The sequence below is a fragment of the Sphaerodactylus townsendi genome, linkage group LG13, assembly GCF_021028975.2.
Source record: "Sphaerodactylus townsendi isolate TG3544 linkage group LG13, MPM_Stown_v2.3, whole genome shotgun sequence".
Classification (NCBI taxonomy): Eukaryota; Metazoa; Chordata; class Lepidosauria; order Squamata; family Sphaerodactylidae; genus Sphaerodactylus; species Sphaerodactylus townsendi.
In genome coordinates, this window is record NC_059437.1 from 5,882,384 (window position 1) to 5,986,082 (window position 103,699).

Below are 103,699 nucleotides of genomic sequence, written 5' to 3' on the forward strand. Positions count from 1 at the left end.
CCCTAATGCTTAACTGGAATGAATAAACTAACCCACCGTGCTCAGGGGAGTGGGGTAGAAGCTGACCCTTGCAGGAAGCAGTTCTTGAAGAAAGAGACTGACCCACCATGGGCTGCAGGCCATTTTTTGCTTGCAGGGCTGTTGTTGCCCACTGAAGACATAGAAGTTATTGAGACCAGAGCAGAGCAACTGGCCACGATCCTGAAGTGCCAGTTCTTATACAACAATGCATAAAAGAATCTTAAGGATTTTTTTGGTAGACTTTTCGGAAAAGGTTTTTTTTTTTGGAAAAGTATGAAATAATGGGTCACCGTGAAGGTTTCACGAAGAAGAAGAAGAGGAGTTTGGATTTATATCCCCCCTTTCTCTCCTGCAGGAGACTCAAAGGGGCTGACAATCTCCTTGCCCTTCCCCCCTCACAACAAACACCCTGTGAGGTAGGTGGGGCTGAGAGAGCTCCGAGAAGCTGTGACTAGCCCAAGGTCACCCAGCTGGCGTGTGTGGGAGTGCACAGGCTAACCTGAATTCCCCAGAGAAGCCTCCACAGCTCAGGCGGCAGAGCTGGGAATCAAACCCGGTTCCTCCAGATTAGAATGCACGAGCTCTTAACCTCCTACGCCACTGCTGCTCATTCGACAACCGAGGAATGACAGTCCATGTGCGTGTTGTTAATGTGTTGTTGTGAGCCCTTTGTAAAGGGACTATTTGGTTTAGGGCAGTGGTGGCGAACCTTTGGCACTCCAGATGTTATGGACTACAATTCCCATCAGCCCCTGCCAATTGGCCATTCTGGCAGGGGCTGATGGGAATTGTAGTCCACAACATCTGGAGTGCCAAAGGTTCGCCACCATGGGTTTAGGGGGTCTTTGTGTAAATTATAGCACAGTAATAAGCCTGTGCACATGTTGCTTATGTTGTTCAGTTTAACATAGTTTTATGATTGTTTTAAAGTGTTTACTGAGTATCAGAGACACTGGTACCACAGTACCATTAGCCATACAGGCAGTGGTGGGATCCAACCGGATCAACCACCGGGTCGCCCCCCCCCTTGCTGCGCGTCCCTCACTGCTGCATGTTCCCCCCACCACCCGCTTTCCTGGCTGCTGTGCCCCCTGCCCCCACTTTCCAACGTTGGCCGGGGGGAGGCGAGGGAAAGCGGCAGCTTTGTGGGGCCGGCTGTGGCGCAATCTTCGGGGGAGGCCTCCCAGCCCTTTCCTGAAGGCCGCACACCATGGCACCACCCTAGGGCGGCCGCTGATTGGGCTGTGCGCCTCTGGGCTGGCGGCCTGATCTACAGCCGCCCTGGGGTGGTGCCATAGTGGGATTCAGACAGTTAGCTACCGGTTCAGAAGAACCGTGTGAACCGGCTGAATCCCACCTCTGCATACAGGTGTTTTGCTTGGATTGGTAGCCCACTGAAGACCCAGCAGGTGCTTCACTGTGCTTGGTGGGGATCTGCACGCCTTTGACATGCAGGCTGGAGGTCTGTGGGAATGGGAGGGGCTTGCTGGATGCAATTCAAGCACCTTCCCTGCTGCTCCCAACTCTGGCTTGGGAAACTCCTGGGGGTGGCGCCTGAGGAATGCGAGGTTTGGGGGGGATGCAGGACATCAGCAAGGCATAAGGGCACCCCCTTCCAGGGAAGGGGTCTGTCATCTGGAGATCAGTTGTAATTCTGGGAGTATTCTAGGCTCACTTGGAAGTTGGTAACAATAATCTCCCCTAGTCTAAGTGGCTACAGTTTATTTGGGGAAAGAAGGATCCTTCCTTGTCTTGACCAAGCCAAAGGAAGAAGAATAAGAGTTTAGATTTATACCCAACCTTTCTCTCTTTCTCACAATACTAGAACCAGGGGGCATTCATTGAAAATGCTGGGGGGAAGAATTAGGACTAATAAAAGGAAACACTTCTTCACACAACGTGTGATGGGTGTTTGGAATATGCTGCCACAGGAGGTGGTGATGGCCACTAACCTGGATAACTTTAAAAAGACTTGGACAGATTTATGGAGGAGAAGTCGATCTATGGCTACCAATCTTGATCCTCCTTGATCTGAGATTGCAAATGCCTTAGCAGACCAGGTGCTCGGGAGCAGCAGCAGCAGCAGGCCATTGCTTTCACTTCCTGCATGTGAGCTCCCAAAGGCACCTGGTGGGCCACTGCGAGTAGCAGAGTGCTGGACTAGATGGACTCTGGTCTGATCCAGCAGGCTAGTTCTTATGTTCTTATGTTCTCTCCTGTAGGGAGATCCAAGGCAATTTACAAACTCCTTTCCCTTCCTCTCCCCACAACAGATACCTGCCAACAGAGATAGGTGGGGTTGAGAGAGTTCTGAGAGAGCTGCGACTTGCCCAAGGTCACCCAGCAACCTTTATGTGTAGGAGCAGGGAAGCAAATCCAATTCACCAGATAAGAATCTGCCACACATGTGTAGGAGTGAGGAATCGAACCTGGTTCTCCAGATTAGAGCCCACCTGCTCTTAACCACTACATCAGGGGTGTCCAACCAGAGTGTCCAATTCTGGCACTTCAGATGTTCAATTGGGAATGCCAGCAGGGGCTGATGGGAATTGTAGTCCATGAACATCTGAAGCGCCATAGTTGGACACCTCTGAACTACATCATTCCGGCTCCTGCGTCTCACCCACAGATCCTCGGTTTTGCCTGCACCAGAATCGAATCCTGGACAGCTTTCCTGAAAGTACCTGGACTTGGGCAACAGAAGGAGAGGAAGTAGTCTCTGATTCGGGAGGCCTCCAGCCAACTTGCCACATGGCAACTTTGTTAAAAAACAGACTGATTTTTTTTTCATTTTGGCAACATATGTCTATTTTACAGTGCGGCTTTTGATATTAGCAGACGTACAATGCAATCCTAGGCTCAGTTTGTTAAAATGTATGGACTTAGACCGGAGTAGTAGAAGAAGAAGAGTTTGGATTTATATCCCCCCTTTCTCTCCTGCAGGAGACTCAAAGGGGCTGACAATCTCCTTGCCCTTCCCCCCTCACAACAAACACCCTGTGAGGTAGGTGTGGGGCTGAGAGAGCTCCGAGAAGCTGTGACTAGCCCAAGGTCACCCAGCTGGCATGTGTGGGAGTGCACAGGCTAATCTGAATTCCCCAGATAAGCCTCCACAGCTCAGGTGGCAGAGCTGGGAATCAAACCTGGTTCCTCCAGATTAAATACACGAGCTCTTAACCTCCTACGCCACTGCTGCTCCTAACTCTGGTGTTTTAGATTCTGGCCTACTAAAGGAAGAGATGCTGGAACCATTTAAATAGCTAATTTCAACATTGTACACGGAGAGGAATTATTAGGGTTCCAGCATCTCTTCCTTAGGGTTGCATCAGTGGATGGTGCCACTCGGATCACACAGCAAAGTTGCTAAAACAGCATTTTTGGAATAAAATAACAAAGAAAATTACAGAAACTGTTTGGCCTGCATCATTGACATCCACACTGCAAAGTTTCCCACCCTCCCACGCACTTTTGCATTGCCTTTCAAAGGTGTGCGTGTCGCGCACGCATTTCTTCATCCCCTTTCTTTTGAGCAGGGTCAGAAGTGGGCTGGGATCTCTGCAGGGAACATATTTTGCTAAACGCCAGCAGGGAAAGGGAGATCTTCCCATGTGCTGACTGGCCACTATTCCACCCGCAGGCTGTGAGCCCAAGGCCGTTTCCGATCCGTAATACACGGGAGTGGGGAAGAGTCCAGTTCTCAGTGACAAACAGAATTTGGAATTGCACCGGCTCATTTTGCAGGGATTCAAAAAGCAGGCCTGGGAGTCCTCTGGATTTCAGGCCTCTTTGTTTCTTCAAGGTCTGGCTCACAGCTCGGAGGAGCGGACTGCTCCTGAATGGCAAAAGGGCAGGGAAACGTCATTCTCAGGGGCATGCGGTACAGTCCTCCCAAAGAGCTGCACGGTCTCGGAACCTGCCCAAACTGCCTATTGGAAACGTGCAGATCGGAGGCGGCGAGGCGCTTCTTCGGTTGCAGCTGAGCTGGGAGAGGAGGGTGGGAGGCCGGCCTGGGCTCAGCTGAGGTTTTCGGGGGGGGGGGGGGGGAGGGGGCTCAGCATCTCTTGTCTGCAGAGCAGGGTGAGGGCTTTCGGCCTGTTGTGTGCATCTCTGAAAGTTGGCCTGGGGACCCCCGCAATCTAGGAAAAGCAGGCCTGAGTGGGTGGCCAGAAGGTTCCACCTCGACCCTAGATCCCCCCCCCTCTCTTCAGCAGCTTCTCTCCTGTTCCCTGTGCAGCTGCTCGAAGGAGGAAGCCCATGGGAACTGGATGGGGTGGGGGGTGGCCTACCTTAGCCAGTAGGGAGATGCTACCCCCCCAACCCACCCACCCCCCCGCACAGCCGAGGTTTTCTCGCACATGGATGTCAGGAATGACAAAGCAAGATCCAGGAGTCGCCCCCCCCCCCCCCCCCCCCCCCGCAGCCCAGCTCCATGGGCACAATGGAACAGGAGCGCTCCTCTGCGCATCACCGCGGGCGCCACGTTGGGGAAGCCGGAGCCCCGGATGCACGCAGCCCCCCCCACCCCACCCCCACCCACCCACCTGAACCGCTCCTGTCCGGCGGTGTCCCAGATCTGCAGCTTGATCCTCTTGCCGGGCTCGATCTCCACCAGCCGCGAGAAGAAATCCACGCCCACGGTGGGGTCGGAGACCTGGGCGAAGCGCCCCTCGGTGAAGCGCCGGATCAGGCAGGACTTGCCCACCGTGGAGTCCCCGATGACGATCAGCCGGAACTGGTACAGCCAGATGGCCTCCATGCCGACCCCCGCGCTCGCCCTCCTCGGGGGCCACCGCTCAGGAGCCCATGCCCGGCCCGCCGGACGCTCCGCCCCCACCGGCCACGGGGAGGCGCTCTTGCCGCGCGCTCCGCCCGCACGGCCGGGACTGGGGGGCGCCCCGGGGGTGGTCGCTCCCAAGACCCCCCCCCTCGATAAAAATGCAAAGAGAGGAGAGTGGGAAGCGATGCGCGAGGCCCGGCCGACCTCCCCGGCCCAGAGAGGCGCGGCTGCGGCCAAGGCCCCAATGCAACCCCCCCCCCAGCCGCCCCCTTAAGCCCTTTGCCCGGCCCTGTTGCAAGAGGGCGATGATAGGGACCCGCACCCCCTTCCGCCTCGGTCGTGGGGGAGGGGGCGTCGCTTAGACCAGCCCTCCCCCGCGTTGCCCCCTCCCCGGCTGAATGCAAAAAGGGGACCAGCCCGTCGGGGCGCCCGGCTGGGGATGGGGGCGTCCGGCGGCGGAGGGGCTGCGGGCGGACAAAAGGCGGGCGGGGCGGCCGGCCAGCGGGGCGAGCGGGTGGTCCGGCAGCCCCCAGCGACGAGGCCTTTGCGCGGCGGCCCGGCCAAGACGGAGCGGGCGGGGGCAAAGGCAGCGGCAGCCTGACTCATCGGTGGCCTCGGCGGCGGCGGCCGTAATGCCCCGAGCGCAGGCGCAGCAGGAAACCCGACCTCTACCGCGCGGCTTCGAAAAGAGGCGCCCCTCCAAATGCCGGGGGAAGGAGATGAAAGGGGCCGCTGCCTCGCGGAAGGCTTTCAAGTGGCCGCGGCCTGCTAGGTCTCGCTCGCGACATTTCGCCGGCATCTATGGCTGGCGGTGGCATCTTCGGAGGCAGCTCACGGGAAGATTTCGATTTCGAATACCTTTAATGGCATATAGATTGTTTAAGATTAGCTTAGCAAGATAATAACAGCCTTTACAACTTTACAATTTCTGACGAGTTAAAATAACACCATTTAAAAATTTAGCCACCGCTTCCAACAGCTCGTCGTTGTGGCTGTTTAAAAGATATATAACCTTCTGTTTATCTGTAATGCCTTCACTTCCATGCAGGAAGGGGATTATGTGCTTCTTCCTACCTATCTCATAAAAGGGACAATCCAACAGCATATGAGATCCTGTTTCCACAGAACCCTTGCCACACGGGCATTTCCTTTCTTTATGTGGGATTCCAAGGTGGCGTCCAAGGCTAAAGGAAGAAGGCAGGGCATTACACCTAGCTAAGGTGATTGCTCTATGCCACCGGGCCTCAACCAGGAGATAAAGGTACTGGGCTGCAATTAGTCTATCCATAGGTATTCCCAGAGAGATCGGGGAACAGGTTTTATTAGCTTCCTCTAGCATCTGTTGAAACTCTCTGTCAAAAAGTCTCTTCTTGATAGCCCCATAGACCTCCTGCTCTGTTAGCATTAGCAGGTCCTCCAAGGAAATGCCCAACTCATTAAGTTTGGCTTCGATTTTAACCCACCACTGGGTTGTGTGGAGGATGGAGCGTCCCTGGGATGTATAGTCCAGTTCATCTCGATTAAAACAAATCCTGGCCCAAAACTTGAATGTACGGCACCAGGCCAGAGTTTCCAGCCGATGCTGGCCTGTTTCTAAGCACAGGGCCGCATAGGGAACAGAATGGGGCAAGCCAAGGATTTTATACAGAAAGTATGACTGGACCCTTTCAACCTCTCTGCTCCATGCCCCTATCCAGATGGGGATCCCATAAAGGATTTGTTGACTCACTTTGGCATTAAATGCTCTCAACGCTGCAGGGATGTATCCTCGGCCTTTCCCATAGAGGAAGCGTATAATGGCTGAGGCACTTAATTTAGCGGCGGAGATGGCCCGATTCCTATGTAGTGTCCAGGAGGCCCTATGATGGTAGGTAAGCCCTAGGTATCTTCGGAGGCAGCTCACGGGAAGATGTGTTCCTCTTTACGACAAGACTCAGATCCTCTGAAGATGCAGGCGAAACGTCAGGAGAGAATGCTGCTAGAACACGGCCATGCAGCCCGGAAGCCACACAGCACCCCAGTGATTCCGGCCGTGAAAGCCTTCGACAATACAAGAAAGGAGTTATTTGGGTAATATCCTTATTTCTATGCCTACTTCTTTAAAGGTTTACATAATTGCATACTTCCAGGCAAAGGCTTGGTTTGGCTTCATGGCTTAAAGGCCTTAACAAATCTTTTATTAGTACAAAGAAGAAGAAGAAGAGTTTGGATTGATATCCCCCCCTTTCTCTCCTGCAGGAGACTCAAAGGGGCTCACCATCTCCTTGCCCTTCCCCCCTCGCAACAAACACCCTGTGAGGTAGGTGGGGCTGAGAGAGCTCCGAGAAGCTGTGACTAGCCCAAGGTCACCCAGCTGGTGTGCGTGGGAGTGCGCAGGCTAACCTGAATTCCCCAGATAAGCCTCCACAGCTCAGGCGGCAGAGCGGGGAATCAAACCCGGTTCCTCCAGATTAGATACACGAGCTCTTAACCTCCTACACACACATACATAGCGTCAGGGTTCAGCAGGATATATTTCTAATAAATTCTGGGGGGTTCACCGGTAACAGCCCTGTTTCCAGTGGGTTCCCCAGGCCAGATCAGGAGGGGGTTTGCCTCAGCTGGCTTGCAGGCGTGTCACTCTCTCAAGGAGCTGAATCCAGCTCCTGGGCTACATGACCTGGGGCCCGTCACACTCTCTCAGCTCCAACGACCTCATAAGATTGTTGTGGGGATACAATGGAGGAGTGGGGTGTGACGTGAGCCGTTTTGGGTCCCCATTGGGGTGGAAAGGGTGAAGTAAATAAGTGAAGTAAATAAAATCAAAAGCCTCGTTGAAAGGACTGAAGACTTCCCCCACCTCAAAGCTGTCCCAGAACTTTTTACTTCAAAGTCAGAGGATCAATCTTCAAGACTATTAAATCAGACAGCAAGGAGCTCCGATGAACAATGCCGTGGGATTATGGAACCAGAAAAAAAGTGCAAATCACAAGAACGAGAGGGAAAACAGGTCTAGGCGTGATATATTACAATACAGCAAGTGAATTACAAAGTTAGGGCATCCTGCCCTGTAGAGTTTGTCTTCCTTCACGTAACAAAACGCTCATTTGTTCTCGTTTTCTTTTCACATCTGAGCATCTCTGAATAGTCCTGTTCTGCTTCTGTCCAGTTTTCAGGGTGAGCAACACACCGGGTCTCTCCTTCCCATTTTCTCCGGGCAACAGTCCCGAGAGAGGCAGGTGGGCTCCAGAGAGGGTCCAGCCCAAGGTCTCCCCTTAGATTCATGGCTGAGTAAGGAGAGTTGCTACTCTGGTTTGCTACTCAGGGCACATCAGGCCAAAGACAGGAGTGGTGCTTCCCAATGAGGAAAAGCACCCTCTCTGCTGTACCACTGGGAAGGCCGTCTCTACAATGAGCTGAGTCCATGGGCGATTCCGCACAGGAGTAAAATAGGTTCGACCCAGTTCCCTGAGAAGGGTACTGACCTAGGTCGAAGCCACTGTTGTTCCCCACTGCAACCAGCTTGATCCCAGCTCGGAGGGCGGAATCATCCTGTGCCTCTTCGCCACTCCGTTCCGATTGGCTACTGTTCTATAGCCATGTTCCGTCTATCCCCACACACGTTATAAAAAAAACTGCCACAGGAATGGAGGGACAAAGGTGGCGTTTTTTGATTGGCCAGCTGTACGCATGCCCGAAACACTCAGCTGTGATTGGCTGAATGGGGGACTCCTGGCACCAGAGATTCCGCAATTTACTGAAATCCAGCTGAGTTCGAGCGTGGTTCCCTGAAAAAGTAGTAGTTCCCAACTGGAGTCGGAAATTTGACCATTACACGGGGCGAAGCTGGTACAAAACCATGTCGATCCCAGTGGTTGTGTGGAGCACTTAGGTCGAACGCAGCTCGAACTTAGGTCGATAACCCAAGTGCGGAATCGACCCATGTCAGTTTTTATCCTGAAGATGGAATAGATGGGAGACAATTTAGGGGAGCTGTGCTGTGGCTTAGAAACCCAAGGATTTAGGAGCCACTTGTCACATCACAGTTCAGTATCTCATTATGGGTGTTGCTAAATAAGTCTGTGGGAAATTTACCAGTTTATTTGTTGAAGGCTTTCACAGCTGGGTTCAACTGGTTGTGGTGGGTTTTCTGGGCTGTGTGGCTGTGGTCTGGTGGATCTTGTTCCTAACATTTCTCCTGCATCTATGGCTGGCATCTTCAGAGGGAAGTCTGTTACACACTGTGTCCAGTGAGCTTACTGTGTCCAGCCAGCCACTGATGCAGGCAAAACGTTAGGAACAATATCTACCAGACCACGGCCACACAGCCCGGAAAACCCACCACAACCAGTTGAATCCAGCCGTGAAAGCCTTCCCTCTTTTTCACCTTTCAGCCAAACTGTTGTGCTAAGGCTAAGCATTGTGCTTCCTCCCATCTCTGCTTCTCTGAGCTTCTTTCTGTCTTTGGCTACAGTTTCTGGAAATATTTTCCAGCATTTCCACAATAAAAACATTTAAAGTCTTTTAAAGACCAGGATACTTCTATTCAGATGCATTCACCTATTGACCTTGCTATCTTCATTGTTACTCCCATGCTACAGACTTCTCTGTGACTCACATGCCCGGCTACTCTATTCAGATGGCCTCACCTTTTGACCTCACAGTATATATACTCCACTTGCTTTCCATTCCTACCATCAGATCCTCTGAAGATGCCAGCCACAGATGCAGGCGAAACATTAGGAACAATGATCCTCTGACGATGCCAGCCACAGATGCAGACAAAACATCAGGAGAGAATGCTGCTAGAACACGGCCATACAGCCCAGAAACCACACAGCACCCCATTTAAAGTCTTTCCCACTTGTTGCGTTATTGAGCCTTAACACAGGCAATCCCCTGGTAACATCAGCTTCTCTCCATTCTGCTTCTGAGTCCCACAAATAGCTTAAGGCATAGTTTATATCAAGATTATCACGTGCTGCGAAAAGTGGGGGTGAATTCCCAAAGATCGCTGCTCGCAGTTCATCATTATCAAAAGTCTTGCCCGATTCTCATATTTTAAAAGCAAGTTCAAACATGTGCTATAAAAGGATCTTCCAGATTTCCATTCTCAGACGCTTTGGCTCTATAAAGTTTTCTTCTGAGAATTTGTACCTGGTTAGCTGATTCACAAAGTATTTCTGCTCTAATGCCTTCCATAGAGGACATGCTGATTTACAGCTTAACACAAGCATGACTTCTCTGTCTGTAGCAGTAGAGGAGAGAATATACATTGTTTTTTCATCATCCATTTTAAACTTGAGCACTCCACTCTCATCATCTTCTGGAGGATCTTGTGTCAAAACCTATTCAATATTTTGCATGGTCAGTGCTTGTTTTACACAACACTGTCAGAGTAGAATGTTATGCTGATCAAGTTCTCTGCGAGGAGGCAGACTGGGACATGCTGTCAGAAAGAGGGCACTCATGTTTACAGCCGTTGTAGAGGGTGAAGCGTCTCCATCTCCCGTCTACAACATTATTGCAGCCTCTGGAGCCTTTTAAGTATCTCCCTTTTGTCATGAGGCCAAGTAACTGATTGTTACAGCCAGCAGCACAGAGACGAGGACCTTGAAGTAAAATACAGCAAGTTAATCCAAGCAGGCAGGAGAAAAAAAATTCAACCTCTCTCTTTTTAGCTTAAAGTTAGCAACTCAGTGCTCAAAAGGGTCTGAACCTGGGCCCATAACCTCTACTCAGAACAAAGAGAGGCCTAGTCCAGGCAAAGTGTATGTGATTGCAAATGAAAAACCTAACAGCAAAGAAAATTACTTTTTGCTGGATACAGTGGCAACTTGCCATGTTAACCATGAGAGATATTTTGTTGAGATTGAAGCATGTGATGAAACTCTGGAGGAAGCAAATGGAGATTTGTTTAAAGCACTTGGAAAAGTCACAGTGAAAATGCATGTGTAAAGTGGTTGAGCATAGCCTGCTTAATACCCTGTTTGTGCCTAATGCTCCTGAAAATTTTGATTTCTGTACCTAAGCTTTTGAATGCTGGAAATTCGATTGTAGGGAATCATGCATGTTTGACGATGAAATTGGAGTGGAATATTTGGCAGAGACAGGTGGAGCCTACTTTTATTTGCAATGTGGGAAACTGTAAAAGAGAAGGTTTTTTTCATGTAAGAGAGAAGGGTTGCTGCCACAAAAACTGCCTGGCACTCAAAACTTTACCATAGGCATGTGGACTGTTAGAAAGCATATTTTGGACTGTGGTTTGAAGTTGATTGAATGTAGCAAAAGCAAGCAGAAATGCAAAATCTATTTTAAAGCTAAGTCAACTGCACCCAGTCACTTCAAGCAGTATGAGGCAGTGTAAAATGAAGTCTTGGAGAAAGCGCACAGTAACTTGATAGGCCCACTAGTGCTGTCTCTTGGTGGTGTGAAATATATGTGGACTTTTATTGATAGTACCAGTTGTTTTGCTTATGTTTACCTGACCAGATCTAAAGACCAGGTGCCTGAAAAATTCAAGAGTTATGTGGCAGCTCTCAGAAACAAGTTTGGCAAAGCTCCACAGATTTCCTATACAAATGAAACTGAACACAATAGCAGTGAGTTCCAAAGATACCTCGAGAACGAAGGCATACAGAATGCCAGATCAGTAGCGTACGCGGCAAAGCATAATGGACTTGCTGAATGTTTCAACTGGACAGTTATGGAGGCGTCATGTCATTTGTTGACGTAGGCAGGGATGTCTGACCCCTGCTGGGCAGAAGCTGTAAATACAGCTGTTCATCTCCACAATAGAAGCTTAGACAAAGCTATTGGGAAAAGTCCATTTGAATTGTGGATTAATAAGCAGCTTAACTTAAAACACTTGAAAGCTTTTGGGGCAAGAACCAATGGCCACTTTCCCAAGGACAGAAGGGAAAAATTGGACCCTAGGGCAAAGCTTGGGATACTGGATGGGTACAATCAATATTTAAAGGGATTGAGAATCATGGATCTTGAGACCTTTTCAGCGGAAGTGCACAATGTTACATTTGTATATTATTATTATTATTATTATTTGTTTAAAATGATAGCATTATCCTCCTAAATGCTTCTGGACAAGATGAATCCACCGTAGAGAAAACCGGCCATGATACTGAGGAGGTCACCTTCACAGAATGGGTCAGTGGGCCACTGCAACCCAATTAGAGGCTCCCCAGCCAGAAAGGGAAGTGGGGAAGGCCAGGTCAACTGAAGGAGAGACCGCTTCCACTGTGAGAAGGACTGAAAGGACTACAAAAGGAATGTTGCCAAAGAGATACACCAATTATGTCTACTATGCAAATGTCCAACATGGACTGCCTGCAGATGATGGAGATAAAAACGCAACTAATTTTCCTGAAAACTTTGCACCTGTTGCCAAGTACACCTCTACCAGAGTTATTCGGAGTATAGCAACATCAAGGGGAAGGTATGTTGAACAAGTGAATATCAGAACAGCATCCCTCGATGGCTTAAGTTAACTACACTACTATAATCAAAATGGCTACCCTGAGGGGGGCAATTACATAAGAAGAGTTGGTTTTTATACCCCGCTTTTTATACCCCCAGCTCACAAACTACTTCTCTTCCTCTCCTCGCAACAGGCACCTTGTGGGGCTGAGAGCGTTCAGAAAGAACTGGAACTAGCCAAAGGTCACCCACCCAGTAGGCTTCACATGTAGGAGCAGGGAAATGAACCTGGTTCACCAGATTAGAGTCTCTTAGCCACTACAACACTGGGGGTTCTAAGCTAAACAGCCCCCTGTGATGGGAGCAGCTATTTTGAACATCCTCCTCAGGCTTAAAAGTGATGCCTCCTGCAGGGGTTTTGAGAACCACCTTTGGAATAAGTCTGAGTGAAGCCAAAGTTGGCTCTTTGCTTTGGGAACAGGTGTTTTGAGAAGAAGCAACTGGGCAACAGCAATTGTGCCACGGAGAACCAGACTGTCTGCAGATAATGATAGCGGAGCCAGAAGTGAATTTATTCCACTTCTGGATTTTTGTTCTGAATAAAGATTAACCAATGTTTTATTTCTGTGTTAGATAAGTAGGAGCCATCTGAATTAGATAGAAATAGGATTTATAGTTATCTTTTGTATTCGCGTCCGCATGGAACCTCCTCGGCTCAAGGCAGGAGTCCGCCCCCCGCCTCCACCTGGGCATGTCCCTTTCACTTGTAAAGCTCCTTGATGGACGCGGACAAAAGGGGATCCCGGAAGAAGCGCCTCACCCTGCCTAATCTCGCCAGCAGGCAGATAAGGGGGCCATCTTCATCAAGTTTCGTTTCCTGGCCCCAAACACCTAAGGGACTCTTTGTGTTCTTCCCGCCAGTACACACGTCATCGCCTCACCGTACTCCAGCCGCAAAATCCAAGGGGGGGCGGCCCATCGAACTCTGATTGGTTCCCACGTATTGCAGATGCATGATTGGTTACTTCGTATTTTGTTAATGAATGGTGGTGGGCTGTCTTGTATTCTCCCGGACTCCCGACGGGAGAAAGTGTATTGAAGATGTTGTAAGGCTGCTAGGCAGTTGCAGTTGCCGTGGAGCAGAGGTGCTGGCACTCAGGTCAGCATCTCAATAAAACCTTCTTTATTCATTATATTCGCTGTGTCGGGTCTCGTTTGTGTTCCCCTGCGCTGCCGAGAGCTGGGTGTTCTGGAGCTAATAAAAGTTACTAGGCAGCGCGGTAACAATATCATGTTGGGGGCACAGAAACATGTAATATTATTTAAGTTGTAAGGTTACTCTGAAAGTGCACTAATAATGTCTGGTTGAGAAAAACAACAATTTGCTGAATTCTGAAAAAAATGCCATAGAAATAGTTTGTACACAGCACTGACTGGTTGCGATCTGTACCATCACAAACCATCCTGGACAACCCCCGAATCCCCAAAGGAGTTTTGTGATTAAAAGTGATTTCGTTTTGAAAAATTAAGGTGACAGAAGAATGTTTTAATTTTAAAAAATGTACATACTGAACTTTAAAAATAAAAGACAGCTCCAACCCGCACACAAGGCAAAGGGCAAGAATGAGGCCGGAATCAGTACCCAAACAGTTGATATCTACAGCTGTCATTTACACTGTAAAGGTGAGAGACCCTTGGAGAAAAATCCACTGGGACCCATTTTGATATTGTGCTTGTACACAGCCTTTCAGTCAATTGACAGCTGAAGTCTTGCGCCACCCGCTGGTTGTTGGCGAAACTGCAACAACAAAGGAAAACAAAGGCTCTCCCCTTTGGTGTTGCAAGACTCCAGGTAATTGCAATGCGTTCGGGTTACCTGGGAGACTAAAACACACGGCCAATTAAATGGCAACCTGCATTGTTGTTGTTTTTCTCCTAGCGTCACTGTGCAAACAGCAGTTCCTCTCCTCTCGGGGTGGTTCTGGAACAAGTGTTCAGCATAAATAAGAAAAATAGAGAATTCAACAGGTTCCTGACAGTATCTCTCAAGCTTTAAAAATGGGAGGGGCTGGCAGTCTAATATACACCCTCTTCTTCCGCCTCCCTCTTCCAAGGATCTGAAAGTGCAAAAATCAGAATCTATCTATTTATTTATCTCATTTGCACCCCACCTTTCTCCCCAATGGAGACCCAAAGTAGCTTACACTGTTCTCCTCCCCTCCATTTTTTCCTCACAACCACCTTGTAAGGTAGGCTAGAATGAGGTTCTAACCTCATTCCAAGGTCACCCAACAAACTTCCACGGCATGAGTGGGGATTCGAATCCAGGTCTCCCAGATACCAACAGTCTTACCTCTGCAGTGCTGCAGATTGGGATAGTAGACTTCTATTAGCATTAAGAAGCACCATAATGATTATTATCAAGTACATTTTAAATTCATAGCACACAGCGCAACCCTATGCAATGTTGCTCCAGTCTGGGCTTAGACTGAAGTCACTGCATAGGATTGAACTGACAGTGGATCTCATTAGAATGGGTGTTTGGACCTGAATCTATCAGATCCAACTGTAATACTCCATCCACTATGCTGCTCTGTCTATCGCTGGTGCAGGTTGTTTCTGATTTCCTTCTCAAACCACACAAGGAGAAACGTAAACACGCCACAGCAGCCGGCACCTGAGGCACCTTCTACCCAAATCACTCTGGGGCGATGGGACCATACAAGGCCCAGTCTTCGCCAAAGATCCTGTGAGGGATTTTCTTTAATTAGCTCCTCCCTACCTCCCTCTGTTTGACTTTCTTCCGGGGTCGAAGCAAACGGCATTCAGATCAACTGAACGATTCAGCAAATTCTGTACTAAATATCGGCTGTCAACTGCCTGCCTGTGGAGATGTAGATCATTCTCATTTTAAATTGTGGACTTATGGGGTGATTGATCAAGAGAACAGGTAGCGTCCGTCAGGTGTGTTTCAAACATGCCATTTGTGAAAACGAGAACATCACCAGTCAGATCTTGCTGTGTGGAGGAAGGAGGACATTACCCATTTTAAGATCTTAATCCTCCTTAGAAATCTGCCTTGAATTATGAGAAAGGGCAGGAAATAAATGCTCTAAGAAATAATAAACGCAATAAATGGAAATCCCCTACCCACGACCAGGACCCCACCCACCATTTGGGAGTCTCTGGCTAAATGGATGAAGTAAGTATAGCTAAGAACAGAGACGCTACATCAACTGCTTCAGTTCTGGGATGCTGTCTGGTTTCCGGGCTGTATGGCCGTGTTCTAGCAGCATTCTCTCCTGACGTTTCGCCTGCATCTGTGGCTGGCATCTTCCGAGGATCTGATAGTTGGAAAGGAAAGCAAGTGGAGTATATATACTGTGAGGTCAAAAGGTGAGGCCATCTGAATAGAGTAGCCTGGCATGTGAGTCACAAAGAAGTCTGTAGCATGTGAGTAACAATGAAGATAGCAAGGTCAATAGGTGAATGCATCTGAATAGAAGTATCCTGGTCTTTGTTCCCTTTGATTGCTATTGTCTATAGTTGTCCTGTGTTTGTGTGGAGCTGATTAGTCACTGTCTTGATTCTAGAGTTTTTCAACACTGGCAGCCAAATTCTGTTCATTTTATGTATGTATGTATGTATGTATGTATGTATGTATGTATGTATGTATGTATGTATGTATTTATTGCTTAAACTTTTATACCGCCCCATCCCCGAAGGGCTTTTCATGGTTTCTTCCTTCCTGATGAAATTGTCCATGTGCTTGTGAATTTCAATAGCTTCTCTGTGTAGTCTGACGTAGTGGTTGTCAGAGTGGTCCAGAATTTCTGTGTTTTCACTACTGTGTTTTCACAGAAAACCACTATGCTGCTAGAACACGGCCATACAGCCCAGAAACCAGACAGCACCCCAGTGATTCCGGCCGTGAAAGCCTTCGACAATGCTCCAGTTCTGTTTGTAAGAAGCAGCTACTAAATGCTCATCCCTTTCAAACAGACACTTTACAAGGAAAGTTGTGGGTTCACGGGTGATTGATGGTCCCTACAGATTGACCCCGAAACTCCATATGTGCTGTAGCTGACTTTGGTGGTGAAGGGAAACTTCACATGGACAAAACAGGGGACAGAGTTATCATTCACTTTTCAATGCTTAATTCTGGAGCTTTATTCTGGAGCAGACGTGGCGTAGGAGGTTAAGAGCTCATGTATCTAATCTGGAGGAACCGGGTTTGATTCCCAGCTCTGCCACCTGAGCTGTGGAGGCTTATCTGGGGAATTCAGATTAGCCTGTACACTCCCACACACTTGCAGTTCTGTACAGATTGAGTATAAGTCCAAGGACATCTGGCCAGCCCCATTGGTGTTTTGCTTTGCAAACTGCAGTACAATATAATGTGTGTTTTCTTAACCACCATGAACGACCAGGCCATGACCTGGATAGTCCAAGCTAGCCTGATCTTGCCAGAAACTAAGCAGGGCCAACACTGGCAAGCATTTGGATGGAAGATCTCCAAGGAATACCAGGGTCACGGCACAGACAATGGCAAACCACCTCTGAATGTCCAGTGCCTTGAAAAGCCACTAGGGGTCACCAGAAATCAGATGTGACTTATCGGTAAAAGAAAAAAAGGGTGATTGGAAAGGCAATCTTTAATTTCCAAAAACCAACAGGTAAATAAACACAACAGTACAGGCTTGGGGGGGTGGGGGGAAGGAACGAGCAAGCACATACAAAATATTTTGGTTTATTATATATTTTAAGACTCATCACTTTTATGAACTCCTGCCATGGGAGTCAATAGCATGTAGGGATTTTTTTCTAAGTAAAACAAAAGATATACCTCTACATCCTAAAGTGTGTGAAATTTGGACACTGACATTAGGTTTGCTGCGGGCACTTCAGTACTAATGCCAGTGGCGTTCCTGCCTAGGGACAGGGGGTACCCTATGTCCCCGGGCGCCCCCCATTTGGTCACGTGGGGGGGCGCCAACATTTCAACATTTTTAAATGTTTTAAGTGTTTTTTCACGTTCTGGCCTGCAGGGGGCGCATTTTTAAGGCTATCCGCACCAAAATTTCAGGGTACCATCCGGAGACTGTCCTGATGATACCACCCAAATTTGGTGATGTTTGGTTCAGGGGCAGCAAAGTTATGGACCCCCAAAGGGGGAGCTAACCTGAGATGGGGGCTACCCAGGTTTTGTCCCCGGGCGCAAGTTTGCTTAGGTACACCCCGGACTAATGCTATGGACAAGAAACAGTATCTTTGGTTTAGAAAGCACTCCCCACATATAAGAAAAACAGAAACAGCATGGCAACGTTTGGCCAACAGAATGCACAATGCTGATAAAATACCCAAAGGCAACCAAATCTGTTACTAGGATACACTAATGCGAAGCTTCTTATTATACTTGGGATTTAATTTCCATGCACAGAAGAGCTGAAAAATTAACAGGAAGCCACAATATTACCTCTTCGTTCTGGAACAAACCCATCCAAACTTTAACTCCATGCTGACTTTGACTAAAAAATGGTACTTTTTCGTGCTGTTAGCACTGAATCCCAAATGCAGCTCACTGAGTTGTAGATATCCCGTTTCTCCTAAAATAAGACATCCCCTGAGAATAAGATGTAGTAGAGGTTTTGCTGAAGTGCTAAATATAAAACATCCCCCGAAAGGAAGACGTAGCAAAGTTTTTGTTTGGAGGCGTGCCCGTCGAACAGAACACCAGAGCGTGCAGCGGAAAAATAAGACATCCCCTGAAAATAAGACATAGCGCATCTTTGGGAGCAAAAATTAATATAAGACACTTGGTTGCTGTGTGGTTTCCAGGCTGTATGGCCGTGTTCTAGCAGCATTCTCTCCTGACGTTTCGCCTGCATCTGTGGCTGGCATACTCTGAAGATGCCAGCCACAGATTAACAGCAGCATGTAAGCTGTTCTTAACCGAACTCACGAATACTACTAAATACCATAACCAATACAGCATACTAAAGATTCCGGCACCGTGAAAGCCTTCCGACAATACAATATAAAGACCTTGCTGTCTTGCTTGTTTTGCGGAGAAACACGGTATGTGCTTTTTCCCAAAACACGTGATCAAAAAGTTTTGTGGGACCTCAGCCATGTACAGATGTGGAACTCTGGAGTAGACAGGACTGTCCCTCACACCATTAATTTCAGTGACTGGAGCAGTTCTGTATTCATACTGAGGATGATACATGGAGTTGTCCTTGACATTGAAGTACCTCTTACTCACATCAGTCCACTGGATGCGCACCAAAGACTTGCCTAAGCAGACTTCAAATTATGGAAGTGAAGATATAGATGTTCTCAACGAAACCCACAAGAGCCACCCCCTAAATCCAACCCATGCGCCTCTCTGAGCTTTCTAAAAATGGTAGCCAGTGGGGAGGCATCACAATATAGGAGGCAGCCCTTTGATAATCCGAACGTGCATATGTATGTACACAAAAGCTGCTGAATGAGGAAGTCTCTGAAGAGTCAACAGTAGCTTGGCAACTTCACAGTCCTCACCTGTGTACATATGATGTTTTCGGGAACCGGTGTGTTTTCCTCTGTTAACTGAACCGGCCTGAGAATAGCCTCTTAAATTGTATTCAGAGAAAACAACCGAGCACAAAGAGAGTCAAATCCATTATCAAGCAGAATCTTTCTTCCCCACATTACTGCTTTTCTTCAAACATCACCATCATATTGGAAAATGATTACCTAGGGGAAAATGTATCGCTAACGCTGGTAAATAAACAAGAGAAGAAACAGATACGGAAGACACACACTCCCATGTCTGATTCATAAACAAACAAGACTGTTACGTAGTACCTAAATATATTATTGTGGTGGGCCAGGCATCCTGACCGCGTGAAAAGTTTTGGCTCGAACAGATTACTTCATTCAATTTGCACTGACAGGGAAGACAGCTCAAGCAAATTTTGGCCAATTCAATTCAAGGCATCAACTAAAGAACAGATCTATTTCAGAGAAAAACAGCATTCATGGCTGTAGCTCCTATGCCCTTTTCAGGATAAAGTTGGCATGAGAAGTGCGCAGTAAACAGCCACATCTTCCTGTATTGCAATGTTCTGCGGGATCCTAGTGCCTGCCTTCGACCCTTCCAATTCTCTGGCAGCATTTTAAAAGCTTATTTAATTGCCGCTTCTGTCGAAACCGTTATGATATGCAACGGGAACACACAGCACTTTGTTATAATAGCATTTATATTGCTCCGGAAGCCTATTAGCAAGACCCGCCTGTTTGCACAGTTGTGCCCGCCATTTCCTTTCCCACATTTTCTTTCTTGACAACGTGGGAACACGCTGCTCCGACTTCCACAGAAGAGCGCACAACTGCACTGTCATCTTTGTCCTGAAACGGGTTTTTAGCAGAGAATAAAACGTTTTGTAAAGACGATTCCAAGCTCCATCTCGGGCAAGTGAGCTGGCAAAGGCCTCTGCTTGTCGCCTTCTGCCAGTTGATAATGGCGGAACGCTGGAATCGCCTCCGTGTTTGTGTCCCAGTGGCGTAGCGCCAAGGGGGAGGTGTGTGACACTCAGAGCGTGCACTGGTGCGGGGGCGAGGTGGTGGGGGCATGGCAGGGGTGCACGTGTGCCCTGGGTGCAGTTCCCCCTCACTACGGCTCGGTTGTGTCCCGTCTTCATTTTCTTCACTAGAATCCCCATGGACTACTGGTAGCTTTTAAATGTCAGAAGTCAGTTGTGTTTTTAAAATTCATCTTCACAATTCACCTTTGTTAAGAGATCATGAGGAAAACCACCACAGAAGAGGTGCCCTGCCAGATAAAATCAAATCCAGCATTCTTTGCACAAGTCCCAGCAACCAGGAGACTTTGAGTGGTCCATCAGAATGTCGGCCGTTGTCCGGTTGGTAGGCAGTGATCCAGCTTCTAACTAGCTCCAGTGTAGACAGATGGGCCAAGGACCGATTCATCATAAAGCAGCCACCTATATCCTAATGTACATTTTTCACATTACATTCACATCAGACTTTTATGCATCAAAGTTCTTGTGTTACTGTGCTTGCCGGCGGATGTACGGGCAGAGTTAACCATGGTTTCATTATAACTTGCCTCGCATAAGAAAAACATCCAGGCGTCATGAAAACAGTAACATGATTTTTTTTAAAGCCTATAAAATATTCACATCTTTTCTTCCCTGCCCTTTGTGTAAAATACCCAATATTTAATCAAACCTATCATCTACTACATAGAGAGGTAAACAGTAGTTATTCTTTGCCATTTAGCTAAGCTGCAATCTGGTTAAGAGCATTATAGTTTTTCAGTCCTCCGTTGGGATAAGAAATAATACTTAGCTCTTAACATTTTCCAAAGATGTCGGGAAGTGTCTGCAAGCTGGCCAATTGATGGCAGTTGACGGACCTTCTCTGTCTGTAAACCGGGCTTCAGTTCTTAGCTAGGAGCCAGTGGTTTCATTTCAGCTTCCTTTTCCCAGCTAAGGAGCGCAAAGGCAGTGTGCCTTCAATCCATTCATTGGCTGTTGTCATCATTTCCTGCCAAAAAGCCATTTCCTCTTGAGTGGAATCCATCCAGTCCACGGCAATCCCATAGCTGCAGCCTTTGAAGAAGAAAGAGGCAGATAATCATTGTAGCAACAATGCAAGAAATGGATGCCCTTGTGATAAAATCTCTCTTTCTGAAAGGACCACACTTGATGCACATCGTTAAATTGTTAGCTGTCAAAGTTCGTTAGAGCAGGATGCTATACCCAGAGCCGTTTAAGCCCAACTCTGGAAGACAGCACTATCTGTGGTCTAAAACAGATCGAACCACCACCACCCCAACTAAAAAGGGATTGTGGTGGTACAACATACTATCAGTATCAAGCAATAAACCACTGTTCATGAATTTATGTTTTGATATTAATTTGTATTTGTATTCGTAACACGTTATTTGTATTTGTAACACGTTACAAAAGAGCCTGTGTTCTTAATTACAGCTATGCAAAAATGATAAATCCAATCATGAAAGACACTTTCAACGCCCAAATTTTATCTAGCCAAAGTTCAGATATTCAGTTCTTCTTAACTGAGGTTTTGGATCCCACCACTGACCCTATCCCTGAAGGGCTCACTTCTGATTCTTTGTACAGCACCCACTGGTGACTGGATGACCATACTCCTCTTGACTATTCTGTACCTCCCTGTTTTCATACTTCACTGTTCTGTGGATACCTTCCCTGCTGGAAAAAGACTCCCCATTTCCTCTTGCTGTCCCCTTGTGGATATACCTGCACATAGAACCCTCTCCATTGGCTGAGAGGCCTGGGCGACTTCCAAACCATTTGTATATTTACGGGAAACTCATGAGCAGCAGGTCTATTGATTAAAACAGCTGTCAGTGTACGATGCAATAACATGGAGGCAAGCAGGACGCTGCCACGGTTTTCAAAAGTGATTCAGAAAATGAATGATGGGGTTGCAGGACAGGAGAGCTGCTCCTCTTGAGCTGTATCCCCACCCCCACCCCCCTTTGGCAACCCTGTCATTCTTTCAAGTATATAGGAGCAGCAGTGGCATAGGAGGTTAAGAGCTCGTGTATCTAATCTGGAGGAACCGGGTTTGATTCCCAGCTCTGCTGCCTGAGCTGTGGAGGCTTATCTGGGGAATTCAGATTAGCCTGCACACTCCCACACACGCCAGCTGGGTGACCTTGGGCTAGTCACAGCTTCTTGGAGCTCTCTCAGCCCCACCCACCTCACAGGGTGTTTGTTGTGAGGGGGGAAGGGCAAGGAGATTATCAGCCCCTTTGAGTCTCCTGCAGGAGAGAAAGGGAGATATAAATCCAAACTCCTCCTCCCCACCCTCCTCCCCACCCTCCTCCCCACCCTCCTCCCCACCCTCCTCCTCCTCCTCCTCCTCCTCCTCCTCCTCCTCCTCCTCCTCTTCTTCTTCTTCTTCTTCTTCTTCTTCTTCTTCTTCTTCTTCTTCTTCTTCTTCTTCTTCTTCTTCTTCTTCTTCTTCTTCTTCTTCTTCTTCTTCTTCTTAGCATATGTGCAACATCTTCCTCTGGCAGCCTAGGGCTGAAATTAATGGGGAACATTTAGCCCTTCGGGTGGCATTGTACAAAACATACCTCAACATGTTCCCTTGCCCAGAAGAGAGTAGGCAGAGGCATTCCTTTCCAAAAGAATGACCAAAAGAAACCCCAATTCCCGTTTGCTATGCTTGTTTGGATAGTGCAGACCACTGGGCCCATTTCTCTGTGCTCAGCCTTTAACTCTTGTCCATTTGGCCTTTCATTGACTATGAAACGGGGACATTTTCTCTTCTCTGGCCCCTTCCGCACACGCAAAATAATGTGTTTTCAAACCACTTTCACAACTGTTTGCAAGTGGATTTTGCTAGCCCGCACAGCTTCGAAGAGCATTGAAAGCAGTTTGAAAGTGCCTTATTCTGCATGTGCGGAATGAGCCTCTGTCAGCAATTTGGCAAGAAGGTCCCTTGAGAGGATGAATGGTCGACTCCAGCCCCTGAACATTTCATTCAGCTTGGGCAGAAACAGAAGAAGGGGCCAGGATGCTTCCCATTGAGAGGCAAATGGAGCACAAATACATTTTCAGAGCGAAGGAAAACTGACAAAACTTTCGAAACCAAGTGGAAACTGAAACAAACGACGCGATCTGACCAATGTTGATTCTGCGACTGCTGTGAACTTAGGCAGATCATGAGAGGGAGGGGAAGTGCCTGAGGAGCAGCAGTGGCGTAGGAGGTTAAGAGCTCGTGTATCTAATCTGGAGGAACCGGGTTTGATTCCCCGCTCTGCCGCCTGAGCTGTGGAGGCTTATCTGGGGAATTCAGATTAGCCTGTGCACTCCCACACACGCCAGCTGGGTGACCTTGGGCTAGTCACAGCTTCTCGTAGCTCTCTCAGCCCCCACCCACCTCACAGGGTGTTTGTTGTGAGGGGGGAAGGGCAAGGAGATTGTAAGCCCCTTTGAGTCTCCTGCAGGAGAGAAAGGGGGGATATAAATCCAAACTCCTCCTCCTCCTCCTCCTCCTCCTCCCCTCCTCCTCCTCCTCCTCCTTCCCCTTTCTTATATGCCCAGGGTGGTGCCAATTGGCCTTTTGGGTCAGGGAGGAATTTTCCTTCAGGTAAGATGGCCCAGGGATCCTGGAAGGGTTTTTTTTTGTCTTCCACTGGTCATAGTACACGGGTCACTGGGGGAAAGGGAGAGATAGCAATGAATTTCCTTGATTGTGCAGGGGGTTGACTAGATGGCCCTTGGGGGGTCCCTTCCAGCTCTATTTTTCCAAACAGGTGCCGCATGCCAGCTGAGGAATCTCTTATGGGGCCCCTGACAAATGCCTCTTGGGCTATTTTTCAACAGGCAGTGCCGATGACAAACACTGGGAATAAAATAAATCCTGTGAAGCCAAGCAGAGAAGGGGTTTCGTGGATAATAGAGAAGTTGTTTTCTGGGGAGGAGAAACAGCCAAGAGGCTGTCTGTCGCTAATCGTCGTTCTGAGTGAACTCAGCATGCAGGTTAAGCGCCCGCTGGGGGGTTGCGATGCGTGCGAAGAGCCTTGATTTCATTGCTAATGAACGCAAGGCCGGGAGGCTGCTGGCAACAGCTAATCTTTGGGATGAGACTTTTACTGCATAGGCTGGAAGTTTATTTGAGTCGCTATTTCACACTTGGGAGCTTTATAGCAAGGCTGGTGACACCTCGGCAGTCAGAAGATCGAAGGGTGCGCGCAGCCAGTGTGCGGGAGCCAACTCCAGTCTCCACAAAAGTCTGTCGAATGATCCTCCCCAAATTATGCTCAGCTGGTGTTCCAGTGGGGAAATCGGAAGGCTTTTCGGTTTACAGAAACGACAGTGACCCAAATGACGGTTTTATGTGTGAACCCCCCGGAAGACCACTTCTTCTTGACCCCGAGAGTGTTGAGTTTGGGGGTTGGATATACACAGCGGAGTGGAGAGACTCTGAATGCTTCCCTGGCTCACCAAGGAGCAACTAAAGAGAAAAGGGTCTGTGGCTCATCAGCAAGACTCTTGCTTTGCATGCGGAGGGTTCAGCCGCGAGCATCTCCATGTTCCATGTTCATGACATTTACACTTGAAGAATCTCAGCCAGGTAGGCTAGGGAAAGACCCTTCTCTAAGCGGATGCCCACGAACTAGACACTGTTGGGCAGAGGCGTATCTGCCTAGGGACGCGGGGCAACCCATGTCCTCGGGCGCAACTAATGTGGTCACATGGGAGGCGCAAAATTGGCCCCCCACATGAACAGATGTGTTGGGGGGCACAGCGCCTGGGAGGCTCCCGAGTCCGGCAGCCATTCTGCTTGGAAAGGGGTCTCACAGCGCCCAGGAGGTTCTTGAGTACGGCAGCACGTTGCTTGGAAAAGGGCACCCCAACATCCAGGGGGAGCGCCTGAGTACGGCAATACACTGCTTGGAAAAAGGCCTCTCACGTGCAACTGACCTTTCCTTCCCAAATGTGGTTTCGGAGAAAACTGCTGACATTACAGAGACCCTCTGAAAACCAATAATAGATGGTGCAAATGCCAAAAACCCCTGCTTCAAATCCCCCTGTGCTCTTTGCCCTGTCCATTGTATTGTGCTTCCCCTGCCTGCCTGCCCTGTTTGTTTTTCCTCTTGCAAACGGTCAATAAAAGGGCCTGGGGGGAAACAGGACGGCAGAGTTGCCTCCTGCTTCTCTCACTCGCCGAAAAGACTTGCTGTCTCCTCCGTTGCTGTAAGACTACACAGATGCCTTCAGGGAAGAAGATGGGGCAGCAGACTCATCGTCTTTGGGCTCCCTCTGCTCCGCCCATGTCATCGCCCCCCTCCCGACGCCCTGGTCTCCCCCAACCCCCCTGTAGACCAGCTTCTCTCCCCAGAGCCTGGCCTCCAGTGACGTGCTTTTAAAAGCAGGGAGGCCAAGGGCGGGGTTTGGGGGAGTGCCCCCATCCTAAATCCCACCCCTGACCTCCCAGCTTTTAAAAGCACATCACTGGAGGCTGTGCTGCTTCTCTCCGCAGACTCCAGGGAGCGAAGCTGGGCTGCAAGGAGCCTGGGGAGGGTGGGGCTTGGGGGCGGGGCCATGCCCAGAGCCCTGCTGCGCCTAGAGGAGGAGTTGTCTCCTGGCGCCATTCCCCCCCCCTCCCGTAAGCCTCTGCTGCTGGGGAAAATGGGCTCATGGGGTGACAGCAGAAGAACAACAACTCAGCAGACATGTGGCACCTGGACTTCTTATTAGATCTGTCTTTTTTTTGGGGGGGGGGGTGTCCATGGTTCCCATTCATATCTCCAGAGATCATCATCGCTCCTCCTTGAAAATTCCAGAATAGTGTTTTATTTTGCTAGAGCAGACTAATTCTCTGGAACTGATAGTATAAGGTAACTGACAGAACAGACTTAAGTGGGATTACATAACACTTCCGAGCCCATTGACATCAATAGACTTAGAAGGGTGTAATTATGTTTAGGACTGCGGTGCTAATGGTTCAGACGATGGCTTGGATCCCTCTGGGAATTTCCACAGGTGCGAAACAGTGGGGTGGATTTTTACCAATGCCCCCCACCCCAAAAGATCCCCCCAAATGCTGGGAGATGGGGAACCCCCATGAATAGGTGGGGAGGAATGCAATACTTGCCTTGTCCCATGCACTGGCAACCCACGTTACGCCACTGCAAGGGGGGTAGGATCAAGATAGTTAATGCTCTGTTTCACTCTGGGTTGGTCAGGGCTTAAGTGAAGATGGGATCACACTTCTGACCATAAAACCTACAGACGCAAGGCTGAGTTGATCTCTATACTGACAGTCTGTGTGGCATAAGGCTGGGTCTAGTTATCATTCCAGTTTCTACTCTGGTTGTATTTTCTTACCTGATTGGTCACTGGAACAAAATCAGATGGATCCCTACAAAAACACTCCAGTGTTCAGCTAAGCCCCTCTTCTGAAAAGAAACCCATTACATCGTTTCTTTGGTGAAACAATGAATCCACAGCTGGTATTTTGATGCCAGTTCTTTCTAATCATACTTTCTGGGCAGTGGGAAACGGTTCATGTATAAATAAAGGTTAAGTTCAAGGACAAATGATGGCTCAGTTACCTGTTCCAAGCCCTAGTCGTATTCCGCCGAGAAAATGATTGGTCAGTTTTTCATGATCCCAGACAGTCAGCTCGACACACGCGTCTTTGAGATCTTCCGTGTGAAACCCGTCATATACAATTGTGTGGTTAAAAATGGGGTTTGAATCTCTCTTGATCACTCGGGTCTTTTGATAACTTTTCTTGCTGGTGTCTGGAAGGACATAGCTGAAAACAAAGAGGGGGGATATGATTGAAGTCTATAAAATTATGCATGGGGTAGAAAATGTTGACAGAGAGACATTTTTCTCTCTTTCTCACAATACTAGAACCAGGGGGCATTCATTGAAAATGCTGGGGGGAAGAATTAGGACTAATAAAAGGAAACACTTCTTCACGCAACGTGTGATTGGTGTTTGGAATATACTGCCACAGGAGGGGGTGATGGCCACTAACCTGGATAGCTTTAAAAGGGGCTTGGATAGATTTATGGAAGAGAAGTCGATTTATGGCTACCAATCTTGATCCTCTTTGATCTGAGATTGCAAATGCCTCAACAGACCCTGTGATTGGGAGCAGCAGAAGGCCATTGCTTTCACCTCCTGCATGTGAGCTCCCAAAGGCACCTGGTGGGCCACTGCGAGTAGCAGAGAGCTGGACTAGATGAACTCTGGTCTGATCCAGCTGGCTTGTTCTTATGTTCTTATGTAACCATAGGTTCCATGTTGCAAAATGGTAGGTAACAGCTTTTTTTTAATTAAAAAAACACGGCATTTCCTCCCTGCTTTCTTACCCACCAAACATAATTCAAGGTTGACAAATTAAAATGGATGGAAAACTGCTGAATCCACATACTGGAGAAAGGGGGTAGATAATACGTCTTCACTGATTCTGCTCTGAATAAATCTGAGGTCCTTTCGGATATGCTAAAATAAAGAAAGCAAAATGGCAGGCGATCCAGGTTCTGAGTTGGATCCAGCCAGTTTTTTTCCCGATCTTTCTGTCCTAATTCCCTTCCTTACTACAAACCCTGTCTCATGACGTTTGCCAACAGAGGCCCTAAGGCAGCGATGGCGAACCTTTTTGAGACCGAGTGCCCAAATTGCAACCCAAAACCAACTTATTTATCGCAAAGGGCCAACATGGCAATTTAACCTGAATACTGAGGTTTTAGTTTAGGAAAACCGGTTTGCTCCGCAGCGCGTGTTACTCGGGAGTAAGCTTGGTGAAGCAACCATGCAACGCTTCGAATGGGTGAATCATGACCCTAGCAGGGTTTACTCAGAAGCAAGGCCAGCCTAGATATGTGTGTGTGTGTGTGTGGGGGGGGGGAACTCTGTTTGCATGTGCCCACAGAGAGGGCTCTGAGTGCCACCTCTGGCACCCGTGCCATAGGTTCGCCACCACTGCCCTAAGGTCCCCAGAGTAGTCTTCTTGGTTGTCAAAGAAAACCCCTGTCTCTTTTTCCTACCAGCAAAAATGTTGGGCTCCAACTCACAGATTCTCTGCAGAAGATATAGTTTGTCATCTAAAGTGGAATGATATGCCGTTGAATCCATGACTGAATTTTTCCAATATTTTTAAAAGGCAAATAGCAGCTTTGTGAGCCCCTGATTACAATTAGGATCACCTCTAGGTGTGTAGGCTTTAACCCTTCCATGCCCATGCCTTTTCACTGCTCCAAACTGACCCATCCTAACTATCAAACCTAGAAAGGCAAGGAGAGACTCTCTATCACTTGGCTTGACCTTTGGCCTCTTCTGGTGTTTCAATGAGTAAAAAACTGGAATGGAGGAAACTTATCCCCCATCCCTTTGACACCAAAGCAAATTGGCCCCTGTATAGCGGCTGCTTTAAAAACAGCCCCCCCATGTTGGCTCCTGACATCTGGGCTTTTCTCCAGCTAATGGGACTCGCCGTCTCTCCCTCCTGGGGGAGGATTTTATAAAAACAAAATGGGGTTTGCTGGACGCCTCCTATTATTATTGCTGCTTTCATTGTTTTAACTAGTTCTATTTTAACTGTGTTTTTATGTTGTACATCGCCCAGAGCCCCTTGGGGATGGGGCGGTATAAAAGTCCAAATAATAAATAAAATAAATAAAAATATTACACACGCACAAAGTGATATTACACATTACACAAAGCACACCAAGTGCTTTGTTAAAACATTCCAGAATGGTGGTGATTTATGTACAATCTGCACAGGAAACTTTTCCTTAAGGTTACAGATAAGAAAAGGAATTGCATACATCATGAGCTAAAAATAAAGGAGGGCGAGGAACGGGGAGACCCTATATCTGGCACACCTACCATTTCACAAAGGAATCTACTCCAGAGGGGCGCAACTGTGGAAGATCTTTGGTGTCCTTGACCCAGATATGGACCTCACCAGACGCAGGGGACTTCCAACCTTCCACGAATTATTACAGAAGACAATTAGTTGTTAAGAAGCAGGGAAGTTTCATTCATCCACAGTTTTAACAGAACAAGTTTCATTAAACAGTAAACGCAGTGCAGTGGGCAGAGTTTTGGAGTGAAACTGCAGAGACCTGGGTTCATAAATAGTTGAATACGATTTTGGAACAATGCAAGAGAAACCTGGATTCAAATCCCCCCTTGGGCCTGGAGGTCTGTGGATGACCTTGAAACCATTACCATCTTTTAGCTTAACCAAAGGATGATAATTGGGGGGGGGGCAATACACTTGGTGTGGGGGGAGAGCACCATATGCTTCTAGGGGGACAGTCAGGCTAAAACATGATCATGTGGTTTTTTTAAAAAACAGAGGGAAAGGGAACAGTGCTGGTGGCCCTAAATCATAGGTGTCAAGCTCACGGCCCTCCAGATGTTATGGACTACAGTTCCCATCATCCCCTGCCAGCATGATGTGAGTTTGAGACCTGTGCCCTAAATGAAGCAACTGCAGGACATGGAACAAATCTGCTATGACAGTGATGGTGAACCTTTTCGAGACCGAGTGCCCAAATTGCAACCCAAAACCCACTTATTTATTGCAAAGTGCCAACACGGCAATTTAACCTGAATACTGAGGTTTTAGTTTAGAAAAAACAGTTGTCTCCAAGGCGTGCGTTACTCAGGAGTAAGCTTGGTGGTAGTCAGTGGCTTTGCTTTGAAGCAACCATGCAACTCTTCCAATGGGTGAATCATGACCCTGGGAGGGTTTACTCAGAAGCAAGCCCCATTGCCAGCAACCAAGCTTACTCCCAGGTAAAGGATTGCGCTTTAGTTCTTCCTATGAAAATCAGTGGGGTTTAACAGCGCTTAACAGGGTTACCTACACTGCTTCCCCAAAACTAGGTCTTAGGTTTAATGCTAATAATCGAGCCCAGCGGCCCAGGCCAGCCTAGATGTATGTGTGTGTGTGTGGGGGGTCATTCTGCTTGCGCGTGCCCACAGAGAGGGCTCTGGGTGCCACCTCTGGCACCCGTGCCATAGGTTCGCCACCACTGTGCTATGAGATGCCTGGATGGCACACATTGTGACCCGAAGTGGGGAAGGAAATATAAATCAAACCAAATGCATCATGGGAAAAAAAATCCATTCTGACTCTTATTATATAAAAATTAGACAGGCAAACTGATGCTCCTTAAAGCACAGGTGTGTATTACCTAGGATTCCAGGCGGCACATACTTAATGGACAGGTTCATGACTCCTCGGTGGTCAGCACAATTGAGGGTAGACAAACTCTGAAAGAGAAATGCCAGTAATAGGCAAAGCACATGCAGAACAGCAGCAAGGAATTCACATTCAGAAGGGGCAAATGTACTTTAGAGCAGAGCTGTCAACAGGACAGAATAAAGCTGAAGATCTCCACTGAGTCCCAGTTGGTTTTGAGCACCCAAATGTTGACTTTTGTTCTTTTGAAACCCTGAAATATCTGGAACCAGGAATCTGCTCTCGTTCGAACCTTCCTCATCATTAAAATATTCACTGAAAGCTTAACTCCGAATTCCCCTCCCTCTGGAGGGGAGGTGAGAATTTGCCAGGGAGCAGGGCCTTTTTTATGGAGGCCCCTCCCTAGCAGAGCATTCTTCATTTATTCATTATTCCAGTGCCTGCTTGGATGAATTTTAAGCACCGGGTAAAAACTTGCCAGGAGTTTTGAGAGTGGTGAAGTAATTAACCTCACCTGTCATTTTAATCGGCTGAAAGTTGTTTTGTTTCAGGAGGTGTGATTTTTAAGGTGCTGTAAGTTGCTTTGTGAACAATGATTAGTAAACGGGACAGTACAAGAAGAAACTGCAGCGATTCAAACCTGAGAAGTGCTATTGACTTCAATAGTACTTCTAGGCGGGATTTGGTCTTCTCCAGGTAGGACGGGCAGCACCTTGTAAGGGAGGATGGATTCTCCACTATCTTAACCATTCAAAATTGTCTTATTCAGAATAAAACCATTATTCTATCTAACTGGGGACTGTTTACAGTGGCTGACCTTAGCTTTCCAGGCTCCCAGGCAGAGAAAAGTCCCTCTCAACATTTGCTATGTTCACTGGCGACGCCAGGGATTGAACCTACGACCTTGTGCATATAAAGCTGATGCTCTACTATTAAGTCATCTGAATTCAGCAAAATTAAAGGTTATTGCTTTCATTTTTGCTGTGCAGTTAAATAATATATTGATTCTTGTCATTTTCCATTCAATTGTCACTTGTCATTGTGAACCACCTTGAGGGCCCAGGAAGGTGTGTGCCTGTGTTAAATAAAGTTAGCAAAATAAACATGGTACAACGAATCAATTATTTTATTGACTTAAATAATGCACTTAAAAGAACGTGTGTGTGCCCTTGCAGGTGCTCAAAGTGGTTTACAATGAAAAATTAAATGGCCATAAAACGTCAGCAACAATGAAATCGTGACAACTGAATAACAGCAGAGGAAGCTTTGAGAAAAACCTCCTACGCCACTGCTGCTCATAAGTTCACAAAAAGGATAGAACCCAGGGCTGGATCTTCTGCCAAGCTACCCAAGTGGCTTCTTGGGGTGGGACAGGTGAGGAGGGCATGGATGCACTGAAGGGTAAAGCTCATTCGCAGTTGGGTCCAGAATAGAGGGATGTACCTTGCTCAGGACAACAAACAACTTGAATCAACTCTGGTGCAGCCCCAGAAAAGGCCCAGCCTCTGGCAAACATCTGCCTAAATCCCAAAAGCAGGGCCCAACTAAGGATGCTACCGAATTTCACAACCACTCAAGTTCGATTCTAAAATCACAGTTCTGCTTCTCAGGATGAAACTGCTGTTGTATTCCTTCCTGACCACCCTCAGTGGCGTAGGAGGTTAAGAGCTCGTGTATCTAATCTGGAGGAACCGGGTTTGATTCCCAGCTCTGCCGCCTGAGCTGTGGAGGCTTCTCTGGGGAATTCAGATTAGCCTGTACACTCCCACACACGCCAGCTGGGTGACCTTGGGCTAGTCACAGCTTCTCGGAGCTCTCAGCCCCACCTACCTCACAGGGTGTTTGTTGTGAGGGGGTAAGGGCAAGGAGATTGTAAGCCCCTTTGAGTCTCCTACAGGAAAGAAAGGGGGGATATAAATCCAAACCTCCTCCTCCTCCTCCTCCTCCTCCTCCTCCTCCTCCCCCCCCTCCTCCCCCCCCCTCCTCCTCCTCCTCCTCCTCCTCCTCCTCCTCCTCCTCTTCTTCTTCTTCTTCTTCTTCTTCTTCTTCTTCTTCTTCTTCTTCTTCTTCTTCTTCTTCTTCTTCTTCTTCTTCTTCTTCTTCTTCTTCTTCTTCTTCTTTTTCATGACTTTCAACAGAATTACCACTCTCAAAACTCAAGACTGCTCTATGGATGCCCGAATCTACAACGAAGGCTTATCCTATATGTAATACACACTCTTACAAAGAAATCTGTGGTTGTGGGACTCTGGTTCAGACACCAAACATCTGCTGAACATGTAGAAGGTCCCAGGTTCAATGTCTGGCATCTCCAGTCAAAAATGGATGATATGGTGATGTGGAAAACCTCCATCTGGGGCTCTGGAAAACCATCACTAGTCTCAGCAGACAGTGGCCGAATCCCCACTGAGAAAATGAATCTGGATACAACCAGGCTTCAAAAGAATCGGCACCTTTTCATGGCCTTTTCGTGACCCCCCCCCCCCCTCCCCCGGCAGCTTCTGTCTAGCAAACTATCCTGGTTTTGAGCAATGCAGCAGCAATGCAGTAATCCCCACTATCGCGCGATCCGCTCAGCGGCTATCCTGATTGGCTGTTGTGTTGGGGCGGGAATTAATAAAAAATTTTTTTGCAGAACCATGTTGGCATGCACACGCGCAGGTTGCCTTGGAACGGAAACAGTGGAGCGGCTTGTTTAAGCAAAGCTCTGTTTCCGCACGGCCCCGACCTTTCGTGCCAATGTTTAGTTCTGCCTTATACTTGGTTTGGTGAAGTCAACAAAATGGTCCACATTGCTGCGTTTCCATGTTGCCTGATTGGATGGGAGGCTCCACGTCACTCTCAACGGCAGGAAATTCAACCCCCCGATCCTCCCCACTGCTCCCTTCCAATCCGGATCCATCACGGCTTTTTCAGCAGTGGCGTATCTGCCTAGGGACAAGGGGTACCCCTTGTCCCTGGGCGCCACTCTTCTGGTCACGTGGGGGGCGCAAAATCAGCCCCCCACGTGACCAGGAAGTCCTGCTATCTTGTCGTTTTCGCGTGCCTCGACCCCGTCCTGCTGCCTCCAAGCCCCCTCAACCCCGCCCTGGACTCCTCCCTCCCTTCCTCCCCACTGCCAGGCAGCTGGGTCCCGGGGCAGTGTGGAGGCAAGAGCTGAGGTGGGGCGGGGCAGAACTGGGGGGCAGAGCCTGAGAAATCCTGGAGACAATTTGTCTCCGGGCGCCATTTACCCGTGGTACGCCTCTGTTTTTCAGACAAATGTACATCCATCCAGGTCCGGGAAAAACCCATGATAAGGTGGACAAGGAGCACCAGAACCGCGATCGGCAGGAAAGTGGTGGGGAGTTTTGTATGAAACCTGGGTATTTCGCATGAGTATCACGCGGTTAATCGTCAGTGGGGATTCGACCAGTATTGACCTCAATGGACCAAAGGTCCGTCTCAATAGAAGGCAGCTTCACGCGTTCAGTACCTGACTTACTTACCCGTGGTTTGAGCATGTACCAATTCAATCTGTTGTTGCTCCAGTCCCAGCTCGCCAAGTCAATTTCCATCTCCCCAAGGAAACTGTTTCGTCCCAAAGGGTCGTTATGCCACACTGAAAGGTTCAGTTTTTGAATCAGCAAAACCATTTTCTCTATTTTATACTGCAGAGATGGGAAAGAGGCATTGGACCATTTAGACCAGTGGCGTACCTAGGCAAACTGGAGCCCTGGGCAAAACCTGAGTTTGATGCCCCCCCAACAACAACAACAACCTTTATTAGGCATTGAAAGAATAAAAGAAAGAAAGAAAACAAGCATTGGCAGGAAGGGGGTGGATTTAAAAGGAGAATCTGGGGGAATTTGGGCTGTGCCTGCTGTCAGGGGTGCAATTATTAAGCTAGCAGCACCAAAATTCCAGAGTATCTTCGTGAGCTCCTACTGATGATACCACCCAGGTATGGTGAAGTTTGGTTCAGGGGGTCCAAAGTTATGGACCCTCAAAGGTGTAGCCCCCATGTCCAATTAGCTCCCATTGGAAACAATGCGGGATGGGGACACTCCCTATGGGAATCCATAACTTTGGACTCCCTAAACCAAACCTCACCAAACCTGGGTGATATCATTAGGATAGTCTCCTGAAAAATCCCTGAAATTTTGGTGCTGCTAGCCTAAAAACTGCACCCCCTGCAGGCCAAAAACAGAAAAAACACTGAAAATTCAAAAAAAACCCACCTGCATTTTTGGCGCCCCCCACAAGGTGGCGCCCTGGGCAACTGCCCACTTTGCCCAATGGGAGGAACGCCTCTGATTTAGACATCTTGGTGTTCATTTCTGCTCAGGCAGAGAATCGTCTGTCCCGAACGTGCTGACTGAGATTCTTCAACTGCAGATATTCTGGACTGTCCAAAACCCTGAGGCTGTTTTCATGCCTGGAATTTTCTCTGTTACTAAGCTATGGACTTTTAGATCATAGAAATCTAGACGTAAAGAAGGAGGACCTTATTCTCCTTTCTTCCTGCCACAAGGGGCTATTCCCTGGAAGGGTCGTCTCCAGTTTGAGAAACACCAACATCAAAATTCAATATTAAAAAATCAAGAAGTATTGGGATAGAAGTACATATGAAAATGTAAAAAATGAACAATTTTTTCCCTTTACTGCTAAAACAATGCTATTGGGTACTCTGTCTGAAAATCTTCCGAAGAAGTTTAATGAACTATGTTGGCACTTGCTAAAAGCTGCAAGGGTAATAGTTGCATCTCACTGGAAAACTGAAAGAGATCTTAACACAGAACTCTGGGAAGATAAAGTTAGAAATTATGCTACAATGGCTAAATTAACAAACCTCATAAACAGACAGTCAAAACAAGTATTTGATGAGAAATAGTAACTGTATTTCTTATTTGAGGCTGAATCGATTATGTAATAATAATAATAATAATAATAATAATAATAATAATCGTCGTCATCATCATCATCATCATCATCATCATCATCATCATCATCATCATCATCATCATCATCATCATCATCATCATCATCATCATCATCGAGCTTCAGCGTCTATGGCACAAACCAGCTGAGGTCATCCCAGTGGTAATCGGCACGCTGGGCGCCATCCCAAAAACACTAGGGCAGCACTTAAAACATTTTCGAATTGACAAAATTAACATCTGTCAAATTCAGAAGGCAGCCCTGCTGGGATCCGCACAAATACTACGCCGATACATTACAACTTCCTAGGCCTTTGGGTGAGGCTCGAATTGTAATGAAAGCCAACGACCAGCTAAAGATCTGGCAGCTGTGAAATCTACAATAATATTAATATTAATAATAATAATATTAATAATATTAATAATAATAATAATAATAATAATAATAATAATAATAATAATAATAATAATGGTAAAGGTAAAGTTTCCCCTTCAGTTGTGTCCGACCCTGGGGTACCACTGCGAGCAGTGATTTCATAGGCAAGCCTTTTGTGGGGTAGCTTGCCATTGATTTCCCCGGTTATTCTTTACCCCCTAGCTATGTGCTAGGTACTCATTTACCGACCAAGAAGTGGATGGATGGCTGAGTTGACCATGAGCCAGCTGCCCAGATATCTGACCCCCAGGGGGCTCGAACTGTGAGTGGCAGTGCAAGCACTTAACCACTATGCCACGTGGCTCTTGTAATAATAATAATAAGAATACTAATTTGTCAATGATTAAGACATAAGGAATTGCTTATTATTGATGTTTTGGAACTAAAGGTTAGAAGGTAATGCATTTTAAAACTATGTAATGTTCTCTCTGAATGATATCAGTTTTGTATCTTTGAGATCCAACGTGTTAGAGTCGATACATATACAGTTAATGGATAGTTATATATATTTTCTTTTTCTTAAAAAAAACCCAAACCAATTCAGATATCCCGCTACCCAGAATATCTCGACTTTCTGGGTAATTCGGGCTTGTCCTTACCCGCAAAACCTCATTGTAAACAGGGCTGATGGTTCTCTTCTTCACTGATGTTTTCCTCTTGCCCATCCGAGCTTTGTCAGGAAGCAGATAGGTTTTGACGTACCTGGGAAGAAAGCAATGCTGAGTTAATGTTTAACAGAGCCGCATTGTTACCCCAGCCTGGTAACAGTGGACCGTCAGCAGACAGAACTGATTAAAGACCCTGCTGGGTTGTTAAACTTGGCATCTGCATGGAGTGATAAATCATCGGTGGGGGGGTGGGGAGAGGCATAGTCTGACAACAGCCAGCCACAGGGGGCTGCTTAGACACCTAGAAGGGCAATGGTAGATTTTCTCTCTCTCTCTCTCTCTCTCTCTCTCTCTCTATCTCTCTATCTATCTAAACTTTATTTTTTACCAACTAAAGAAATACAAAGATAGTTAAGACTTGAAAGAAAGTAAACATAATAATCATGTCAATCTTCACAACTGAAAGAATTATAATGAACACCATCATAATTGTATTGTCGAAGGCTTTCCTGGTCAGAATCACTGGGGTGTTATGTGGTTTCTGGGCTGTGTGGCTGTGTTCTAGTAGCATTTTCTCCTGACGTTTTGCCTGCATCTATGGCTGAATTGTAATTATAACGAACACATCATCTTATATAACCAGAATCAAATATAAACTATATCAGAATTAAGTACAAAATAGATATGCTTTTAGATCTGCATCTACAAGCACATGTAGCTGTACATACATTTAAAAAACCCCATTGTAACAGCCTAAGAATTATTTTCTCCAGTCAAGTTATTAGAATGTTATATATGCTTGGCTTACAATTATCTGTCTGTCAATACTGTTGAGAGTATAAATAGTAACATCCTAAATAATCAAGTAGCTGTATTAGTAAATCGTTCCACCATTTAATATTTAGAATACAACTCTCATTTTTGTTTAAATTCATGTTCTGGCAATGGTGATTTAGAGTCTGGGATGGAGGGTTTTCCTTTAGATTTATGTCTATAAAGAGTGAAATGTGGAAAGAGACCGGCTCTTGGGACTATGCCTCAGGATAAAAGGAGGGTGGTGATCCAGGAAGATGACTGCGCATTTGTCAAGAGCGGGCTACAGCGCCTTGGAAGAGCATTTCAAGTATACTCCTAGACATTTCCAGCTACAAGGACCTCAGGCAGAACAGCTTAGCTTGAGATCTTGAAGTAATGCTGTCAGCCAGAGGAACGACCCGTAGGCAGGATGAACCAATGACTTGACTCAGTATAAGGCTACGCTGTTTGTTCAAGGCATGGGGGAAATTATACCTTCAGTTAAGCTTTGTGTTTCACAGGAAGTCACGGAATTGAAGGCTGAAACCCTTTTTTTTAATGCAACAACAACAACCACCACCACCTTTATTTGGCATTTAAAAATAGGTTCTAGAGGATTGCCAGACATTTTTGAAATACAAATCAAGAGTACATTCAAAGCGCAGACAGGAAGGCTATATACATTACTTAGAAAGTTCTGTCACTTGTAAAAGAAATTTTGCTACTTTTTCCAAGAGCACGGCATCTGTGTTGTTTAACAGAAGCTCCACAACAGAACAGTCAGAGTCACTTTCAGATTTGTCTAGGGCCAGCCTGGGAGAGAAATTCCTAATGCCCACATATCTCGGACAGTCAAGAATAATGTGAGCGAGAGTCTCCACTTGATTTTTACAGTGTGGACAAACCCGATCCTGGAGAGGGATGGATAAGTAGCGACCCTTTGTAATGGCTGATGGGAAGGTATTGGATCTGGCCCTTGTGATAATCCATCTCTTTTAGTTAATAATTCAAGATATTTGGCTATGTGCCCCTGTTCCGGTATTATTCTGACAGAGAGGGGTGAGCATGATTTATTTGCTTGCCTCAACAAGATATGATATTCCTGTTCTAGAAGTTTACTTTTCAAGGTTTGGAAAATTTCTCTGGGTGTTAGCATACAGAGATCTTCCAGTAATAAACCTATTGAGTAAATTTTTGATTTGAGAAGTTGATACCATTCGGAGGCAAATAGGTCTGGGCGCGCTGTGTATATTAAACTGTGCACATCAGAGTTAAAACATAATTTGATCCAATACTTGAATGTGTGGCTGAAACCCTTTATGCACAGTAAAGAGACATTTAACTGTTTGGTTAGAATACCACACACTAGTTCCTTTTAAAAAAAGATTCTCTTGATTAGAGAAAAATATCTACAGACTAGTTTTCCTCTCAGAATGCAGGAAACAAAGTGGAGTTGGTTGGGAGTGTTAGTGGATTACAGTTTCACTTAGCTTAAGGATCAGACTTTCCTGGGCCGTTTCCGCACGAAGGCGGAAGCGGCCGGGTCGGCGTTTCCGACACCGACCCCACGACGCTGGGACTGTCCGACCCGGCATGTCCCCGAGGCCTGGGGACAAGGTAAGTGTCGGGTGGGGGAGGCGTCGTGAAGCCGCTGCCGTTCGCTCGGCAGCGGCTTCATGGCGGCGTTTCCCCAACAAGAGCGCTTCCAAGCTCTCTGGGGAAACGCCGGCTTCGCGGCGGTCGGGCGTTTTTGCCGTCTCCAGGCTGCCATTAATTGCCCGTGCGGAAACGGCCATAATTTATATAATTTCTCTTCTGTTCCATGTGTAGCCACCACAATATTTATTTATTCATTTTATTTCAAACATTTTTGGCCACTTTTCACCCAAGCAGGGGTGATGGTTGCAGCCCAGGGGTCTGCAACCTGCGGCTCTCCAGATGTTCATGGACTACAATTCCCATCAGCCTCTGCCAGGGGCTGGCAGGGGTTGATGGGATTTGTAGTCCATGAACACCTGGAGAGCTGCAGGTTGCAGACTCCTGTTGTAGCCCTTTCTCAAATTCCAGCAGTGGCAGAGATTCAGATAGGTTGGGAAGTCCAAGCATATCGTTCAGCGCTGAATTCTAAACTCTCAAATGGTGCCTGTTTGACAGACACAACCACCAACAAACCCTGTTCTGAGTCTGCCATTTGAATCTTCACTCACGGGTCTGTTCTGGCTTTCTTCTCATCCACAACAGCCAGATCTTTGCACTGGGAGACATAGATTTGGAATTCTCGGTTTTTCTCGTCGTAGTCCAAGGCAAACTGAACTTGCCCCTGCGCGGCGACACTTCCGAAATCTCCACTGTACACACTGAGAATGCTGCCGCTCACCTGTCCAGGGTGCAAGAGGAATATTTTAGGATGGCAGAATCGTCGTCACCATTCCTTCTTCTTGGCTGGAGAAAGCGTGAGAGCTTTTTCGGGCTCAGTCACCTCCCAAAATGTTTCCTGCTTTACTCAGGAAAGAAAAGATCTTAATGCTTAGTGCTTCTTGGATGGAGTGCTTCTTTAACTAGCTGATTGATACACAGATATAACTAAAACAAGAGGAAAATGTGGTGGGACAATTTAATCAGCACAAAAAACAACCTACCACATCAATGGTTATATCAAAAGTATATTGTGTATAATATTCAGAAAGTTAAACAAAGGATAAGCAATCACAAGAACAGGAAGAAAAACAATAATTACAAATGCAGCTAACAAAGAGTGAAACACACCACCCAAACACACTCCGTGAGAGGAGATAAACAGCTAAGTCCAGTCACGGTTCTTCCTCCACAACTGGTAGTGTGTTTTGCTCTTTGTTAGCTGCATTTGTGGTTATTTTTTCTTCCCGTTATTGTGATGTTTTATTTTTTGTTTCACTTTCTGAATATTATACACAATATACTTTTGATACAGCCATTGATGTGGGATATAACAGAGAGAAAGAGAGAGAGAGAAAAAGAGAACTGGAAATGTTTTTAACCATTATTGTAAGTTGCTTTACAACAAGTGAGTGTATAAATCTTTTTGTGTTATTTTTATTTTAAAGATCACTGAAGAGGGCCATGTGTCTTGCACAGGACAGAAGCCCAAAGTCTTACGGTCCACCCGAAGTTGTGGGATACCCAACAGATGACTGCCTGATCATTGTAGTTGGTGCACAGGGACATATGGAAGGAGATGGTCCTTCAAACACAACTTTGTCTCATCCATGGATCACAACAACTGAACCTGATTCATGGGAAACGAACAGGAAAATTTCTGGAGTCAAGCTATTGTCAAATGAAAGTCATATGAACTCCAGAGAAGTCAATAATGAAACCCCCCAAAAGTCAACTCTTCAAGTAAGCAACAGCCTTGCTAACTAGGGTCAATGACTATGGCAATCGGGACATTGTTCTTAATATCTTGGCATGTAGTGGAAGAGGCTCACAAATAATTTAAGGAGCTGAAAAGGATGGCCATGGACCATAAGTCTCTTATCACTGGCTATTAGTTGTGATGACCAAAAGTCTTCTGGGTTCAGAGGCAGAATTTTTGGGAGCTGTTAGTAGGATGCTGTAGGGACCATTGGTTTGATTCTTCCTGCCAACACTTATATTCTGAATGAATGGCAGATGTTGTCCTGGAAAAGTGTATGAGAAACATCTCTAGTTAGAGGCACCACAGCACCTTTACTAGATTTTTTGTAGGAGTACCTACCGAGGAGACAGAAGCCATGTCAGAGGAATGGCTGCCCATACTTGGTGACTTCTTGTGCCTGCTAAACTGGAAGCTGATTTCTGAAGCGGTATCAGATTCTGTCTGCAAATTAAATCAAGACAGAGGTTAAGTCGGGCAATACAAACCCCACAGTGTGCCAAAACACAAGCTCCATCAGGGTGGGAGACATTTGGCAAGACAAGGACAAGATGGAGGAAGGAACGTAATTCATGGAGCTCTACCTGGAAGAGCTGGAGGTTTTGATCAGTCAAAAAAAGATTTAATTAAACTGACCAGTCAAATGTTGGTCAAGTATTTTTTTTAAGCTTGAACTTTGTTGGAATGCCAAAGACTTTTAATTACTGATAAGAATACTTATGCTAATTATAGACACAAATAAGCGAACAATGAGGGGACTTGGCTCAGGGGTCGAGCATCTGCTTGGCATGCAGGAAGTCCCAGGTATAAATGCCAAAATCTCCAGTTGAAAAGGACCAGTAAGTAGGTGATGTGAAAGACACCCCCCCCACACACACACACACAAGACCCTGGAGAGCCCCTGCCACTCTGGCCCTTTCTGCACAGTGGAAAGGGTGCTGCTCCACCGGCAGAAAATATGCCGGAGGAGGGGAGGGGGCCGTTCACACGGGAGCATGCAAGCGTCCCCCACAGAGGCCAGCACAGAAGAGGCGGCTCCGCACGGAGCCGCCTCTTCCGCGTCCCCCCACACTCACCTCGTCCTCCAGCGTCAGTCTGGAGGGCTGCAGGGACCCGCCCATGCTGCCCTTCGACCTCCAGGGGTCGGAGGGCAGCGTGGGCGGGTCTCAGCAACCCTCCAGACCGACGCTGGAGGACGAGGTGAGTGGGGGGGGGGGACGGGAAAGTGGCGTCTTCGGCGTGGTGCGGTTCGCAAAGCGCCAATGGGAAGGCGGCGCTTTTCAAAAACCTCCCTTGGGAAGGGAGGTGGAAAGAGGCACCTTCACGCCACTTGGGGCCGCACAGGATGGGAACAGCTGCCTATGTGAACGGCTGCCCAGGGACCGGTGTTTTTCTGTCCCTGGGCCACTGTTTTTGGCCCCGTGCAGAAAGGGCCTCTGAGTAAACAAGACTGACTTCAGTGGACTATGGCTCTGATTCAGTGTATTCAAACAGTTATTGTGAAACAATAGCATCATCTATTTTTAAATGGTCATGAATAACTGGGTCAGCTGACATTTACAACAATTGAAATGATCAAAAGAAATGAAAAATGAAAATGACGCACAGTAACAGCAGCCTGTTATACTGTAAACATCTCTTCAGTTTACTATGCTCAGAACAATGGTCTGGCTCCTGAACCTGATTTAATATCAATTGATCTTTTGAAAACTAATTTGATATGGTGGAGTAACCTGTTGGCTTTTCTTGTCACTCAAATTAATGCTTCAGGAATTATTCCTGTAGCTTGGAAACATGCAATAATCGTTCCTATATATAAAAAAGGGGCCAAGGATGATCCCATAAATTATCGGCCCATCAGTTTGATGTCATCAACAGGCAAGGTTTATGTAGCCTTTTTGTAGCCCAGGCTTTGGAACTGGGTAGATTCAGAATCTGTATAGTATCCTGAACAAGCAGGATTTAGGAGAGGTGTTTCAGTTTCGGATCATTCTCTCACACTATGCCATTTAACCAACAAATACTCCTCTTTCCCAGGAGACAACTTTCCCAGGAGACACTGTAGCATTTATGGATCTTAAGGCTGCTTTTGACTCAGTCCCAAGGCCTTGTCTTTGGGCTAAACTGGTGAATACAACAATAGATAAAAGGCTTCTTTGTCTAATTTTTAAATTGTATGAGAATGTAACAGTACAAATTAATTGCAAATCGGAGGGCCAGCTAACTGGCTCCATTTCCCAATTGAAAGGCATTAAACCAAATTGTCTCCTAGGCCCTTTACTTTTTAACATCTACCTTAATGACATGATCCCTTGCCTCCAAAAATCAGCACCTCATGCACCTATGCTGGCTGATCCCGAAACCCCTGTTCTGCTGTATGCAGATGACATGGTGCTGTTATCTAGTTCAGAAGTGGGTCTTTTTAAGGCCTTAAATGCATTGATTGATAACTGTAATCATGAGGAACTGTCTGTAAATTATGATAAATCTATAATAAAACCTTTGTAAAATAGCTCTTGCTCTAGGCAGAAAGTCTGGACTGTCAAGGGACAAAATGTAGAGCAGGTGGCTATTTTAAATATTTGGGAGTCACGTTCAGTTATAATCTTATTTGAAAAGCTCAGATCCACTCAGTAACTGAAGCTGTCAGATTTAATACAAATGCACTCCTAAGATTTTATTTATTCAAAGGACAGCCAGAATGTACCTGAAGCCACTAAGACTTTTAATGCTGAGATAATCCCCCAGGTTTTGTTAGGTGCTGGCATTTGGCTAAGTGGAGTATCTAAGTCTTTGGACAACATATGTCTCCCATTCCCATAACGAATGACAGGAGTGCCGAGTTGTGTCACTAGAAGTGCTCTTAGAGTGGAGTTTGTGAAGCACTCATTTGAGTCTAGGGCTTGGATTGTTGTTTCTAATCTGAGAACAAAGATCCTTTTTGCAGTAACCAGGAGGGCTCTTGCACCTTTTAAAGTAAAACCATTTTAGACGCGCCTGGGAGAGGTGTGTGGAGAATAGGATTGACTTCCTTGGCCTTTCCTTTATAATGCTTGGGAATATGGATATTCAGGAAGCATTGAAGTTAATCAAGATGACGGTGAGTGACCTTGACTGAGTTAACACACGTCTGATTGCTCTCCATATCTGAAATTTCTTAGTCTCTTGTCACAGGCGTGCTTTTATTCTTGAAAGAGTGAATGTTCTGCTGACAGAGAACTGAGATGACGATTTGATAAGATCTCATTTTCAGATCGCTTCTGTGGTTGGGGATCCAGTGCAACAGAGACGGCAGATCACCTTTTGCTATTCTGTGATCAATGAACTGCCCACAGGACTCTCTGGATTATTCCTATTTTAAGATGAAATAGGGCCTTTTAAATTGCTAAGTAGCAAAAATACAAATGTGTTCATTCAAATTAAAACTGAAATATCATAATAAAAGGAATTAAGAGGGTGGAGCGTGTAGGTTTTTTTTAAAAAGTCCCTCACTTTCTACCCAGTGGATGGTCTTATGGTTAGAAAGGTGGGTTAGTATAGGACCCAATGTGGTATACTGGCAGACTAAGGTTTTGGAGAGTGGGGTTCAGATCTTATCTTGGTCATGAAGTTCATTTCGTGACTTTGAGCAGTCACTTTCCGTCAAACTAACCTGCTTCACAGGGTGGTTGTGAAAATAAAATTAAAGAGAGGAGACCCATGTAGCTCCTTGGAAGAAGGGCAGGAGAAAAGAAGCACTAAATAAACCTTAATCTCCACTGGGCCAAATAACCTTGGGTCAGATAGTATCGCTCAGGTGTTGGGAAGGTAAAATGAACATAAGAACATAAGAACTAGCCTGCTGGATCAGACCAGAGTCCATCTAGTCCAGCTCTCTGCTACTCGCAGTGGCCCACCAGGTGCCTTCGGGAGCTCACATGCAGGATGCGAAAGCAATGGCCTTCTGCTCCTGCTGCTCCCGAGCACCTGGTCTGCTAAAGCATTTCCAATCTCAGATCAAGGAGGATCAAGATTGGTAGCCATAGATCGACTTCTCCTCCATAAATCTGTCCAAGCCCCTTTTAAAGCTATCCAGGTTAGTGGCCATCACCACCTCCACTGTAGCAGCATATTCCAGAAACACCAAATCCACATGTTGTTGTGGTGAAGAAGTGTTTCCCTTTTATTAGTCCTAATTCTTCCCCCCCCAGCGATTTTCAATGAATGCCCCCTGGTTCTAGTATTGTGAGAAAGAGAGAAAAATTTCTCTCTGTCGACATTTTCTACCCCATGCATAATTTTATAGACTTCAATCATATCCCCCCTCAGACGTCTCCTCTGCAAACTAAAGAGTCCCAAATGCTGCAGCCTCTCCTCATAAGGGAACAGGGGAGAGCTAGGTATCCTCCTTGGAGTAAGGGCAGGATAAAAGTCTGATCCATAATCCTTGGTGCATAGCCCTCCATAATCTGATCCATAATCCTTGGAGCTATGAACATACCCATGCTATAGACCTTTGGACCAAGCTTCTGCTTCAAAAGAACAGGTATCACACAACTGAATTGTTCTGAGCACCGCAAGAACTTTCAGGCATGATCTGGGCTCCCCATGAGTTTCTTACCTCTGAGAGAAGGAGGGGGGTGGATCTGCTCAAATCTTTGGCTCTCTCCGGTTCCAGGTACTGCTGAGTTAGCATTTGAGGCTTACTGTAGGCTGGGGGTGGGGAGAAGAGGACAAACCATGAGAAGACAACCTGTACTTTGAATCTGAAGAACATAATGAAACCATTTCATTTCTGGTCCTTGGCAAAGCAAAGGGACGTTTTAGCCCATGGACAATGGGGCCAGCTGGCCCAGACCTCACGCCTCAGGGGGATCCGACGGCTCACAGCCCAGCTCTGTCAAAGAATGGGGGAGAGAAGAAGAGTGCTGCCTTCACCTGTCCCATCCGGGGCACTGTGATGCCTTTGCCTGGCCCTGGTGGGCGTATGTGTGTAGTCATTCTGAGGTATTATCTTGGACTTCTGCCTAGGAGCCCAGAATTCTTATAACCAATGAACTACTAAACCAGAGGGAGGAGGAAATAAGCAAACGGATATACATCTTCCTTCCTTCCTTCCTTCCTTCCTTCCTTCCTTCCTTCCTTCCTTCCTTCCTTCCTTCCTTCCTTCCTTCCTTCCTTCCTTCCTTCCTTTTTTTTTTTTTTTTTTTTTTTTTTTTTTTTTTTTTTTTTTTTTTTTTTTTTTTTTTTTTTTTTTTTTTTTTTTTTTTTTTTTTTTTTTTTTTTTTTTTTTTTTTTTTTTTTTTTTTTTTTTTTTTTTTTTTTTTTTTTTTTTTTTTTTTTTTTTTTTTTTTCTTCCTTCCTTCCTCCCTCCCTCCCTCCCTCCCTCCCTCCCTCCCTCCCTCCTCCCATTGTCTGACACAGGTTCTCTTTCTTAAAATCAGATATGATAACACTGATATCGACTGAACTGTAAAGAAATCACTTCAGGCGTAGGACAGAAAAGCAGCAAAGAAATATCTTCAATAATTCAATCAATATTTCAGGAAGGGTTTCACTGCCCTCTAGCGGTTGAAATTAAGCTTTCAGGTTACCCAAAACAGCCTGGCGGCAATTCGTTGGGAGTTAAGGATTTAAAGAACCAATGAATAACCAGGATGTGTGATCCTAGCGGAGGGAAACCATTTCACGAGAGACTCTCCGGGGCAGAGATGCTTGACAGGAAGAGACATTGCAGCAGAAAAGAGGTGGAAATGGATTCAGAACCCCCTTTGCACCCTGTTTCTTCTTTGAAAATCTCTGCCCTCCCAATGCTTCTTTTCAGCTTGCACACAATTGTGTATAACATGCTGGTGCAGCAGCGGCGTAGGAGGTTAAGAGCTCGTGTATCTAATCTGGAGGAACCGGGTTTGATTTGCCACCTGAGCTGTGGAGGCTTATCTGGGGAATTCAGATTAGCCTGTGCACTCCCACACATGCCAGCTGGGTGACCTTGGGCTAGTCCTCACCCAGCTTTGCAGGAGACTCTCACTCCAGCCCACACCTACCTCACTGGGGTTTTTTGGCCGTAGGAGGGCAAGGGGATTGTCAGCCCACTTTAGCGGGTCTCCTGCACGGGAGGGGGATATAAATCCAAACTCTTCTTCTTCTGGTTTAACTCTGGGCTTCTAAAGAAAAATAAACCATCTATCAGAAAATGGAAACATCTACTGGAGAAGCAGAGACTCACTTTCCATTAGTGCGTTGGCAGGTTGATATACTCTTGGCGGGGCACAGAGCCCGTTTGGGTGGGGGGCATCCTCTTAGCAACGGCCGAGCAATACCCGTTTCCCTCTGGAAAACAAATGTGATCAAGTTAAGCAGTGGAAACACACTGGCATCATTGAAACTACAGCTCAGAAAGGATTCTAAAATTTCCAACCCTCCTTTTCTCTCATTATATGGTCCAGACATTTATAGGTCCAAACAAGGAACCCATTACTTATAGCAGGGGTCTTCAAACTATGGCCCTCCAGATGTTCATGGACTACAATTCCCATCAGCCCCTGGCAGCATGGCCAAGTGGTAGGGCTCATGGGAATTGTAGTCTATGAACATCTGGAGGGCCATAGTTTGAAGATCCCTGACTTATAGTAATGGCCTGTAAGACTGAGTTGTTCCGCCAGGCCTTTGGAGTGTCCAGTCGCTGACTGAGTGCCCCTTTTTTATTCCTCCGGTTTGGAGTTCCCTTTTGCCATCTATGGGACCCACTTCTTCGTTTTGCTTCCCCCCCTCTTTGGGAGGGTTTGGGTGGAGTTTCATTGCATTGTATCATCTTTGTTAATTTTATACATTTCGTTTTAATTCCTAATTGTAATGGGGTTTGTTGTATATGGGTTGTAAGATGCCAGTAATGTTGTGCACTTCCCAGAGCGCTTCGGAGGTTGGGCAGTGTCGCTCAATAAATAAATAAATAAATAAATAAATAAATAAATAAATAAATAAATAAATAAATAAATAGCGGGAAGAGGTGAAGGTGAGGTGTGAAACATGTGTATTGAGTGTAGGAAGTCCCAGATACAGTTCCAGACTCATCCAACTGAAGGATCTCAGATAGTAACCCAATAGAAGTTACACTGAAGAAGGCTCGCAGCAATTGCTGTCTACTTTCAAGTGAAGTCTTGTTAAATGGACATAAATTTCATATGTCTGTGCTTCCAAAATGCTCATGTAAAAGAGTGGGGAATCAAACCTGGTTCTCCAAATTAAAGTCCACCGCTCTTAACCGCTACACCATGCTGGCTCAGGGATACAGTCTCTTTACGACAGTATTTTTTTTACCTGTAAGGCTCCAATCCCAAACATCTGAAAACTACAGAAACCAGTAAAACGATCTATGTAGATGCATTTGGGGATGGACTAGTTAGTGGTCGAATCCCCACTTGAAATTTGCACGCAGATCCAAACCTGTTTGTTGTGAAACCGTGTCCTCTTCATCAGAGTTTCTCCCTCCCCACCGCAGCGAGCACACAGCAGACACACCCTGTTGCAGAACTCTTAGCAATCCCCACTACCAGGTGAGCTCGCTTCGCTGGTCTCCCCTGATTGGCTGGCGTTTTCCCACTGCAGAAACGTACATTGTGGGGGCGTGGTCAAAAAAACCAGCGTGTAAAAGTTTAACGTTTAACTGTGCAAACAGTTGATTGTTACCTGTGTAAACCATTAACGATGCAAAGTTACACGTTTGACTGTTTAACGTCTACGTCCCCTTCTGCTGGCCGATCGCAAAAGCGGAAATGAAAGGCTGCGCACGCATCGCAGCACTGATTGGTTGCCTGAATTCCGCATCACACTCCAGGGCGGGAAATGAATCAGGGTTTCAACCCTCATCCCTCCCCTCGGATCAGCTCTGAACTGTGTTAATGGGGTCTATGCCACTTGAAACCAGGTCCTGCCGGAACGTGGATTAACGGGGAGAACGAGCACCAGAAACGGAATCTGCCACGCAAGCAATGGGGAGGTAGTCCCTCAAACCTGGTTAGTTTGTGTTCTGAAACCTGGCTAAGATGGTAGTGGGGATTCGACCAGCGAGTAACTGGCTAACACTCTAGTCATGAAAAGAAAATATACACTTTACAAGCCAACTCAGTTCCTAGAAGAGATTGATGCAAATTAACCCTCCTACATGATGCAGCCCACCAAACAGAATCTTACAGAATCCAAACATATATCTGTGAAGCAACAGAGAACCAGCTGTTAAAAGCATTTTGGTGTGGAGTGAGAGTATTTATAATCCTAATGCAAGGTTGTGACTCAGATGTTTGATGAAAGTCAAATCATCCTACAAACTGAAGCATGGATTTGGTTCCCTGTGGGGGGAAAAATATGAATAAAATACCAATGTGGGTACATTTGCAACAAAACGGATCTTTAAAAGCTTTCACTTTGAAGGAGTTATTTAAAGAGGAACAGTTGCTGTCGTTGCAAAAATATAATCTATGGGAATTTTACAAAATGATATATAAGTAACAATGCAGAAAAGGAACAACAAAATAAAGAGGTGATAAGAAACTTGTGCATTAAAGAGGCACATGTGAATACATAATATTTCCCCCCTAAAACCAATGTAATGTATATACCAGGGGTAGGGAACCTGCGGCTCTCCAGATGTTCAGGAACTACAATTCCCATCAGCCTCTGTCAGCATGGCCAATTGGCCATGCTGGTAGGGGCTGATGGGAATTGTAGTTCCTGAACATCTGGAGAGCCGCAGGTTCCCTACCCCTGGTATATACATTAGTCCATCATGAAGAGCATTCACAATGTAAACATGTTCCTATAACTGGATGGTGGCGGTGAGATTTGGGGAGAGTTTGTAAAGACCAGGAATACCCTGTTTCCCCGAATATAAGACATCCCCAGAAAATAAGACATAATAGAGGTTTTGCTGAAGTGCGAAATATAAGGCATCCCCCGAAAGTAAGACGTAGCAAAGTTTTTGTTTGGAAGCATGCCCGACGAACAGAACACAGAAAAATAGGTATCCCACAGAGGCAGAGATGCCTATAGCGCATCTTTGGGAACAGAAAAGAGTAATATAAGGCCACTGTCTTATTTTGAGGGCTCTGGGTAGATCCCAAGCAATGGGAAAAGAACCTTTGTCCTTTTTTGCCTGTTATCTGATGCTTTTGATGTACCTGATGCACGATTTTGTCACCAAGGAAAACCAAATACCAGGGCTCACATATATCACCTGAGACCCATTGGCTGGTCTTGTGAGGCATCATCTATTCTGACACAGAGAAGTTCTCCAGTGTCTCAGGCAGAGAAAAACCTCGGCAAAAGTGTCCGCTTGAAAACCTTTTTCACTAGCGATGCTAAAAACTGAACTAGGAACTTTTTGCCTACAAAGTCTGCACTCTGAATAGAAGCTGTCTTACATCAAGTAGGACCATTGGTCCACCAAAATCAGTATGGTCTCCTCTGAGTGGTAGAACTGCAGGCAGAGAAAGGACTTCACCAACACGTGCTCCCTGACATTCTTTAAACAGAGATGCAATGTCCAAAACAGATGCTAACAAACAGTGGTGGGATCCAAAAGTTTTAGTAACAGGTTCCCTCGCCAGCCCCCCCTCAGCAAAGGGGGCAGAGGCGCATGTGGGCAAACCCTGGAGCCCTGGGCAAAACCACAGGTTGGATGCACCCCCACACTTGGGCAACCACCCCACCATGACTTTAATTTTTTTGCACCAGGTCATTTCTAACACAGATGTATGCACATTGTAAGAGAAATGCCCCAACTTACTAATCTGAACACAGCAATGAGTGAAACACTGAGGTTCTTTGATAGAGACTGGGTAGGGACAGGGTAGGAAAGGCAGGGAATGGGCCGTTACTGCAGTACCTGAAAGGGATTAACCCAGTTCAGGGGATTACATTGTGAGTACATGGTGCTATATGGTTAGCCTGTGTTCAAAGGCAGTATGCCTCTCGGGGAGGCGAGGGCGTGGAGGTGGAAAAGCGGACCCAATTGGTAACCCCCTCTCGGCACACACAAATAATTAGTAACCCACTCTCGGGAACTGGTGAGAACCTGCTGGATCCCGCCTCTGCTAACAAGCGAGCAAGCGAGTACCTGACAATGCAGAATAATCTTGTTCTTGAATGACTTCTCTTTCATCAGCAGCTTCATTTTGCAGGGGGTCGCTCGCAGGAGCGCAAGGCTTATTGCCACGCGGTTCTTCATTCGTTTCTAGGTGGTTTCGAGTGTCTGGATTATTTTCCAGAGTCACTTTATCAAGATCCTCCAAAGATGCTGACTCTATTAATATTTTAACCCGGCCCACCAACGAATCTGCCTTACGTCTGCTTTCATCAGCCATGACGTACTCGTCTGCGGGCGTCTCGGGTTCAAAAATGATCCCGCTCGGCTCTTTGGTTGGGGATTCAATTTTAAGGGAAGGCACACGAACGGGCAGCTTGGACCTCCTTGGGCAACGCGGTGCTTTCTTCTCTTCTTCCACCGAATGTTGCTTCCCGTTCCCGTCATTCGAGTTGTTTTTATGAACTGACCCTTTGCTCCCACCATAGGTGGATCTGGGGATACAGGACCCCGATCCTTTTCTGGGGGGTGCGATGTAAACAGGCTCATCTTCACTGGAAGATAAGGTGGCAGTTCTTTTGGGAAGGATCCGGGCTTTGGAGTAGATATGAGAACCCGGCTTTTCGTCACTGTTTTGGCTCTGGTTGGATTGTACCGAGGTCGACCGTCTCAGTCTGGGTGGCCTTCCATTGACTTCCACCACGCTGGCTTTTTCGGAGGGTTTCTGAGGCGTATCTTTAGTTAAGGCCGATTCTCCTCCCTTCTCCCAGAAGTTCTTAAGATTTTTGAAGTGTTCCCGGTCTAGGCTTATCTCTTCACCTTTATTACTGAGAGATGAGATAGTATAATTGCCACTTAGTTTCAGGAGACCGTCATCCCATTCAAGAGAGGGCAATTTGGAGCTCTTCAGGGATAGCCTCTTTGTCTTCACTGGTATCTTGCTGGAAGGACTCGTTTTTTCCTGAGCAGTGGGCTGGATTGATGGGCTTCCTGCATCAGGAATATCAGGAACATCCACGCCGGCCAGGTAAGTTAAGTCATTCGGATCCTTTCCAGAAGGCTTTGCAAAAAACACCGAGCATCCTTCAGGGTCTGTAACAAGAATAGAATTTTCAGAGCCTGTTTGTAACTTCTGTACAAAAGCCGTGTGCAATTACTGCCCTGTTTCCCCGAATATAAGACATCCCCGGAAAATAAGACGTAGTAGAGGTTTTGCTGAAGTGCGAAATATAAGGCATCTGGTTCGCCTGTGCTTTAATTTGGACACTGGTATCCTTATCAATCATATCCTCCCCCAACTCCATGGATCTAAGTGGTGGCGGGCAGTTGAAATTAAAATACTTTCCCTGGGATTCTCCTGGGACTCTTTACAAATGCTACCTCCTTCTGAACTCTTTTTTCAACTAGAAAGGCGACTCCTTGACCGAGGGGCTACAAGTTCTACAAGACCCGGTAGCGCGAAGTAACAAACCACCTTCTTTTTCAACGTCAATTTCGAAACCAATCTGATGGCGAACTATCTAGAGTACACTCCAAGAGCCCAAGCTTGGCCAGATGGACATACGAAGGACTCGTTGTAATTCCTTCAACATGTTCTGTACTCCCAGGGAGGTTTGTAAAAATTGACTTACCATAAGGAAGCGGAAATGCCCCCACAGTTCTATAGTGGTGCGTCTATGGACTGCATATAATGCCAATTGCCCCAAATATGAAGAAGCTAGGATGGGCTTTTGACTCATATTCCTGCTAAGTTTAAAGGAATACTCTATTTACTGGGAAAGGTTGCATTCCTACTTCAAACAGCTCTTCTTCTTCATGATTTTGAATTCTGTAGCTACCGGTTCCTTTTAGGAACTTTGGAATAATACCTGTGTTGGTTTTATATATGGAACGGTATGGATAATGCTGATTTGTTATATTGGTATTATGCCTAAAATAAAGTTTTCAAACTGTTTCCCCTAATATCAGACACCACAGAAAAATGAGACATGATAGAGGTTTTGCTGAAGTCATGAAATATAAGACATCCCCCGAAAGTAGAACGCTGGTGCAAAGTTTTTGTTTGCGAAGCATGCCCGACGAACAGAACAAAGGAAAACCAAGATATCCCCTGAAAATAAGACATAGCACATCTTTGGGAGGAAAAATTAATATAAGTGCTATCTTATATTCGAGGAAACTCTGTATATATGTATATAAGGTATCTAAGAAATGCAAAATGATAGCAGGATTTTTGTTTGGTACGATAATGGACAGAAAACAGAAATATAAATCATCCCACCGAAAATGGGACATACCGTAGCATCTTTAGGAGCAAAGATGTACATAAGACATTTCATCTTCATTTTCGAGGAAACTGGTATGTTTAAGATATGCAACATCGCTGTACGGTTTAATTATTTCATAAAGTTTCTGTTTAATAGGGGCAGCCTCTGCTTTAATTAAAATTACATCAGTAGCCCCAGACTTGGCTGACATTCTTACTTTTCACCTTGGAGGTGGAAAGTGCTGGTAAGCCAGTCTTGTGGCGACCCCGAAGGATGTGTAAGGCTAGAGACAAACAGGTGGATTTGTCGTCAACTGCCTCAGTGGAGCAACCCTGGACTTTTTTGGTGGTTTCCCATCCAAGTACCAATCACAGCCACGCCCACTTCACTTTCAAGATCTGACAAGATCGGGCTAGCCTGGTCAGGGCACTTTCCACCTGACAGGAAACAATTCAAAAAGTTTGCCCAAAGGTTTCTGTGACAGCCGTCCACATACCTGTGGAACAGAGCCGTAGGCCGTTTCCGCACGGCCACGCTGGGGGTTGGGTCAGCGTACATGACGCCGACCCAACCCTCCCGGGACCGTTTCCATGAACGGTCCCGGTAACTACCAGGAAGACAATTTTTCATGCGATGCCAGATCGACTTTACGCTTCCACTCGCGCACCGTCCAGGCGTGTCGCGAGTGCCAGGAGGACACGCCCCCTGCCCTGTTTATGACCGCTCCGGAGTCGCGAGGGCAGGGGCCCGCGAGTGTCCCCAGGCTTATGGCGACGCGCCGGATGGTCGCAGGGAAGGTAAGTCGATCGGGAAAGGGGGGAGGGATGGCGCCTTTCCAGCCGTTGGAAGCCGCTGTTTCCCAAAAAAAATGCGCTTGCTTTCGAGGGCTTGCAGGTTGGGGAAACAGTGAAACCTTCAGCGCAGCTGGAGGAGGCTGAAGCGAAGGCGACTGGGGCTGCGAAGCAGCTGTGTCCCCTATGCGAACAGCTCCTTGGGGACGGTGTTCTTGCCGTCCCCAGGGCGCTGTGTTTGGCCCGTGTGGAAAGGGCCATAGTGAGGGGGAACTTTGCCCAGGGCACGCATGAACTCTGCGCCCCGCCGCATTCTGGAACACCCCTGCCACACCCCCGCACCGGCCTGCACCTAGTGCGTCACGCCCCCTGCCTTCTTGACGCTACGCCACTGCTGTGGAATCTACTAACTTCTCCCTTCAGGGAGGAAGCACAGCTTTTCCCATGATTCAACCTGAAGAGTGTTAAAGTAGCAAAATTTGCCTGGATTGTAAGCAAATCCAAGAATGTAACAGGCAACGGATAATGAATTTAGTGTATTGGTCACTTGTGATTGGCATTGTTTTCAACTACTTAATTCTATTTTAAAAGTTTACACTGATAAATATGGTTTTTAATCAGCAAAAGTGGGTATTAAATTGGTCTGTATGTATAATTAGGACTATGTTTAAATAACTGAGTACGAATTTAGTATATCGGATGGGTAAGGTTCTTCTCCTAATTTGAAATTTAAATTGTATTTTTGTAGTTTTAAAAATTAATATTTATGAATAATATAAATATAAATCCCTTTGACATTAATCTGGTCAATCTGTCGATAAATATTCATTCATTTAACCTGAAGAGCGCTGAAAAGCTACACGATCATTTTGTCAAGAAATATAGGAGGGAATGTATGTTTGCATTGGAGGATGGTATCAAGATTCCCTCCACGCTCTCAAAATACTGCATCTCCAACCCTGATTTTTAGGTCCGTTCTTCTACAGCAGGCATCCTCAATGTGATGTCCATGGGTATCATGGTGCCCACGAACCCCTCTCCTGATGCCCATCAAATGTTTTTAGAAAGCGGGCAGGGCCAGGAGGGGCTTTTGCCCCACAAGTTTTGGAGAGCTGATTGACTGTGCAGATTTTTCAAAACTCTGCTTTGGCAGCAGTTGCTACAACAACACTGTAAAGTAGGCCGCAGCAGCCATCTTGTGGCTGGCTCTGCCTCCTGCAACAGCCGCCACGCTGTGTAAGAATTCCAAAGGTGCTAAAGACTCAAAAATGCCCCGTAGATACATGCTCTGAAACAGTCCCATGGAGCAAACAGTTACTTCAGAAGCACACTTAAAACATACCTTTGCCATTTCCTAGTGAGTTGTTTCTTGTGGCCAAGAATGGACTTACACCAACCCCGCTGTCTGCTGGAGAAATATCTTCTAGACTGGATTTCTGAGGAGAATGGTCAAAAATGTTCATTCTTGTTAGGAACGGACGGATATTGCTGTGCTATGTTTCAGTGTGGCTGCCGCGTGCCCAATCAGGGGACAGTTCAGCGGTTGTTGTGCTGCCTTCAGAGGGATTTCAGGGGGTGCAGGGGGGCAGCAAAAAAGAAACAAACCCCTAAGCTGCCTAGTAGCCCTCCACAGGGCGGGAGATATGGCACCCTTTCAGCTGGTGTGACTCCAAGGCCCTGGCCGCAGCATTCCTAGTTCTAAAATCCAGGGGGAAGTCGACTACAGCAGATCTACCCCCGGAACCCCTCTGGCCCCCCCTCACTGTGCTGAAGGGCCAGTTGCGGTGCAGGAGCACTGACGTGGGGCCTAGCAGAACACCGGAGCATCCATCCGCCAGCATTTTTTATTTATTTTTCAGTTTTATAGACCGCCCCATCCCCTGAGGGCTCTGGGCGGTGTACAACATAATAGCCGTCATATACAAATAAAAACAGATGAAACCTTTAAAAGCAGCGGTAAAATGAGAGACTAAATATAATAGTTAAAATTAATTTGTAAAATGGCGTCCGACAATTTCGTTTCCAAATCCTCTTTCAAGGAGGGAAGGACAGCAAATCCCAGAGTAGCAAAGGCACAGATGTAAAGGCCATGGGAGGGGGCACTGTCAACGGCTGGTACCTCCAGCAGTCCGGCGGAACAGTCTCGATCTTACCAGGCCTCTGGCGGAATTCCATAAGGCTAACCCTAACCCCCCCCCCCTTGCTTTTATGCATTTATTACCATCTTAAGTCTGGTTCCATCTATGCTACCCTCCTAGAGAGGGATCTGACCTTCCTTCTTTCTGGGGAGATTTTAATGAACTGGGTATAGGATGCCTACTATTGCTACGTGGATCGCTATTTTTAAATAGATTTTATTGGATTTTAGCTAATGTGTTGATTGTTATGTGGTCACTATTGTGAACCTCTATTTATTGTATATATATGAATGTTGTGCACCGTCCAGAGCCCCTTGGGGATGGGGCGGTCTATAAATTGAATGAATGAATGAATAAATAAATAAATAAATAAATAAATGGACCTAGATGTAGAATAGTGATCATGGTCTACTTTTCTGTTCTCGCTCTGCTTTTCTGTGCTTCTCTCCTCTCTTAAGAAAATCATTTACAAAAAATGGCAATGGTCCCACTGCTTTAACCTGATACAGGTTAGGGCGTGTCCTGCCAACCCAAGACCAGCTGTTCTAAGTCAACATGCGATTGAGTACTTTCACCGGACGTTACCTTTTCAGTGGACAGCTGGGTCGACAGCCTCAGCCTTGGGTTATGTTTCATTTGACATCCTTCCGCAGAATCCAAAACCGGTTCCCGTGGTCTGAGGAGAAGGAAAGTCACAGATGCTAACCCAGCACCGATTTGACTGAAAGCCACAGATTTCAAGGCTCCAAGAAGTCATGGGAGACATTTTTGGGTGCAAAAATTGTCTGATGTTCCCAGTTTTATCACTATCATCATTGTTATTTTCATTGACTTTGTTCATTTTCTTTTTAGACTCATGCTTAACACCACCTGTTTTCAAAACCAGTAGGACCTAAACGTTTCTCCATCAGCCTGCTGGATTGCAAAAGGCTCCATTTTTCTGCCAAGGCTGCTGACGAAAGGAGCTCGCTAAAACAAAAAGTTGTTACGTTTTCAGACAGATTGTTTGGCAAGGTGCATTCAAAGGCCACCTCATCTCTCCGCTGCTGTTGTTTAATGATTAACCGCCCTGTTTGCCTCTTGCTCAGAATGGGTTTTTCCTATCTTATCAACCAGCTGGAGACGTTATTGTCACAAGCCCGTTTCAGGGTTTATCGGAGGCTTCCGTGTTACCAAATGAGACCGTGGATATCTCTCCGTATTCCTTAAAGACTCTTTCAACAGTTACATCACACGCTCTATAGTGCGTAGAGTCCTAAAGCAATTTCATAGCAAGAACTAAGAAGGATGTTCAAGAATGTTTGTTTTTTAAGGGAAGACAGTCGTGCAGAGGCGTTATTGGGGGGAAATGGCGCCCAGAGACAACCCTTTCTCTGGGTCCCCCACCCCCGCAGGGAGGTGGGGAGGCTCAGTGCTGTTTGGATGGGGCACACGCCTTTTGGTTACGCGGGGAGGTGCCTGGCACCCTACGTGACCAAACGGCATGCGCCCAGGGACGTGGGTGACCCCATGTCCCTATAGTACAGACCGTACGTTTCTGCCCTCATGCAACATTTGTGCAACACTTCAATAACGGCTGGGGTCCCATTACTGGAGGGTACCAGAAAGTGGTGCTAAAGGCACCAGGACTGTTATTACAGTCTCGCTGGGCATGCGAGCAGTCACCCTGCAAGCCACAATAGCTATACACCATCACTGTGCTACGGCGGCAGCCCTGGTGCCTCTGACTTCCGCCACCCTCCGGGAAGGATGCTGGATCCACTTCTGAATTTTGTGGCACAAGATGGTTGAGGAGGAGTTTTCCAGCAAAATGTTGGATGAGCAGCCACTCGTCTATAGTTGGCTGCAGAATTCCACGTGTTGCCTGAAAACAATCCTGAAACTGACCATTAATTATTATTCTTGCCTATTGTGGGGGGGGGGGGGGGCAAGCAAAAAAACCCCCCTCACTTGATTTTTTGCTAAATTACATTAGGAGAATCTTGATTTGATAAATGCATTAGTCGGTGCAGATATTCTTACACTTGCTGCAACTGATGCAGCTTCTACTGCTCCTCTTAGTCGACTGCCTTGGGTGAGTCAGAATGCCTCCTCTGTAAATCAATTCTTCTGCTTATCTCTTGCAGCATCTTAGACTGGAATCTCCTCCCAGGACACCTCTGTGGGGCCACCTCTCTTGTTTTCTTCCTGCCTAAGTCTGCATAACTTAATTTGGAGAGCCAGCATCGTCTAGTGGTTAGAGTGACAAAATACGATTGTGTAGAACCAGGTTCAAATCCACAGTCTGCCGTAAAAGATTGCTGGGTGACCTCAGGTGAGCTAAACCTACCCCTTAAGGGTTGTTGTGAAGATAACACAGAGGAGAGAATGATGTAAGCACTTTGGATCCCCCTTGGGGAGAAAGGCGAATTAATTAAATACTTAAAATTCACTTGCATTCTTTCTAGCACATTTTTTTACCCTCTGAAGGGTGTGTGTGTTTACATAGTACTCCTCCCTTCCATTTTATCCCCACGACAATCCTGTGAAGTAGGTTAGGCTGAGACCAAATGACGGGCCAAAGTCACCTAGTGAGCTTTATGGCTCAATGGGGATTTGAGTGGAGGTCTCCCGGACCCTACTCTGACATTCTGACCACTGTATGACAATGGGTCCATAATTGGGCAAATTCAAGAACTTTAGATTTCTCATAGTTAAGTTCTAGCTAGCCTGTTTGCCAGATAATAGCACAGGAATGCAAGAGCCGTTTGAGACCCACTTACGAGGAGGAGAGCAAAACTGTGTCATCCGCATAGAGAAGCACAGGGACATAAACTAAACCTAGTCTTGGACTGTTCCCATCAGCTCTAAAAAGGTATGGAGTGAGGTAATTAGGGAGAGATTAAACAAAGAAGGGGGCAAGAATGCATCTTTGGTTAGCCCCCTTGTTAGTAATTATTTTTTCAGTCAGGCTTCCTTCCTAATTTGGAGCATTTAATTTGGCAACTCATCAAGGAATAGAATTTTTTTTTAATAAGAAAGAAAAGTCTCTTATCTATGCTCATAGACAATGGCTCTCTCTTGGACATCTTAAACATCCCTCCTGGCCTTTGGGATGGATCTTATCAGCTTTTCTGGAAACAGAGTGAGAAGGGCTCTCTTCCTACTGGATCAGAACCGTGGTCCATCTAGCCCGCCAATCTGCTTTATACACTGGCCAACCAGTTGTCTTGGAGGACCAACCAACATGGCAGAGAGGCCAAGGCCTGCCCTGATGTTGCTTCCTAGTAGTGGCATTCAAAGGTTTACTGCTTCTGCATATAGATGTTCCTAGCTTGGGAGGTTCTCTTGTAGGACTTTCAAGGGACAAAAACTATGCAGGGCAGAGACTACAGAAGGGGTGTTGGGGCAAGATAGTGTGGGAATCTCATAGGACCCAAGGCTGTGCTGCCTTCCACCATAACTACCCCTAAATTTAACCTGGATGCTTTCTGGGACAGGGACCTGCCTTTTGTTTGTGTTCCTGTTCAAAGTACCACCTGTGCTGGGGGGAATGCCATGCTCTTAACCTCGGTGCTCAAACAACGAGTCACTTCTTTGATTGGGGTCCATGGCGATGTGTTCCGCTCCCATTGTTTCCCTTTGTTAATAATTACCTGTCTTCTTCCGATTCAGGAAAGGGTACAGCTGTAGCTTCCGAGGGCAAAAGTGTCGTTCCGCCTTCCAGACTTTCTCGGGCACGCTCAATTGTTTCATCTGTTAGAGAGTCAATTAGATCAAATTCAAAACTGAACCCCAACCATGATGACCATTGTGTTTTATTTTTGTGTGTGTAAGAAAATGATGGTTGCATGATGAATATCAGGGCCAAACCAACTCTGTGAAATTAAGCGGCCTTGCTGAGCCAAAGGTGCATTGGAGCAACTGTTGAGTTTTCCATCCTACTCACTGTGCAAAACTCTTTGGGCCAAAATGAACAGGGCAGATCCAGCTTTCCCACTCTTTCTCGTCCAACTCTCCTCATTACTGTAGCTGTTGTCCATGCAATTCCCATGATCCTCAGCTAGGCTGGCTAGGTTGCCTCCTGCCAATCACTTTGGTCCTCTGCTGCTGCTCTGCAGAGTGGTGGGAAAGGTTTTGGAAAGTGCTACCAAGCTGCATTCGACTTACAGCCACCCAAAAGGCAAGAGACATTCAAAGGTGATTTGCCATTGCCTGCCTCTGCAAAGCAACCCTAGACTTTCTTGGTGGTCTCCCAACCAAGTACTAACCAAGGCTAACCTTAGTTAGCTTCCAAGATCTGATGAGTTTGGGCCCAAGATCTGATGAGACTTGGTCCAATAAAATGGGAAGAACAAAATGGCATCCATTGTTTTGAGGGAATCCTAGAGTATCCTGTGCAGGGGTGACATCACTACTAGTTATGTGCTGAAAGTGAAATTGTGACATTTATGGAGGCTATATTTGAGGTCAGTCCAGCCCTCCATAGTCTTTCAGGTGGGGCAGCTGCCAACCCAATCCCCCGTATGACTTTTTTGCATGTGTGTGTGAGACCCTCCCTCCCTCCCTTCCTTCCTTCCTTGGATTCACGACAATGTTTCCTGAGAAGACATTAGGTTGGATCCTAAAGATCTCTTCTGCTAGCACAGCCATTCTTCTAAGAACTTGAGGGCAAGTGTCACTATTTGCAGAATGGATACGTGTAGACATTTGTGGTTAAGAGGAACTCATCTGTTCAAAGAAAGAAGTGACTGGGGTCTAATTATCTGTGCCAGCACTGGGTTGGGTACCTGCCCATAGTCTGGAAGAGGGCCTACGCTTGACTGGGGGTGCTGAGTCAGGTTCTCCAATGAGAAAACTTTTTGGAGGCACTGTTAGAAACAGAGTTCCAGAGAACTGAGGCTTCCTTCAGACTCTTCTTACAATAGGTCCAGAGGTTGCAACAACTTTGTAGAGTCTCCTTCTGGCAGCACTGTAGCTTTTGCATAATTCTGTTGTCCTCTCCCCATCTATGAGTTTTCACCCAGCTAACTCTTGGCCTCTTCCCCCAGTGGAGACTTAAATCGATTAAACCTGATGCTGACTGCAGTATCAGGCCTCAAAAGCGGTTCTGCTGCTGCTATTGAGCATGCTCTATTGCGCAGGAATGTGCAATAGGGTTCAGCTTCAAAATCTGACAGGCAATTGTTTATGTAGCGATGGGCATGGGCAAGGCTAATAGGCATGTGAGAAAGTATGGTTTTGCGCCTCTCAACATAGCAGCAACAGGCAAAGGAGACTAGGGAAATTGCAATAGTTAAGGAAGGGATGGCGAACCTTTTCGAGTCCGAGTGCCCAAACTGCAACCCAAACCCCACTTATTTATTGCAAAGTGCCAACATGGCAATTTAACCTGAATACGAAGTTTTAGTTTAGAACAAACGGTTGGCTCCGAGGCATCTGTTACTCAGGAGTAAGCTTGGTGGTAGTCGGTGGCTTTACTTTGAAGCAACTGTGCAACGCTTCGAACGGGTGAATCACGACCCTAGGAGGGTTTACTCAGAAGCAAACCCCATTGCCAGCAACTGAGCTTACTCCCAGGTAAAGGATCATGCTTTCGTTCTTCCCATGAAAATCAGTGGGGTTTAACAGTGCATAACAGGGTTACCTACACTGCTTCCCCAAAACTAGGTCTTAGGTTTAATGCTAATAATCTCCCTGAAATAATTACACTATTATCACATGACGAACTCTGTGCACGCGTGCCCACAGAGAGGGCTCTGAGTGCCACCTCTGGCACCCGTGCCATAGGTTCGCCACCACTGAGTTAGGGGAATAAAGCCATAACTACGGGGTGGGAATGTGATTGCTATTCAAAGGTGTGTTTGTTCATGAAGAGAATGGGGACGAAGGCCTGAAAACACTTGCAGCCAGAATGGTTTAATTAAACCCCTCTGCAACTTGCCTCAGATCTCACAGATAGTTTTTGCCGATAAAAGATTCCCCGTGAAACACAGATTGTCATAGCTCTCAGAAGACAATCCAATTGTGTGCTACAGAGAGGTGGATCCAGGGGCAGCCACACGGATGGTGGCGGAAGTCAGAGGCACCAGGGCTGCCGCCGTAGCACAGTGATGGTGTATAGCTATTGTGGCTTGCAGGGTGGCTGTTCGCATGCCCAGCGGGACTGTAATAACAGTCCTGGTGCAGCAGTGGCTAAGAGCAGGTGCATTCTAATCTGGAGGAACCGGGTTTGATTCCCAGCTCTGCCGCCTGAGCTGTGGAGGCTTATCTGGGGGATTCAGATTAGCCTGTGCCCTCCCACACACGCCAGCTGGGTGACCTTGGGCTAGTCACAGTTCTTCTGAGCTCTCTCAGCCCCACCTACCTCACAGGGTGTTTGTTGTGAGGGGGGAAGGGCAAGGAGATTGTCAGCCCCTTTGAGTCTCCTGCAGGAGAGAAAGGGGGGATATAAATCCAAACTCTCTTCTTCTTCTTCTTCTGCAAAGCCAGCAGAGGGTTAAAACAGGTGGTGTCCCTAGGAGTCAAAGACCCAGCTCTCAGCTCCCTCCTGTGCAGCGAGCTGACAAACCCAGCAGCAACCCCAAACAGGACGTGGCAGAGGGCTGTCAACAGAGTTAATCCATTCCAGGATTTTAATTGAGCTACTTCCTGTTTTGAGTCCAAGTCATCCGATCTTGGCAAACACAGGAGGAGGCTAGGAAAGCTAATAAAAGGAGATGCCCCATTGTTTGCCCTGGCACAGGAATAAGCAGTGTCCTTAAGGAGAAAGAAAAATAAAAGCACACTAATGTTTCAGACAGCGAGGAGGTGGCAGAACTTTCTTGCTGCTAAGTGAGCACGAGTGGGAGGCCTATTTGAGCCCAGCAAGGGCACTGTGCGTTGTAACATAACTTCAGCAGCACTTTGAGGTACATTTGCTCTAACCAAGCTCAAATGGAAACATCCACAGTTTGGCGGCACTAGAACTGACCAATATGCTGCCTGCTTTGGGGGCGAAGTCAGTTGGTGGCGTAGCAGCCAAGAGCGGTGAACTCTAATCTGGAAAACCAGGTTTGATTCGCCTCTCCTCCATGTGAACAGTGAACTCTAAACTGGTGAATTACATTTGTTTCCACGCTCTTACTCATGAAGCCTGCTGGGTGACCTTGGGCTAGTCACAGTTCTTCAGAACTCTCTCAGCCCCACCTACTTCATAGAGTTTCTGTTGTGGGGAGAGGAAGGGAAAGGATTTTGTAAGCCGCCTTGAGTCTCCCTTCGGAGAGAAAGGCAGGGTATCAATCCAAACTCCACCTCCACCTCCTCCAAATGGATACAATTGCCAACCTCCATGTGATACCTGGAGAACTCCAGGAATTTACAACTGGTCTCCAGACCTCAGAGTTTCCCTGAAGAAAATGGCTGATTTCAAGGGTGGACTCTGGCATTAGACCCTGCTGAGGCTACTCCTTTTTCCACACCCCACCTTCTTCTGATTCCATGCCCAAATCTCCAAGTTTTTCCCAACCAAATGTTTGTTATCTACCATTTTTTAGAATGGAAGGAATGCTTAGACAAGATTTGCCTATGCGCTGATGATAAACAAACCAGAGGCAAAAAGATTTCCATGCCCCACAAGGTGCAGGGTTTCAGAACAGGCTGGTCTGGGAGGGCAGGGAACTGAGGTTTGGGAAACACACAAACAGTTTTGAATGATGGCTAAGGGGCGGGGGATGGGGAGAAACTATGTGTCTGGCCCAAGATTACCTAGTCGCTATCTGATTTTTATAGCTATTTATTCTACTGTTTTACAATGTGGCAGGCATTTTTATACCGGTAGTTTTAATGCTTAATACTGTATTGTTTGTTTTATTGTGTTTTAATTGTTCTGTGGGATAGAATGGGATAAAAATGTGAATAAATAAATAAATAAATAAACCACTATGCCCTGAAGGCTGTCAGTGGACTCTTGGTCAATATCTGGCAGACTTTGTCCTGTGTGGTAACAAAGAATATTGGCCTAAGTGGATCTTGATCAGATCTAGCTATGCTTCTCATGTTCTTAAGCAAATGTGCATGGTTTAGGACAGTGATGGTGAACCTTTTTGAGACCGAGTGCCCAAATTGCAACCCAAACCCCACTTATTTATCACAAAGTGCCAACCCGGCAATTTAACCTGAATCCTGAGGTTTTAGTTTAGAAAAAACCAGCTGGCTCCCTCTTCCTCCGCCCCCTGCGCTTGAGCAGGGGTCAGCCTGCTGTAGCCTCCAGCAAGTCCCGCACGCACTGCTCTGTGCCTCTCTAGCATCTCTGCCTCCTCTGCGCCCCCCCCCCTCGGGCAGCAGCCACCTGGAGCACAGGCACCAGGCCCACCAGCTGAGTCCTCCCTGCTCATCGCGGTGCGCGCACATCGTGCTCGGTGGCCCAGGCCAGCCTAGGTGTGTGTGTGTGTGGGTGATTTTCCGCCCCCCCACAGAGAAGGTTCCGAGTGCCACCTGTGCCATAGGTTCGCCATCACTGGTTTAGGATCACTCATGATAGATAACTATTAGCAGACTTCTACGTAGTGTGCTCTCTTGCTTTTAAAATCAAATAGCAGAGAGAGAGAGAGAGAGAGAGAGAGAGAGAGAGAGAGAGAGAGAGAAGAGTGAAGAGTTTTGGATTTATACCCCACCTTCCTCTCCTGTAAGGAGACTCAAGGTGGCTTACCAGCTCCTTTTCCTTCCTCTTCCCACAACAAACACCTTGTGAGGTAGGTGGGGCTGAGAGAGTTCCGAAGAACTGTGACTAGTCACGACAACCAGAAGGGTGCTGACCTTTAATTTCAATCATGCATTGCAGAATAACCAGCTTTTTACTTTAATTTCTTCTGACAAGAAATATTGGCAAATCAGTCCTCTGAGGTTGAAGATTAGCAGGATTTGTAAAATAAGGTACATTTTGTATTGAACAGTTCTTAAAACATTTCATAAAGAAAACAATATTAAAAGGTAGTTTTGGTATATTAGAGATGTCTAAGAAAACAGTGGCTTGGAACCAAGACGGAATTAGGAAGACAATTATACTTTTGGTTCACAGTTGCTTATCCAGTTCAACTTGCTTTGTTTGTTGTTGTGTTAAAAGTTATAACCTCTTCACTCATTTTCTGTAATTTTAAAACAGAGGCCAGACGACCAGGAGAACTTGGTACAGTGGTACAGTGTTCAATTACACCTCTGCCATGCAAGCCATCCTATATTGGCAGCAAATGTGTAATACTAACACTGGGGCATTCTGCACAGGCGAAATATTACAGGTGTAAGACATTATATACCCTGTTTCCCCGAATATAAGACATCCCCGGAAAATAAGACGTAGTAGAGGTTTTGCTGAAGTGCGAAATATAAGGCATCCCCCGAAAGTAAGACGTAGCAAAGTTTTTGTTTGGAAGCATGCCCGACGAACAGAACACAGAAAAATAAGACATCCCCTGAAAATAAGACATAGCGCATCTTTGGGAGCAAAAATTAATATAAGACACTGTCTTATATTCGGGGAAACACGGTAAATAGTTTGTAGGGAGGACTTTGCACAAATCCTGTTCCCAAAACAAATTTGGCCCATTTTATTCCCCTCAAGTTGGGATTTTTTGAAAATCACTAAACCAGTGACTCTTTTGCACAACCCCAGGTTGGAGGCACTCTTGCATGAGCACAACAGGTGGGCAATGCTTTATTTTCCTCCCTTCCACCTGTTCACTACAGGTTCTGCCCCGTCCACTATGCAGGGGGAGAATCCACCCACCTGTCATTCTGTGCAGGTCGCCCAGCACCTTGCGGGCAGATTCTCCAAGTGCCCAAAAGTGTCCAAAATCCCCCAAGTACATTTTCTCCCCAGGGCAGTCAGTGTGACCACCAGATAGATCTACCCCAATATAAGAACATAAGGATGGGGATGCAGACAGAGAAGGAGGTTTTTTTAAATCAACCACATACAAGTGAGGAACATAGCAATGTGATAAGTGATAGTGTCTACAAAAGGCTAGAGGGCAAAACACATAAATCCCAGGTTAGGGACAGAGACAGAGTATACAAGTGTCTCTATGCTAATAGTAGAAGCGTTCGACCTAAAATGGGGGAGCTGGAGTACAGAGTTTTGAAGGAGGACATTGATATAGTGGGCATCACAGAGACATGGTGGAATGAGGAGAACCAGTGGGATGCTGTTATCCCAGGTTACAGGCTCTACAGGAAGGATAGGACAGGGCGTATTGGGGGTGGGGTGGCCCTCTACATCAAAGAGAGCATAGTGTCACACAAAATAGACAATGCAGGGGGAGCTGATTCCTCTACAGAAGCACTGTGGATATCAATACCAGGGGTGAAGCATAGTTTAACATTAGGAATATATTATCGTCCCCCTGACCAAAGCGCACAAGAAGGGATTCTGAGATGGAAAAAAAAAAAATTAGAGATAGCAACAAAAGCAATAATAGTCGTAGTAATGTTGATTTTAACTATCCCCACATAAACTGGAAAAATGCATGTTCAGGTCATAGTAAGGAGAGAGCATTCCTGGATATGCTAAATGACTGTGGCTTAGAACAGATGGTTGTGGAACCAACAAGGGGGAGAGGTGATCCCTAGATCTAATTCTATGTGGGACCCAGGACCTGAGTGCGAGGAAGTCAGTGTTGTTGAGCCGATAGGGAACAGCGACCACAATGCTGTCAGATTCAGTATCTCTGCATGCGAACAAGTGACAACTACTAATGTAGTTACATTAAGCCTTCAGAAAGGGAAATTTCTCAAAGATGAGGGGGATAGTGCTTAAGGAAGCTGAAAGGAAAATCAAGAGAGTCAAAATGTCCAAGATGCTTGGAGGTTATTTAAAACACAGTCTTAAAACCTAAACTGGAATGTGTTCCACAGGTTAGGAAAGGCAGCGCCCAGTCCAAAAGAAAGCCACCATGGTTAACAAAGGGACGTTGAGGAAATTATTATTAGGAAAAAAAGATGTCTTTTAGAAAATGGAAGTCCAACTTAACTGATAAAGAATACCAGAGGAGAACACACAAATGGTGGCAAAAGAGAAGCAAGTTAGCTGTAAGGGAGGCAAAAAAGGATTATGAGGAACGCATGGCTGTGAACATCAAAACCAGCAACAAACAGTTCTTGCAAGTACACACATCAAAAGCAAGGAAGCCAGCAAGGGAAGCGGTAAGGCCAGTTAGGATGACAAAGGAACAAAGGGGTGTGCTAAAAGATGACAGGGGAGATTGCAGAAAAGCTGAATGAATTCTTTGCATCTGTCTTCACCCAAGAGTAAGAGGTGAGGGAAAATTCCTGCACCTGAAGACCAAGCTTCTTAGGAGGAAATGAATCCGAGGAACTAACCGAAGATAGTGGTAGACAAGGAAGAAGTTCTGGCAGCCATTGATAAACTAAATGCTAGAGTTCTTAAAGAGCTCAAGCATGAAATTGCTGATGTTCTCACTTTAATATGCAACTTATCCTTGAAATCAGGCTCCATCCCTGAAGACTGGAAGATGGCCAATGTCACACCAATCTTTAAGAAAGGATCTAGGGGGGGACCCGGGAAATTACAGGCCAGTCAGTTTGACATCTTCTATTCCCTGAAGTAAAATTAGTAGAATCTTCGTCATTATTAAAGATAAAGATTATAAAACGATGTACATAAAAGCAAGACCTGCTGAGAAAGAGTCAGCATGGCTTTTGCAGAGGCAAATCCTGTCTTACAAACTTACTAGAGTTCTTTGAGGATGTAAATAGGCATGTGGATAAGGGGGAACCAGTGGACATTGTCTACTTGGATTTCCAAAAGGCTTTTGACAAAGCTCCTCACCAGAGACTGTTGAGAAAACTCAGCAATGAAGGAATAAGAGGGGAATAAGAGGGGAAGTCCTCCTATGGATTAAAAACTGGTTGAGAAACAGGAAGCAAAGAGTGGGTGTAAATGGGAAATTCTCACAATGGAGAGATGTGGGGAGTGGTGTCCCCCAAGGATCCGTATTGGGACCAGTGCTCTTTAACCTATTCATAAATGACCTGGAAGTAGGGTGGGTGAAGCGTGGTGGCCAAGTTTGCAGATGATACCAAAATTATGTAGGGTGGTGAGAACCACAAAGGATTGCGAAAGGCGCTCCAAGCGGACCTTGATAAATTAGGTGAGTGGGCTAAGAGGGAAATGGCAAATGCAGTTCAATGTAGCAAAATGCAAGAGTGATGCACACATAGGGGCAAAAATCCAAACTTCACACTTACCGCTTACAGGGGTCAGTGCTATCAGTCACAAAGACCAGGAAAGGGATTTGGGCGTCTTTAATTGATAGTTCCATGGTGATGTCAACTCAATGTATGGCAGCTGTGAAAAAGGCAACCTCTATGCTGGGGATAATCAGGGAAGGAATTGATAATAAAACTGCAAAAGATTGTCATGCCCTTATATAAAAGACACGTGGTGCGACCACACTTGGGAGTACTGTGTTTCAGTTCTGGTCACCCACATCTCAAAAAGGATATTGAAGAGATAGAAAAAAAGTGCAGAGAGAAGGGGCAACGAGGATGATTGAGGGACTGGAGCACCTTCCTTATGAGGAAAGGCTGCAGCGTTTGGAGACTCTTTAGTTTGGAGAGGATACGTCCTGAGGGGGATATGGATTGAAGTCTATAAAAAAAATTATGCATGGGGTAGAAAATGTTGACAGAGAGAAATTTTTCTCTCTTTCTCACAATCTCTACTAGAACCAGGGGGGCATCTCGATTGAAAATGCTGGGGGAAGAATTAGACACTAATAAAAGGAAACACTTCTTCCCATAGCGTGTGATTGGTGTTTGGAATATGCAGCCACATGGGAGGTGGTGATGGCCACTAACCTGGATAGCTTTAAAAGGGGCTTGGACAGATTTATGGAGGAGAAAGTCAATTTATAGCTACCAATCTTGATCCTCTTTGATCTGAGATTGCAAATGCTCTTAACAAAGTCCAGGTGCTACCGGGAGCAACAGCACTTGCAGAAGGCCATTGCTTTCATTATCCTACATGTGAACTCCCAAAAGGCACCTGGTGGGCCACTAGGCGAGTAGCAGAGAGCTGGACTAGATGGACTCTGGTTTGAGTCCAGCTGTGAGGCTTGTTCTTATGTTGCTCTAAGAACAAGCCAGGCTGGATCAGACCAGAGTCCATCTAGTCCAGCTCTCTGCTACTCGCGAGTGGGCCCACCAGGTGCCTTGGGGAGCTCACCTGCAGGAGGTGAAAGCAATGGCCTTCTGCGGCTGTTGCTCCCGAGCACCTGGTCTGTTAAGGCATTTGCAATCTCAGATCAAGGCAGATCAAGATTGGTAGCCATAGATCGACTTCTCCTCCATAAATCTGTCCAAGCCCTTTTTAAAGCTATCCAGGTTAGTGGCCACCACCACCTCCTGTGGCAGCATATTCCAAACACCAATCACACGTTGCGTGAAGAAGTGTTTCCTTTTATTAGTCCTAATTCTTCCTCCCAGCAATAATATATTCATTATTGCCCAGCCATGGCAGGGAAGTCCCTTTTTCTTTTTTCTTTTGTGTGTTCCCCCTGCGCAGCTACTCAGGTGCAGCCCATCAAACTGTGGGACGATCAGCACGGCGGAGAGGATTCATTTCTGTCTGCCTGCACAGGCAAGCATGTGTTGCAGGAAATAAAAACAAAGATAAGCGTCTCCATGCAAAGGCGCAAAAGCAACCTGGATTGTTTCCACGGGCTTCAGTCACTGCTGGAATGAGTGAACGGAATGCATGCGAACGGGAAAAAGGAAAACGGGTTCCTTTATAACAGTGATGGCGAACCTTTTTGAGACCAAGTGCCTAAATTGCAACCCAAACCCCACTTATTTATCGCAAAGGGCCAACACGGCAATTTAACCTGAATGCTGAGGTTTTAGTTTAGAAAAAAACGGTTGGCTCCCTCTTTCTCCGCCCCACCCACTCAAGCAGGGGCCAGCCTGCTCGAGCCTCCAGGAAGTCCCGCACGCACCGCTCTGTGCCTCTCTAGCATCTTTTCCTCCTCTGCACCTCCCTCCCCACCTCGGGCAGCAGCCACTAGGCACTAGGTCCACCAGTCAAGTCCTCCCTGCTCACTGCGATGCGCACACGTCGTGCTCAGTGGCCCAGGCCAGTCAAGATGTGTGTGGGGGTGTGTGATTTTCTGCCCCCACATGACAAACTCTGTATGCGCGTGCCCACAGAGAGGGCTCTGAGTGCCGCCTCTGGCACCCGTGCCATAGGTTCGCCATCACTGCTTTATAACGACTGCAACCTGTTACACATATTCTGTGCGGAATCCACCACCAGCCTACTTCATAGAGCAGTTTTAACACTGACGCTTCTCTGTACTTCATTATTAACTTCAGAGAATTCCAAAACGTAGGAGTATCAAAGGCGACATGCAGAGCCATCTTAAGCTAAGTCAAGTCAACAGGCTTGGCAGGGTGTAACTCTGTTCAGGATCGCACTGATACAGTGCGAATCTTAAGAGCTCTACTCAGGGTCAAGGTGCCCCATTTGAAATTCATTCATAAGAACATAAGAACAAGCCAGCTGGATCAGACCAGAGTCCATCTAGTCCAGCTCTCTGCTACTCGCAGTGGCCCACCAGGTGCCCTTGAGAGCTCACATGCAGGATATGAAAGCAATGGCCTTCTGCGGCTGTTGCTCCCGAGCACCTGGTCTGCTAAGGCATTTGCAATCTCAGATCAAAGAGGATCAAGATTGGTAGCCATAAATCAACTTCTCCTCCATAAATCTGTCCAAGCCCCTTTTAAAGCTATCCAGGTTAGTGGCCATCACCACCTCCTCTGGCAGCATATTCCAAATACCAATCACACGTTGCGTGAAGAAGTGTTTCCTTTTATTAGTCCTAATTCTCCCCCCCAGCATTTTCAATGCACGCCCCCTGGTTCTAGTATTGTGAGAAAAAGAGAAAAATTTCTCTCTGTCAACATTTTCTACCCCACGCATAATTTTATAGACTTCAATCATATCCCCCCTCAGACGTCTCCTCTCCAAACTAAAGAGTCCCAAACGCTGCAGCCTCTCCTCATAAGGAAGGTGCTCCAGTCCCTCAATCATCCTCGTTGCCCTTCTCTGCACTTTTTCTATCTCTTCGATATCCTTGTTGAGATGTGGCGACCAGAACTGGACACAGTACTCCAAGTGTGGTCGCACCACTGCTTTATGTAAGGGTATGACAATTCAACTTTTCTCTAAAGGTGAGGTCAACACAGAGAAAGGTGTCTGAAGCTGAACTTGATTAATTATGCAGGTTCACAGGGGAAAAGGTAACATCTCAAATGCTCTGGTCCTAAAGCTGATAAAATTCAGCCAAGAAGCAAATCAGCAGCGAGCACAGAACTTTTTAGACTGGCAAGATGTCTTATCTACAAAATGCACCCACAAGGAATTTTGATGGCACATTTTGTGCCAACTGAACAGCCCCCAAAGGAAGCCCTATGAACAGCACACCGTGGCGGTCTAACCCAGATTTGATCCTACCACGTGGCAGTCAGGATGTGGTCAGGGCCAGGTGTGATTTTTGAGGAAAACTGACAACTGGTGAACCATCCTGGTATGGGCTAAAGGAGTAGGGCCCAGGAAAGAAACAAATGTCTCCATTTACAGACATGAATCTTCAAGTAGTGCCCCCCCCGCCCCTGGTCCCCAGCTGTGAACCTGCAATTTCAGAGAGAGTGCAGTTTCACCTGGGACAAGTTGAAACCTCAAAAACTGAGTGGCTATATGAAGAAGAAGAAGAAGAAGAAGAAGAAGAAGAAGAAGAAGAAGAAGAAGAAGAAGAAGAAGAAGAAGAAGAAGAAGAAGAAGAAGAAGAAGAAGAAGAAGAAGAAGAAGAAGAAGGAGAAGAGTTTGGATTTATATCCCTCCTTTCTCTCCTGCAGGAGACTCAAAGGGGCTGACAATCTCCTTGCCCTTCCCCCCTCACAACAAACACCCTGTGAGGTAGGTGGGGCTGAGAGAGCTCCGAGAAGCTGTGACTAGCCCAAGGTCACCCAGCTGGCGTGTGTGGGAGGGCACAGGCTAATCTGAATTCCCCAGATAAGCCTCCACAGCTCAGGCGGCAGAGTGGGGAATCAAACCCGGTTCCTCCAGATTAGAAACACGAGCTCTTAACCTCCTACGCCACTGCTGCTCCTCAATACATCATCAGAATAGGGTGGCTTCCTTAGAGGGGTAAACAGTGGCTCCTCCGGCCCCTTTCAGAGGACGAAGGCGCAAGGAGAAGGCTTAAGTCCATTTCCAGTCAGAAAGTCCCTTTCCACATGCCTGGGAAATGAGCTCCCTCCGTGGAACTCCAGGCACACAAATGTCATGCACAACCTTCTGGTGTCCACAGGTCCATTATGTGTACCTGGTGGTGTGTGAATCAGCCCTTACAGCTTCTGCTTATTTGTCCTTGTTCAGGCCTCCAAATGCACATGTTCGGGGCCTCTTAAATGCAGTAAAAATGCCAACAGGGCTTAGATTTACAGCTTCGGTGGAGATGGAGACAGAGAGCATTCCGAATTGGCTGAAGATGGAACGCTGTAGGGTGCAGGCACTCTGCCCAGCAGTTGCATGCAAGGTTAGCGGAGGGGCTGCTGGGCTGTGTGTTTCCTTCCCATATGCTTTGCTTGTAACCAAAACATATATTACAAAGACATCACAAGTTGTCTAAAGGAAACTTAATTCCTTCAGCACTGGAACTTTCCCTGGGGAATATTTCCATTGACTCCACGCGAACGCGTGGCTGCTGACTGGCTAGCAACTGTAGTGTAGGTCGCCACTATCCGTGGGGCCTGCTAGCTCATCGGCATGGTACCGGCTAAAATACTGTTTGTTTCTTCCACTACTTCTCAAGGGATGCTGGTAAGAGACTTTCTCCTTCCTCTACAAACGGTCCCCTACCTGGAAATTCTAAGCAGTGAACAGCCTTAAGAACAAGCCAGCTGGATCAGACCAGAGTCCATCTAGTCCAGCTCTCTGCAACTCGCAGTGGCCCACCAGGTGTCAATTAATTAAACAATTAAACAATTAATTAAACAATTAAACAATTAATTAAACAATTAAACAATTAATTAAACAATTAAAATAATTAATTAAACAATTAAACAATGTCAATTAATTAAATAATTATGAGCATTTGTGCCCATGCTAAAAAAACCACTACTCATAGAAAAGATTGGCCAATTATTTCTGTAAGAGTCACAACTTTGGTTCCTGCCTTCCCCAACCACCATTCCCTGGGGATGGGTAATTCAGTGGCACCTGTCCATAAGATGTCTCGCCACTGCCTATTCCCTTGTTGCACAGTATCATGAAGTTGAAGATGCCTTCATATCCCTGGATTAGCCAAAGCGGCATAAGGTTAACATTTAAGGCGATGGACGCCTGGCAAGTGACACGCTCCTGCAGCAGGAATCACGGATTGTGTGAATGAATCAAGCAAGCTGGATCCACTCGCAAAGCTTTCTCCCACCTCTCCAACTGCCCGTTGTTGTGCGGGGGGCGGGGGCACCGCCTTTGCCCAGGAGCCCCGGGATGCAATTTTGCGCTTGGCCAGAGCCAATGGGCTGAGGGTAGGGTGGGGAACAGCACAGTTGCTTTCTCTGCAAGTCTTTGCTCAGTTTCCACCTCGACTCTGCACCCTCCTGGTTCAAGTGGGCCGTGGGGGGGACGGGGGCGCAGTGGTGGGATTAGCTACCGGTTCCACCGAACTGGTGTGAACCGGCTGAATCCCACCACTGATTTTGGGGTACATCTGTATAACCATTAAAGCCAGAAACCGTTGAAGTACGCAGGGGAAAAATACTTGGATCCTAACACTAACAATTGACTACTTACGATCTGTGCCACTCTGTTTCTTTCTAATTGAAACTCGAAGTAAATCTGACCCTTCCAAGTCTTCTTGAAACCGCTTTGCCTTCACCTCGTGAAACCATTCCCCGGTCACAAATTTCTTCTTCTTTTCATCCTTAAGTGAGTCTCGCAACCTCCTGAAAAGAAATTAAACATAATGCCAGGCTCAGAATTGCAAGGATCTGCTGTGCTCAGTTCCGGAGAGTATTTTATATTTCATGAAGGCAGACAGCTTTACAATAAGTTTAGCTTTAAAAAGGGCTTGGACAGATTTATGGAGGAGAAGTCAATCTATGGCTACCAATCTTGATCCTCCTTGATCTGAGATTGCAAATGCCTGAGCAGACCAGGTGCTCAGGAGCAGCAGCAGCAGCAGAAGGCCATTGCTTTCACATCCTGCACGTGAGCTCCCAAAGGCACCTGGTGGGCCACTGTGAGTAGCAGAGAGCTGGACTAGATGGACTCTGGTCTGATCCAGCAGGCTAGTTCTTATGTTCTTAAGTTAAATTAAGAATCTTTTTTTTCTTATTATAATGCTTTATTTAAATTCCATAAACATATAATAGATATAACATTACACTATTTTTCATTCATATATCTTAACTGAAGAAAAATAAAGAAAGAGAAAAAAGATAGTCAGAAAGAAAAAAAGAGAGAAATCAACATCATGGAAAAGAGAGAGGAAGAGGGAAAAAAAGAAAAAAAGAAAAATAGTGACAATTTGTCAACTCCACCCTTTATTTTTCAAAAAGTCTAATATTTAACATCTTTGTATCTCAGATTCATCGGCTTCCGTCTGTACATACTTTATTGTTTTTCAAATAAAATTATTAAACAAAATGAATGTTTTGGACAGTATATTTTTGTTCTAGATAATTAATCCATTGATCCCACTGGTTTTTTGTATAAATTAAGATTCTTTTTGTTTTGCACTGGAAGAGTGAAAGCAAAGCTCTATGCTTCGATGGATACAACTCTGCTTATTAGTCTCGCTTTGGCCTCTGTGCTTTGTCTGTGGGCCACTGTGAGAAACAAGATGCTGGACTAGATGGACTGTGTGGCGTAGTGGTTAAGAGCAAAAGACTCCAATCTAGAGAACAAGGTTTGATTCCCCGCTCCTCTACATAAACCCTGCTGGGTGACCTTGGGCCAGTCATCGTTCTCTCAGACCTCTCTGAGACCCACCTACTTCACAAGGAGCCGGTGGTGGTGGTGGTGGTGGTGGTGGTGAGATAATTATAAACTGTCCTTCCAGTAGAGAAAGGCAGGGTATAAATCTACTTGTTCGTCTGCGGATTTCGAAGGGTGTAATTCTGCTTAGGATGGAAGCAGCCCTTCCACAATTCGCAGTTGCACAAGAGAGAATTTATTTAACAAAGTTGACTGCTGGGTATAATAACTCTTCTTTTTTCTTCTTGCACTCATGGAACGGGTTGACCCAGAATGTGGATGGGGAATGCCCTTTCGTTTGCACATTTCAAAGAAAGCAATGTAGCACAAAGATGTATCTGTGCTCCAATGAGTACTCAGAGAAACATCAGGTGTAGGCCCATGGCTGGACCAGGGACCCTAAAGAAATCTGGAGAGAACGACTGCAATCTCTCCTTGGCAAATGACAGATCCAAGGGTCAGTATGCAGCCAAGGGTGGTTTTGTTTGTCCTTAGTTATGTCATCATGAAGTCAACTGCATGAGAAGGTAGTGTAGGATCCAGCAGGTTCTCACCAGCTCCCGAGAGTGAGTTACTAATTATTTGTGTGTGCTGAGAGGGGGTTACTAATTGGGTCCGCTTTTCCACCTCCACGCCTTCGCCTCCCCGAGAGGCATCCTGCCTTTGAACGTGAAGGTTCCATATAGCAATTGAGACTAATAATGTAACTCCCTGAACTGGGTTAATCCCTTTCAGATACTGCGATTCATTGATTCTCAGCCTTTCGTACCTTTTATCTCACCAGTCTCTATCAAAGAACCTGTGTGTTTCACCGCTGCTGTGTTCAGATTTGTGAGTTAGGGCATTTTCTATAATGTGATGATGATTTAGAAATGACCTGGTGCAAAAAAAAAATTGGGGGGTCATGGTGGGGTGGCTGCCCATGGGGGGGCATCCAACTCAGGTTTTGCCCAGGGCTCAGGTTTGCCTAGGTATGCCTCTGCCCCCTTTGCTGTGGGGGGGGGGCTGGCGAGAGAACCTGTTACTAAATTTTTTGGATCCCACCACTGGTACTAAGTATCCCATAAGTGAGTACCATAGAGCCCATGATCACTATGCTGGAGATCACTGGCATAAATAATACATAAATAATTGCATGTGGTTACATTCCTGCATTACTATTCTTCTTTCTGTTGGAAGTGGAGGATCTTGCAATAAAACACACCTGAGCTTCAGTGGGGGCAGTCAAGCTAGAAAGTCTAGGGAGGCCATTTCCTGTAACCATCATCTTGTTTGCTCTGAGGCGGTCTCTGTCTACCCAAAATGCTACTCTCAAGGGTTCCTTCCTTCTGGCAACTTCCTTCTCTGCTTACTTCTCTAACTGCCATGAGGATAGGATGTGCTTTCCACCATCTCTCCATCCTTGCTTTGACAGACAGCTAGAGCCTTTTAGAAGAAGAAGAGTTTGGATTTATATCCCCCCTTTCTCTCCTGCAGGAGACTCAAAGGGGCTTACAATCTCCTTGCCCTTCCCCCCTCACAACAAACCCCCTGTGAGGTGGGTGAGGCTGAGAGAGCTCCAAGAAGCTGTGACTAGCCCAAGGTCACCCAGCTGGCGTGTGTGGGAGTGCACAGGCTAATCTGAATTCCCCAGATAAGCCTCCACAGCTCAGGCGGCAGAGCTGGGAATCAAACCCGGTTCCTCCAGATTAGATACATGAGCTCTTAACCTCCTACGCCACTGCTGTACCTTTCCTATCCAATATGGAGTCCCTTCACAATAAAGGACTTCTATTCCATTTCTAAAGAAACTAGTCTTGTATAGACTTTGTTCCACAAGCAGCATCCATCCCCTTTTCACAGCACTACCAAGCTCTGAGTAACGGTTTCTGCTTCTTTGTACCTCCTCCTCTTCATGCGGTCATGTCTTCCCTATTGTGGATACTGTATGCGCCTTGGGGCAGAGAGTTGACAGGCATGGCTTCCTTATGAACCTTTAACAAGGTACAATGTAGACTGATGGAGCCCATGCTTACAAAGAAACCTCATAAGCAATCAAAATGTGAAGTAGGTATCCAGAAATAGTAATAACAATAATAATAATAATAATAAGCCTTTATTTGGCATAACAATAATCATAACACAATAAAAAACCTGAGATAAAAGGTATACAAATACAAAGGTTTAAGATAAAATATAAATTATTGATTGTGCATCACCTCCAGTAAAAATTGTGCAACCAATTCACAAGTTTCATTGTCAGAATAGTCCAGAAGGAAAGGAAGTCTACCTGATTCTCCCATTTCACTAGGTATCCTAGAAAGAATATTGGAATATTTTGATCTTATATTAGCAGATTTAGGGCAGCAAAGCAGTTGATGTGCCAATGTTTCAATTTGTTGTTCACCACAAAGAGCATACCCTTTCGCTCATTTCCAAGTTGTTAAATCTACCACGCAATAAAGGCCGGAGGGGAAAACATTGAAGCGAGCAGAAGTGTGAGGGGCTTCCTTTCTCTGCATTGGATTAGTCAAAAAATAAAAATACAAATAGGGAGCCATCCTGTTTTGATATAGGGGTGTTGAAAGATGTAAGAGTGAACAAGTTTCTTCATAGCAGTTCCCTTAAATAGAATTAATCCATTCGCTTTTCCAACAATTTTTTTTGTGTTTAACAAGTTGTAGGTAATTCTGAACTAGATAAGCCCGAGGAAGCGAGTCGAGAGATATACCAAGTGATTCAATCTTTTTCTTTCGATCAGAGAGAACCATGGATTAGCCTGAGTATCAGACAAAAGTAGGTTGAATCCAGCGAGTGCTCATCATGCGAGAAATGCAATGATAGCTTCAAAATTTAAAAAGCTCTCAACCAAGCCTCTATAAACTCAATGAATTTTGGCCCAGTTCCTACAAGCAGAGGCTGACATCACGGTACACAGTTTGGCAGAGCCACATAATTTTACTGGAAAAAATTTGGATTGGACAGATATTCAAGGAGTCGTCAACTGCTTCTTGGAGCCAGATAGGTACTCCATAAAAGTAACTGGCAAGCTTCTATCTTAGAGTTAAAAGATTTTTAGTGCTGCTGGGACAAAGGGAGTGGCCCTTTCCATAAAAAAGAAGCGTGCAATGGCAGGATAACTGATGGTAGCAGCTGCAATAGCAGCTTTTGTGGGGTAACCAGGGAGAGGTTATAAGAAAATGTAATTCCAAGATATTTGTATTGAGATTGTACAACCTGCTCCACTGGCACTTTATTAATCGCCCAGTTATGTTTTTTTGTATTGTTTGGCAAAGATCAAAATCTTGGTTTTTTGATAATTGATGACTAGTCCGTTATCTGTACAGTACTGCCCACATCTATTCAGCAGTTGACTAAGTTCAACTTTTGAGCGAGATAGAAGGATGGTATCATCAGCATATAGAAGTATTGGAATATGCCTTGAGCCTAATTTAGGGGCATGGTTATTAATTTCCAATAAGGCTGATGGAAGGTCACTCAAAAATAAATTGAAAAGGGTTGGTGCTAACACACAGCCTTGCCTCACACCTTTAAAGGTAGAAATAGAATCAGTCATGAGACCTTCACGTGAGCACTTAACTCTGCAGTTATAGTAATAACTTTGTAAATGAGTATCTTTTGATGGCCTTATTATATTGTTTTAATGCAGGGTTTTTTTGTATTTTTATCTGTATTTTTAAATGTATACATTATCCTAATTTTAATGCCAATATCTGTGAACACTGTTTATTTAATTTTTTGTTCTTGTATTGTTACAGCCTATGGCTGTATATAGAAGAAGAGTTGGATTTACATTCCCCCTTTCTCTCCTGTAAGGAGACTCGAAGGGGCTTACAAACTCCTTTCCCTTCCCCCCTCACAACAAACACCCTGTGAGGTAGGTGGGGCTAAGAGAGAGCTCTGAAGAACTGCGACTAGCCCAAGGTCACCGAGCTGGCATGTGTTAAATTGCACAAGATAATCTAGTTCACCAGATAAGCTTCCACAGCTCAAGTGGCAGAGCGGGGAATCAAACCCGGTTCTCCAGAGTAGAGTGAACCTGCTCTTAACTACTACATGATGCTGGCTCTTTTTTACTTTACCTATAAATTTTTACCTTACCTATAAAGAAATCTCACTTAACCTGGAAGGTTTTTTGAGAAAACTGGCTGCGGAAAATCCGCGCCCTTAGGATCCTGCAGTCAATCCCATATGCAAGTTCATTGGAATTCTGTGATCTGCCCGTCAGAACCTGCAAAGTCTTTGCTACACACACTCAGCTGCCTACCTGATCCGGTCGCCATCTTTTTTCTTGAGCTCTGCATCCCTCTGCAGCACGTGTAAGAGCTTTTCATACTCCTCCTCAGTGAGGAAGCTCAAGTCCAGCATCTTCCTCTTGGTGCTGCAGCAGCTCAGAAGAAGCTACTGTGGTGCAGAGGCCATTGAGTCTTGGACGAAGAACTTGAGGGACATTGCTATGAAGTCAAACTAAGAAGGTTATGAGGAACAGCAGGAGATACTTCACACTAGCATAGATTGGAGAAGGTGTCTCTATATTTCACTTCCAAATATAGCTCTCTTCTTCTATATTAATCTTCTCTCCGGCATGCCCGCGTGAACCAAACATTCCCTTCAGAGGGTGCCCCTTTCATCTGCTCCACGCGCAGGTAAAACAATAAACAGGCCGATTCAAAGTACATGGAAGAGAAGATGGATGGTGGTTGTCTTTAGAGAGGAGTGAGCTGTTGGCCATGAGGTGACCTTCCGCTTCTGCCTTCCTCAGCCAAGAAATCTGCCAGTCTGGTTCAGGTGCTCCTGCAGAAGAGAAAGAATGGAAAAGCTTGCTGAGATGCCTTCTCAGATAAAGACAATATGTGGAGATTGCGTGTGTACATTGGGGATGTTTACTTGGGCATGGGCACATGACTTCAAGCAAGCCACCCTTCTGAGAAACTGGTAGCTCCTTCCGGGCAAGCGAGTTGATATTGCGATATGATCTTAGTTTGTCCATTGGTGGGGTGGGGGGTGGGGGAAGGTGAAGAGAGAGTGTCACAAAATGAATTTTATTTTTTGGTGGAAGGCAGATAAGACTGATAAGCCCCACCCGCAATACAACAGTATCAACCACATATTTGCATAACAAGTTCCACCCAAACACTTACTGATTGGTTCCCCACCCTGGGACATGGACAATATATACCCCAAACATTCCCTTCTCTCTGGACACAGTGTGTAACAGACTTCCCTCTGTGATACACCTCTGAAGATGCCAGCCACAGACGCAGGCGAAACATTAGGAACAAGATCCACCAGACCATGGCCCCACAGCCTGGAAAACCCACCAGAACCAGTGGAATCCGGCCGTGAAAGCCTTTGACAATAGGTTGTTAAATTATTTGAATCCCACCACTGGCTAAAAGCCCCCTCTCCAGTCGCCCCCCAGAAACCATAGCCCCACCAACTACAATCTTTAACATTATTATTATTTTGTTTGTTCAGGATATTTCTATGCTGTCTTTTCTGAGTCTTGTTCAAGACAGCTTGCAGTCAAAATAACATAACCCTATAAAACTACAAACTATTAAAAACAGACCCGGGGACACCAACTATCCACAAACCAAATCTCAGACCAGAAGCAGATCATTAAAAAGCTGGAATGATAAAAGCTGCTAATAAAAATCCGGGGTAAAAAGGAGTGTTTTGTAGTGGCACCTAAAAGCAGGTGCCAAGACAGCCTCCAGAGGGAAGGTGAATACTTCCATTCTACTGGATACCTGCTCAGGACTTCCACAGGTCCATCTGACTTAGCAGCTAAGGAGAACAGAGCTCGTTGTCAACTGTATATTGATGTCACCTCACTCTGAATCCTCAGATCCTCTCTCCCAATGGTTTCATGTAGATGTCAAATAGTATAGGGGACAAAAAGGAACCGATGACCTCATAGCAGTGATGGCGAACCTTTTTGAGACCGAGTGCCCAAACTGCAACCCAAAACTCACTTATTTATTGCAAAGTGCCAACAGAGCAATTTAACCTGAATACTGAAGTTTTAGTTTAGCAAAATGATTGGCTCAGAGGTGTGCATTACTCAGGAGTAAGCTTGGTGGTAGTCGGTGGCTTTGCTTTGAAGCAACCGTGCAACTATTCAAACAGGTGAATCACGACCCTAGCAGAATTTACTCAGGATCACGCTTTAGTTCTTCGCATGAAAATCAGTGGGGCTTAAGAGTGCTTAACAGGGTTACCTACACTGCTTCCCCAAAACTAGGTCTTAGGTTTAATGCTAATAATCGAGCCCAGCGTCCCAGGCCAGCCTACATGTGTGTGTGTGTGTGTGTGGGGGGGGGCATGACTCTGCACGTGCCCACAGAGAGGGCTCTGAATGCCACCTCTGGCACCCGTGCCATAGGTTCGCCACCACTGCCCCATAGCATAAATGTCACAGGTCTGAGCAGCAGCCCCTCAGCTTTATCTTCTGGAATCTGGTCAATCAGATAAGAATGGAACCACTGAAGCAAGATTAACAAGATTTTCAGGGAATATGAAAAGACCTTTGACTCTCAAAAGCTTACATCCTGGAAATCTCTTTAGTCTCTAAGGGCCAAAAGGTAAAAGTAGTCCCCTGCGGAAGCACCGGGTCAAGGGGGTGATGTGACATCACAATGTTTACTAGGCAGACTGTGTTGACAGGATGGTTTGCTGTTGCCTTTCCCAGTCACCAACACTCTACTGCAGCCAGCTCGGTACTCATTTTATCAACCTCAGAAGGATGGAAGGCTGAGTCCACCTTGAACAGGCTACCTGAAAACAACTTCTGTTGGGCACAAACACACTCATGTCATGGGCAGAGGTTTGACTGCTTACCACTCTGCCCCGTGGTGCTACTGCATTCAAATCTTGCTCTTCTACTGTAGACAAAATTCATATCCACCTGAAAGAAATAACTCTTTAAAAATCAGGTGGTGGTGAAGCCTGTACCTTGAATAGTAGATGGCTGAGAATCCTGTATAAGAGTAAAATCTCGTTTATGTATATATCCAGATCTATGGCTTGGACAGATCTATGGCTACCAATCTTGATCCTCCTTGATCTGAGATTGCAAATGCCTTAGCAGACCAGGTGCTCAGGAGCAACAACAGCTGAAGGCCATTGCTTTCACATCCTGCACGTGAGCTCCCAAAGGCACCTGGTGGGCCACTGCGAGTAGCAGAGTGCTGGACTAGATGGACTCTGGTCTGAACCAGCAGGCTCTGTCTTATGTTCTTACGGCCATTGCTTTCACCTCCTGCACGTGAGCTCCCAATGGCACCTGGTGGGCCACTGCGAGTAGCAGAGTGCTGGACTAGATGGACTCTAGTCTGATCCAGCAGGCTCTGTCTTATGTTCTTAAGGCCATTGCTTTCACATCCTGCACGTGAGCTCCCAAAGGCACCTGGTGGGCCACTGCGAGTAGCAGAGTGCTGGACTACTCTGGTCTGAACCAGCAGGCTCTGTCTTATGTTCTTACGGCCATTGCTTTCACCTCCTGCACGTGAGCTCCCAATGGCACCTGGTGGGCCACTGCGAGTAGCAGAGTGCTGGACTAGATGGACTCTGGTCTGATCCAGCAGGCTCTCTCTTATGTTCTTAAGGCCAATGCTTTCACCTCCTGCCTGTGACCTCCCAAAGGCACCTGGTGGGCCACTGCGAGTAGCAGAGTGCTGGACTAGATGGACTCTGGTCTGATCCAGCAGGCTAGTTCTTATGTTCTTAAATGTGTATATATGTATATGTGTGTGTATATATATATAACAATTAAGTGTTGTGTGTATATATATATAACACTTATATATGTATGTATGTATGTATGTATGTATGTATGTGTGTGTGTATGTGTGTGTGTATATATATAATACTTTCACACTAATATATTTCACACAAATATATATATATTCTTGACACTATATATATTATATATATCCACTTATCAGAAACTATAATTAGTTATTTTATCCAAGGAGCGTTATATTTCTTTCCTGCAGTATTGCTGGGGGAACATGCTAAAGCCATATGGACTAGGAGTCAATTTGATCCAGAGAAAAGGGGTATTTGTGTTTTTCTGCAATAATTTTGCAATAGTATCTCCCTTCTGCCTTGGCTGAGTCTAAAGCGTCGCACCTCGCCAACGAAAAACCTAGTCTAAACTTGTGGATTTCTAACCAGCGGAAACAGTCTCTCAAGGAAAGAATACCATTAAAACAGCATGTGAAAGGAGAGAGGAGAAATTTACGATTTGCTTCCTTAAACGCTCAAGCCCAATCCTCTTTCAAGATCTCGTTTTGAAATTGTTAACAACTTGCATTCCAAAATTCCTCACAGCTTTCAGTCGCTCTATTGGAAGCGAAAAACTTTTGTCTAACCTGCTACTCCAGGTGAACACAGAGAGATCTGAAACTAACAAACGAGACAAACCTTAAACTTGCTGAAGGCCGGACTTGTGGGAAACCGTCTGTGTAAATGTGTGCCGATTGTTTGCAGCTTGGCTAAACTCAGGCAGTCAGAAGTAAACAGCATCTGCGACAGCCGGCCGGCCCTGGTTGTGTGCTTATCGGGAGCTGGGGCGCAATGATGACGCTTCTGTTTGACCTGAGCATTTCCGTGGCGGTGTTTGTTCTACTCGCTTTTACACCTTATATGGCCTCAGGAAAAGAAAGCCCATAACACTTTTTATTGCCATCTCCTGCTTTGCCTTGCCATTGGCTGAGAAGAATTCAGAGGATAAGATCGGCTAGCAAACAGCAGAGTGCTGCCATAAAGGCTGTGGTGTGGAACAGGTCTTTGCTCCTGCTCTGTTTCAAATTACAAATGCCAGCGATTACATTTTATATCTTTCTGCAGAGAGGTAGCATGGCGCAGTGGTTAAGAGGAGTGGTTTCTAATCTGAAGAACCCCTCACTCTTCCACTTGACACATGGACTCTTATCTGGTGAACAGGATTTGTTTCCTTGCTCCTTCACACGAAGCCTGCTGGGTGACCTTGGGCTAGTCACAGTTCTCTCAGAACTCTCTTAGTCCCACCAACCTCACATCAACACATAAAACCTTGGCACACAGGGTATGATTGTAATTTCCATTCAGTCAACAAGTGTGAAATGTCACACAGAAAGATGAAAAGACACAGGCATTCAGATGCATACTCCAAATTACGTTTTGTGGCCAACCAGCTGAAAACATTTCTAAAGATGTTATGTTTACTGATTTTCTTTTATGTGTAATGTTCACCTATTGATATCTATCTATATATAAATCTAAACGTGTGTTTGTCCCTGATGGTCTCCCTCAGAAGCTGCTGGACGGATCGCCCCCAAATTTTCACATGATGTTCCTCCCTGTTCTTGGGCAGGTGTCGGGACCTTCAAATTGCGAGAAGTCCATTACACTGAGAGCCAGGTAGAAGCATCCTTTTCCTGAATACTTTTCTCAGGCCATGAAGCTGGCTGTGTTTAACTGGCACCCTTAGAATGTTCACGCAGATGTTCAGAGATGAGCAGTGAAAACAGTAAATAGGTAATACTGGTAAGTAATACGAGTGGAAGTGAAACACATACACACTTTGCCGTGTGAGACGTCAGGTGGGGTTCCCCCCTTACATGCAGGTACCTTTCACTCTCTGTGCTTCACCCACTGCTACCACACAACACACCTACTGTCATACACATTCAGCGGAGGGAGAGGGAAGGGACGGAGGGGGAGGCATGCAAGGGAAGAGAAGTGAGGGAGGGGACAGAGAGTGAGGATGGCATGCAAGGGAGGGGAGGGAGGGGCCACAGAATCTGGATATGACCCACTCACTCTAGCAAAGGGAAAGGGGAGGTAGGTAGGGGGAGGGGTGCCATGCAAGGGAAGAGAAGTGGGGGAGGATGTGGTCCCACACATCAATGATATTGCGCAGTTTCAGCCTGCACGCTTCCATGAGCACGTATTGCTGGCCTCTGCAATTGATTTGCTGCTACTGTTCCTTTCCCATTTCACCACAATAAGCCACGGCAATGTGTGGCCGGGCCCTGCTAGTGTTATATAATATTGATAATATTGACGTTCTTGCTATTTTGTAGTGCTATGATATTGTTGCTCTGTGACCTGACGATTACTATTGATGCCTGCTGTTTACATCAATGCTGTTTGCCACCCTGAGTCCTATGGGGGTAGGGTGGGATATAAGTTGAATAATCAATCAATCAATCAATCAATCAATCAATCAATCAATCAATCAATCAATCAATCAATCAATCAATAAGATAGGAGTGGAAGGACAGTGAAACAGAATGCTACAGGATAATTAGAGAAACAGCAATGGACTGGAACCCCGGGAATTTGTTCATCCCTCGTATAAATACAAAATTGAGAGATAGTGTGGTGCACTGGTTAAAATGCCCAACTAGGATCTGGGAAACTCAGGTTTGAATTTCCACACTGCCATGGGAACTGCTGGGTGACTTCACGCTAGGTAGTCACACACTTTCAGTTTCGACCCTGGCTAGTGTTTGGACGGGAGATCCCCAAGGGATACCAAGGGTTTGACATGGAGGCAAAGGATGGCAAACCACCTCTGGGGCATTTCCTTGGAGGACCTGTTAACGTTAACAGAGCAGGAGGTCTATGGGGCTGTCAAGAAGAGACTTTTTGATAGAGAGTTTCAACAGATGCTAGAGGAAGCTAATAAAACCTGTTCCCCGATCTCTCTGGGAATACCTGTGGATAGATTAATTGTAGTCCGGTACCTTTATCTCCTGGTTGAGGCCCAGTGGCATAGAGCAATCACCTTAGCTAGGTGTAATGCCCTGCCTTCCTCCTTTAGCCTTGGACGCCACCTTGGAATCCCACATAAAGAAAGGAAATGCCCGCGTGGCAAGGGTTCTGTGGAAACAGGATCTCATATGCTGTTGGATTGTCCTTTTTATGAGATAGGTAGGAAGAAGCACATAATCCCCTTCCTGCATGGACGTGACGGCATTACAGATAAACAGAAGGCTATATATCTTTTAAACAGCCACAACGACGAGCTGTTGGAAGCGGTGACTAAAAATTTTAAATGGTGTCATTTTAACTCGTCAGAAGTTGTAAAGGCTGTTATTATCTTGCAATGTTAATGTTAAACTACTGATATGCCATTAAAGGTATTCGAAATCGAAACCACCTCTGAAACTCTCTTGCCTTAGACAAACCAAGAGCTTGCCGTAAGTCATCTGTGACTTGATGGCAAAATCTCAGAAGCTAAGCAGGGTCAGTAGTTGGATGGGAGACCCTGAGGAAGACTGCAGAGGGAGGCCACAGAAAGTCACCTCAGCTTCTCACTTGCCTTGAAATGTCCTTGCTGGGGTTGCCGTAGTTGGCTGTGACTGGATGCAGGGGCAAAAACCCCTAGGGACGGGCAGGATCGGCAGGCTTCATCCTCTGTGTTCACCCATCGTGTGAGTAGAGGGACAGGATGAAGTCAGTGTGGTTTTCCACAATGTTAGCTGTTCGGTTTCTGTCACACAAACACGATGTCGTTCTTTTAAAGTTGCCTGTGCTATTGTTCTGATCCAGTTCCCACTGATTGTTGTTTGCTGGGTTGCTGTGCCAGCAGTCACAAAGTTCATTTAAAACAAATTATCAGTGAAACAGTGATAAACAATGATACTGATAACCGTGCAAATGCAAATGCAGGCAAAATATCAATGTGCATAGATAGCATTGCAGTAATGTACTGAACATTTGGAACATGAGATAGAAACACAGAACTGGAAGGCATCACAAGGGAAATCTAGTCCAGCCTCCCACACAACACAGGAATTCCCCCCCCCCCAATACACACACACACACTCCCCCAATGAGCCATGGTCTGTGCCCAGGTGAAGGCAAAAACCCCTCCCGGATCCCTGGCCAATCTGGCCTGGAAGAAAATTGTTTCCTGATGTTAGGTCTTCGAACAGCCTGCTATATGTAACCTGTGCATTCTTTCATTGATTTTTGTTTTATGGCTTCACATGCTTTGCAGACAACTAGGCTTCCCCCTGGTACCTTGGCCCCATGAAAAGAGAATTACATCCGTTATCTCGTGGGGCAGGAAGCCAGGTGGCTCTCTCCTACTATCTGAAGTATTGATCAGTAGCGTTTATTGAAAAGGTATTGAAGCACCACACTTGGCAAAGCCGGTTCTGATGAAACTGGCAGTCACAGTCCCCTTTATTCTCCTCTGAAAGCCCCCCCTTCCGTTTTCCCAAGAATCTGCGAAAAACAGTCTTTGGAGCTGAGGTGCCCCAAGGTTGGTGGCAGATAGTAGGAGAGAGCCACCTGGCTTCCTGCCCCACGAGATAATGGATGTAATTATTTTCTCATGGGACCAAGGTACCAGGGGAAGCCTAGTTGTCTACAAAGCATGTGAAGCCATAAAACAAAGATCAAGGAAAGAATGCACAGATCATACAAAAAAGGAAAGAAAGGTTACATATAGCAGGCTGGTTACATATATCTCTGTAGCAGCATTGATTTGTTTATCTTAAGCAGTTCCATAGAATTGGGAATGCATGTCAATCACATAGATAACATCCCCCTGACACCTGACCCTGAAGGGTCATTGGAATTACCTTGAGCATGTAAGAAAGGGGCCACAAGAACTGATTCCCTACCCATCCCTTCCTGCCCTCTGTCTCCTGATCTTCCTAAGCTCTGGATAACAGCACTACAGCAACCAAGCAACCCAGCGAGTGCACAGCTACAAACGAGCTTGTAAGTAATTTGTGACATTCACCAAGCATTTACATTTCACAACCATTGCGCTCAGTCATTGTCGAATTCATTAGCAGCAAGAGTCACGGCATGCCTACACTGCAGAGTGACTAAGATGCAGAACGCGAGGTAGGAGTGCGCAGGTGACAGTACGGAATCATGCAGAGGAGCAGGTTTGATTGCCAATAGCTGTGGTCCTTAGAGGCATCAAGGCCAAAGAACTACCATTCCCATGGTTCTCTGCAGAACACACTTGCCCAAAAACCTGGCTGAATCACTTATATCAGTGACTGCCCGCAATCAGAATAATTTAATCATTAATTGGGGAATCCCTGGGGTCTGCTTTAAAAATAATTCATTGCCCAAGACATTGAGGATGTAGTTAAAGGTAGTTGCAGAGAACAGTATGCCAATGCAGCAGTGCCATTGGGTTGTAAGAAATTTGCACACATGCAAAAACCAACCACACAGGTATACTATGCTCAGGTATACTATACGCAGGTATACTAGGAGCAGCAGTGGCGTAGGAGGTTAAGAGCTCGTGTATCTAATCTGGAGGAACCGGGTTTGATTCCCAGCTCTGCCGCCTGAGCTGTGGAGGTTTATCAGGGGAATTCAGATTAGCCTTTACACTCCCACACGCCAGCTGGATGACCTTGGGCTAGTCACAGCTTCTCGGAGCTCTCTCAGCCCCACCCACCTCACAGGGTGTTTGTTGTGAGCGGGGAAGGGCAAGGAGATTGTCAGCCCCTTTGAGTCTCCTGCAGGAGAGAAAGGGGGGATATTAATCCAAACTCTTCTTCTTCTTCTTCTTCAAGAAGAAGTCAACCACTAAACTTCTGAGAGTGGTTCAGCAAGATCTCGATGCCGTAATTGATAAATGGGAGGCATCTCAAGGGCCATCTAGTCCAACCCCCTGCACAACACAGGAAATTTACGACTACCTTACGCACCCCACACACACACTCCTGCACAATCGTGAGTGGCGATCAGAACACCAATCACAAGTTGAAGGCATTTGAATATCTTTACTTGCAGCGGGACAGAATATAAGAAAACGCACATTTACAGACATTTGCAGAGCTTAACCATGGGTGTGGGAGGGAAGTGACCACCTCCCCCGGGAAGGTTTTGGAAATCCTTCCTGGAATTTCCTTTTTTGAAGGTAATGCGGTTGTCCCTTTAGTTCAATGGTTCCCAAACTAATTTGGCCATCACTGCCCCCTTTCCAGAAAAAATATTACTTAGCGCCCCCTGGAAATTAATTTTTTTAAATTTTAATAGCAATTAAACAGAAAGATATATGTATTAATGTTTCTACCTGTGGCCATCACCGCCCCCCTGGATCGCTGCAGCACCCACCAGGGGGCGGTGGCACCCACTTTGGGAATCACTGCTTTAGTTGCTTTTCAATATAAAATAATCACCTTTTTAACTAGAAAAATTCAATGCTACCCATTTCTATTCATGTCAGGTTCAGGATGTCCTGCGCTGATTCCACACGCCCCTTTCCCACGGCTACTTAAACTAAAATGCATTGAAAGTGGATGGAAAGTGCATTATTCAGCAGGTGTAGAAACACCCCTTGCCTCAAGGTTGCCAACCTACAGGTGGGGCCTGGAGATCTCCTGGGACTACAGTTGGCCTTCAGACGACAAGGGTGGGTTTCCCTGGAGATAATGGCTGCTTTGGAGTGTGGACACTGAGGTCCTTCCCTTCCCCAAACCCTTTCCCAGGCTTTACCCGCAATCTGTAGGAATTTCCGACATGGGACCTGGGAACCTTACATCCTGATCCTAAGTCTGGGGCTAATGAATGAGCAGCCTTCAGGTGTCAGGAAAGCCTCTCTCCCAATTTCCAATATGTCTACCCTGTTCAAAGGAGAGCCATAATGCTCGCCAGGTTTAATGTTATGCCTTCTGCCTTGTTACATGGCAGATTTAATAAGCAAGAAAAGGCTAAAAGGTTGTGCACGTGTAACGATGGCTCAGTTGAATCTCTGGCCCACCAATTACTACACTGTCTCAGATTCAGGGAAATCAGATCCAAGTATGTGAATCTCACTCCTTTACATTTACCCCATCTCCCCGATTTAATTAGATTGCACTACTTGTTGGACAACCCTGATCCTTCTCTCTGTATGATAGTGGCAGACTTTCTCCTGGAAATTACTAAACGCCAGTAGATTTCCTTTGACCGGTATTGTATATGCTTTTTAATCCGTTTTTTATTATTGTTGTACTGTTGTCTATGCCAATAAAGGCTTGCTTCTTCTCAATATGTCTACAGTTCCTAGGATTTTTCCAACTTTAGGATTGGGCTGGAAAAAATGGTGGGAAAAACATATCATAGGTGAGGAGATGGAGCTTGAGCAGAGAGCCTATCAAGTTCTTCCTTACCTGCTACAGGGGGCAAAAGAAAACAAGGGCCCGTGAGGGGAAAGTTGCCAACCTCAGGTGGTGGCAGGAGATCTTCCAGAATTACAACTGGTCTCCAGGCATCAGAGATCTGGACCAAATGGCTGCTTTGGAGGACGGACTCTATGGTATTATAACCTTCCAATGCTCCTCCCTTCCCCAAACCCCACCCTCCTCAGGCTGTACCCCCAAAATCTGTATGTATTTCCCAAACCAGAGCTGGCTACACTAGGAGGGAGAGATCCCAAGAAGGGACATCTCCTGTGTGCAAGGTGACCACATGGTCACCTTTGTGAACCGACGGGAAGTGTCGGCGACGTGTACAAGAGTCGCAGGAGCGCGATTGCCTTTCTTGCTTCAGCCAAGCTCGCTCTGTCACATGGAGCGAAACGGGCAAGCCCCAGGAAGGTCGTACGTCCTGCGCAGCCGTAGAGTTGCGGGAGGCTGCCGCACTGCCTTGCGCCCCAGAAGGCAGTGCGGCAGCCTCCCAAAAATGGGACAATTTAAATAACCCTCGGGGCGCGGGACAAATTGTTTGAAGGCGGGACTGTCCCGCCAAAAGCGGGATGTCTAGTCAGCCTGCCTGTGTGGCACAACTCCTTTCTTGGTCCATCCCTCTCTGCAAAATTTCCATCTATGGAAATGACAATTTGCACCTTCTTCTTCTGGTTGGATTTATCTACTGCAAATGAAGGCCATTGAGTTCTTGAGGTCAGAGTGCTGGACTAGGACTGAGGAGTCCCAAGTTCATATTCCCCCTTGAAGTTCCCTGGGTTAGTGTGGAAAAGTCTTTCTTCCTGGGCCCAGCACACCTTGCAGGGCAGCTGGCTGGATAACAGGCAAAAAGGGCAACAAAGGGCGTTTCCCCACTTGCCACGACCCCCGTATGCCCCGCGCTGCTCTTAGCACGCGTCATTTCTGGCATGCGCCCAGGCTTCCCCACGACCCTGCACTCTGTGCGGGGTCATCAAAAGGCACTGTTTGGAAGAGTGCCAGGAATGACGCGTGCTGAGGGGGCGCGACAGCAGCAGCGTCGGGGCGGCTGTGTTGTCGCCGCCCCTGTAGTGGGGAGTGCCGGGGGACCCCACGCTACTTGCCTACAGTAGCGCGGGGCAGAAGGTAAGTGGGGAAAGGCCCAAATATACAAGGATATCCAGCAGGCATACATTTCACACATCCCAAACGCCAGCTCCGTGTCTCGGTTTTGGAGAACCCAGCTACGCCCCGCTGGTTTTCCCGAATCTTGTTCCAGTAGAGTTAATAAATAACTGTTTCACAAGAAGAATATATTTTTCGTTTTAAAAGCCGTCTTAAGAGACGTTAGGCTCCTGCCGGCAGCTACACAGCTTTCTACTTTTCCTGTGTCCTTGTGTGACGTGGCTCTCTGGCCTGGCACAGGTGTATGCAGTACAAATCATAAAACAATCGAATTGTTTGCAAACTCGGTACAATCTATTCTGCACCCAGGCTACTTGCTGTTCCATACAGGCAAGGCTGGCCAAAAATTGGCAGGTGCACAGTTCCGGAAAACTTTCAAGACTTCCCAATGGAAGGATCAAGCTCAGCCGAGGCTTTTTAAAAACGACTTTGTCATTGAACCATTTCAAAGCAAATAATGAAAAAGGAGGCGCAAACGTGAGTGTCTTGAAAAATGGGAATTAACACACTCCAAACTTCTCAGGCACAGTAAATATGTAAAAACACTGTTAAATGTTAGGAAAGAATTGTTTACATCAGGCTTATTTGATTAAGAAGTCAAAATGTGCCAAAGGATGAGATTTTTTTTTTTTTGTAATTGCTTTTTGCCGTCAAGTTGCAGCCAACGTCGGGTGTAACGAACTTGCCCCACCCTGAAGGGCTGGTGTACAGCAGGCCAAAGGGAGAAGGCCTTAGCAACAGCCAGAAAAAGAAAAAAAGGCTCCACAAGGAGAGAACCGACCTGATTGGCTGAAAAAGGTCCAGTAACGTTTGGCAAGAGCTAGGGGGAGCCAGTGGGCTTACAGCACTGAGAGGAGAGTGGAGTGCTGATCGGAGTCTCAGAGAGAGAGAGAGCAGAGCAGAGTCTGGCAGAGAGGAGTCTGTCAGCTCTGGAAGAAAAGGATTCTGTCTCAGCAGAGTTGGCTGACAGAAGTCCAGTCCCTGTCTAAGCGGTGTATGCTTGACAGAGAGAGGAGGCCCTGACTGGGTGCAGATTGAAGTGCCCTTCAGGAGCTTTGGCAGCCCAAAAAACCGCCCAGACCTATCTAGTCTGCCTTGCTCCCTGGGTGTATCACCAGAATCACCAGTCTGGGGAGAAGCCAGTCCAGAGGCAGTGAAGCCATATTAGGACTAGTGGGAGAGAGGGAGGCCAAGTGTGCCAGAATCTCCTGGGCTTGGACTGTGTGTAGTGCATCAGTGGGTATTGGAGCAGTGAGGAATAGTGTCTGCATGCAGAAGGGACCATTAGTTCAAAGCTAAATCTTCCCTTAAGAGACACCTATGTGTCGGTGTGCATATGAATCTAAAGGCCATCTTTTAAGCATAAACTCTAGTTCTGAAACCAACAAGCGTTAAACCTCTCCAGTTTACCTGAGAAGCCTTTGTGAAAGCCAGCAAATAAAAGTTTTCAGTTTTTGTTCATTATAAAAACCTCTCCAGTCTTTATTATTTGTCTGTCAGTGTCTGTGTGTTCCCCAGTCAGGGTGGTGACCTTGTGGAAAATCAGTATTGAGTGGGCTATAGAGGAAAATATATTATTGGTGGCAGCGCAGAAAGCAGAACTTATATATAAGTGGCTTTCGTTACATCGGGCAATCCAGCAGGATTTTCAAGGGAGTTTTTAGCAACCAGTCTAATGAAACATTCTTTTTTAAAAAACATAAATAATATATGTTTATTAACCATTTCAATCATTACAATAAACTCATTACATTCTATACCAGTGATGGCGAACCTTTTCGAGACCGAGTGCCCAAATTGCAACCCAAAACCCACTTATTTATCGCAAAATGCCAACACAGCAATTTAACCTGAATACTGACGTTTTAGTCCTGTATGCACCTGCTGCTCTGCCCTGTGCTGCTTCAGCGCCTTCACCCCACCCCACCCCTCTGCCTCTGCCCTACCCGCTCGAGCAGGGGCCAGCTTGCTCTAGCCTCCAGCAAGTCCTGCGCGCACCGCTCTGCCCCTCTCTAGCATCTTCGCCTCCTCTGCTCCCCCTCCTCGAGCATCAGCCACCCAGAGCATAGGCACCAGGCTCTCCAGTCGAGTCCTCCCTGCTTACTGCGGGGCGTTGTGCCAGCGGCCCAGGCCAGCCTAGATGTGTGTGTGGGGTGTTTGTGTGATGAATTCTGTGCATGCGTGCCGACAGAAAGGGCTCCAAGTGCCACCTCTGGCACTCGTGCCATAGGTTCACCACCACTGTTCTATACAATGAAATCATCATATCATAATGTACAATTTGTAAAGTTAGTACTTATATGAACTATACATATGAATATATAAATTATAGATGCATTAGCTTGAACAAATTTGAAACAAAGATCAAAAGAAGGAGCTATCTTGCTATTTAAAAAAACAGAAAAAACACCAAGTCTTATACAATAAGTCCAATATTCCATAAAATATATACTTTAAAAATGTCAACAACATTTCACAAATCAATTATATTCCCTTATTTATTTAAATAACATTCTTGAGAACTTAAGGGTTGGCAGGACGTATTGTGCCAGTTGGGCTAGTCTTCATAAAAGGTATTACACAGATTTTGGGCCTGATTTTTTCTTTAAAAATTAGCACGCTCCAGTTGAGCTCACTCATGGCATCCGAGTCCTCCAGGACTTCATTTTTATTCCGAGAAGACCTGACGCTGGCTCTACCCAACACCCCATCTCATCTTTCTTGGCATTATAGGTATAATACTTATGGAAATTCTGAAGATCATCATCTTCACTGCCCTTTTAACCTCCTGCCTGATGAAGACTTCTGGAGAACCTGTAATCTTGCACATTGTTGTATTGTTTACATTGGCCTCAATCAATGACATTATATGGCTTTGGTTTGTGGACTTTGATTTGGCTTCACATGCAACCCCTGTCTACTTTGAAATGACGGCACAGTCTTCCCTTGTTTATCCCTGCCTCTGCGTTCCTTCTCCTCCCTTAGGTCAAAGGTACGCTTCTTGGGGCAGGCATAGGGTGGCCATTTTGTGTGTGCAACCCGAGGAGGGCAACGTTTAGGAAATGGGGGGATTTCGGTGGAGTTTTATGCCATACAGCTCATTTTCCAAAGTTGGAAGGAGGGTTAACATTTGGCATTGAAGCTGAAGAATTAATATCAGGCTATGTGCAAGGGGAGGGGGAGGAGCATCTGGTTGTGGTCCGCCCACCTGGGGGAAAGGGAGGGAGGGGGAGGGAGGGGACTCATCATCTGGGCCAGGCACACCCACACTGGGGTGAAAGGGGCCCATCATCTGGTCCTGCCCCACCCCTTCTGGGGAGAAGAGGGAGGGGTTAGAATTAGGAAGGAGCCTCAACCTCTGCTGTGGCCCATCCACCCTGGGGGGAAAGGGTAGGAGGAGATCAACTGTAATCCTAGGACAGTGGTGGTGAACCTTTGGCACTCCAGATGTTATGGACTACAATTCCCATCAGCCCCTGCCTGCATGGCCAATTGTCCATGCTGGCAGGGGCTGATGGGAATTGTAGTCCATAACATCTGGAGTGCCAAAGGTTCGCCACCACGGTCCTAGGAGATCTCCATCTACCACCAGGAGCTAAAGACCTGGCTTCTTGCACTCTGAAATGTGCTTTAAGCTAGTTATTCACAGTGCTGGTTAGGTAACCAATGAAGCCAAGTGAATGTCAAAAGACCAGGGTGAAAAGTGGCCATAAATCGGAGGCAGGAAAAAAAAAGCTCTTAAAACTCCAGCTCTCAGCAAGGAAGAGTTGAGGTCCCTGCACAAGCCAGCTCAGAACAAAGAACACTGTGTGGTTTATCATAACAACCACCAAGGAAAGTTCTTCCTATTCCACCTGCGCTCCCCGCCCTCACCCCCCTTCCCCAAGGGTCAAGGCCCAGCTCTATCAATATATAGAAATAATCTCAGCCTTCAGAAACGCTGCGCTGAATGCACTTATTGTTCGAGCATGCCAGTCCCCAAATGGGAACTCTGCAAGGAATGTCATTTGTTATTGTCAACCTGCGGATGTGGCTTCTCATTAGGCTACAATCCAAGAGAGGGGCTAATATCCTCTCTGGTTTGTAAGTGGGGAGGGATGCAGAGATTCAGCTACTTGCTCCCCTTTTGCTCACAAATTCGGCTCGGAGCAGCAGTGGTGTAGGAGGTTAAGAGCTCGTGAATCTAATCTGGAGGAACCGGGTTTGATTCCCCGCTCTGCCTCCTGAGCTGTGGAGGCTTATCTGGGGAATTCAGATTAGCCTGTGCACTCCCACACACGCCAGCTGGGTGACCTTGGGCTAGTCACAGCTTCTCGGAGCTCTCTCAGCCCCACCTACCTCACAGGGTGTTTGTTGTGAGGGGGGAAGGGCAAGGAGATTGTAAGCCCCTTTGAGAAAGGGGGGATATACATCTTCTTCTTCTTCTTCTTCTTCTTCTTCTTCTCCTCCTCCTCCTCCTCCTCCTCCTCCTCCTCCTCCTCCTCCTCCTCCTCCTCCTCCTCCTCCTCCTCCTCCTCCTCCTCCTCCAGCACACCTGTGTCCTGCTCTGGTGGCGAAGGCAAACCGACACCCCTAGGAGTGTGATAGCAGCAGATGCTGCTATCCGGGTCTGAGTTGAATGGCTCCTGGAACCTCTGGGTCATTTGCCTCCTCCCAGTAACCCCTCCCTGGAAGTGAAATGGCCAATCCACCCCTGGAAGCAGGAAACACCTAGGACACAGGCAGGCCTGATGGTACAGAAGCGTCCAGCACTCAAAAGGTCACCAAAGGGTCTTTTGTTATTCTATTCTGCCCAGGTAAACATACATTGCAGAAAAAAAGAGCCAGCATGGTGTAGCAGTTAAGAGCAGGTGGATTCTAACCTGGAGAACTGTTTGATTCCCCACTCCTCCACCTGAGTGGCAGAGGCTTATCTGGTGAACCAGATGTGTTTTCACACTCCTACGTTCCTGCTGGGTGCCCTTGGGCTAGTCACAGTTCTCTCCGAACTCTCTCAGCCCCACCTACCTCACAAGGTGTCTGTTGTGGGGAGAGGAAGGGAAATGAGCTTGTAAGCTACCTTGAGTTTGGGGTGCTGTGTGGTTTCCGGGCTGTATGGCTGTGTTCTAGCAGCATTCTCTCCTGACGTTTCGCCTGTGGCTGGCATCTGAACACGGGCATACAGCCCGGAAACCACACAGCACCCCAGTGATTCCGGCCGTGAAAGCCTTCGACAATACCTTGAGTTTCCTTGCAGGAGAGAAAGGTGGGGCATAAATCCAGACTTTTCTTCTTAAATGGCAGAGGGCAGCAAAGAACTTTGGCCTGGGCACAGACAGACAGACAGACAGACAGACAGACAGACAGACAGACAGACAGACAGAGAGAGAGCGAGAGAGAGAGAGAGAGAGAGAGAGCGAGAGAGAGAGCAAACTAAGGCTCCTTCGCACATGCAGAATAATGCACTTTCAAACTGCTTTCAATGCTCTTTGAAGCTGTGCGGAATAGCAAAAACCACTTGCAAACAGTTGTGAAAGTGGTTTGAAAACGCATTATTCTGCGTGTGCGGAAGGGGCCTAAGTTTTGCCATTGAGCAAGTACGCCATCAGCAGGCAGAGATGCGGTCAAGCACAGCTCCCTGACCTCAGAGCCTGTATGACATTTGCCATATGTCAGACAAACACACATTCGCTTCACTCGCAAGCCCTGAACACATCAGTGCACCCACATACATCCTGCACAAATATATTTGTTCATAAAAAAATTTGCACACCTCTTGCCTTCCTGGGGGGTCCCAATGCCACTCACAACATTGCTGTCTTGTCCCCCATTTTATCTTTATAACAACAGTCCTGTGAGGGTAGGCTTTTCAGGGCTCGAAACACTTAATTCTAGCCTAAGGTTATGCTAAGTGCTGGCGGCTGAGGTTTCTTCGGCTGACTGGGGGGTCTCCCACTTGAAACACCTGGATAAATAGTAGGCTTTGGAGTTCTCCACATCGTTCTACCCTACACCTGGGTTGCCCTGCAAGGTGACAATTCCTCAGCCCATATGTGAAGCAAAAACAATGGGTTTACTTTAATGTTGGCACTGGGCTATACTTTTAGAACTTCAGAGCGTGCGAGCAACCCCAAATTGCAAACAAAACCAAAAAAGGGCAGATGCGGGTCGCCCGTCGGAACTTTCCAACCCAGACCTCCTTCGAGTGTCAGGTCAAGCGGGACGGGTGGAATTGCAAACTCCCCCCCCCCCCCAGGTCTGCCAAGTCCCTGCAGCCAAACCCGGGGCGGGGGGGGGGGGAGAGTGGCTGTCCCTCCCCTTACCTGCGCGCCTGCTGTTCTCCACCGAGGGTCGGCAACGGGGCGACCGCCTGGCTCTGCGGGAAGCGTCACCCGCCGTTCCGCTCCGCTCCGCACCGCAGCAGCAGCAGCCGGCGGAACCGCCCGCTTGTCCGCCTGCCTCCCTACCCGCCCGGACGCCACCCGACTCGGCGAGCGCCCTCCTGCCTCTCGGCCACCCCGTGGCGCGGTGCACAAGCGCCAAAACCCGGACTGGATCGTCCGGCCGGCCTTTCCCCTGTGTTGGAGGCTGGACAAACTCCGGAGTGGACGCCGAGGCGGATGCGCTCCCCGGACAAGGGCTGGAGCGGGTTCCGGCTGGGAGGCGGCAGGTGGGTTGAGCAAACAGGTTCATGCCTGGAGCTGGATCTGCCTGTCCGAGACCGGTGGAAAGAGCGCCCACCCAAACGCCGCTCTCCCGTCCCTACTCCATTTGCGCTGCACAACAACCGTGCGAGGTAGGCGAGGCGGGCAGAAAGGAAATGACCCGAGGCTGCCTAGCAAGCTGCCATGGGAGAGGAGGGATTTGAACCCGAGTCTTCCAGATGGGGATCCAAGTATGACCATGCCCCCACCTTGAGCTTACCAATCCCTTCTAAATGAGCTAACAAGGACATTTGGGGGGGATTATTGATTCATAAGGTTGCCATAAGTTGGAAGTAATTTGCCCGTCCTAACACACAAAGCAGATCTCACTCTAACCACAAAGAATTTCCTTGACATACTAGCTTTCTAGCTGCAAGGATTTTTAAAATAGTGGATCACTCAATCACATGTACCACCCTCCAAACACCTGATGGGGGCGCATTCCAGGAATAACTGTATTTCCTTGTCTAATGTCTGTGCGGGTTCTGGCATGGCCAGATTAAGCTAGAGCGGGGTCTGTAGTTTATGTTACAAAGGGGCCCGACCATTAAAAAAAATATTTATTTGTATTATGTTATTAATGAAGTGACATCTATAATGATTATGAACACTTCAGTCATTCTCGAGGAAGGACACCATGAGAAGTTCGCACATGTATTTTCTCTTCCTCCTTCCGCTCTCACACAGCGGGTGTTTGTACACGGCACACAATCACAATCTCAAATCATAAAGTGACAGTAATTGACAGGTACTGATAACTGACTTCCTTCAGCCCAACCCTGGAGTCACACGTCCCACGTTGCAGGCTCACCACGGTGTAACAGCGCATGCTGCAGCGGCTGGAGAACCTGGGAAGATAGTGCAAAGGACACCGCGGCTGCAGTGGTGGGATTCAACAGGTTCGCATCACTTCGGCAGAACTGGTTGTTAAAATGGTCCTTGTAAACAACCAGTTGTTAAATTATTTGAATGCCACCACTGCACCGCTGTGCGCGACATGGCAAGGAACCAGCACACTTGCATGTATGCAAAACCCACAACATGTACTCTGCAGCTCCCCCGATATGTAAACAACAGTGCGCTGCCAGATCACGAGGATGCGGCAGGATGCCGATTTCACCAGACAGCTTGCAAACATTTCGTGCGGGCTCCTTGAAAATGCTGGGCCCATGGCATGTTTTGTTATTAGGGTAATCCAGCACTGAGCTCCGGTCATCTGTAATATTTTCCGCCTCTGGAGTCCCTGCTCAGGAGGAAAGACAGCGTACAAAATTTTTCAATAAAAAATAATAATGTTGTACTGCAACTATCAGTCCTTATTTAGGAAAGATTCACCAGGAAAAAATCTTTTGTAAAAACACTCCCCATCTTTCCTAGAAGGAAAATGGCTGCTGGGTAAGAACGCAGGCGGCTGGGAAAACAAGCTACAGGCCAAAATCTGATACAAGCGCATAGGAGTTGTGAACTTACCACTCGCAGCCAGAAGTCATAATTTACCTGTTCAGTTGGGACCTTTTCTGAGGCCTAGAAAACCGTCAGAGGCTGAGCTCCAAAACTGACCATCTGAAGAACAAACTTCCAAACAGTGTTTTTTTTAAATCAGCATGGTGATGCTAGTCCTAATTCTGTTGGATCCTGGTTTCTAACCCCTGCACAATTGCATACCATTCTGTCCCCAAGCAAAGAAGAAGAAGAAGAAGAGTTTGGATTTATATCCCCCCTTTCTCTCCTGCAGGAGACTCAAAGGGACTGACAATCTCCTTGCCCTTCCCCCCTCACAACAAACACCCTGTGAGGTGGGTGGGGCTGAGAGAGCTCCGAGAAGCTGTGACTAGCCCAAGGTCTCCCAGCTGGCGTGTGTGGGAGTGTACAGCAGTGAAATCTGAATTCCCCAGATAAGCCTCCACAGCTCCAGGCAGGCAAGGAGCCGAAATCAAACCCGGTTCCTCCCAGATTGGGATACACTGCAGGCTCATAACCTCCTCCCGCTTCCGCTGCTGCAAAGCTGCGAAGACAGCCTATGTGGTGGTGGCAAAAGGGATCTTTAGATCACTGGATCTTTAGATCCAGAGGCCGCTGCTGTTCTGTGCGCTCGCCATTAAAAAGAATTAAATTGGCAAAGCTTACTCCCATTGGCTGAGGGCTAGAGGCAGAACAGGAAGTTAAAACCAGGAAGGAGCCAGGCTAAATGGCCCATGCCATAGTGCCACAAGCCGGTGCTGCAGGACCCACTGGGTTCAGAATTGGTCAACAGTTCCCATAATGGGTGCCAGGTCATGCCCGTGCACATGGGGCCAGGCACCAAACAATCTTTTCAGACCTGTGTTTGCCCTAAAACTTGTTTATCTGGTTATTTCTTTTGTGTGCCTGATGCACATGTAAACTATGGTTACAGTCAAGGAATAAATAAACCGTTCAGTATCTCAAACTATCCCCCCCCCTTGCCCCCACGTTGTAATGAGACGTAGCTTCATCAAGGATCCTAATAAATGCACAATGCATTGTATCTGTTTGAAGCCCTTCGGGCTTTGCGGGTCAATTAACTTTGTCCACATTGCTGAAGTTCTTCCTCCTACAAGAAAACACAACAGCTGGCGCACTGGTCTTTGGAAGCTGGATCCTTAATGTAGCAAGGAGCTAGTTCCCTCTAGTGGTAATAAGGAAGCGTTATCGTTTTTACTAACAACTGGGTGATGTTGGATTCGGCCGGGGTCCCAGTCTTTTGAAACCAGGAGGTACCCTTGAAAATCTGACTCGGGATGGTGGGCACAACAATTGAAATGTGCAAGAGGTGGAACCATCCACAAAATGTCAGAGAGGGAGGTTATGCATAACTGATAATGGCTCTTTGGTGTTTCAGAAATAAGCTCTGAGAACAGGAAAACATATTTTCTTGCATGCACAGAAGCATACAGCTGACTAAGAAGCAATTGTCTGGTAGTATCTGTCATATCTCTGGTTGTCAATCAGATGCTCTGTCGGCCCCGCCCACTTTTGAAAGAGCCATTACTTTATTCCAGCATCCTGCAAGTTTTACTCAAGAGCAGACACTTCCTATATTGGAATGCCCTCTGTGCATGTTTACAAGAAATTCCTTTCTGGTGGTCCTGATCAGATCTCTCCCACAGAGCCCGCAGTTTTCAGTCTTTGAAATAAAAATCTATTCATGAAATAAAAATCTATTCATGATATGTTTTCCATTCCTGCACAGATATTGGTATTCCATTGCCGCCCCCCCCACCCCCCCGCTCATCTGAAACCGTTCTCTTGTTTGTTTGTACCCTGATATATTTTGGAGGGAAGAGGGTATGGAAAATTTTTCCAGATTCCAAAGGTAGCAGAATGCACAATGGCAAATTATGCAGCAGTATGATTTGTGTACTGTGCTGGGAACAAACGTACACACATAGCCTCTTTTATCTTTGCAAACTAAGATGAGCCATTGATTGTAAGGAACCCCATTCTAGCTAGGACAGGGTAGAATCAGGTTCTTAAACTAGGCTTACTAGGATGGATAGAGATGCAGGATTCATGTCCTGCAGTGATGGTGCCTAGCTGGAGAGGAGGAAACAGTGCTGGCAGAGAAAGTGTGAAAGCAGAAGGAAGGAAGTTTTCCCTGAGATTAGCAATCTATACATCAAAGGGATAGTGTTAGAGTGGTAGAGAGCAGGGATGCACGTATCTTGACCTATCTATCTGTAAAACTTTCTGTAAATCCCCTAAAATCTGCGGTTAAATAATGGTGCAAAGTCTTTCATGTCCAACAAATGGGATGGCATGACCATTGTAAGTGCTTCTTCTTTGATAGGCAATTGGTGGAGGTGAGAAGTGTCATCACCTTGCAGCTGATTTATGCGTACCCCATCGGGTTTTCAAGGCAGGAGGCAATCAGAGGTGGATTGCCGCCCAAATACCAAACGGGGCAGACCCCCCGCTTAGCTTCTGAGATCTAATGAGATCAGGTTAGCCTGGGCCATCTGAGTCAGAGCAATCTGACAGTTAGGCTTTTTGAAAAAAAAAATCTTGTTTATGCTGCACTTCTGCTGACCAGTTGTGTGTTGGTTTGATTCTGTTTTCAGTGTTCACAAGCTGCTTTTCAAATTCTTGCACTGAAATGCAGCCACAAGATCTTTTAAATGGGTAAAATGTTAAAATAATACTGTTTCACACATCTGTGTTCCTGGCACCAGACCCTTCTGGGTTTGGGGGCACCTGGCTGAAACATATTTGGCCCAGGCATCTTTTCAATACCAAAAAATCCAAACTTCACATACACGCTACAGGGGTCAGTGCTATCAGTCACAGACCAGGAAAGGGATTTAGGCGTCTTAGTTGATAGTTCCATGGGAATGCCAACTCAATGCATGGCAGCTGTGAAAAAGGCAAACTCTATGCTGGGGATCATTAGAAAAGGAATTGAGAATAAAACTGCAAAGATTGTCACGCCCTTATATAAAAGCAGTGGATGCTTCAACCGCGACTTGGAGTACTGTGTCCAGTTCTGGTCGCCGCATCTCAAAAAGGATATTGAGGAGATAGAAAAAGTGCAGAGAAGGGCAACAAGGATGATTGAGGGACTGGAGCACCTTCCCTATGAGGAGAGGCTGCAGCGTTTGGGACTCTTTAGTTTGGAGAGGAGGCGGCTGAGGGGGGATATGATTGAAGTCTATACAATTATGCATGGGGTAGAAAATGTTGACAGAGAGACATTTTTCTCTCTTTCTCACAATACTAGAACCAGGGGGCATACATTGAAAATGCTGGGGGGGGAAGAATTAGAACTAATAAAAGGAAACACTTCTTCACGCAACGTGTGATTGGTGTTTGGAATATGCTGTCACAGGAGGTGGTGATGGCCACTAACCTGGATAGCTTTAAAAGGAGCTTGGACAGATTTATGGAGGAGAAGTCGATTTATGGCTACCAATCTTGATCCTCCTTGATCTGAGATTGCAAATGCCTCAACAGACCAGGTGATCGGGAGCAACAGCCACAGAAGGCCATTGCTTTCACATCCTACATGTGAGCTCCCCAAGGCACCTGGTGGGCCACTGCAAGTAGCAGAGAGCTGGACTAGATGGACTTTGGTCTGATCCAGCTGGCTTGTTCTTATGTTCTTATTTTGCAGCTTCCACGTTGTTGATGTAATATTTTTTTCCTTTTTCGACTTAGACCATATTTTCTAATTCTGCCCAAATAGACTGGCAGATGGACGGACGTTAAGAGATTACTTTAATATGGCTCTCTTTTTATTGCATTTTATGTTACTTTGAGAAAGTCCAGGTTTTTGTTGTTAACATACTTGAGGCTTCTGCTAGTGTTAAGGGATGCATTTTTTTTGCTAGCATTTATCAACTATTAACAGCTTTGCTTCCTCAAATATAATCAGGGACTGAGAACAAGGGTGAAAGAATAAGAAGTGCACTCCTACTTCCATTTGTAAGGAATAGTGACAGAAACAGAAAATGAGACAGGTGGAAAACTCATGAAGAAAACTGGTACAATTAGTCTGAAAGAACAAAACAACATGGAGATGCAACATAGAGGCCAAAATGCTGTGATCAAGCTGGCTGAGAACCAGTTGTGGTATATATGGTGAAGGCCTGAGATGTTTGTTTCTTTAATTGGGTCCAGTGCAGATTTGTTACATAGCCCCCTGATCCCATCTCATGCTTCCAGGATGATGAAACATGAAATAAGACAATCTATTATACTTCTGAAGTATAAATATAGCATATCACGCAACCAAAGTTGGAGCTCAGTAAAGTAAATTTGATCCCTGATCCCTGTCTTGTGGACAGTTCCAACAGAACCAGGGGATTTCTCAACAGTCTGTGGCTCTACACAAAGGAGACATGATGTAAGAATTCAGAGCCAAACTCACTGCATTACTTAAAGAAAGGAGTTTAGTAAAATTTTGGGACAATTAGATGCCACTAATAGATCACTTGGATAAAACAGAAAAAAGTACGATGATTAGGGATTTTGAGGATTAGTGGGTTGTTATAAGACTTAACACAGAATTAAAAAAAAATAATCAGTAGTGGTTATTAAGGAATTTAAATATGTGGTTAAAGAGCAAGTGGTATTAAGTATGAGGTTTAAGAACAAGTGATATTTGTTACTGTTCACATTTGATGTAGATGAAATTGGAAGACCTTATGCTAAAGTGTACTGTTTAATTGTTTCTGATCTTTTTTCCTTTGCTTTTTGTAATTATTTCAAGTACTAATAAAATTTAGTACTAATAAAATTATGTACTAGAATTGAATATGTGATGTAAGAACTGTGAAAGGCAGAAAACTAATAAGGCATAGTTCTTCTTGTGGTATCCAT

At 46.4% G+C, this 103,699-nt stretch overlaps 2 protein-coding genes across 3 annotated transcripts in view; both read right to left on the bottom strand.

The window, feature by feature from the left end:
* Positions 1–4,965, bottom strand: part of RAB39B (RAB39B, member RAS oncogene family) — a 13,707-nt gene extending 8,742 nt beyond the window's left edge. Inside the window, exon 1 of one of the 2 annotated variants that reach the window (XR_007245998.1) lies at positions 4,563–4,916. Coding sequence is in view for 1 of the 2 variants with exons in the window: in XM_048513750.1 (XP_048369707.1) it covers positions 4,563–4,777 (215 nt within the window). In the remaining variant the exon portion in view is untranslated. Of the gene's footprint in view, positions 1–4,562 lie in introns of both variants that reach the window. The other variant, XM_048513750.1, reaches the window with a different exon arrangement.
* A 14,084-nt stretch (positions 4,966–19,049) lies between these two features.
* Positions 19,050–97,140, bottom strand: LOC125442931 (synaptotagmin-like protein 2). Its single transcript, XM_048514721.1, has 17 exons — positions 96,983–97,140; positions 78,644–79,170; positions 73,192–73,343; positions 58,997–59,096; positions 55,947–56,037; positions 54,566–54,659; positions 50,199–51,257; positions 46,327–46,417; positions 44,706–44,850; positions 40,448–40,549; positions 38,919–39,088; positions 35,908–36,010; positions 33,442–33,603; positions 29,946–30,024; positions 28,627–28,726; positions 26,337–26,542; positions 19,050–20,829 (listed from the first exon to the last, which is right to left on the bottom strand). The coding sequence occupies exons 2-17, from the start codon at positions 78,742–78,744 to the stop codon at positions 20,684–20,686; spliced, it is 2,901 nt and encodes a 966-aa protein (XP_048370678.1). The 5' UTR covers positions 78,745–79,170; positions 96,983–97,140; the 3' UTR covers positions 19,050–20,683.
* Between the last annotated feature and the right edge of the window lie 6,559 nt (positions 97,141–103,699).

Bases quoted from the DNA above. Each gene is read 5' to 3' on its own strand.
- LOC125442931 (XM_048514721.1), bottom strand. From the start codon at position 78,744: ATGCTGGACTTGAGCTTCCTCACTGAGGAGGAGTATGAAAAGCTCTTA. The intron at 44,851-46,326 runs GCACTAATGGAA...TATGTTCTTCAG, and splicing joins GAGTATATCAACCTGCCAAC to ATTCAAAGTACAGGTTGTCT. The intron at 33,604-35,907 runs GTAAGGACAAGC...CCATCTCTGCAG, and splicing joins TTTACAATGAGGTTTTGCGG to TATAAAATAGAGAAAATGGT.